The sequence below is a fragment of the Pongo pygmaeus genome, chromosome 8 (genome assembly GCF_028885625.2).
Source record: "Pongo pygmaeus isolate AG05252 chromosome 8, NHGRI_mPonPyg2-v2.0_pri, whole genome shotgun sequence".
Lineage (NCBI taxonomy): Eukaryota > Metazoa > Chordata > Mammalia > Primates > Hominidae > Pongo > Pongo pygmaeus.
The window spans coordinates 74378668-74500003 of record NC_072381.2 but is presented as its reverse complement, the minus strand read 5'-3'; the positions used below and the strand labels follow the sequence as shown (position 1 = coordinate 74500003).

The 121336-nt window shown below is 40.4% G+C and overlaps 1 protein-coding gene across 2 annotated transcripts; it reads left to right on the top strand.

Annotated features, from left to right (window-relative positions):
- Nucleotides 1–8538: 8538 nt before the first annotated feature.
- Nucleotides 8539–120301, top strand: MYPN (myopalladin). 2 transcript variants are annotated; one of them, XM_063670558.1, is made up of 21 exons: nt 8539–8580; nt 8939–9198; nt 23999–24901; nt 51525–51700; nt 54057–54108; nt 56932–57046; nt 58626–58697; nt 67105–67246; nt 70330–70353; nt 74296–74412; nt 74890–75262; nt 82650–83231; nt 83901–84039; nt 97266–97487; nt 102726–102875; nt 103798–103880; nt 105693–105819; nt 107705–107912; nt 110183–110348; nt 115093–115226; nt 118580–120301. In XM_063670558.1, exons 2-21 carry the CDS (start codon nt 9122–9124, stop codon nt 118747–118749), a joined length of 4032 nt encoding a protein of 1343 aa, XP_063526628.1. In that variant the 5' UTR covers nt 8539–8580; nt 8939–9121; the 3' UTR covers nt 118750–120301. The 2 variants fall into 2 exon arrangements, with proteins under 2 accessions (XP_063526628.1, XP_054292674.1); XM_054436699.2 differs by lacking the exons at nt 8539–8580; nt 8939–9198 and adding an exon at nt 11916–12124 and having other exon boundaries at nt 118580–120292.
- Nucleotides 120302–121336: the final 1035 nt, after the last annotated feature.

Here is a 121336-nt window from a genome sequence, read left to right as displayed (position 1 = left end):
CTCACTTAAGTCTCACAGCATTCCTATGATATTTTCCTCTTTTACAGAGATGAGAAAACTGAGACACAAAGAGATTAAATAACTTGCCTAATGTTTCTCACATAATAAGTGGCGGAGTTGGAATACAGCTCTAAGTACTGAATTACTCTCTTCCTAATTATAGCATTTATTTTATTTTCTCTTTTATCGTCTTACTATATAGCTGATTTAAAAAAAAAAAAAAATCCGTGTCCAAACCAAATCGGGCATATATCAATTTCAAAATTTTAAAATCGTTCATCTTTCAGTACTAGTTTTTAATTACTGTTTGTTTTCAAAAGAGGTGATGTCCCTTTCTTAAATTTAATTCCTGTGGGTCATTATTCTGAACTTAAGGTCCTTAAAGATCTCAATTTTAGGCCAGGCATGGTGGCTTATGCCTGTAATCTTAGCACTTTGGGAGGCCAAGGTGGGTGGATTGCCTGAGTTCAGGAATTCCAGACTAGCCAGGGCAACATGGTGAAACCCTGTCTCTACTAAAAATACAAAAATTAGCTGGTCATGGTGGCAGGCACCTGTAATCCCAGCTACTTGGGAGGCAGAAGTGGGAGAATCTCTTGAACCTGGGAAGCGAAGGTTGCAGTGAGCTGAGATTGGGCCTCTGCACTCCAGCCTGGGCAACAGAGCGAGACTCTGTCTCCAAAAAAAAGATCTCAATTTTACTATGGCTTTTATGCTTATCTATTTTTTTATTATTTAAGTTAAACATTACCTGATCGTGGCACTTGGGAAGGTTCTCTGCCCTTCACTTTCTAAATTAATAGATTTAGAATCTAAATTAATTTGAGAGGATAAAATAAAATAAATCTCTATCAAACACTTCATTCCAACACATAGTTCACATGATTGGTGAACAAATGACAAACAGGCAGTCCAGCTACTTCTTTTTATTAACATAGTAATCAGATTACTTTCACCACTATTCATGCAAAATTGGAAAGCAGATAAGAAATTTTTTGGCCGGGCACGGTGACTCACACCTGTAATCCCAGCACTTTGGGAGGCCGAGGCGGGCGGATCACAAGGTCAGGAGTTTGAGGCCAGCCTGGGCAACACGGCAAAACCCCATCTCTTTAAAAATACAAAAATTAGCCCGGTGTGGTGGCAGGCGCCTGTAATCCCAGCTACTCAAGAGGCTGAGGCAGGAGAATCGCTTGAACCCAGGAGGCAGAGGTTGCAGTGAGCTGAGATCATGCCATTGCACTCCAGCCTGGGCGACAAGAGCAAGACTCTGTCTCAAACAAAAAATTTTTTTTTTAAATCTGGGTCCTTATTTTATGAGATTTCCCATAGTAGCCAGGGAAGAAGTTTTTAATACACTAAGTGACCTTTAAAATAAAGTTCATGAAGCAATTAGATATGTTTCAATGAACACATAAATTAATCTGGTTCTCACAGTTTTCTTAAGACTTAGTAAAATAATAATGGTAGTAATTACTGTTTAGAGACATAAAATAATCTATAACCACCTTTTTTGTTGCCTTGTATACCCAGTTACTCAAAGCTGTTGTAAGTCTCACTTGGCACACATTTATTGCTCCAGTTTTGCTAATAGATAAAATTTGGGGTGCCTCCCAAAATAACCCTCGTTAAACTAAATTAATAATGTCAACTTGAAAATCTGAGTTTTACTGCTGGCTTACATGGTTATGCAGCATGGCCTTTCTAGTGCTTAACTCTCCTATATACAAAATAATCATAACGAAGACCAATTTCAAGGGCAGGAGTGTTGTTTTGTTGTTGTTGTTGTTTTTATTGGCATGTAATAACAAATATGTGATTGTAGATAACTTCAGATGTCTACTTTAAAAATAGTAACTACAGCCTGGCCAACATGGTGACACCCAGTCTCTATTAAAAATACAAAAATTAGCTGGGCATAGTGCCATGCGCCTGTCATCCCAGCTACTCAGGAGGCTGAGACATGAGAATCACTTGAACTTGGGAGGCAGAGGTTGCAGTGAGCCAAGATCGTGCCACTGCACTCCAGCCTGGGTGGCAGAGCAAGACTCTGTCTCAAAAAAAAAAAAAAAAAAAAAAAGTAACTAATAATTTGCAGATAGAGATGCACAGAGAGAATTCCTTATTATGTATTGTTGCTTCAATTCCTTTAAGCTATTTCTTTTACTAGTGAGAGATAGTAAATCACCTGCATTTCCAAGGACTTGGAAATGCTTTGGAGGAAGTCATGAAATCAAGGTAATCCCAATATCACCGGATGTCTCCATCTTGTTACTCTGCATCTGCTGTGTTTTTTTTCCAAATAGATTCCTGAATGCATTACTAATGAGTGTGCAGGCCTCTGAAATGTGGCGTGGTGTAGCAGACAAGAACTGGGCTTCGGCGTTGTACGGACCTTAGATGTGAATCACAGCTCTGAGTGGCTTTGTGCAATTTCTTCTCTGATCTTCAGTTTCCTCCTCTATAAAAAGAGGATAATGATATAGTATACCTTGGAAAATCTTAAAGTATGCTTCCTAAGTCTTTTTCAGATCCTTGAATTTGCAAAAACCACAGTAACATATAATTTTTTCAGTTTCATCCTTCACAAAATAGGGATAATGACCTATACTTCCTGGGTTATTGTAGTAAATTAAATTATGAATTAAATATGAAGAACAAAGCTTGGTTAATGTGGATGCTGGGTTGGGGTGAGCTAGGGTCACTCAGGGAGCTAAATAATTCATTCTGGCTTATCTGCCTTTCCAGAAATGAGTCCAGTTTGCAGTCCGTCACAAATAGTTGAAATCTTGATTGAAATTAGAAAATATTGTGTGTGTTTTAAGTGTACTGTTTATTTCTGGGCAAACAGGAAACAGTCTGTGGCTTGAGTGGGATCCCCAAAACCAGCGCATGAGAATGAACAGAACTGCCCATCGGCGCAGCATATGGAAGAAGAAAGAGCCTGATCTTTACAGGGTGGATAGAAAGCAAGGACCTTATGTAAAACAAAGTTTGGGCAAAGGTAGTCAGAAAAAAATAGTAGTAAGCCAGTTTAGAAGGATGTAAAAGTACAAAAACACCTCTTATTAGCACCTGTGGACGAACCCTTGGGCAAGGTGGTCACTGAAAACAGCACCAAGTCTTTTTCAAAAGCAAGAGTTCCCCTATATCAATTATCTCAAGAATTATAAGCATCCATTGAGCCAAATGCACATACAGTTCCTCAGTTTGTGACTGGTGCATGGTGAACATACAATCATTTTTAGCTCCTTTCTTCATTTGATTTAATTTTTAATAGTATTTTTGTGTTAAAAAATCATAACCATTATGACAATTAAATCAGTTAATGTTGCTGAGAGTCTGGGCCATTTGATCTTTCCTGGCACATAATAAGTTTTCAGTAAATATGTGTTGATTGACAATAATTTAGGACAGTTTATACATCATTTTTATGGCATGCCACAGATAAATATTTATTATGTGCCTACTTTGTGTCATGCCTCAAGATTAGAACTGAGTGACCTAAAAAGAAAAATTTTGTCTAGCTTCAATTCTCAAAAAGTTTATCTAGTTGAGTAAATAATACATAAATACGTAAATAAAGACCTGGCTGAATTCAACAATATAAGAAACGCTGCAACAAGTAGTTGTTTAATTACATAAGTGGAAGTGACAGTGAACAAAGGCACGGAGTAAAGAGAAGGCAAGGAAATATTGGTGGAACATTTTGGTTGGAGATAAGTAATTGTGTAGAAGAGTGGCAGGTAAGACCAGAACAGTGGTTTGTATTTCATAAGATTGGGATGCTCACATTTCTGATTGTACCAAAGCTTTTCTTATTCTTGATGAAAATTTGCTCTAGCTGCCTTCATCAGTATGTAATGTCATCCTTTGGCCTGACAGTATTTTTTAGCCTTGTATTCTCTTTTGTCCGATATTAAGATTACTACACCAACTTTCTTTAGGTTCATAGTTGCTTAATATAAGCTTTCATTCCTTTCATTTTTAACTTTTTTTTTCATTTTGTCTTCAATGTGTTTATTTAATATTCTTGTTCTTAACTCCAGGTTGACAGTACCTGTCTTTTAGTTGGTGGATTTAACCTATTTGTACTTACATTTACTCAAATTTTTAAAACTTACTTCTGATAGCTTATTATATTTTTAATTTACTGAACCTCTGATTTCTTTTTGTTTTTGTTCCTGATTTCAATTGTATAGGTCAAGTTTTCTTCTGCTGGTTTAGAAATTGTACATTTTGTTTTTATACTTGTTATCCTTATCTTAAGATATAGTCTCATGTTTACTTATCCTTATTGACTTCTTTAACTTATTAATATTTGCATTTTTCTCCTAACAGGAAAAGTACTTTATCACATTGTCATCTGCCTTTAATCTTTTGCTACTGCCCAGAATTTAAATTCTGGTTCTCTTGAATGATGAATATTACCAAAATATTTGGTTTTCATTAATTCTCTATCTCTTAAACAGCAATTTTCAGGGATCTATTTCTCTCTCCTTTTTTTTTTTTTTTTTTTTTTTTTTTTTTTTTTTTTTGAGACAGGGTCTCATTTTACTGCAGCCCAGGCTGGAGTGCAGTGGCACAATCAAAGCTCATTGTAGCCTCCATCTCCCAGGCTCAATCCTCCTGCCTCAGCCTCCCTGGTAGCTGGTACTACAGGCACACACCACCACACCCAGCTAATTATTTTTTAATTTTTTATACAGGTGGTGTTGCATCATGTTGCCCAGGCTGGTCTCAAACTCCTAGGCTCAAGTGATCCATCCGCCTCAGCTTCCCAAAGTGCTGGGATTACGGCTGTGAGCCACTTCACCTGCTGTGCTTCTCTTATTTTTATTACTTTCTCCCAAAATGTTTTCTCACAAAAAATGAGTGTTTGTATGGCAAACCATTTGAGACCTATGTGAGAGAGTACTTTTATTATACCTTCAGATTTGAATGACAGTTTGTCTAGAAATAATATTCTAGGTTCAAATTTCTTTTCCTTCCATTATTTAAAAATATGGCTCTATTGTTTTGCATTCAGTGTTGCCGTTGGGAAATCAAATGGCATTCTGGGTCTTGTTCCTTTGCAGGTGAACTGCTCTTTACTTATGGAAGCTCTTGGAATATTTTCTTTGTATTTGATTATATTAAATTAACTACAATTTAAAAAAGAAAATTTGCACAATATTGTCAGGCCAGTGGACTTATCTACAATAGATTTATCCCCAGCTAAATTTATCCCCATTGTGAAAAATTTTTGTGTTTAACTTCTCTGTAACATTATCTGCTTACTTATCCCTTTTAGTGACGTTATCACCTGCATTTCGAGCTGAAGCTCATTGTCTAGCCTAAAAGATGAAGGGAAAGGAGATATAAGATATTTAATACACATGATAATTACATTGAACCATGAATCTTTGTTTGGGCTGTTTTGATTAATTCATTTTTAGTTTGGAATGAAGAGCAATTTGGAGGTGAGCAAAATGAATGAAAAAGCAAAACAAAAAGATTTTGCAGGTCTTCTTACTGCCTTTATTCACTTGGAAGTTTGCTGACTCAGGAAAATGCCAAACATATAGATTCATATGCAAATAAAATGTGAATTGGATAAGGATATAAGATACAAATTTCTTTTGAATTTTCCATGGTCTGTGTTCTCCAAGCTCTTCCTCTGTACTCTTCCCTCCTTGACAACAGTTTCATTCCATTTGGCACTTACTATTTTCCTGACAAACTATATGTAATAAGATGGTAACTTCCCAGAAGTGTGTATTAGCCATTGCTATTTCAGTCAACCAATTTTATTGAGTCTTCTTTGTGAAAATAGCCCTAGAGCTTAGTCATATGCTATTTTTCTGTTCCCTTCATGTTTCTATTAAATAAACACAAAGTCAATAAAACTAAAGTGATATCTTTAACAATCCCATTGCCCATCAATACATATGAAAATCATGATGAATTTCCTCCTTTGAGTGAGTTCTGATTTTTGAATTAATCTTAAAGATTATTCTTCATGATAAGACAGTGGGGGCCATTGAAAAGAGAGTAAGTTCTAAACTAAAAGGCTTAGGTTAGGCCGGGTGTGGTGGCTCATGCCTGTAATTCCAGCACTTTGGGAGGCTGATGTGGGCAGATCACCTGAGGTCAGGAGTTCAAGACCAGCCTGACTAACATGGTGAAACGCTGTCTCTACTAAAAATGCAAAAATTAGCTAGCCATGGTGGCAGGCACCTGTAATCCCAGCTACTTTGGAGGCTGAGGCAGGAGAATCGCTTGAACCTGGGAGCTGGAGGTTGCAGTTAGCTGAGACCACACCATTGCACTCCAGCCTAAGCAACAAGAGTGAAACTCTGTCTCAAACAACAAGAAGCCTCTAAAAGGCTTAGGTTTGAATCTACTTAATTGTGTAACTCACTGATTGGGTAACTTTGGGAAAACTATGCTTCTTTAAGGCTTAATTTCCTCCCAGTAACATGCAGATAACAACACTTTGCAGGGTTGCTATGAGAATTAAATGAGAGTAACTTAGGCTACTCCGCAACCTAGAATACGCTTGTAAGAAATGTTAGTTCCCATTTCCTTTCCCGCACATCATTAACATTAGTGTGATTACCTGGGTCATGAGTAAGAACACTGAACTTTGTTTTCAGTTTTTGGAGATGTCCAAGCAGACCAAAAATAGAATCTGTGTGGAATCACTCAGAGCCTGGCATATTGGCATATTTTGAGCTAACCTTACGAAGAGAGAATATTCAAGCTGTTATTTTCCTACCCGTAACTTGTAAAAACTTTATTGACCTATGTTGCTGTGCTCAGAAATAACACCAAAGCATTTAAATTTAGTTTTAAAAGAACAAACCTCTTATATTGTTTCAGCACAATAATTATAACAATTTGAAATGAAAAAATAGGTCTGTCATAGCATTCTGACTGCTTCCAATGCCCCACTTTTCAGCACTAATGCCTAACTCCAGTCTACATATCAATTCATGTTCCCAGATAAAACATTGCATATAGAGTTTATTGCAAGCATTTGCTTTTTTCTTTCTAAATTATCACTTCTTTTTTTTGCTTAGTCATACAAAATAATGTCAGGGTTGGTTTCAGTCAGAAAAATTACAAACTTAAACCCTATATAGTGTTCCCTTAGAATATTTACTAAAAGAAAGATATATTTTCTATTCTTTCTTTTTTCTTTCTTTCTTTTTTTGAGACAGAGTCTCACTCTGTCGCCCAGGCTGGAGTGCAGGGGCGTGATCTTGGCTCACTGTAACATCTGCCTCCTGGATTCAAGTGATTCTCCTGCCTCAGCCTCCCAAGTAGCTGAGATTACAGGCACGCACCACCGCGCCCGGCTAATTTTTGTATTTTTAATAGAGACAGGGTTTCACCATGTTGGCCAGGCTGGCCTTGAACTCCTGACCTCAGGTGAGCCACCCGCCTCAGCCTGCAAAGTGCTGGGATTATAGGCGTGAGCCACCGTGCCCGGCCTAATATGTTTTCTATTCATTTTTACCTTTAATTTTTCACAAATATGTTGGAAATATAATCATTTGAATATTTGCAGTGGTTACAAGCACAGACTCAGGTTCAATTTTGGCTCAGTCACTTACTTGTTGTGTGACCTTGGGCAAGTTTTAAACTTCTTTCTAAGCCTCAAGTTTTCATCTGTAAAATGAGAATTATAACAGTACCTACTTCATAGACGTTAAGGAAATCTATTAAATAAAACACATACACAAAGATCCTAGCATAGTGCCTAGCACATAGCTAAGGAATGTTAACTTATTTCTACCAAGACTATAGCATATTTATGTGTGTTAATATAATCATTATATTAATGTGGTGAGAAGTAGGATTTAACTGTATACCTTGAGGAGTACATACATGATAACAATTGTTCCAGATTTCTTTAGTAACTTAGTCTCAGAGTGCTCTTTTAAAAAGTTCTGAATAGATTTTCTTCGTGGAAATGATACTTTTTGAAAAGTGTAAACTTTGATATGTACTACATACCAAAAGCACAAGTAAAGGAAGCTTTGTTGTGTTTTAATGCAAACCACATAGTAAAGCTTTAATTTAATCACCTTAAAATTAGGGGAACAAACAGGAAGTGTTGTAATAATTGATTGTTTTTTCATATTTACCTTAATAAATGCCTTGACCATAGTCCCAGTTTGGTATCAAATAAAGATATTTATACATGTAATATGCATCCTGTGTATAGATATCTTATGTATTCCATGTGCTTTATTCTTGAGAATTTCTTTACTCTTATTTTCATTTAGACTAAGGAGAAATCAAGAAAGCCTATTTCCTTAGTCATCTTAGTCATTATCCACCCCCACCAGCTCTCCAGGCTAAGAACATCATGCAGACTGAGTTATTAAAGTTGATCTGAAAGAGCAATCTGTTCTAAATGACTGTCCCTGGATCTGCAACGGAACCCTGTAAATACCCTTCATTACTCTGGCGGGGCAGTATCACATTTCCTTCATGCCACTTTTGTGTCTGACACAAGTTAGGCAGTGAGATTTGGACTTTCGATGATCCTGGTTGATTGATATAGGAATGGTGCTTCTCCTGAGACAGGTAACCACAAATTTACTTCTCAGGATAATGTTTTAAAGTGGGTGTTCTGTTTAGTTTTTAAAAATGTTTTTAGTTTTTAAAACTAAGTGGGTTTTGAACTTTTAAATAGTTTTTTTAATGTTTTGAGTTTTCCCAGGCAAGCATTTTCAGTAGTTTAGATGAAAAAGAAATTTCTTAATGATTTCATTGTCTTTTTCAATTATATTGTTGTCATGCCTTTTGTATAAGATCTTTTATAATCCACCACCCATCTATTGTTTTGGATAGTCAAGAACTTGTCTTTGCTGTGAAAATTTTTCTCATTAAAAATGAATAAAAAATACATACTTTCTCTGTTTTTCAAAAATACGGCATGGAGGTTTTGTTTAGTTTTTTCATCTGATACTGGATACGTCAAGATGAATCTATGAACTTCAAGCAATACTTATTGAAGCTTTGGTATATGTGAGTAATTTGTTTTAGAGAACTGGAGCCTATAGCGATATAAAAAAATAGCAAATGCAAACATTTTATATGAATCTACTAGCATGGAAATTCTCCCATGCTTACCGTCCAAGTGAAGACTTCCTCTGTCATAGATCTTCCAGATTCCTTGGCATTCCTGTGGATCATCCCAATGTGAGTAAATTGTTTCTGTGGCTGACTGACTGAATTAAGAAAACAGCTGAAGGCAAGCACAGGATCGTGTTCAAACCACAAGAAACACATGTGTTGGATGAGCCACTCAACTTTATGGGGAAGGCTTAAGACATGTAACCAACCTTGTGTTTGCTTGCCACTTAACAAAGTTTGTTTTTAACTATGTTGGGCATTAGAAAGTTTTAAAGATTATTTTTTGTATCAATAAACTCTAGTGAAATCTTGAACTATTAGGTTTGTGGTATAATGTTTATACAAATACGACTGAAGATAAGCAAGATGGGAACTGGGTTATTTGGGAGCAGAAATTAGTTTTTAAAAACTAAAATCTAAAATATGTTTGATGTACTATAGCCAGAGTGTTCACAATTGCTAAATATTATTTATTTAAAACATTTATATTCAGCTTTTTTTCAAAGAGCTCAAAAATTGTGTATGGTATCTGTATTTGAAAATGTTGCAGTAAAAATGAAAAGAGAAAGATGACTGCCATTCAGAATGTCTTCGGCTTCTCTTTTCTTTTTTTTCTTTTTTTTTTTTTTTGAGACAGAGTCTTGCTGTGTCACCCAGTCTGGAGTGCAATGGCGCAATCTCGGCTCACTGCAACCTCTGCTTCCCAGGTTCAAGAGATTCTCCTGCCTCAGCCCCCCAAGGAGCTGGGACTACAGGCACGCACCTCTATGCCTTGCTAATTTTTTTTGTATTTTTAGTAGAGACGGGGTTTCGCTACGTTGCCCAGGCTGGTCTTGAACTCCTGAGCTCAGGCGATCTGCTTGCCTCAACCTCCCAAAGTGCTAGGATTACAGGCGTGAGCCACCGCGACCGGCCAGCTTCTTTTTTCTGTAACTCTTCTTTTGCATTTTAAACCTACTTTAATTCTTCATATAGATTCCTAATTTCACTGCCCAACCAGCTTTATTCTACCTTTTAGTATGAGTCTCCTTCAACCTTAGTGTTCTATACCTGGATGAAAGGTAGAATACCAGGCTTATCATGGCAGTTTGCAGGAAAGTAAAAATATGTTTACTTATAGTGTGTTTAAACATTGCCTTTACTAGCCACCTGAAATAGAGGTTCTACTCTCCCATGGGAGAGACCTACCCAAGACCCAGCAGCACTTACATTGATTATGGCTTAAGATCTGAGTGGGATAGCGGAGGAAGATCCCCTTTTTAAATAAAAAGAAATTGTTGGCATATCTACATAAATAGAATATGCAGAAGGACAATTAAGTGGTCTTGACATTAGTATCAGCACAAGATTAGGTAAGAGAGAAAATAAATCTGTACATTGAAGCTCTGGATTACTGTGGTAATGAGAATAACCTATACAGATAATTCATTTGCTCCTGTATCCTCTTCTCTCCTCAATACCAGTTATTTCAGTCTGAATTATTTAAAAGTGTTCTTCATCTTTTTTTGCCTGTGTAAGCATAAAACCACATAAAAAAGGTGTAATTAAACCTCCAATGCGATCACAATAAACAAAGAAATTTTATATCTGTTCAATGTACTATAAATAGTCTCACGATGACTGAAGAGGATAAAGATCTCTTCATAAATTCCACGAGGTCAGAAATTTTCGTGTATTTTGTGCACTGCTTTATACTCAGTACCTGGTACACAGTAAGCATTAAGTAAATAATTATCAAATGAATGAATGACTAGGAAGAAACCCTATAAGCAGTTGTATGACTTAATTAAGAAAGCTAGATTTAAACCAATGTATTTCATGCTATCAGAATCTAAGAATGATCTTTTTAAAGAATAATAACTGGCATTTAAGTCTGAATTTTCAAAGTCCTGGCTTCTACCATGATTGATAATGTTATAGCATCATTTAATCTATACTAAGCAATCAGGTTAACTTTTTTTCAAGTTTATTTATTTATTTATTTTTAATTTTATTATTTTTTTTGAGACAGAGTTTTGCTCTGTCCCCCATGTTGGAATGCAGTAGCGCGATCTCGGCTCACTGCAACCTCTACCTCCCCGGTTCAAGTGATTCTCCTGTCTCAGCCTCCTGAGTAGCTGGGATTACAGGCATGTGCCACCACCACACCTGGCTAATTTTTGTATATTTAGTGGAGACAGGGTTTCGCCATGTAGGCCAGCCTGGTCTTGAACTCCTGACCTCAGGTGATCTGCCCACATCAGCCTCCCAAAGTGCTGGGATTACAGGCGTGAGCCACTGCGCCCAGCCAAGGAATTTTTAATGTTAGTTACCTTGTCTGCTTTTGCTTAGCCTTTGGACAAACAATTCAAAAAAGCTCTCAGCTTTAAAACGTTAGACCTTAGCTTCATGTTGGCTTTTCATAGTCAAATTTCCTAAAACGTATCAGTGATTTAATGAGAGTAAATTTCTTATTGATTAAAATTAAAGATCTTAAAAATTAAAATTAAGAGTTTTCATACATTTAAAAATAATGTCATTTTTTTGAATGATGAACTATGGTATAATGCATTTAGTGTTCATTCCAAACATCAATCAATAAATAACTTGGGCCTCTAGCTATAAGGGAAATTCTATAGGTAAAAGAACTGATTGACCCCCACCCCCATAGGTGCTGTCCTGCTATGGAATCCCTTTGCTCAGTTTTCTCCTGTCCAATCAGGTGGAATGTTTCACAGGCACATGGTTTATACAGCTCAAAATAACTTGGGACCTGTGAGCTGACAAATGCTCTGGCTCCGGTGGTGACAGGTTGTCCAGCTTCTTACAGCCATCTTCACTGAAACTAAGGTTAACTCCTCACTCTCTATGGACGGCTACTGTCTATTTCCAAGGGCGTGAAGAATTTCCCTCTTCTCCTGTGCTTTCATCTAAAAGTTCTCCCTGGATAATTATCATTGCAGTGGAGTGCCTCGATTGGACATCCTCATCTGGGTCAACTAAAAAAAGAAAGGTAATATCCAGATTTAAGTTCACAAGTGTGTTTTGATAACAGGGCACTGACAGTGGAAAAGCGAATATTTCAAAGAACTCATTACTGTTACTTGAAATGAAACCTAGGATAACTGTCTAATTACATATGACGGGACACGAAATTAAGTGAAAAATAAAGCTTTCCACATGTAAAGATTTTGGAGGGGATTGATGAGACTCATAGAGATCACAGCCTACTTGAGTTCCTAAGGAAAAATATCTCAACAGAAGAAGCTGTGACATGTTGCATATCTCACTGGCATTTTCCACACATTCATTTATTAAAAGAATGTTGTTTATATAGAGAATATGTATGCAATGCCTATTTCCTTTTTAAAGGAAGTTGAATCTAAAATAATATGCCTGCATAAAGACTTTCATTTTAAATTTTTTTATCATGTAAAAGGATACGCTTGCTATATTTAGTGTTGGGAGATCTGCTCCCTGGATTAATGTACACAACAGCTGCAGAAAGTCTTGCTCAAGGGACATTGCTCTTTCTTTCTCCTTTCTCTCTCTCTCTCTCTCTCTCTCCGTCTCTTTCTCTCTCTCTCTCCCTTTTCAGCTGCATCAGAAAGACACTTGACAGTCAGTGGCAAATGTTTGGCCTGGTACATTGCACTATTAGCAGTAATAGACGCACATCTTGAGTTATATTTTAAAAACTGTATAAGCAAAGAAAGAGAAAAGATGGATTATTATGTATTTCCAGTCCTCAAAAGTGAACATTACAGTAATGGTGTTAAGGAATTTTAGTACCTTATCAACAGATTTTTATATGCTTATTAAAGATATTAACATCAGCTTGAAAGAAACAAAACAGTCATCCAGTTTTCTTTCTCAAAAAACTATGATTCAATTACTTTTACTTTAGTAATAATGAAATGAATCCTACAAACACTAAATTAAAAATTTGTCATAACTTTATAGTCTCTCCTTAATAATAACGGTTCTTGAGTTCACATAAAATTCATAGTCCTTTTCTAGGAAATTGAGAATGTCTATACTTATAGTTATCATAAACATATTTTTTAAAACAGAAAATAAGATATACGGTCTGACACGTGATTTGACAACAAGCAAAATATTTAAAATCAAGGCCATCCCAAGAAATCTGAAATAGATGGATAATATACTTACAGAGGTGGGTGTCAAGAGATAAAATTATACGCCTTACAGAATCTTATAATAATGGACTATGAAACAAACAGTTGAACACTATCCAAATTCTGGAAGTGTGTCTCTATCCCCACTTACAGTATATGGCTAACGCTACTGGAACTCATAATAATGTGTTAAAACCCCAGTCTTCCATATATCTACAATTTATAATATAGACACTACTGCAATATGCTTACAAAGGCACTTTCAGTAGAACAGACACAGAACCACAATTTATGGACACAAGAAGTTGAATGAGTTTTTGTCCAAGCTGGTTTTGGAATTCATAGTGATAGTTTTTGCAAATTTGCTTTTGAAGATATGAGACAAGAAGTAAATCAGGTTCCATTTTGAAAGGGTTTTAATGAACTAATGTTGGTATGTGAAAATGTGAGAGTTCAATTTTTCCACAGTTAATTCCTACACGTAATAGGAATAGTAGACTCAGTTCACTAACCTGAAAATATAAGTCAAATGCTCCTGCCAACCCTAGAATAATTAATTTTTTTTCATTCACATTGAGATTTGACAAAGATGCTGCTGGTCTCATGGTGTTAGATAACAAGATAGAAAAATGAAAGGGTTTTCTTAACAGGTTTTCCCCTCTCCTAGGGGATGATATTTTTAAAAATATCTCTGTGGTGCTTCATGGTTGACCAAATGCTTTTAAAACTACTATAACATTACCCATTTGCTTAAAGGGAACAACTTAGGTAGAGACTGAATGGTCTGTTTAGAAATTGAAGAACAATTTCAGCAGATATATTTTTGGTGGGAACAAAGGTTGGTGGGACTATTTACCTGCAGTAGCTATAGAGTTCTCAGAGTTCATGTATAACCAGAGTCACCTTGACAAGCTCTGTGCAGGCTCCCTGCTACATAGACCTCCACTCGGAGTCACAGCGCACTCCACTCTCAGGGAGGGGCCCAAAAGAGCCTCCCAACAAAGTGCTTGAACTAGAACTTGATCTTGAGATCCCTTGGGACACCTACTGTTCTCTCAATCTAGCAAATGTATTATGTCAATTTAATTAGGGAAGTTAGCTTTTTTCAAATCCTTAATTACCTTAAAAATGACACAAATAGTAAGCTGAAGAAGAATGAAGTGTTAAATTTTTGCGTTTAAAAAACAAATATTTGAGTTGATAGGGATTGACAAAGTTTTCTCATTTGGGATTTCCTGTATAACAGTTTGGTTCATTATGAATGGTGAGATCTTGAGAGTGATATAAAACCTCCTATGCCTATCACTTTTGTGACAACCACCAAACCCTTTTTCTTTTTTGATCCTAGATGAAGTCTTCTTGATTGCCTTCCATGAGACTTTCTATGGGCCATAGGATTTATTTTTTACAGTATTTCTTTGCTGTCTTTCAGATTAAATAGTACCTTTGAGCTCTGGCTGCAGTGTCTTTCACTAGCGCTTCCCTACATGTTTGTCAACCCTGGATACAAAAACATACATAATACGCTTCGTAGGAGCCAGTCTTTTTTCTCCCACTCAAACGAAATCTTTACTTTCTTTCCTACATTCTTACTTTTACCAGTTCGATTAAAATAATAATAAGAAAATGGCCTACTCACCTTTGGCCTATTATCTAAAAGTCTTCATTACTTAACCTCTGCCCTTAAAGGAATGTCTCCAAACGGATTCCCATTAATTCCCTGATGGATCATCTCTGCTCGGCCTCTTTATCTCAACATTCTTTTCTGATGTATACATTTGTCTGTATTTATCTTTGTCTGTATTTTTCTTTTCTTCTTTCAAACTGAAAAATTTTTGAGATAATGTGTCTTGTATGATTTCCATATTATTATTGACATATCATTTCCATGTTCCTCAAGTTCTTACTCTGGTAATGCAGTATATACTAATTTATTAAATTACTAATGCTGTTCACACCAAAAATAGACTAGAAATAAGACTAAGATGGGGATGATCACTGTGATAGTGAAGGGATGGATATTGTAATAGTGTACCAAGTACACTCCATCTGCACCCAGATTTTAAAAAGGTGATCTGTACATAACTCTCCAGAACTGGTTCCTATTCACTGGGATTTGGTTTTTGACCCAGCAAGAACTTCTCCAAAAGAACTGACTTAGATACTTCTCTAGGGTGATATCATCGGATATAGAAGGCAAAACCAACAGGTCAATACTGGCATTAAAGAGAGGGAGCAAAGTCTATTTTTTCTTTCCCTAAAAAGCATTCTGGGCATATTAATTACACATCACCAGCAAAAGGTCACCTCAAATTTGCATAGTGCTCTAAGTTTTAAAGTGTTTTCACAAACAGACCTATGAAGTGAATAGGGTAGTTCTGCTCATCCCTGTTTTAGATGAGTTACTTAAACATATTTATCTTTTCCTATTCTGGCTGTCTTTACAAATAATTATTAACTATTAGGCTATTTTTGGGCCTGCCTCTAAACCAGATTTAGGTTACTCGGGAGTTCTTTGGTGTTTTCATGAATGTGCTTCCCACACTATAATGAATGTAGAGCAGTGTTTAAAGACACATGTAGCTAGGTGCAGTGGCTCATGCCTGTAATCCCAGCACTTTGGGAGGCCAAGGTGGGTGGATCGCTTGAGCCCAGGAGTTGGAGACCAGCCTGAACAACATAGGAAGACTCCATCTCTACAACAAATTTTAAAAGTTATCTGGGCATGGTAGAAAGCACCTGTAGTCCTAGCTACTTGGGAGGCTGAGGTGGGAGGATTGCTTGAGCCCCAAAGGTCAAGGCTGCAGTGAGCCATGACCGCACCACTATACCCCAGCCTGGGTGACAGAGTGAGATCTTGTCTCAAAAAAAAAAAAAAAAAAGACGCATTAAAAAAATAATAAATTCCTTTTTTTCAGCTTTATGAAGGTCTAATTGACGAATTAAAAATTGTATATATTTGTGATATACAAGGTAATGTTTTGCTATATGTATACATTTTGCAAAGATTAAATCAAGCTAATTAATATATCCATAGCCTCACATACTTACCACTTTTTTGTGTGGTGAGAAAATTGAAGCTCTACTCTTTCAGTAATATTGAAGAAAACATTACATTATTGCTAACTATAGTCCCCATGCTGTACAGCAAGCCTCCATAATTTATTCCTTCTCCTGTGTAACTGGAACTTTGTACCCTTTGACCAACATCTCGGCATTCCTCACACCCAGATTTGTTTTCTCATTTAAATATCTAATACTTCACAATCAGAATACTTCAGTATTTATGTTTGAATTCAAGTTACTTCATACTAGGTTTTGCCAATTCTCTGGTCAATGCCCCAGCTTAAATTTTCATATTATAACTTAAAAATGAGTTTATTCCATGTATTTCCAACAACAGGGTCTTCTTAGAGCCTGAAGAAGGATAGTACCGAGTTAACATGAGTTGAAAAACATGTCCAAAGGTATCAGCCTCAAACTTTTGTTTTTATGAACCTGACTCTCTTTTTTTTTTTTTTTTTTTTTTGACGGAGTCTCATTCTTTTGCCCAGACTGGAGTGTGGAATGCAGTGGCACAATCTTGGCTTACTGCAACCTTTTCCTCCCAGGTTCAAGCGATTCTCCTGTCTCAGCCTCCCAGGTAACTGGGATTACAAGCACCTGCCACCACGTCCAGCTAATTTTTGTACTTTTAGTAGAGATGGGGTTTCACCATGTTGACCAGGCTGGTCTTGAACACCTGACTTCAAGTGATCTGCCTGGCTCGGCCTCCCAAAGTGCAGGGATTACAGGCGTGAGCCACTGTGCCCCACCATAAACCTGACTCTTAACATTTTCAGAAAGTTCTTAGGGCAGATCCTCTTTTCTGGAAAAGTCCTAGGGAAAAAATAGAGATATTTAGGAAAGTACAGAAGTTACAATAAGATGTCTATGTTGCTAAATTATTTTACGTGATTTGCTAAAGTCTGTCTTGATGTTTGATGCCACGTTAATTGTTTCATTTCCAATCTGGTACCATTTCATCAATGCCATGCTCTGTTTTCAAGGGCAATTACTCATTCTTATTTTGAAAGTGGGAAAAAAATCTAATTTTCCATTTTGTGAGAAACAGAAAAGAGGAAACAAACTCAAATGTCACTGTGACCGGGCGTGGTGGCTCGCGCCTGTAATCCCAGCACTTTGGGAGGCTGAGGCAGGCGGATTACTTGAAGTCAGGAGTTTGAAACCAGCCTGGACAATTTGGTGAAACCCTATCTCTACTAAAAACACAAAAATTAGCCAGGGGTGGTGGCACACACCTGGAATCCCAGCTACTCAGGAGGCTGAGGCAGGTGAGTTGCTTGAACCCAGGAGGCAGAGGTTGCAGTGAGCCGAAATTGCGCCACTGCACTCCAGCCTGGGCGACAAAGTGAAACTCCATCTCAAAAAAAAAAAAAAAAGTCAAATGACACTCTGAATACTGCAGCTGAAATGTCTAAAGAGAACTTATGATCACCTCCTGCCTCATCCCAGCAAATGATTTTGCCAATGACCTAGTTGCTCAGGGCATAAATATTGGAGTAATTCTTGACTGCTCTTTCTTTCACATCCCACTTTTAATCCATCAGCAAACCGCATTGGCTCTACTTTTAAAGATATCTCAAATATGAGCATTTCTGGCCATCTCTCATGGCTACCGCTCATTGGTCCAAGCCACCATCATCCCTTGCGTAGCATGTTGCAATTGCCTCCTAACTGATCTGCTCACTTCTACTCTTATTTCCTTCAGTTTGATTCTTTGCATAGCAGCCATGATTGAACTTTTTCAAAACCATGCCATCTGCTTCTCAAAACCTTTAAGTGGTTTTCCCTTCACACATTTAATAGAATTTGAAGTCCTTTCCATGGTCTGCAAGACCTTAAATGATCTGGCCTTGTATCTTTCTGACCTCATTTTCTTTGGCTCTTCTTTTTCACGCACTTCTTCGCTCACTGGGCTTGACTTAAACATACAAAACACTCACCTCTTCAGGCTTTGACGCTTACTTCTACCTCAGTCAGGAACATTCTTTTCTTACCAGATGGTCACATGAGTAACTTCTCCACTGCATTATAAGCTTTGCTTGACTTTGCTAGCTAAAATAACACACCTTCTTTCCTCCTCCATTATTCTCAATCTCCCTTTTCTATTTTATTTTTCTTCTTAACATTAATATTTTTCCTACTAGAATGTCAGTTCCATTAGGACAGAGACTTTGTCTTTTGTTCACCACTGAATCCACAGTGCCTAGAACAGTGCCTGGCACACAGTAGATGCTCAATAAATATTTATTGGATGAATAAATGAATTATAGGGTACCTATAATAGCACTTGTGATTTTTTAAGTACAAATTGTATAATAGTTATACAATTAATGCTTAAAAGAGAAAGTTTTTAAATTAATGCTTAAAAAAGAAAATAATTTTCATATTTTTTATTTTGGCTAATATTTTATCAGTTTAACAATTTATATATGCATTTTCATCTGAGAATCCTCAAAGATAGAATTATTATCCTATTTGACAGATGAGGATAACTGAGATTCAGATGCATTAAGTGACTTTCTCAAGAAAACAAAATTATTTAGTGTTGGAGCTGGGATTCAAACCCAGGTTTCTGATTATAATCAGATGTTCTCTGATACTTCTGGTATGAAAGCAAAGCATTCCAGCCTGGCCAACATGGTGAAAACCCATCTCTATTAAAAATACAAAAATTAGCCGGGCATGGTGGCGGGTGCCTATAATCCCAGCCACTCGGGAGCCTGAGGCGGGAGAATCGCTTGAACATGGGAGGCAGAGGTTGCAGTGAGCCAAGATTGTGCCATTGCACTCCAGTCTGGGCTATAAGAGCGAGAGTCTATCTCAAAAAAAAAAAAAAAGAAAAAGAAAAAAGAGAAAAAAAGGAAAGAAAAGAAAGAAAAAAGAAAACAAAGCATGATTTCAGTTATTTTATCCATCATAAATAAATTTTCACTTGAAAGTCATCTTAAAGTTATGACTGCCTTTACCAGTTTATAGTTTTTCTTTGTGTCTGTAAGTTTTCTTTGTCCTCCTTTATTTGTCCTATTTTATCCTACAATTAAAAGTGAAAGATAGGCCAGATACAGTGGCTCACACCTGTAATCCCAACACTTTGGGAGGCTGAGGCAGGTGGTTCACTCGAGGTCAGGAGTTCAAGACCATCCAGAATGATCAACATGGTGAAACCCTGTCTCTACTTAAAATACAAAAATTAGCCAGGCGTGGTGGTGCATGCGTGTAATCCCAGCTACTTGGGAGGCTGAGGCAGGAGAATCGCTTGAACGTGGGAGGTGGAGGTTGCAGTGAGCCAACATCGCACAACTGCACTCCAGCCTGGGCAACAAGAGCGAAACTGTGTCTTAAAAAAAAAAAAAAAGTGAAAGCTAATAATAGAGTTAGGAGAAAATTCTAATGAACACATAAATTCAAAAAAAAATATTGCGCTATGTGGGTGCAGAGATGATGGTGTACAAAACATAGTGAGGGAGACAGAGAAGAAAATACACACACTTCATGTATTGTGATAAGTACTGTGTTTGGAGACTGTGTCAAGGACAGTGAGCTTTGGGAGCACATTGGAGAGGTACCCAACTCAGGGAAGAGAAGAAATCCCAGGGCAGTGATGTCTCAGCTAGGAACCAAAGACCATGTAGGATTAGGCCTGATAGGATAGTGAAAAGAGGTGGGCCCAGGAAGCAGTCCAAGCAAAGAGAATACAAAGATCTGAAGTCAACACAGTTAATTCATGAGACTGTATTTCAATAGAATACAGATACACTGAATTAACTATGAATGTAGACTTTGGTTTCTCTTCAAATTTTTCCTTGGATCAAGTCACTTCACTAGTTCTGCCTCCATTTCTTATCTATAAAATGGAGGCCATGATACATGGCCATAGATGTTAAATAATAATAATAATTATTATTATTATAGTAATAGTAACTTCCATTTATTGAATGTTTACTAAATCTCAAGCACATTTAATCATCACTTCTACCTATGATATGGCTACTACTATTATATCTGTTTTACAGATGAGTAAACTGAGGCGTATAGAGTTTAAACTTTCCCAAGTTTATACTAGGATATTAGGAAGTGTCAGAACTAGGATTTGAATCCAGTTCTATCTAATGCCAAAGTACTAGGTCGTAAGTACTACATTAAAACATTAAAGAAATGTTTATTTTGAATACCTGAAAGTTTTGTTATAATAATTTATCATAACCATAAGAACAGGTACATTAACACCTCAATTGGCTTCTGTTCTTAAAAAAAAAAAAACTTATCTGAGAATTTTATTTTCTATTTCCACCACAAAAATAAACTTTTTTAAAGTTCTTCAACTTTAACATCACCTTCACCAAAGCATTGTTTTTTTACGAACATCAGTCGAATACCCATTATAGTGGCAAGCCCTATTTTAAGGACTTTGCCTTTGATGTTATTAATCCTCACTCCCCTGGGAAATAGATTTTTTCATGTTTTACAGATGAAGAAACCAAAGCTCAAAATAAGCTAAGTAAACTTCTCAAAGTTACATAATTGTTAAGAGATGAAGCAGAATTTGGAATTAGATCTATCTGGTACCAAGGCCAATGCTCATTCCATGTTACCTCAATGTAAAAGCTATCTCAAAATAAAGAGTAAAAGACAAAGTCACATTAAAACACAATATACAGGCTCAGCACAATGCCTCATGCCTGTAATCCCAGAGCTTTGGGAGATGGAGGTGGGAGGATCACTTGAGGTTCTTTGAGTTGGAGACCAGCCTGGGCAATACAGAGAGACCTCGTTCCTACAGAAAATTTAAATATTAGCCAGGTGTGGTGGTGTGTGGCTGTAGTCCCAGCTACTTGGGAGGTTGAGGAGGGAGAATTGCTTGAATCCAGGAGTTTAAGGCTACAGTGAGCTATGATCATGCCACTGTGCCCCATCCTGGGTGAGGGAGTGAGACCCTGGAAAGAGAAAGAAAGAAAGAAAAGAAAGAGAGAGAGAGAGAAAGAAAGAAAGAAAGAAAGAAAGAAAGAAAGAAAGAAAGAAAGAAAGAAAGAAAGAAAGAAGGAAGGAAGGAAGGAAGGAAAAGAAAGAGAGAGAGAGAAAGAAAGAAAGAGAGAGAGAGAGAGAAAGAGAGAGAGAGGGAGGGAGGGAGAGAGGAAGGAAGGAAGGAAGGAAAGGAAGGAAGGAAGGAAGGAAATTTAAAAAACCACAATAAACAGTAATGTCCAATGAATACAGAGAAAGCCATCCTGATTTATAAGGCACTTAATTTCCCCCCCATCTAAACAGAAACAGAAACAGAAACTTAAACAAGGCTAAAGAAATAGTTGAGTTACAAATGAGGATTTTCGGTGTATTAATTACATTTTCAAATAACATTTTGCACCTTATTTCATATTATCTTTAACTGTTCCTCCATGTAGTTGGTGCACAAATGAGGAAGATTTTCAATTGGGGTATCAACTATACTTTCATATACTATTTTGTATATTATTCACTGTTCCATAAAATTTAATGAATAGCCATATAGTTCTATTTAATGAGTATGTCATAATTTAATTAACTAATTTCTTATTACTGAACATGGTTCCAATTTTTAAATATTATCATGTGATAAACACCTTTGTAGACAAATCTTTGCCCTCCAACACCTTTGCATTTTATTTTATTTATTTATTTATTTATTTATTTATTTATTGAGACAGAGTTTTGCTCTTGTTGCCCAGGCTGGAGTGCAATGGTGCGATCTTGGCTCACTGCAACCTCTGCTTCCTGGGTTCAAGTAATTATCCTGTCCCAGCCTCCCGAGTAGCTGGAATTACAGGCACCCACCACCACGCCCAGCTAATTTTTTGTATTTTTGGTAGAGACAGGGTTTTACCATGCTGCTCAGGCTAGTCTCAAACTCCTGACCTCAGGTGATCCTCCCGCTTTGGCCTCCCAAAGTGCTGGGATCGTAGGTGTGCGCCACTGCGCCCTGTCACCTTTGCATTTTAAATTAATCTTTTTTAAAAGGCATAATAGACTTCATCCAAATAAGTAGCTCTAGTAGGGGCAATCTCAGTCCGTGGCAAGTAGGTAGGAAAAATATTTTGCTATGGATGGTCCTTTCAGTCATCTCTAATTGCCTCTCAAGGTGGCTGCCTACTTTGCCAATTCAGAGGTTAGTTTGGGATAGCATTCTAGAAGTTTGGGAACTGGGACAGTTCCTAGGAAGCCTTTTGTGTGATATAAGTGACCCTATCATATAAGAGAAAGGAAAGAAATCAACTGAAGTAAGTTCTGTTATAGGATGTTAAAGCCAGAAAATATTTAGAAGATTACTTTTTTCTCTACTTTCCCACACAGTAGCCAAGAATGGCAAATAGTCTTCATCTCCATTGCCATCTCTGATTGGTGATGGCTGAAGGAGTGGAGTGTTAGGAAAGTCAAGGTCAAGGGGAAAGTACAGTAATCACTGAGCTGCAGCTTTTAAGGATGAGAGAGAGTAGTGACAGCCTAAGTCACAAATTTGCCATCCTTTAGTAAATGTTTGAATGAATTAATGGATATAATATTAAAAATACAAAATTGGCTTGCATTATTATATTACTTTCTTAAGACTTTAAAAATATTTATTTTTTGAATAGGTAATATCATATAATTAAAATTCAAAAGTTGGGAAGAATACAGAGCGAAGTCTCCTGCCAAGCATCATATTCCACTATATCTCATTTCCTGTCTTAACCAAAGTTAATTTAAGATTTTTTAAAAACCTAGGCTCTAACTCATATCTTTGTAGCCTAATACGGAGAAGCTAAATCATCATAGTTTTCAAGAACAGGTTGAGCCTAATAACAACATTGAATTTAAACAGCTTGTCTCTAGCAAGCTTGTCAAAAAACAAAAGCATTGTTTATTTTCCATGAGCTAGCTAGATCAAGTTCATATTTTCAGTAACTAGATGAGATTATGTTGTCAATATCTTTCAATTTCTATAATTCTATTACATTCAAGGTAAAGAGGAGAGGGTGGAGAGCAAATCTCTGTATATGAAAGCACTTTATAACTAAAAGACCATTATTGACGTTATCAATATCAGGCTTAGAAATGTTATTTAATATTATTATAGTTATGTCATGGCCTTCACAACTGAACTTGCATTTAAAGAGTTTAATAAAGTGGTAATCATCCAGGTCTTTATTTTCAATTTCAGGGAAATTTCATTCTGTTCTTATTTATTTCATAATTTGAGAGTAATATTTAAGTCTTTAAAGTTTGTAAAAGGGGGAAGGCACGGTGGCTCACTCCTATAATCCCAGCACTTTGGGAGGCTGAGGTGAGCGAATCACCTGAGCCCAGGAGCTCGAGACCAGCCTGGGCAACAGGCAAAACCTTGTCTTGCAAAAAATACAAAAATTAGCTGGGTGTGGTGGCACATGCCTGTAGTCCCAGCTATGTGCAAGGGTGAGGTGGGAGGATCGCTTGAGCCCATGAGGTGGAGGTGCAGTGAGCTGAGATTGCATCACTGCACTCCAGCCTGGGTGACAAAGTGAGACCTTGTCTCAAAAATAAATAAATTAATTAAAAGTTTGCGAAAGTATTAAAATTAGGCAATTCTTTATTTTGCGCTTTAATTTCTAACGAATCTGCAGTGCTATAATAGACACAGACTTGTTATTCCCTAGAAATGATCCAAACTTTTTGTTATTATTATTTTGTGACAGCATGCAAGACGACAGCATAGAAGCTTCTACTTCCATATCTCAGCTTCTAAGAGAGAGCTATTTAGCTGAAACCAGACATCGGGGAAACAATGAGAGGAGTCGAGCGGAGCCCTCCTCCAACCCTTTCCATTTCGGCAGTCCTTCTGAGGCCGCTGAAGGAGGCGGAGGCCAAGATGACCTTCCAGATCTTTCAGCCTTTCTGAGCCAAGAAGAATTAGATGAAAGTGTCAATCTGGCAAGACTGGCCATCAATCACGACCCTTTGGAGAAGGCAGATGAAACTCAAGCTAGAAAACGACTTTCTCCTGATCAGATGAAACACTCACCTAATTTAAGTTTTGAGCCTAACTTCTGCCAGGATAACCCTCGAAGTCCCACCAGCTCCAAAGAAAGCCCCCAGGAGGCAAAAAGGCCACAGTATTGTTCTGAAACCCAGTCCAAAAAAGTATTTTTAAATAAGGCTGCCGACTTCATTGAAGAGCTATCCTCCCTTTTCAAATCCCACAGCTCCAAAAGGATTAGACCTCGTGCCTGCAAAAACCACAAGAGTAAACTGGAATCTCAAAACAAAGTTATGCAGGAAAACAGCTCCAGTTTCTCAGATCTGTCAGAAAGACGAGAAAGATCTTCTGTTCCCATCCCTATCCCTGCGGATACCAGGGATAATGAAGTGAATCACGCCCTTGAACAGCAGGAAGCCAAGAGGCGTGAAGCGGAGCAGGCTGCCAGTGAGGCGGCTGGTGGAGACACCACACCAGGGTCTTCCCCTTCATCTCTGTACTATGAAGAACCTCTGGGGCAACCTCCCCGGTTCACTCAAAAGTTACGGAGCAGAGAAGTTCCAGAAGGAACTCGAGTACAGTTGGATTGCATAGTGGTAGGGATTCCACCACCTCAAGTAAGGTAAAAATGTCCCATTGGTAATGTTGAGTAACGTTGCTTTCCATCTACCATGACCCTCCCAAGTATTATCATTTAAGTATGTGGTTTACAAAATTATATACTACCTTTGAGAAAAGTAGTCGGTGTCTAAAGCAGCTTTGTCCAATAGAAATGTAAACCAAGTCACGTATGTAGTTTTAATTTCTCTAGTAGCTACATTTTTAAAAACTAAAAAGAACCAGGTGAAATTAAAGTTAATAAATTATTTAACTAACATATTAAAAACATTATCGTAGGCTGGGCGCAGTGGCTCACGCCTGTAATCTCAGCATTTTGGGAGGCCAAGGCCAGCCGATCACCTGAGGTCGGGAGCTCGAGACCAGCCTGACCAACATGGAGAAACCCCATCTCTACTAAAAATACAAAAATTAGCCGGGCGTGGTGGCATGCGCCTGTAATCCCAGCTACTCCGGAGGCTGAGGCAGGAGAATCGCTTGAACCCAGGAGACGGAGGTTGCGGTGAGCCGAGATCACGCCACTGCACTCCAGCCTGGGCAACAAGAGCGAAACTCAGTCTCAAAAATAAATAAATAAATAAATAAATAAATAAATAAATAAATAAATAAAATAAAAATAAAAACATTATCATTCAACATGTAACCAACATAAGAATTATTAATAAGATATTTTACATTATTTTTATTATACCAGGGATTTGAAACCCGGCTTGAATTCTACACTGACAGCATATTTCAATTTGGATGTTAAATTTTCCTAGGGAATACAACCTTCATTTTGGCCAGGCGCATTGGCTTACGCGTATAATCCCAGCAGTTTGGGAGGCCGAGGCAGGCAGATCACTTGAGGTCAGGAGTTCGAGACCAGCCTGGCCAACAGGGCGAAACCCCATCTCTACTAAAAATACAAAAAAAAATTAGCCGGGCGTAACAGGCATCTGTAATGCCAACTATTCAGGTGGCTGAGGCAGAGAGAATTTCTTGAACTTGGGAGGCAGAGGTTGTAGTGAGCCGAGATCGCACCACTGCACTCCAGCCTGTGCTACAGAGCGGAGGCTCCATCTCAAAATAAATAAATTAGGCCTGGCGCAGTAGCTCTCGCCTGTAATCCCAGCACTTTGGGAGGCCGAGGCGGGCGGATCACGAGGTCAGGAAATCGAGACCATCCTGGCTAAAACGGTGAAACCCCGACTCTACTAAAAATACAAAAAAAAAAAAAAAAAAAAATTAGCCGGGCATAGTGGCGGGCGCCTGTAGTCCCAGCTACTTGAGAGGCTGAGGCAGGAAACTGGCGTGAACCCGGGAGGCGGAGCTTGCTGTGAGCCAAGCTCGCGCCGCTGCACTCCAGCTTGGGAGACAGAGCGAGACTCCTTCAATAAATAAATAAATAAATAAATAAGTATAATTAAAAATTCAGTTATTTAGTTGCACGAGCCACATTTCAAGTGCCCAATACTGCATGTGTCTAATGACACTATTGGACAGTGCAGGGCTACAGTTTATAGCCTAAAAAAGATCTCTACGCAATGAGTACCTGCAGTATTTTTTTAAACTTTAAAGAAACCCAAATAATAGCATAAAAACCGATAGAATTGGGCTGAGGCTAAAGTCAATTTAAAGATTCATTATACATGTATTAAATGCATTATACACTTTCCATGTCAGCTTCATCAACACTATGACTGATGGATAGAGAGGATAGTCATCTTTTATTTGCCTACCATAGTCAACTTTTCTGTGAGGCAAATGCAGTGTAAGTTTCAGGACTCCTCACTTGCCTAGGCTATACCTAATTTTGCATTCTAAGTTTATTTTACTTTTTAAAGGAGCCCTTCCACATTTATGAGCTTCAGGTCCCACAAAACCTGGAACCAGCCTTAGCCCCCAGGGTAACATGTCCTACCTTTGATTTTATAATGGAATAACATGTGAATAATATGGTTGAAGTGGATTACTTTTGTAGGGAATTCCTGGTATTTAGAGTCCTATAAGAGTTACTTTGTGTTTGTAACTACCTGATTATCACTAGAATATGATTTCATTACTATTTAACATTTATTCTCTGTATGTAAATAGGGCATCTGGGCATCATCTTTTTATTCCATAATATTCATATTATAGAACAATAATAGTATTAATAATAGCATTTTGTTTATATATAGGCATATTAATTCAAGGGATTCTGGCCCAAAGACATATTCATATATTGATTTTTGCTTTTCAAAGGCAACATAAGGCAATGTCAAATATTATTTCTACAATGGCAGATACATTTGACTATTAGGTTATCCTGCTGACCTCCTTGAGGGCAGGGATTCTGTTGTTTTTACCTTTGTGTCTTGAGCACCAAGCACAGCTTTGGGCTCATAGTAGCCACTCAGAAATGTTGAATGAGCTGGTGGATAAAGAAACAGGAAAACAAGAAACTCAACTTAGATTTAAATCAGAAGTGAGACAGTTGGCCTAAGATGTAGCAAAGGGTTGGAACTGAAAAACACAGGGCGGTGTCTGCTCTTCTGCTCTGAACGTGCCTGATGATACTCCCAGGGACTCTGGTTAGTAATACTAGTGAGATGTCATTACAGCCCCGTGACAGCTACTACTCAGCGGCATCTGGTCAGTCTAAGTAAGCTGGTGAGCCCTCCAGTTGTGATATACACAAAACTTAGATTAGTCCTGTCCAATCCATTAGTTTCTGGACATAGATTGATTTAAAAAAATTAGACCAGATCATTCAGGTCTCATCCTACCCATTTTTCAACCATGACAATCTCAGATACAAGAATGAATTCAATACACCACTAAGAAATATCAATTAGGAAGACATTCCCCACAAAGCAAAGTAATGTGGTGGCCACTCAGAAACCATTTAATCAGCCAAGTAAAAATTTACAAATCTTCAAATTTAAAAGTGAAAGAAATGTACACAGTTTCCATGTAGCAATGCTAATTTTTCCTGGGAAGAATTTCTTTACTGACAGCATTCATGCCTGTATCCTAACCACTGGTTCGATGCTAGGAAATTAGTAGGTATATGCTAAATATTTTCTGAATGGGTTAGTACTTAATTTTATCACTGCAATTAGATTAAGAATAGAATTAGAATTGTCCAAGTAGACTATTAGCTACCATTTTCCTAAGCACAGAATTTATATAACTCCAATCAGAAAGCAAACATTTATTTGTTTATTTAGTTTTTACTGTGTGCCCAGCACAGTGATCAATGCAATGACAGACACAATATAAATATGCATCCCTGCCTTCAAGGAGCTTGCAATACAGTTAAAGAAATAATCCTAATTTTTATAGTACAAACTTTAAGTAGTGTCAGGTGTCAGAGAAGGAGTGAAGGACTAGAAAAGTCAAAGAAGTCTTCAGAGTTGTAGGAGGATTTTACTTGAACTTTGAATAGTGAAAATTTAGGTAGAAAGTTTCTTATTTACTCATTCAACAAATATCAATTGAGTTACTAAAGTGATTCACTGGGAGTACAAAACAATTGTGAGCTAGTGGAGGTCAGGAATCTTGATTTGAAACCAAATCTAAACTCTTCTGAGAGGGTGGCTCCCAGTCTAATAGCTAGAAATCAGGCAGACAGCAAACAAATCAATCACTGCAGTATTACATAATAACGGCTATGACAGGAGTCTGTAGAGGAGGCAGTGGTGGCTTAAAAGAGTATATGAGTTGCTTGGCCTGGAGTGCATGATAAAGGAAGTGTTAACACAGGAGGTAGAGCAGGCCAAGGGTAGAGGGGAAAGCAAGTGCAAAGCTCCCGAGGCAAGTGTTATCAGGGAACCATAAGTACTCATCTATGTCAAGAACATAGGGTAAAGGTAAGAAAGATCAGAGATAAAGTTGAAGAGGTAGGTGGAAGGAATGGGTCCTTTCGGGCCAGGTCACTTCAACATGTTTATGGAAAGGCACAGATGCTCTAATTATAATAATATTTTTTATATGGCAGGGAGGACACTGACCAAAGTGGAAAGGAGAGTAGAGTCAGATGACTTTGAAGAACCTTGAAAGCAAAGCAGAGTAGTTCAGACTTGGTTTCAAAACAAACTGGAAACCATTTAAGGTTGTGTATAGGGAAGTAACAAGATGAAAGGGAGGATTTAAGAAGAATTAATCTGAAACAATAAGTCACATCTGGAAAAAAAAGAAGCCATGAAGCCACTTAGGAAGCTGTGGAAGGTATGCCAGGCATCTGATGCTCTGGCTGGACTCGGGTAGGTGTGGTAGGAACGTGGAGGAAAGATGTCAGCGAGCAATGTTTAGAAGAAAAGAAATCAAGCTGAACTTGGTGACACACCACAGAGGAAGGATGGGTATACAAAATTTACTCCACAAGTTTGTGGACCTGGATACTTGAAAGAAAGATGGGGTCTCCAGCAAGGACTGAGACAAGGGAAGAAGTGGCTGGTTTGTGGAGGAGGTCGATGGGAATTTGAGTCTGAGGAGACAGAAGGACCATTTCCAGCAGGCAGCCAGAAATGCAGGACTGAAAGTCAGATGAGAGAGTAGTAGAACTAGAAACATTCCAGGGAATACCCTGGACACTGAGAAAAGCCTGACACAATATCTCTGTACTTACAAAGGAACTGTAAACACAACTAACACTTGGAACCAACTCCTAATTGGTTCAGTCCAGTGCTAGGGTGGAGTAGTAGTAGTGATTTTGACACAGAGTCTCTCTGTCACTCAGGCTGGAGTGCAATGGCCAGATCTTGGCTCACTGCAACCTCCACCTCCTGGCTTCAAGCAATTCCCCTGCCTCCAAGCAATTCCTCTGCCTCAGCCTCCCAAGTAACTGGGATTACAGGTGCCTGCCACCGCACCCAGCTAATTTTTTGTATTTTCAGTAGAGATGGGGTTTCACCATGTTGGCCAGGCTTATCTCGAACTCCTGACCTCAGGCGATCCACCTCCCTTGCCCTCCCAAAGTGCTGGGATTATAGGCGTGAGCCACCATGCCCAGCCTGGGACACATATATCTTTTTTTTTTTTTTTTTCTGAAATGGAGTCTCACTCTGTTACCCAGGCTGGAATGCTGGAGTGCAGTGGCACGATCTTGGCTCACTGCAACCTCCGCCTTCTGGGTTCAAGCGATTCTTCTGCCTCAGCCTCCTGAGTAGCTGGGATTACAGGCGCATGCCACCATGCCTGGCTAATTTTTGTATTTTTAGTAGAGACGGGGTTTCACCGTGTTGGTCAGGCTGATCTTGAACTCTTGACCTCATCATCTGCCTGCCTCGGCCTCCCAAAGTGCTGGGATTACAGGTGTGAGCCACCGTGCCCATCCTGGGACACATATATCTTTTTAAGATAAAGTAGTGCTATTGGGTTTTGAAGAGGGGTGGGGTAGAGACGCCTGGAGCGCTGCTTGTTTGTTCGCCACTGAAACTTTTGAGCCATCTCCACAGGACCCAGGAAAACAGATTTTGATTCAGAGGATTTCCTTAAAAAATACATTAAAATAACAAAGTAATGAGACATTTTGGTTTGCTAAATAGGAACACCACAGTCAATAAAGATAGTATCCTTTTTTGCTATCTTAGCAAGAAAATATAATGAGTATACTGGGCAACTGAAGCCCAACCTATGTGCTCCTGTGTATTATATAATCAGTATTTTGCCCATGTTCTTGTAACCCTAGTTTAACAAGTTGAAAAATTATTTTGTTTATATTGTTGATTTCCAAGTTAATTGGGTAGAAATTGTTGTATAAGTAGGGGTGGAATCCTGTATCACTGAAGCTAGTGTGTTTTGCAAGCCTGTTAATCTTTCTTGGATATAGCTTCATTGGAGGAGTTGTCTTAGAAAATGAAATACATTCATGTATTACCCAGAGATGAAAGAGTCTGTGAGAATTCACAGCAAATGGCCGTGATCCTTTCCTGTATCCCAGCTCCAAATTCTTTCCCCAGGAATGTACAGCTGGGTAATCCTATGTTTGCTTGTACACAAACTTTCGAGGCAGCCCAAATTTACCTTTTATAGATGTTGATACCTGCTATGGCTGTTAAGTTTTGTTATTGCTGCTTCTAGACATTTGTCTACAAGTAGTGTAGGAAACAAAATAGTTATAAATAAAAAGCGTATCTTAATTTCATATTACACTATTTAGAGGCTTTTTCTTTCTACTTTTTGGAAAAATCTAGATACCTTCATTCATTCATTCATCCAACAAATATTAAGTGCCTATTTATGTGCCCCATACTGTTATAGACACTAAGGTTAAAGCAGCAAACAAGACAGCCAAATTCCCTGCCTTCATGCAGCATAGAGTATAGTAAGGAACGCAGATAATAAACACAAATTCCATAACTGTTTATATAATTACAATTGTGATAAATGTTATAAAGGAGGGAGCATATAGCAAAGGGACCAAACCTTGTGGGTTGGGAAGGTTTTCTTGAAAATCGATATTAAGGCTGAGACATAAAGGACAGCTAAGAGTTAGCCTGGCAAAGTAGGCTGTGGGAAAAAGTGTTGCAGGCTGAGGGAATAGAAAATTTGAAGACTTTGATGCAGCAAGTTAATTGGTGAGTTTAAGAAATTGAAGAAACCAACTATGTCTTGATGTCACTAAATCTTAAAGAGTGAGGAGGAAATGGTTTGAGATAAGCATAGAGAGAGACTAGAGGCCAGATTCTCTCTCTCTCCTCTCTCTCTTTTTTTTTTTTTTAATGTGCCTTAAACTAGTTCCAAGAGGTCAGATTCTAAAAGCCTCCTAGAGCAGGCTACTCAAAGTGGGTCCATGGACCAGCAGCGTCAGCTTCACCTGCGACTTGATGGACAGGCAAATTCACAGGCCACATCTCGGACCCACTGAATCAGGATGTCTGGGCAAGAGGCTCAGCCGTCTGTATTCTAGCAAACTGCTGATAATTTGTTGAAGTTAAGCAATGTGAGCAAAGGGGTACATTGTTCTAGTCTCTCTATGTATGTTTGAAGGTTTTCATAATGAAAAGTTTTTTAAAAATAATATTAGTAACTTTTACATGTTTTAAAACTGATACAAGTGGAATCAGAATGTCTATTTTCTTCTACTACTTGAATTTTTTTCTTTAAAAAGTATATCCATGTTACACGCAACTCTAAACCACTTGTTTTCATTGCTATGCAGTATTTTACTGCATGGCTAGAATAATATATTATTGATATACATTTGGGTTGTTTACAGATTTTTTCCTAATATGAACAATGTCATTACAAATGTTCTAGTATGGTACACAAGTTTTTCCTGGTGAATGAGTGTGTTGGGCATAAAATTGCTGGCAGATTATGTATAACTTCAACTTTATGATAATACCAAATTGTTTTCCAAAGGAATTGTTTTGATTTACATTCCCACTGACATTGTGTAAGAGTTTTGGTTGTTCTACATCATTGCCAATATTGATATTATTGTTTGAGACCAGAAGTGTTTCAAATTTCAATTTTTATTGGATTTTGGAATATTGCATTATACTTACTGGTTGAGCATCCCAAATCTGAGAATTTCAAATCTCAGATGAGACTGGCTCTAATAAACATTTCCTTTGAGTGTTGTCAGCACTCAGAAAGTTTTAAATTTTTGTAGCATTTTGGATTACATATTTTTGGATTTGGGATGCTCAACCCATACCAGACTTTCACATTTTTGCCAGTCTGATGGGTATGAAGTATTATCTCAAGTGGTTTTAATTTTCATTTCCACAGTTACAAATGAGGTTGAAATTTTTTTGTTTATTGACCTTTCAGGACTCATGTTTTATGAAGGGCCTGTTTACATCTTTCACCCATTTTTCTATTGGATTGTTTGTTCTTTTCTTATTGATTTATAAAACTTTTAAAATATCCTGGATAAACCGGGTGTGGTGGCTCACGCCTGTAATCCCAGCACTTTGGGAGGCAGAGGCAGGTGGATCACCTGAGGTCAGGAGTTCGAGACTAGCCTGGCCAACATGGTGAAACCCCGTCTCTACTAAAAATATAAAAATTAGCCAGCCGTGGTGGCGGGCACCTGTAATCCCAGCTACTCGGGAGGCTGAGGCAGGAGAATTGCTTGAACCTGGGAGGTGGAGGTTACAGTGAGCCGAGATCATGCCATTGCACTCCAGCCTGGGTGACAAGAGTGAAACTCCCTCTCACCCTCTCAAAAAAAAAAAGAGCGATATCCTGGATACTACTGGATACTAGTCATATAACACGTTATGAAAATATCCTCTTCTGGTTTCATTTATTTTTCTATTTCCTCTTTTTATTTTTATTTTATTTTAGTTTATCTTTAGATAATTAGATATTCTTAACTTTAGCTCCAAATTAATTAATTTTTTCCTTTATGATGTTGGTTTTTGTAGTTTGCATCCAGTTTAAGAAATTCTTCCTAACCTCAAAGTCATAAAGATATTCTTGTATTTTGTCTTCTAAAAATTTTGTAATTTTGTCTTTCACATATAAGTTTTTAATCCACTTAAAGTTGATTTTTGTGTATAATGTAAAGCCGGGAACCCATTTTCATTTTTTAAGATTGGCTGGCCAATTATTCTAGCACCAGTTGATGGAAAAGTACATCTTTTCCCCACTGATCTATAGCATCAGCTCATCATAAATTGAAATTCCATAAACCTATGGGCTTTCTCTTATTTTCCTGTGATTTATTTATCTCGTTATAATGGGCTTTTCACAGCTCTTGGTTTCCAAATTTTTCATTTTAAGGATTTTCGGCCTTTCTTGCTCTTTTGCCCTATAATATAAATTTTGGAATCCTCTTACCAAGTTTTAAAATCTAGGCCAGGCATGGGGGCTTACGCCTGTAATCCCAGCACTTTGGGAGGCCAAGGCGGGAGGATTACTTGAGGTCAGGAGTTCAAGACCAGCCTGGCCAACATGGTGAAACCCCGTCTCTACCAAAAATACAAAAATTAGCAGAGCATAGTGGCGGGCACCTGCAGTCTCAGTTACTTGGGAGGCTGAGGCAGGAGAATCGCTTGAACTTAGGAGGTGGGGGTTGCAGTGAGCCGAGATCATGTCAGTGCACTCCAGCCTGGGCAACAGATCAAGACTGTCTCAAAAAAAAAAAAAAAAAAAAAAAAAACCCTAATAAGATTTTTGGAATTGCATTGAATCTGTATATCAATTTAGGGGAATTTGACATCTTTAAAATACTGAGCTTTCATAGTCAAGGACATGGTATATTTCTCCATTTTCAAAGGTATTCTTTAATTTCTGTTACCCAGGATGGAGTGCAGTGGCACAATGATAGCTTACTGTAATCTTGAACTCCCAGGTTCAGGTGATCCTCCTGCCTGGTTGCCCTGAGTAGCAGGGACTACAGGTGTGAGCCACTATGCCAGCCTTCATAGGCGGTATTCTTTAATTTCTTTCAAAAAAGATTTGTAATCTTTTCTCTGGGTCTTACAAATCCTTGGTTAGCTTTATTCATAGGCATCTCATTTTTAATGCTATTTTTTTAATGCTATTATTAATGGTATCATTGTTAAAAATCTTTCTATGTTTGTTATGTAATCGAAATACAATCAACTTCTATAACCTTGTTAAATTCATAAAACAATTCTCCTTTGGAGGACTTTTCCTCATTCAACCACCGCTAAATTTATGGAAATCTATCTATAAATTTTTGGGTATGTTCTTCCTTTATAATCCTCTATTTCGTATTTCATTATTTTTGCTGTTTTGAGCTGGCTAAATCCTTTGGTACAATGTTAAACAGCAGTGTCTTGTTCTGTTCAGTACATGCTCTAGTCTTATTTCTGATCTTGAAGAGAATGCTTTCTAGCTCTATAATAACATATTATGTAGGATTTTGTTGTAAGTTCTGATGTCTAAAATACTAAGATTTTTAAAAATCGTGAATGGATGTTGAATTTTTCTGAGCACATTTTCTGCATTTATTGAACTTATCATGTGGTTTTCCCCTTTACCCTGTTAGTATGGTAAAGAATATTGATTTTATAATGCTAAACCAATCTTGAATTCTTTGGATAAACACAATTTTGTCATAATCCACTATCTTTTTATATATTTCAAGATTTGGTTTGCTAATTTTTTTTTCTTTTTATTATTATTATTATTATTATTATTATACTTTGGGCTCTATGGTACATGTACGCAACGTGCAGGTAAGTTACATATGTATACATGTGCCATGCTGGTGCGCTGCACCCACCAACTCGTCATCTAGCATTAGATATATCTCCCAATGCTATCCCTCCCCCCTCCCCCCACCCCACAACAGTCGCCGAAGTGTGATGTTCCCCTTCCTGTGTCCATGTGTTCTCATTGTTCAATTCCCACCTATGAGTGAGAATATGCAGTGTTTGGTTTTTTGTTCTTGCCATAGTTTACTGAGAATGATGATTTCCAATTTCATCCATGTCCCTACAAAGAACGTGAACTCATCATTTTTTATGGCTGCATAGTATTCCATGGTGTATATGTGCCACATTTTCTTAATCCAGTCTATCATTGTTGGACATTTGGGTTGGTTCCAAGTCTTTGCTATTGTGAATAATGCCGCAATAAACATACGTGTGCATGTGTCTTTATAGCAGCATGATTTATAGTCCTTTGGGTATATACCCAGTAATGGGATGGCTGGGTCAAATGGAATTTCTAGTTCTAGATCCCTGAGGAATCGCCACACTGACTTCCACAAGGGTTGAACTAGTTTACAGTCCCACCAACAGTGTAAAAGTGTTCCTATTTCTCCACATCCTCTCCAGCCCTGTTGTTTCCTGACTTTTTAATGATTGCCATTCTAACTGGTGTGAGATGGTATCTCATTGTGGTTTTGATTTGCATTTCTCTGATGGCCAGTGCTGGTGAGCATTTTGTCATGTGTTTTCTGGCTGCATAAATGTCTTCTTTTGAGAAGTGTCTGTTCATGTCCTTCGCCCACTTTTCGATGGGGTTGTTTGTTTTTTTCTTGTAAATTTGTTGGAGTTCATTGTAGATTCTGGATATTAGCCCTTTGTCAGATGAGTAGGTTGCGAAAATTTTCTCCCATTTTGTAGGCTGCCTGTTCACTCTGATGGTAGTTTCCTTTGCTGTGCAGAAGCTCTTTAGTTTAATTAGATCCCATTTGTCAATTCTGGCTTTTGTTGCCATTGCTTTTGGTGTTTTAGACATGAAGTCCTTGCCCATGCCTATGTCCTAAATGGTATTGCCTAGGTTTTCTTCTAGGGTTTTTATGGTTTTAGGTCTAACATTTAAGTCTTTAATCCATCTTGAATTGATTTTTGTATAAGGTGTAAGGAAGGGATCCAGTTTCAGCTTTCTACATATGGCTAGCCAGTTTTCCCAGCACCATTTATTAAATAGGGAATCCTTTCCCCATTTCTTGTTTTTGTCAGGTTTGTCAAAGATCAGATAGTTGTAGATATGTGGCATTATTTCTGACGGCTCTGTTCTGTTCCATTGATCTATATCTCTGTTTTGGTACCAGTACCATGCTGTTTTGGTTACTGTAGCCTTGTAGTATAGTTTGAAGTCAGGTAGCGTGATGCCTCCAGCTTTGTTCTTTTGGCTTAGGATTGACTTGGCGATGCGGGCTCTTTTTTGGTTCCATATGAACTTTAAAGTAGTTTTTTCCAATTCTGTGAAGAAAGTCATTGGTAACTTGATGGGGATGGCATTGAATCTGTAAATTACCTTGGGAAGGATGGCCATTTTCATGATATTGATTCTTCCTACCCATGAGCATGGAATGTTCTTCCATTTGTTTGTATCCTCTTTTATTTCCTTGAGCAGTGGTTTGTAGTTCTCCTTGAAGAGGTCCTTCACATCCCTTGTAAGTTGGATTCCTAGGTATTTTATTCTCTTTGAGGCAATTGTGAATGGGAGTTCACTCATGATTTGGCTCTCTGTTTGTCTGTTATTGATGTATAAGAATGCTTGTGATTTTTGTACATTGATTTTGTATCCTGAGACTTTGCTGAAGTTGCTTATCAGCTTAAGGAGATTTTGGGCTGAGACAATGGGGTTTTCTAGATATACTATCATGTCATCTGCAAACAGGGACAATTTGACTTCCTCTTTTCCTAATTGAATACCCTTGATTTCCTTCTCTTGCCTAATTGCCCTGGCCAGAACTTCCAACACTATGTTGAATAGAAGTGGTGAGAGAAGGCATCCCTGTCTTGTGCCAGTTTTCAAAGGGAATGCTTCCAGTTTTTGCCCATTCAGTATGATATTGGCTGTGGGTTTGTCATAAATAGCTCTTATTATTTTGAGATACGACCCATCAATACCTAATTTATTGAGAGTTTTTAGCATGAAGGGTTGTTGAATTTTGTCAAAGGCCTTTTCTGCATCTATTGAGATAATCATGTGGTTTTTGACTTTGGTTCTGTTTATATGCTGGATTACATTTATTGATTTGCGTATATTGAACCAGCCTTGCATCCCAGGGATGAAGCCCACTTGATCATGGTGGATAAGCTTTTTGATGTGCTGCTGGATTCTGTTTGCCAGTATTTTATTGAGGATTTTTGCATCAATGTTCATCAAGGATATTGGTCTAAAATTCTCTTTTTTTGTTGTGTCTCTGCCAGGCTTTGGTATCAGGATGATGCTGGCCTCATAAAATGAGTTAGGGAGGATTCCCTCTTTTTCTATTGATTGGAATAGTTTCAGAAGGAATGGTACCAGCTCCTCCTTGTACCTCTGGTAGAATTCGGCCGTGAACCCATCTGGTCCTGGACTTTTTTTGGTTGGTAAGCTATTGATTATTGCCACAATTTCAGCTCCTGTTATTGGTCTATTCAGAGATTCAACTTCTTCCTGGTTTAGTCTTGGGAGGGTGTATGTGTTGAGGAATTTATCCATTTCTTCTAGATTTTCTAGTTTATTTGCGTAGAGGTGTTTGTAATATTCTCTGATGGTAGTTTGTATTTCTGTGGGATCGGTGGTGATATCCCGATTCTTCTCTCTTTTTTTCTTTATTAATCTTGCTAGCGGTCTATCAATTTTGTTGATCCTTTCAAAAAACCAGCTCCTGGATTCATTTATTTTTTGAAGGGTTTTTTGTGTCTCTATTTCCTTCAGTTCTGCTCTGATTTTAGTTATTTCTTGCCTTCTGCTAGCTTTTGAATGTGTTTGCTCTTGCTTTTCTAGTTCTTTTAATTGTGATGTTAGGGTGTCAATTTTGGATCTTTCCTGCTTTCTCTTGTGGGCATTTAGTGCTATAAATTTCCCTCTACACACTGCTTTGAATGCATCCCAGAGATTCTGGTATGTTGTGTCTTGGTTCTCGTTGGTTTCAAAGAACATCTTTATTTCTGCCTTCATTTCGTTATGTACCCAGTAGTCATTCAGGAGCAGGTTGTTCAGTTTCCACGTAGTTGAGCGGTTTTGAGTGAGATTCTTAATCCTGAGTTCTAGCTTGATTGCACTGTGATCTGAGAGATAGTTTGTTATAATTTCTGTTCTTTTACATTTATTAAGGAGAGCTTTACTTCCAAGTATATGGTCAATTTTGGAATAGGTGTGGTGTGGTGCTGAAAAAAATGTATATTCTGTTGATTTGGGGTGGAGAGTTCTGTAGATGTCTATTAGGTCCGCTTGGTGCAGAGCTGAGTTCAATTCCTGGGTATCCTTGTTGATTTTCTGTTTCGTTGATCTGTCTAATGTTGACAGTGGGGTGTTAAAGTCTCCCATTATTATTGTCTGGGAGTCTAAGTCTCTTTGTAGGTCACTCAGGACTTGCTTTATGAATCTGGGTGCTCCTGTATTGGGTGCATATATATTTAGGATAGTTAGCTCTTCTTGTTGAATTGATCCCTTTACCATTATGTAATGGCCTTCTTTGTCTCTTTTGATCTTTGTTGGTTTAAAGTCTGTTTTCTCAGAGACTAGGATTGCAACCCCTGCCTTTTTTTGTTTTCCATTTGCTTGGTAGATCTTCCTCCATCCTTTTATTTTGAGCCTATGTGTGTCTCTGCATGTGAGATGGGTTTCCTGAATACAGCACACTGATGGGTCTTGAGTCTTTATCCAATTTGCCAGTCTGTGTCTTTTAATTGGAGCATTTAGTCCATTTACATTTAAAGTTAATATTGTTATGTGTGAATTTGATCCTGTCATTATGATGTTAGCTGGTTATTTTGCTCGTTAGTTGATGCAGTCTCTTCCTAGTCTCGACGGTCTTTACATTTTGGTATGATTTTGCAGTGGCTGGTACCGGTTGTGCCTTTCCATGTTTAGCGCTTCCTTCAGGAGCTCTTTTAGGGCAGGCCTGGTGGTGACAAAATCTCTCAGCATTTGCTTGTCTGTAAAGTATTTTATTTCTCCTTCACTTATGAAGCTTAGTTTGGCAGGATATGAAATTCTGGGTTGAAAATTCTTTTCTTTAAGAATGTTGAATATTGGCCCCCACTCTCTTCTGGCTTGTAGGGTTTCTGCCGAGAGATCCGCTGTTAGTCTGATGGGCTTCCCTTTGAGGGTAACCTGACCTTTCTCTCTGGCTGCCCTTAACATTTTTTCCTTCATTTCAACTTTGGTGAATCTGACAATTATGTGTCTTGGAGTTGCTCTTCTCGAGGAGTATCTTTGTGGCGTTCTCTGTATTTCCTGAATCTGAATGTTGGCCTGCCTTGCTAGATTGGGGAAGTTCTCCTGGATAATATCCTGCAGAGTGTTTTCCAACTTGTTTCCATTCTCCCCGTCACTTTCAGGTACACCAATCAGACGTAGATTTGGTCTTTTCACATAGTCCCACATTTCTTGGAGGCTTTGCTCGTTTCTTTTTATTCTTTTTTCTCTAAACTTCCCTTCTCGCTTCATTTCATTCATTTCATCTTCCAGGGCTGATACCCTTTCTTCCATTTGATCGCATCGGCTCCTGAGGCTTCTGCATTCTTCACGTAGTTCTCGAGCCTTGGTTTTCAGCTCCATCAGCTCCTTTAAGCACTTCTCTGTATTGGTTATTCTAGTTATACATTCTTCTAAATTTTTTTCAAAGTTTTCAACTTCTTTGCCTTTGGTTTGAATATCCTCCCGTAGCTCGGAGTAATTTGATCGTCTGAAGCCTTCTTCTCTCAGCTCATCAAAGTCATTCTCCATCCAGCTTTGTTCCGTTGCTGGTGAGGAACTGCATTCCTTTGGAGGAGGAGAGGTACTCTGCTTTTTAGAGTTTCCAGTTTTTCTGCTCCGTTTTTTCTCCATCTTTGTGGTTTTATCTACTTTTGGTCTTTGATGATGGTGATGTACAGATGGGTTTTTGGTGTGGATGTCCTTTCTGTTAGTTTTCCTTCTAACAGACAGGACCCTCAGCTGCAGGTCTGTTGGAGTACCTGGCCGGCCGTGTGAGGTATCAGTCTGCCCCTGCTGGGGGGTGCCTCCCAGTTAGGCTGCTCGGGGGTCAGGGGTCAGGAACCCACTTGAGGAGGCAGTCAGCTGGTTCTCAGATCTCCAGTTGCGTGCTGGGAGAACCACTGCTCTCCTCAAAGCTGTCAGACAGGGACATTTAAGTCTGCAGAGGTTACTGCTGTCTTTTTGTTTGTCTGTGCCCTGCCCCCAGAGGTGGAGCCTACAGAGGCAGGCAGGCCTCCTTAAGCTGTGGTGGGCTCCACCCAGTTCAAGCTTCCCGGCTGCTTTGTTTACCTAAGCGAGGCTGGGCAATGGCGGGCGCCCCTCCCCCAGCCTCGCTGCCGACTTGCTGTTTGATCTCAGACTGCTGTGCTAGCAATCAGCGAGACTCCGTGGGCGTAGGACCCTCTGAGCCAGGTGCGGGCTATACTCTCCTGGGGCACCGTTTCCTAAGCCCGTCGGAAAAGCACAGTATTCGGGTGGGAGTGGCCCGATTTTCCAGGTGCCGTCTGTCACCCCTGGAAAGGGAACTCCCTGACCCCTTGCGCTTCCCGAGTGAGGCAATGCCTCGCCCCTGCTTCGGCTGGCGCACGGTGCACTCACCCACTGACCTGCGCCCACTGTCTGGCACTCCCTAGTGAGATGAACACGGTACCTCAGATGGAAATGCAGAAATCACCCGTCTTCTGCGTCGCTCGCGCTGGGAGCTGTAGACCGGAGCTGTTCCTATTCGGCCATCTTGGCTCCTCCCCCTCGGTTTGCTAATTTTTAAGAGGGTTTTGCATTTTTGTTCAAGTACAAAATTGACCTCAATTTTCTTTCTCATATTTTTGTCAGAAGATAATTGGCCCCAAGCCCCAAGTGTGGTATTTAATTAGTACAACTGCTATAGCCCTTGAGGCTGGTTATGGTTTACATCTTTCTGATTGGTAGTGGCATCCATTCTGAATCAGCAGTTAATTACTTCAAGTATCACTGCTGTCCAGACCATACTGCAAAGGAATGCCAAGATTTAAAGTTTGGGTAGATGACAAAAATCCCCTAAAGGAAATTGGCAAGGAACATCCCAAATGGTAGGGGGGATATAGGGCAGTCATAAAAAGGAAGAGTTGCTTCAAGAGAGATTAAGTAGTTGACTACAGTGAATACTAATTAGAGGTCAAATAAGATGAAAACTGAAAAGTATCATTTGATTTAATAACATGGAGGCCATAATGACCTCAGTAAGAGTAGTTTGAGAGGGTAATGGGCACCAAAGGCAAATTAGAAGTAGTTTAGCAGTGAAAAGGGCATCATCATCCCAAAATGGTAGACTGAGCACATGGGCCTATCTTCTCTTCCAACACCCCAAAACCTAACTGGAAAACCATATAGAATGCCATGTGTAGACCTCAAATTTTTTTTTTTTTTTTTTTTTTTTTTGAGATCGAGTCTTGCTCTGTCACCCAGGCTGGAGTGCAGTGGCATGATCTTGGCTCACTGTAACCACCACCTTCTTGGTTCAAGCAATTCTCCTGCCTCAGCCTCCATAGTAGCTGGGATTATAGGTGCCTGCCATCATGCCCAGCTAATTTTTGTATTTTTAGTAGAGACGAGTTCTGCCATATTGGCCAGGCTAGTCTCAAACTCCTGACCTCACACAATCCGCTTGCCTCAGCCTCCCAAAGTGCTGGGATTACAGGCGTGAGCCACCATGCCCAGCCTATAGACCTGAAATTTTAACAAATTTCTCAAAGGTAGAAAGCATATAGATGGAAGAGAGTCAAGTTTTGTGGGTCCTGAAGTGTACACAGTTTGGGAAGTCCTCTTTAAGATAAATAATGCAAATTGTAAATATCCAATTGGGTACAGGGCTTTGAAATGGAGCCATGTAGGTGAAGAACCCTGAAGCTTCATTGGTTTCATGGTAAATCTGCCTCTAAGCAGATGGAACTTGATTGACAAGAGAACCCAAAGCCCGAATTGTATCCCAGAGAGGACTGTTGCGGCATAAGGAACTCTCTGGACATGCTCCAGGCTCAGGGGCAAAAGATACAATAAGCGAGAGGGGGCCCAGGGCAGTCAGGGTGATTAATCTGGGAGCTACATTCAGAGCAGCTATGTAGATCAGTGCCTCCTGCTTCCCCTGCTTGGGCTGAGCCACAAGCACTGCCAATTTACACGGAAGCCAGAGGAGCCAATGTGTGCTGGATAAGCAGGGCAGCATCCCAGATAGCCAGGAGGACTGAGGAGCTACTGGTACACAGTACCTGCCTACCTGAAATTACAGTCTGCTCCTCCCCAGCAATCACCAAACATATCCCCCTGTAATCAGAGCCAACCTCCACAAAAAAGCAAGATTTTCAAAAAGCTAAGAAGTCAACATCATGAGAGGCTCTAAATTGAATAAATGGAAGAACTTACTCTAAAAGAAAGAGTTAACATAGCAAACAGAAGAAGGGAAGAAATCATTCTTCAAAATCTATAATATGCAAAAATTCAAGTACATTGAATTAACAATAACAACAAAACTAAAAAATTTAAGATGTTCATTTGTTCATTCATTCAATAACAATTCATTCAGCACTCCCTACTAATCTCACTACTATCAGGGACTATTCCAGATACTTGGGATTCATCAGTAAATAAAGCAAAGTTTCCTGCCATATTACATTTAGATGAGGTGAAGGAGAACAGATAAATATTATATTTAATAAATAAGTAAATTATGTGGCAATTTAGTAATAAGTACTATGAGACAAAGAAAAAGATTTCTAGAGGAGACAATAAAAACTTTCTAGTCACCCCTCCTCAAAGTAATTTAATGTTTAAAAAAAACTATTTTAGGAACTGTTTTCATCTTCATATTTATTCATCCTCTCTTTTGTTATATCTAAAATAGGATATGTGGGCCGGGCGTGGTGGCTCATGCCTGTAATCCCAGCACTTTGGGAGGCCGAGGCGGGTGGATCACGAGGTCAAGAGATTGAGACCATCCTGGCTAACAAGTTGAAACCCTGTCTCTACTAAAAACACAAAAATTAGCTGGGCATGTTGGTGTGCTCCTGTAGTCCCAGCTACTCCGGAGGCTGAGGCAGGAGAATCACTTGCACATGGGAGGTGGAGGTTGCAGTGAGCCAAAATCGCGCCACTGCACTCCAGCCTGGTGACAGAGCAAGACTCCATCTCAAAAAAATAAAAAAATAAATAAATAAAATAAAATAAAATAGGATATGTGGTAAGGGGTGGTATTGATGTCTTGGTATTAGCCACTACCTACTTATGCTTTTCTTAAGTTACCAAGAAGTCTCTGCCTGGAAGAACTCAATAAATTATTTTATTTTATTTTATTTTATTATTTTTTTTGAGACAGGTCTCACTCCTTCACCCAGGCTGGAGTACAGTGCCATGATCTTGGCTCACTGCAACCTTTGTCTCCTGGGTTCAAGCGATTCTCATGCCTCAGCCTCCCGAGTAGCTGGGATTACAGGCACGCGCTACCATGCCTGGCTAATTTTTGTATTTTTAGTAGAGATGGAGGTTTCGCCATGTTGACCAGGCTGGTCTCGAACTCCTGACCAAGTGATCCACCTGCCTCAGCCTCCCAAAGTGCTGGGATTACAGGCGTGAGCCACTGTGCCCAACCAGAACTCAATAAATTTTAGTAACACTTAAAACATAGACATATCCTCCCACTTACACTCCTACCCTCCCATGAGTGGAACATGGACATGAAGACTTAAGTTTACTAACTCAGTAGCAGTCAAACAGGACACACAAATTGTGTCACAAAATTCAACATAACTTTATTAGACAACATTTATTATTATCTTATTGTCCAATATACTCCAGTTGCACTCTGTATATGAAGAAGAGTTACTCTGATGCTTGGAGAGAGCTGGAAATGTGAGTAAGTAAATGTACTACTTTTTGGCTGTGTTTTAGGCCCCACATTCTTCACTTAAGAGATCAAGCATTGTTAAATGAAGCTGAGCAAAGACAATTAAAGGAAAGTCCTTTTCTGGTGCCCAAGCCTTCTTGAAAAAATGAAAATGAAAAAAACTTGAGGCTATAATGACCCTAGTTGAGTTATTCAGTTAGCATTCATACAACAAATATGTTTTGAGCAGCTAAAATGTACCATACACTGTGCTAGGTGTGGGATAGACTGAGGTAAACAAAACAAACGAGATAATTTTAGCCCTTGTGTTTATTGTCCAGTAAGGAAGAGAGACATTAAAACAAATAAACCTACAAATAAATATATAATTATAAAATATATAAAAGTTCTGGAAAGGAAAAGAACAGGGTGTTAGGAGAGGGAATAACAGAAGTTGGGATAGGGACTTTGGAAGGGCTGGGACATGGTTAAAGAAAGACTCTGAGTAATCATTCTTTTAACAAGCGTTATTACTGGTGAGTCAGAATAACACATTCAAATTACGTTTAGAAGTTGCTAATGTGCTAAAACAATGAGTCATAATATTTATCCAAGCCATATTTTAGAAGAAATAGTAACCTCACAGCAGAATGGTGATACACAGCCAAAAGTCCAGTTACATCTGAAATATGTGTCTCTTCAGTGTCTTCCTTCTTTTTTCCCAGGCTTGCTAGGCTAGCCAAATGAGCAGATCTGGCAAGCCATCCTGGTACATGAAAGGTGGGTCCTTTTCTTTAACCATCTGGACCTGCCCTATTTATCCCAATCATTGACTCATTTCTATTGAGCCATGAATCATGCCTGGCACCTACTGCCATTCTGTAAGTGTCATGAGGATTTGGCGTTCTAAAAACATGCTGCCGGTCAGGGCATTTCTATGAAAGCATTCCCTAACATGGATGGAGGTTTGAAAGTATGGTTCCCCCTGACCCTCAAAAGTCTTCAGCATAGCAGGGTAAATTTAATACCTTTTCAGAAGCCAGCCTGATCCCTGCCTAATTTCTAAGTGGGTCATGCTGTTAAAGTCAGAGTGACGGTTACCGACTGTTTTTTTAGGCCTGCTGAGGCCATCCTGGCCATCTGAGTAAGGACAAAAACACTTCTGACAGAGAGTTTGGGCATTTGAATCATTCCACTTATCTCCTTCTGGCTATCCAATTGCTCATAGATGTTTCCACTCTCATTTTGGTAAGGACGAGAAATGTTCTCTAAATAATTTAGATAATCCTATAATGTTTGTATAACGGAAATTATTAGTTTTGAAATGGCTATTGATATTTGTTTTATCAAATTAATAGAGTTACATTGCTTTAAAAGCCAAATGTTATTAAAGAACAGACCATTTTCAACTCTTTTTTGCAGTTTTCTGTTTATTTACCTCTAGCTTCTAAATAACATGCCAGTGGTTCAAACTTTTTATTCTCAGGATCCCTTTACAATCTTAAAAATCAGTGAGCCCCAAAGGAGGTTTTATGTGAGTTGTAATATTTTATTTATTTATCATATTAGAATTTAAAACTGAAAAAGATTTTAAATATTGTTTATTCATTTTTAAATGGTAATAATAAACGTTAACAAAAAAAATTATAAAAAATAACTGCATTTTCCAAAATGAACAAAAAACCGTTTAGTGAGAAGAGTAGCATTGTTTTTCATTGTTTGCATATCTCTTTAATATCTGGCTTAATGGAAGACAGCTGGATCCTCACATTGGCTTCGGCATCCAGTTTGTTGTATTATGTTGTTTGGGTTGAAGTAAATTTTAAAAAATCCAAACTTACACAGTTATGTAGTCAGAAACAGGAGGAGTATTTTAATAGTCTTTTCAGGAAATTGTGGCTATTCTTATTTGATACCATATTAAAATTAACTATCAGTCGTTTCTGAAAGATTCGTTGCAATGTGAAATCTGAAACCACATGAATAAACTTTTGTACTCTGCTATACTGAAACCTACTGGTCTGTCTTGAACTTTGAATGGATAATATCATGCATTGGTCATCAGGAAAATTAGTAATGCAGATCTTCCAAAAGGTGATACATTTTATTATATAATATTTTAAAATCACATTTGTTAATATCATCACTGATTTCTTTAAAAAAATTTAAGTATTGGAAAACCATAAACTTACCGTGGAGGATACAAGTTTTCCAAACTTCTAATTTTCCCTTGAAACCTCAAATTTTTTCATTCCAACAAATACTGTCAGTTTTTTTTTTTACTTGAAATGTCAGGTTTACTTCCTTCATTTTTGAGAAAATGTCTGCTTAATACCCAAGTTTGAATAACCATAATTTGTCTATCATTTGTTCTTTCCAGTTAAAATATTGTTTCATGCATTAAGCAGCTAGTTCAACCCTTAATGTAAACATCACACAAGTGTTCTTCCATATGCAACAGATTTTTATGATATTAGTACTTATGCTATTAATACTTCTCATTTTACCACCCAAATATTAAGAACACATGGACTCAAGGTGGAGATTAATAAAAGTAATGACTTTTACTGCTTCATCAAGGACACTTTTTGGTGAAACGGAATTTTTCTTTTCCTTTTTTCTTTCTTCTTTTTTTTTTTTGAGATGGAGTCTCACTCACGTCGTGCAGGCTGGGGTGCAGTGCTGCGATTTTGGCTCATTGCAACTTCTGCCTCCTGGGTTCAAGCGATTCTCCTTCCTCAGTCTCCTGAGTAGGTGGGATTACAGGTGTGCATCACCATGCCCACTAATTTTTGTATTTTTAGTAGAGGTGGGTTTTATCCATGTTGGTCAGGCTGGTCTTGAACTCCTGACCTCAAGTGATCCACCTGCCCCAGCCTCCTAAAGTGCTAGGATTACAGGCATGAGCCACCGTGCCCGGCCTCTTTTTCTTTCTTGTTTCTTTCTTTCTTTTTTTTTTTAATTGCAAGTGTGGTGGTAAATGCAATAACCACTAATCAGTTTTGCAACAGTGCTTTAATTTGTGTTGCTAAAGCACCAGCAATTAGACCCACTGTGGCTTTTGCACCATCAGTATAAATGTCAATACAATGAAAAGGCAAATAATATCTTTGTGTTATACAAAAATAGTTCTGTCTTCACAGAAAGTGAACTGCACTTTCAGAACCACTGTGATATGCTTCTACTGCTATTGCTTGGTTTGCTGATGTTAGCTATTTCTGCTGACTTCCTATTCTGCAAGATGAAGGGTTAGCACCCCTTAAACTAGCATTCCCCTTGCTCCTTTCTTTGTCACTTCATTATAATCATCACACTGTGGTTTAGGAAACTGCCCACCTTCCTGTTACTACCTAAGTATTGTTCACTACCAAGCCTGGTAGGGTAAAGTGAATGTTTCTTTGCTTGTACAACTCTTTATTTTGATCTTAAAGTTGATGACGCCATTTTTTTTTACATGCTTAGTTCTGTGTTTCCATTGCAAATTTGTCTTAATTCTCCAACAGATTTGTGTAACTTATCCTAAATATTCTCTTCCATGTAGTCTTAGGTGATCCATAAGGCCCATGTTTTTCCCTAGAGAAATCCCTTTAGAAGCCCTTCTTCCTCCTGCTCCAACATGGAGCAGCTGCTGGCTCAGTCTGCAACTCAGCCTTCATTCTGGGACATTCGCTAACGGCTCAGAAGAGGAGAGGTGACCTAGTGGGGAGATCTAAAAGCTCATGTTCCAAACTTGTAACCAACCTCCCTGTTCTAAGCTCTGTATCTCTTCTCCCATTGTCAGCAATCTTGTGTCTCCAAATCCCAAAACTTTCTGGGGTTCTGCTGCACAAATTGGCTTCTTCTTTGACTAATATCCCCAAGTGGGCACTTGGTTTCCACATTTCTCAAATCTCCTGGCTCCTCAACCTGCTTTCCACCTTCCAAGAGTTTTGAAGTCTTAGATCTGCTATTGTCTCCCCTTCCATTCTTTTTGTCCTTATGGTTTTGTACCTTTAAAAAATTCTTTTATTCTCATTTTAGGGACATTTCAGGAGGGGAGTAAAGATAAACATATGTGCTCCATATGTCTTGTTTAATCGGACATCCAGTATTTGAATTTGGAACTGCACATGCTCTGAGGATTTGTTTGTACAAGCTCCTTGTGGTCTTGGTAGTTTTATGCTTTGGGAGATTTATGAACCCATTTCAGCAACTCTATGTTCTGCTGCTGCCACAACAGAAATCAAAGGTTGCCATTGAACTTGATGAAGCAAATAACAAATACTTAGAAAATATTAACTACGAATTTTTTCCATCATTCAATCTTTCAACAAACCCATCAAACACTTATTTTCTGAGTACCTACCATGTGCCAGGGCACTGTTGTAGGTGCTGGCATTGTAGTGGTGAATAAGACCAATACGGTCCTCTCCTGCACTTTGCAGTCTAGTGAAGGGAGCAAACCACAATAAAATAAACAAATATATAAGACAATTTCAGATAGTAACAAATGTTATGAAGATAACAAAAGAGGGTAATGTGCTGGAATGACTGAGGATAAGGGGGCTATATTGGGAAGAGGGTCAGGGAAGGCCTCTCTGAGAAGGTGACATTTGAGCTGAGATCTGACTCATGAGAAGGACCTATCTTTGTAAAGGTCTGGGGGAGGAGGGTTTCAGGAAGTACCAAAATTCCAAAGTGGGAAAAGCTTATGTGTTCACAGAATTGAAAGACCAATGTGGTTGGAACATATTGAAGGGAAGAGTGATGGGAGATGGGGTCCAGAAATCAGAGCTGGAAAGGCAAATTTGGATGTTGTCCCAAATAGAGGTAATAATTGCAACTATAGGATGAGATAAGATGGCCAAAGAGAGAGTATACAGAAATCTGTGGTAAGCACTGTGGATGCTTACAAGAGCATCCAAGACACTGTCCTTACCTTCAAAACATTTACAACCTAGGAAACTGGTGAGGCAAGACACATTTTCAAAATAGAAAATAATAAAAGAGTGTATAATCAAGTATTTGCATGACATAGTATAGGTTTTTTTTTTTTAGGTGAAGTTAGAAAACGTAACAATCATTCAGAATTGATGGTAAAATATAGCTTTGTGGAGGAGGTAATATCTGAGCCAAATTTTGATGGATGACTTATATTTGTAGTAGCTGAAAGGCATAAAAAGAGAATCTCAGAGAGAAAAAACATGGGCAGAGACTTGAATGTGGGGGGGTGACCATGACATATTTATGGAATAATAAAGAATAGCTTGACTGTTGGGAAGTAAACAGGTAAGTTTTCTTCAGTGTGCTTTAGAATCTTGCCTTATAGGATGTGTGTGGTGGCTCATTCCTATAATCCCAGCACTTTGGAAGGCCAAGGCAGATGAATTGCTTGAGCCCAGGAGTTCAAGACTAGCCTGGGCAACATAGCAAAACCCGTATCTACTAAAAACACAAAAATTAGCCAGGTGTGGCAGCACGTGCCTGTGGTCCCAGCTACTTGGGAGGCTGAGGTGGGAGGATCACTTGAGCCCGGGAGGTTGAGGCTGGAGTGAGCCATGATCATGCCACTGCACTCTAGGGCAACAGAGTGAGACCCTCCCCCAACCCCTCCAAAAAAAAGGGCCAGGCGCAGTGGCTCATACCTGTAATCCCAGCACTTTGGGAGGCCAAGGCGGGTGGATCACAAGGTCAAGAGATCAAGACCATTCTGGTCAACATGGTGAAACCCTGTCTCTACTAAAAATACAAAAATTAGCTAGGCATGGTGGTGTGCACATGTAGCCCCTGCTACTTGGGAGGCTGAGGCAGGAGAATTGCTTGAACCCGGGAGGCAGAGGTTGCAGTGAGTGGAGATTGGACCACTGCACTCCAACCTGGTGACAGAGCAAGACTCGGTCTCAAAAAAAAAAAAAAAAAGAAACTTGCTATATAAATGGTGGGAGGGAGACAGGGATTACAGCACTGAGTGGTTAGATCTAAATTACAGTAAAGATTAGCAACTGCCAAGGCTACTTAATTTTTGACACTTAGTAGTTATTATACCTCCCACTTAACTACTTTTTATTATGTTGATTAATAGTTATTATTTCAAAAAATGAAAAAATGTAAAAGGGTACACTGAGCCATCTCACTCCTATCTGTCCTTATCCATCTTGTTTCCCTTCGCCCCAATAGCCGCTTATGATTTGCATTTTATTCTTTCCAATTTTCTTTCTGCAAATGCAAACAACATGAACATATCTTATTTTCTGCCCCCTTGTAAGGTCATATTCACAAGTATAGGGGTGGGGTAGAACTTTCACATATCTATGGTGGGGCGACATAATGCAACCTGTAAACCCCATTTCTTATACAAGGCTAGCACCCTACATGCACTATTTTGCACCTTACTGTTAAAATTCAATTATATATCTTGGGATTCTTTCCATGTCAGTACATAGTGATCATTCTCATCTTCTTTTTAGAGCAGCATAGTGTTCTGTTGTGCGGCTGCATCAGTCCCCTGAGGATGAACGCCTGAATGGTTTACAATGTTTTGCTGCTTTGAATGAGTAGCCTATACATTTGTCATTTTGTATGTATACAAGTGGATCTATACGATAGATTCCCACAAGTGGGATTGTTGGGTCCAAGGATATTTGCATCTGTAATTCTGGCAGTATTGGCAGACTTCTTTCATAGGGTTTATGCCATTCACACTAGCAATGTGTAAGAGTGGTCAAACATTTAGACTTTTGCCAATCTTCTACATGAAGAATGGAATTTCCATTTAATTTTAATGTCCATTTCTCTTATTATGCACCTCTACATTTTAAACATTATTTTAATAGTATTTTTGGTAAACTTTGGCCAGAAAACTAGGCTGTAATAAAAATTTCTAACTTCAAGGATATAGAATTAAAAGAAAATATCATAACCTACAGAAACATATTTAACTTGGGTTATTTGCCAGAGTTGGGCCACTCCTGGGAGAATATGACCCCTCCTCCTTACTCTGATGGCTCAAGTAACAGAACAAATTAATTTTCATTTAGTTAGGTCAGATGAAACTTAATAGAAAGAAATGAGTGTCCTTAACTTTACGAACCTGTATTATCTCTTAGATTCTCTCATATAAGCGAATGTAGCACTTAATGCATATGATAGAATCAGAAAGTCATTTTAGGAGAAGCCAAGTTCCACATCAAAGACCCTGATCTTTGTACTTGGCTGTTCCTGCTTTCTCACCAGTTTTCTCAGTTGTACCATTCTTAACTGGAGCTACTTTCTAATTTCTTGAGTATGGTGTCAATATGGTTTGAATACTGCCAACTCTTCTCACTGTTACAAAAAAATAATGTTATAATGATGGAGTTTTTTTGTTGTTGTTGTTCTGACTTTAAATGAAGCTCATTTAGAGAATATCTGGAGCTGTCTATGTTATTGTCTTGCATTTGAGTCACATCCAGTGACCATATTCTTTTCCCTGCAGGTGGTACTGTGAAGGCAAGGAGCTTGAAAATTCCCCAGATATTCATATCGTCCAGGCAGGAAATCTGCACTCACTGACCATTGCGGAAGCCTTTGAAGAAGACACAGGACGCTATTCCTGCTTTGCTTCTAACATCTATGGGACTGATTCGACTTCTGCTGAGATTTATATAGAAGGTAAAACAAAATACTCTTGGAGTATGACACTTAATAGTAAGACATTTAGTTATAATCAATAAATATTTATTGAGGGCCTCCTCTACCACATGCTCTTCTAGGAAATGAGGATACAGCAGTGAACTGAGTAGAACAAAAATGCTTAGGCTCATTTACTGATAATTTACATTATATGATGGGAAAGACAGAAAATAAACAAGATAAACAAATAAAATATATGATATGATAGGTATATATAAACACTGTGAAAGATACAAAAACCAAGAAAAAGAGATAGGAATGGCATATGTATGAGTGTGGAGGGCGGAGGGGTGGGGAATGAGCCACAAGGTCGTTTGAGAGAAATTTACTCTAGGCAGAAAAATCAGCAAGTGCAGTGGCCCTGAGGGTGGGAGTGTGCTTGTCTTAAGACACAGAGATGAGCCAATGTGGCCAGGGTGGAGTGAGCAAGAAAGTAACAGAAGATGAGGTTGAAAGGTAAGATGGGGTGGAAGTGGAAGGAGGGAGGTAAGCAGATCACAAAAGTCCTTGTAGGTCATTTTGACCCTGAGGTAGATGAGAAGTTCTGGAGCATTCTGAGCAAAGACATGACATGATCTTAGTTTTTTTGTTTTTTGTTTTGTTTTGTTTTTAAGACAGAGTCTCACTCTATTGCCCAGGCTGGAGTGCAGTGACACCATCTTGGCCCACTGCAACCTCTGCCTCCCGGGTTCAAGTGATTCTCGTGTCCCAGCTTCCCAAGTAGCTAGGATTACAGGCATGCACCACCACACCTGGCTAATTTTTGTATTTTTAGTAGAGATGGGGTTTCACCATGTTGGCCAGGCTGGTCTTGAACTCCTCACCTCAAGTGATCTGCCCATCTTGGCCTCCCAAAGTACTGGGATTATAGGTGTGAGTCCCTGTGCCCAGACGATCTGACTTAACAGTCACTCTGGCTGCTGTTTGAAAATATACTGCAGGGAGTCAAGGATAGATGCATGGATACCATTTGGGAACACTGGAAAGGCATTTACATTGGCATCAAGTTTATATGATTAATTTGAGGTGAAAAAAATCAACTTATGCTCCTTTGTATCTACCTATATTTGTGTTCCTATTTTATCTTATCCTCTGAATTTTGTCTGCAGATCATTCTTTAGCACTTTTTTCACCAATAATACCTTATGTATGCCTTGGTTTTAACATTTAAACATATTATTATGGTATAGATGCCCATATCAACTAGATTGTAAGGCCATGCCTTATTTATATCTCCAATATGTACTTGTACTAGGTACTTACATAGTACCAAGTACATAGTGAGTATTTGATAAACATTTTTTGAATAAATACATGAATAGAAATGTGTTGTATGTGTATGTGTTTTTATCCTCACATTTTTGGAGTCCAATAAATACCTCCAGATTTAGCTGTTATATATCTTCATGGAATGCACTATCTTGAGAAGTAAATCCAGGATCAAAGCTCTGCTAACAGTGCTGAGATTGGATTGCTGGGTTTTTTTTTTCTTTGTGACAAAAAGACTTTAAACACCCCCTCTCTCACAATGAAGTATGACTTGTTAATATTAGGACTGGACGGAAGAGCATCTACCTACACCTACAATGTTTGGAATCCAGTGTAATCCCTTCTTGTATTCAATCTGTGTAGGCCAAGAGCAAGAGGACTTACGAACACCAGAGAATGTCTGCAAATATTGCTCTGTTAGGCCAAAGGCATCAGCAGGTGTTTTACACACAAGAACCCTTAGAAGTTGGGTCAGTTAATTTGAACAGTACCACTAACTAGACATGTGACCTTGAGCAATTCCTTCAACTTCTTAGGGCCTATTTCCTTGTTTGTCAAGTTGGGTGTTAGTGTAGTGAATCACTGAGTTCATTTCTTTTTTTTTTTTCTTTTTTTTTTTCTTTTTTTTTTTTTAAGACAGAGTTTTGCTCTTGTTGCCCAGGCTGGAGTGCAATGGCGCGATCTCGGCTCACAGCAACCTCCACCTCCCAGGTTCAAGCCATTCTCCTGCCTCAGCCTCCGGAGTAGCTGGGATTACTGGCATGCGCCACCATGCCCAGCTAATTTTGTATTTTTAGTAGAGATGGGGTTTCTCCATTTTGGTCAGGCTGGTCTCGAACTCCGGACCTCAGGTGATCCGCCCACCTTGGCCTCCCAAAGTGCTGGGATTACAGGCATGAGCCACCACACCCGGCCTCACTGAGTTCATTTCTAAGATTCGGAAGGTATTCAGATATTTGGGAATCGGGTAAACAAAGTATCATCTTAGAAATCTCATGTCGTGTTTAGGAACCAATTTAAGAAATTGTCATCTTAACAATCTTATGTTTTGTTTTTATTTTTCCAGGGGTTTCTTCTTCTGACTCAGAAGGGCACCCTAACAAGGAAGAGATGAATCGGTAATTCTGATTTTCTATCTTATAGCTTTAGCAACCTCAGCTCAATTAATAGCTCAAAGAGAACTATTAATTGGTTACTAGAACTTAAGAAGGGTGGCTCCAGGGTTTGACCACAAAAATAAATAAATAAATAAATAAATAAATAAATTGAGTGGATTTGAAGAAGACCCTACTTTTGCTTAAGTCTTGCCTAGCAGATTAATTTGAATCTTTCCAATTTACTCCCTACAGAGGATGAGCTCCTTAAGGGCAGAAATCCTTTGTTTATGCCTACCTTGAAATGATAATTTGCTTCTAGCCTTTGTGCAGATATGAACATTCATAACCAGAGTAAATGATTCCTCTTTTACCTCCTTCCTTTATCATTCTCGTGGCCTTGAGTCAACTCCTCCTTCTCACCTGCCTTTTATGCCAACCACGTCCTTAGAGGGCTTCCTGTATGCTTCTGCCTTTTTCTCTCTTTTATAGTGTCCAAACTGCAACCAGTTATTCTCTAAAAGAGATCAAGATTCAGATCCTATTGTTTTCCTGACTCAGAAAAAGATTATTATCTATGAGAAAACAAAAATCAAACACAAAACAAACAGCAACATTTAAAAAAAATCTTAACATGGCGTACATACAAAGCCTTATTCAGTAGAGCATCAACCAGGTTTTTCTGTCCCCTCCTTCCTTCCCCACCTCAGGCTGTCTACATTGTTGACATCTCACCCAAATCATGTATAGTTCCTCTTCACTCCTTTGTTCAAGCTATTCACTTGCTAGGATTGCGCTATCTTCTCTGTCTAGCAAACTCTTATTTATCCTACAAAACCCAGTCTAAATGTTCTTTTGCTTTGAGCTCTGTAATAAACTTCTCCCCTATTGCACACGCATCACTGCTTCCTTGTGGCTCCCATAATGTGTTACAAACCTAAGGGGTAAGAATTTTGATCTATAAACTTAAATAAGCAAGAAATATCCCTTTTATTTATTTGCTCTAAATCTACTTGTAGTTGTTGGGATTCAGCCTCAGTTGTGTATCATAGAGACTCAAATTAACTGTGACTTAAATGAAACAGATATTTATTTCTTATTTACATACAAATCTGGATTTGATGGGTAAAATGACCCCACATTCCACTAGGTTCCTCTGTGCTTCCTGCTTTCTGCTTTATCTCACACTAAGATGTTGCCCTCATCTTCTTAGGCTAAAATAGAAAGAAATAAAGGCTGGTCAGCCTTTTAAGGTCATCTCTCTTAAAATGCATATACCACTATCCTTCATATCCCATAATCAGAAAGTACCCATGTGGCCACACCTAGCTGCAGTGAATGTTGGGATATGTAGTCTTTATTTGGAGTAACCATGTAAAGCAATCAGGTATTCTATTATTGTAGAAGAAGAAAACAGATGCTTTGGATACACGGATTGGCTTTGCATTAGCACATCATTCTGCTTGAGATCAGATGCTGCCTGGTTAGGGAAAACATCCAGTCTGGTATTGAGTGTCACTTTCCCCCTCACAGTTTAACAATGAGCCAGAGAGAGAGAGAGCAGTTTTGGAGCAAGCACCATTCTAAACACGTTACATGAATTATCTCATTTAATCCTCACAAAACCCTAGGAGATAAGAATTTTTTATTATTTATTTGTTTATTTTGAGACAGAGTGTTGCTCTGTTGCCCAGGCTAGAGTGCTGTGGTGTGATCTCAGCTCACTGCAACCTCTGCCACCCGGGTTCAAACGATTATTCCATCTCAGCCTCCCAAGAAGCTGGAATTACAGGCACACGCCACCATGCCTGGATAATTTTTTTTGTATTTTTAGTAGAGATGGGGTTGCGCCATATTGGCCAGGCTGGGTCTTGAACTCTTGGCCTTAAGTGATCCACCCACTTCAACCTCCCAGAGTGCTGGGATTATAGGTGTGAGCCACCGTGCCCCCTCCAGGAATTATTATTTCCCCATTTTAGAGATGAGGAAGCTGAGGCAAAGAGATATAACACCTAGGCCAAAGGAAAGCCCTCTGTCATCCAGTCATCTATCCATGGGTTACAGGTGAGAGGCCCATGTCCCAAATCCCAAGTTCTCTTCAAGTCCAGAGCTTGTTGCTTTCTGACGTGTGTAATTACTGATATCTTTAACAAGACTGGGAGCCATTTACCGAGAGAGATGGCCTTCCCCTCTGGACGTAGGTTCTCCCTGGCTTCAGGTTCTCTGGCAAGATCCACAGACCTCTGTCTCTTCCACAGCAAAACTAAAATAATCTCCCCTCTGCAGCCTTCTCAAGAATACTTGCTGGCTCTCTTGCCCTTCAAATACTCTCTTTAATTTAATTTGTGTAAACTTGAAGAGCTTGTTGACTTCATGCCGTTTCTACTTTCTGCCATGCCAAATTCTCAGAGGTTAAGTTTTATATGTGAGAGACCCTGTCTTGGATCAGAGGTATAGATTTACAAAGCCTGGCCTCTTACTTGAAATGGGAGGGGGAGGGAAAATACCGAGGGTAACAACAAAACAAATCTCAAAAAATTACCTTCTGCACATGCTTCCATCACTGCATTTGTCTTGGATCTCAGTTAACTGTTTATATGTTTGACTCCCTGGCTACACTGAGAACAACGGCCCAAGGACAGGAATGGTGTCTTATGCATTTTCGTGTTTGCATTGCCTAACAAAGTGTGTAGCAAAAATGCCCTTGGTCAACGTTTGTAAAATATCATCAAACCAAGATTTTTATGACACTCACCTGTAAGCAGTGATGCCATTACTAGTTTTCCTAAAATAATTTTCACAGAGTGATAGGTCTGTTTTATAATCTATATTTTAATAATTTCTCAGAATCCAGAAGCCAAATGAGGTGTCATCTCCTCCCACTACCTTTGCAGCCATTCCTCCAGCAGTACCCCAAGACCAGCATTTGGTGGCCCAACCTCGTGTGGCAACCATCCAGCAGGTACAAGAATCCAAGTGAAACACAAGTGCCATCCACTGTGACAGACAGGCATGGTGACCATGACCATCTTGCATGGCATGATCGTGTTTTTCTCAGGTGCAACTCCATCATTAGGATAATCACCTTGTATTTCTGATGTTTGAGAGCAGTGGTTCCTGTTGCTTTGGGAACATATTCTCAGGCTTCAATAGGCAAATTTCTGAGGAAAAGAAACACTTTACAAATTAGTCCCTCGCTTTTCAGCTTTATAAAGGGTGCCAATTACATATGCAGTGAGCTGTCACCTCTCAGACTGGCCTAGAACAAACAGTCTATATCATAAAACCTGATTAGTTTCATGGAGCTGCAGAGAATTCCACTTTCTAAGACGAAGCAAGCATGTAGTTATTTTTTAGAAAACAGCAAAGGCTCTCATCCTTTAAGTTAATAATAATGATACATGCTTATTGTAAAAACACTTTAAAAGTACAGAAGTATGCCAGGTGTGGTGGCTCACACCTGTGATCTCAGCACTTTGGGAGGCCAAGGTGGGAGGATTGCTTGAGTCCAGGAGTTTGAGATCTGTCTGGGCAACATAGCAAGACCCTATCTCTACAAAAAAGAAAAAAAAATTAGCCAGGCATGGTGGCGTGCACCTATGGTCCCAGCTACGCGGGAGGCTGACATGGGAGGATCACTTGAGCCTGAGAGGTCAAGGCCACAGTGACCTGTGATAGCATAGCTGCACTCCAGCCTGGGCAACAGAATAAGACCCTGTCCTCCCACTCCCCCCCAAAAAATGTATTAAGTAAAAAGCTTAGTCAAGATTCTACTCCAGTGCCTTCACTCCTCAGAGGTACTTCATGTTAGTAGTTTCTAGTGGGTAGTTCCAGGCATTGTCTATGCATACAGAAGAATACATATATGTATGCATAGACTTTAAAACATATGAAGTCATACTATCTAAATATACATATAACATGTTATTGATGTATTTCTTTTATATATATATATTTTTTCTATTTTTGAAAAAATTATTTGTAGAGACGAGATCTCACTGTGTTACCCAGGCGGGTCTTGAACTCCTGGCCTCAAGCCATCCTCCCGCCTCAGCCTCCCAAAGTGCTAGAATTACAGCTGTGAGCCACCATACCCAGCCTGATATATTTCTTTATTGATGATCAATGTATTTAAATATATTTATCTACAACCTCTTTTTAAAAATTATCTGACCCATTTAGTAGTGCAGAGGGGTCAAGTTTTAGTTCTAATCCATTGGTTTTCAAACTGTGATCTGTGTAGCCCCAGCGGTTCTATGGAGCCTCTTCGGAGGTTTAGGGTTAATGACATAGATCCACAGATCTATATGTGAAGGGGTGGTGTGGGGATAGGCAGCACATATTTTATAGCCACCATGACCTAGAGAGAAATAGAGTCAACTCAGTCTAAAATTTGAAGTCTGTGATTCAAAAACTTAGAATACATCAGTTTTTTGGTTTGAGATGCATTTCATATACCAAATTCTATAGGTTTGTTATGTCTCACTATCCATCTAATAATATTAGTAACAATGAATTTACTGTTGGTTCCCTTCTACCAGTGTCAGAGCCCCACCAATTACTTGCAAGGATTGGATGGAAAACCTATCATTGCAGCTCCTGTGTTTACAAAGGTAATAAAAATATTACTTCTTTCTGTCATGGCTTTAAAGATACCACAGCACCCCAAAGTTATAGGATACAAGATTTATTCATTTTTATCTCAGGATTTGGTCTTCTGTATGTACAGTATAGGGTTTGGGTTGTTTTGTTAGTTACTACAGTATCACTTCAAGTCCCAGATTTCTAATAACAGTTTTAGTAATGAGAGAAATGTCTTTCCCTCTTACCACACTGATCTCTGTGGCCATTATACAACTGTTCAACATAGGAGCCACCCCTAGAGGTCAAGTGATAAATTTCTAGCCACATATTACTCCAAAGGTTTCTCTGAATTTTTAGAAAAATTCAATTGCAGGTACCTGGCTTAGGTGCTCAAGGAGACGGAGTTAAATGCTTTTAGGAGGTTTAACATAAAGCCTCTCTCCCTCTAGGATAAAGAGCTTTCTTTTTCTATTCCATAGTATCAACTATTGAGGTGGCATCAAATTCTGAGTCTCATAATCTTTGTACTTAGCACTAGAAAATTTAGTCAAGCACATTCATTTACAAATGAAAAACCAAGGGAGGGCCAGAGAGATGAAGCCATGTAGCCAATGTCACAGATCCAGTTAGTGGCAGAATCAGGACTACAAACAAGTTCTCCCAATTCTCAGACTATCAGACTGTGTTTATATGTTGCCCAAGCCAGTGAGTGTGAAGATGAAAAAATTGAATCACATTGGATTTTATGGTATTATGAGGACCAAATAGGCAGCATCTATGCCTGGATTTACAGTTTATTGTTTGTATGAACACCAAACTTAGGCCCAAATAGATTTTATCCTCTTTGAAGTATGCTTTGGTTTAGAGCAATGGTTCTCAATCATGGTTAATTTTGCCCTTCAGAGTCATTGGCACTTTTGTTGTCACAACTGGGGGGTTGCGTCCCTGGCATCCAGGAATTGTGCTAAGCATCCTACAACACATAGGATGACAGCCCCCCACAACAAAAATTGTCTAGCTCAAAATGTCAACAGTGTTGAAGCTGAGAAATCCTGGTTTGAGCAAAACGGAAAAAATGGGCTATTTTTCTAGTGAGTACTGATCCTTAAAGGAAGAGCTAAATCCACAACTTCTACAGAAGCATCCATTTCATGGGAGCTCTGCTATATCAGATCATTCAAGATGGCTTTCCAAAACCCAGAGTGGAGTCTAGAGCGAACAACCATGTTTACCAATATCCATATCAGTTAGGCAAACATTCTTACATGAAACAAGATGCCTCTCAATTTTTCAAGTTCAGTTCATACCTACATTTGAGATTTTAGCTTTACTATTTTCAAAGTCTTGAAGTAGGAGAGCAACATGTTGTGATTTGGTGGATACAAGACTTTGATGAGGAGTTATAGGTGGACCTTTATGCGGGGGGTGTATGTGTGTTTGTAACATAGCTAAGAGAGCTACTTCTTATTGTCACTTATCGTCATTACTAAGTCATCTAACCTTAAAACAGTGATTAAGTGCCACAGACACTTTAATTCATCATGCCAGTTTGTCACACCTTAGAGACAGTGCTGACTCTTCAAAGGCAGCTAAACCACAAGATAGTTTGTACTCAGTCTCAGCTAAAGTCTCCCCCTCTCTTCCCTTCCTCAACTCCATCTGCCCAGACAGACAGGTGACATCAGAGGGATATCAGGTGATATCTCCACTCAATTTCAAATCTTCCTAGGTACTGTGTCTTCCCTGCATCTATGTCCATGAAAAGAGTCCAACTCTGTAAAATAGTTGGAAGAGATTTATTCTCAGCCAAATATGAGTGACCATGGCCTGTGACAGAGCCCTCAGGAGATTCTGAGAACATATGCCAAAGGTGACCTGGGTACAGCTTGGTTTTATACCTTTAGGGAGACATGAGACATCAATCTGTGCATGTAAGATGTACATTGATTTGGTCTGGAAAGGCAGGACAACCGGAAGTGGGGCCTTCCAAGTCATAGGCAGATTCAAATTTTTTTCGATTGGCAATTGGTTGAAAGAGTTATTAACAATAGAAAGGAACATCTGGATTAGGATAAGGGGTTGTAGAGACCAAGGTTTTATCATGCAGATGAAGCCTCTAGGAGCAGGCTTCAGAAAATAGATTGTAAATGTTTTTTATCAGATCTTATCAGACTTAAAGAGTCTGTTCTATCAGTAATTCCAGGAGGGTATAATGAGGCATGTCCCCTTCCCATCATGACCTGAACTAGTTTTCAGGTTAGCTTCAGAATGCCCTTGCTGAGAGAAGGGATCCATTCAGATGGTAGGGGGCAGGCAGGGGAGGGTGCAGAGTGGGTGTGCGCTAAGAATTTCATTTTCGGTTGACACATATCACCCAGAGCATACCTCTGGCACGTTTATCACGGCAGTAAAGCTGTTTACCTTTCTATCTCTCCCGTTCACCTTGAAGACTCTCTAATATCTAGATAGGAGTCCATAGAGGCAACAATAGGTAAAAAGTTGTTATTATTTTGAAAAGTCCAATAGGACTTTAACATTTATTTATTTGTTTGTTTGTGTTTGTTTGTTTTTTGAGATGGAGTTTCACTCTTGTTGCCCAGGCTGGAGTGCAATGGCATGATCTTGGCTCACTGCAACCTTGGCCTCCCGGGTTTAAGTGATTCTCCTGCCTCAGCCTCCCGAGTAGCCGGAATTACAGGCGTCCACCACCATGCCTGGCTAATCTTTTGTATTTTTAGTAGACATGAGGTTTCACCATGTTGATCAGGCTGGTCTCAAACTCCTGACCTCAGATCCGCTCACCTCAGCTTCCCAAAGTGCTGGGATTGCAAGCATGAGCCACCACACCCGGCTAACTTTTATTTTTTTATTTTATTTTATTTTACTTTATTTTATTTTATTTTATTTTATTTTTTAATTTTATTTTGACAGAGTCTCCCTCTGTCACCCAGGCTGGAGTGCAGTGGCATGATCTTGGCTCAGTGCAACCTTCACCTCCTGGGTTCAAGCGATTCTCATGTTTCAGCCTCCCGAATAGCTGGGACTATAGGTGTGCACCGCCATGCCTGGCTAATTTTTGTATTTTTAGTAGAAACGGGGTTTCACCATGTTGCCCTGGCTGGTCTGGAACTCCGACCTCAGGTGATCCACCCGCCTTAGCCTCCCAAAGTGTTGGGATTATAGGCGTGAGCCACAGTGCCCAGCCACATTTATTCTTTACATTTAATTTTCATGAGCTGATTAGAGCCACAGATTGAGCTGCCTTTGTGTGGTGATTCTGATTAGCTCCTTCTATTAATAATTAGATGCTGTGATTGGCAGATGCATATACTTTTGATAAATAAAAATAGGAAAATGAATTAATCATTAACGTATTTTGTTTGTTAGATAAAATATCTAAAAGAAATAGCTTCATGGTGGGAAAAATGGTCCTTAGTACACAGACCCAAACCCTGACGAGGCTTTCTCAGCCTCGTCAGGATATGTGCTTTTGCCTCCATAAATGGGATAAGGATTGTTCGGGCATTGGGTACTAGGATAGGGAGTGGCTCAGATTCCAGAAAGACTTATCAGCGATGATGTGCTTGCGTTAGTTTCCATCAGTGAGGGCAGGATTGAGGTCATAGTCACTGCCAGTGTCATTAGCAAATTTCTGAGTCAGAGCCACAAGTGATGGATGGTATCATGTGGCTATGAGCCATGATAACAGATTATTTGCATATGTTTGTTTGGCTTATTCCTGCTCTATTTACTTGTTTACGGACTTCTGGCATTCCATTCCCTATGACTCACTTTCTATACTGCCCAACAAAGCATTTCTTTGCCAATCGTGGCAAGAAGCCAGTTTTTTTTTAAAGCAACGCTTAGAGAGCAGAGTTTTATTTAACTCCTTCCTCCGCTGGTGACAGCGAAGTACTTATCTTCTTTTAAAGAAAGTTAAAATGAAAAGGAGAGTAGCCCAGCAAAACAGTGGTAGAATTTGAGAGAGGACTGTGGGATTCCAAAACTAGTTCACTACTCTACTCATAGGTGATACCTATGTTTTTAAATACTCTTTAACTGTGGATAGAGATAGACTATCCTCCATCCTCTACGCAGTATCAAAAATACTTTTGCTCTGTTTATGCGGGGAAACAGCACTCACACTTCTTGAGTGTGAAGGGAGGTCTATGATCAAATTAGAATCTTACTCCTATCACTGCTCCCACCCCAGCAGCAGCTGCTCTGGCAGGCTTTCAAGGCTGCAGCAGCCCTGGCCCCAGCTGCTTCAGCAGTAATTTGAAGAGTGCAAGGGGGCAGGGGAAGTGAGAATTTGAAAAAGAGCACTTCATTATATAACAGCAAAGGCAGGAAACCCTGAAATAACTGGGCCGGTAGTGGGATCCAGATTTCTGGAGTTCATGGGCCCCTCTCCCCATTCAATCAATTCTGGAGACTTTTCTTATTCAATGATTGCATGGGACACTTGTGACAGTCAAGGGGCAAAAGAGCTTTCGACCAAACAGTTCTTTATCAGTAAAAACCACTTTGATCCAACTCCAGCCTAAAGCACTGTGAACTTGCAGCATCTTCCAAGGTGCAAAATTATCAACTGGATTGAAAAACAAATAAAATGGCAAAACGATCTTTGTAGCTGACATCTTTTAACCAATAAGGCAGATGCTCTTTCTCAAGGATGTCCCAGCATTATGTTTGTGGTTATAGATCTACTAAGCAAGAACTATATCCTTTCAACTCACATTTATAGCAGTGGGCATGGTGCTGGGCACAAAGCAGGCACACATTTATTCTGTGGCAAATAAATTCCATTTCAAGCCAGGCACGGTGGCTCACAATTGTAATTCCAGCACTTCGGGAGGTTGAGGCAGGAGGATCACTTGACGCCAAGAGTTTGAGACCAGCCTGGCCAAGATGGCAAAACCCCATCTCTAACTAAAAACACAAAAATTAGCCGGGCATGGTGGCACTCGCCTATCGTCCCAGCTACTTGGGAGGCTGAGGCAGGAGAATCACTTGAACCCAGGAAGTGGAGGTTGCAGTGACCCGAGATCATACCACTGCACTCCAGCCTGGGTGACAGAGCGAGACTCCATCTCAAAAAACAAAACAACAAAAAACAAAACAAAACAAAAAAACCCTTCCATTTCAGCTAAGAAGAAATTATTATTTTCATTACTTTGTAACTTCAGAGTGTCTTTAGGAGGAATAGAGAAAAAAAGTAAAATGTCAAATGGCCATGGAAGAAGACATGCTTCCGAAGTCTCTATGTTGTCAAGTCACCCTACAAAGAATGTCCTCCCAGATGACCGGTTTAGTGATGACACACAAGATAGATTTGCACTTTGAATACTGCATACCTGAGGAGGCTGTAGATCTTTGGTTATAGTGACTTTAGCCCGGAGTCATAATTCCTAGAAAAGACTAACTTAATCTTTGCTAGTTGGAGACTGTTTAGTCTGTCTCATTTGTTGTCAGTGAAGCTGAAATGAATATGATCAAGTCTGTACACCCCATGCCATTAGTAACAAACAGCCTAAGACCTACTGCTGTGATGAATGTGATGACAGCTACTATGTTCTAATAGTGTAACTGGTTTGGATCCTGATCTGTGGCAATGTGAGCCAGCTCTTTCTCATGAAACTTTGTAGAAAAGCAGCTTTCAGTAATAACAACCATCATCACCCTGATAGCTATGACTCTTAACAGTTTTCTAAGTGGCTTGTGAGATGACCCTTGGCACCTCCTTTACTGAGTATTGATGATGTGCCATACTGGAATGAGCTTCCATCACAGACATTAGGAGGCCCATTCCATACACTGTAGTATCTCACATAACTAGGCTCGGCTCTTGAATAGAACACAAGTCTTGGCCTTTGATGTTAAATGAATAACAACCAACTGATGGTTTAAATTGTGAACAACATATTTTCTCAAGGAGATCCCTTTGCAAGCAGGGCTTTCGTGTAACCTCTGCAGATTGAGAACTGGCTCATATATCTGAGCTGAACTTTAGGCCATGTCAGAGCATATTAGATTGACCTCATTCTACTGAGAACGTACCGTTTCATTTACTCAACCTCTTCTCCCCCACCACCACCTTTTTTGATGTTTGGTTTGGTTTTCTAATTGGTTTGCCTCAAGAAGGAATGAAAACTTTATTATGTATAAGCTCCAGGAGGGTGTCTAAGTGCCATTAAAGTTTTCAATGGGCTCCAAAGCTGCCATTTGAACACACAATTTGCTCAGAGGTCAGGGTGGAGGACATACTCACCAGTTTGCCGGGAGCACCCAAAATTCACTGATGCTTCCTGTTTTCCGTTCTTGTCATTAGTAGATGTTTTGGGAAGACAAATAATAATTAGATTTTTCGGTCAAATAGTTCTTTATTAATTCAGAAACCACTCGGTGCTAATCCTGTCCGGAACTACTTCAGCAAACAAATTTGGGACCTCAGAAAGAATAAAACACTAGCATTGAACTACAGCGCCCCCTGGCTGTCACAATATCAATGCATAACATCCCTGAGATGAAAGTCTCTTACACAGCTAATCCTATGTGGTTTCCCCCAGCCCCATATTCTCCTTAGATAAATGCTATTAAGTACGATAGGATCAAGTACAGAATATCATAAGTTGTTCAGACAAGAACTGTAAAAAATAACGAAATATTCGTAACAGCGAATGACAAAAGAGAAAAAACGATTGGCTTTCCCCTTCTCTGAAGTAAGAGCCAGTATTTCCTAAATGCAGGTCCAAAAATTGTAATAATAGAAAGCCATGCAGCATTTGTTGCTTACAGAGTTTGTGGAGTAAGTTTAATTGTAACCTTTTTATGCTTACAGTCTTTGGGCCAAATGAAAAACAAAAATATGCCAATACATGTGCCGAACGAAGAAGCATTTCATAATCACATTAAGTGCCAACTACAGAAAAGAATGTATGGTTTTCAGCTCACAAACCATGATGAATAAGAAACTAGTTGTGAAAAAATGTGCATTTTATTATCTTCTAGAGTCTAGTACAGAATACACTGATATCTTACAATTCAAAGTGGTCTTCATAAACCTTTTATTGTGGGAGTGTGGAAAAGCATTTAATGATTCCTTCGCAAATTTACAACATATTTTACAATGACGTATGACTGTATGTGTGACTAGGATTTTATAAAGATTGTGATTGTTTTTATTCCTCAACAGATTAGTGAGCCTATCCTGTAAAGACCACATAAGAAAAACAAAACAGCAAAATGAAAATCAATTTCCAGGACTGCAGAATGTAAACAAGGCAAAGCTAGGAAGACAGAACCAGTTACTTGGGCCATAGAACCCTTCCACATTATGAGCAGCCACATTCTTTTGTGGACTAATACATCACTCCTATGTTGAACACATCTAGTAGATACTCACTGCAGATTTAAAGATTATTATTATTTCTGGAAATCAAACACCACTTGGGCATTTAAGAACAGAGGTACTGAGGCCAGGTGCGGTAGCTCAAGCCTGTAATCCCAGCACTTTGGGAGGCCGAGGCAGGTGGATCACTTGAGCCCAGAAGTTTGACACCAGACTGGGCAACATGGCAAAACCCTGTCTCTACAAAAAAAAAAAAAAAAAAAAAATTAGCCAGGCGTGGTGACCTGTGCCTTTAGTCCCAGCTATTCAGGAAGTTGAGGTGAGAGGATCGCTTGAGCCTGGGAGGTTGAAGCTGCAGTGAGCCGTGATCACAACACTGCACACCAGCCTGGGAAAGAGAGTGAGACCCTGTCTCAGAAAAAAGAAAAAAACAAAAACAAAAACAAAAGCAAACAAACAAAAAAACACCCCCGACCAAAAAAAAAAAAAAAAAACCCAAATCAAAACAACAACAAAAAACCACCCCAAAGATACTATATTAAAAGTAGCTACATTACTCAAAATATCTTGCCTAATATTTAATAAATTTACTTAGCATTGGTAGAGACAGAAAGGAAAACAAGAGTGAGGGAAAAGCTTTATATGGGCTCAGATGATTCTGTCTTCAAACCTACTTTTGGGGTGTGAGGGCGATCTGGCTGCGACATCTGTCACCCCATTGATGGCCAGAATTAATTCAGCTGATCAGGCTGGCTATGCGGGTGTCCTCTTTCTCCCTCACTGTTCCATGTGCGTCCCTCCCGAAGCTGTGCGCTCAGTGGAAGAAGATGACCATCCCTGATAGAGGAGGACCGATCTTAGGTCAAGGGCATAGGAGTAGCCGCGCTCCCCTGCTAGAACTTCCAAACAAGCTCTCAAAACTACTTTTGAATGCACATCCACAGAACTGAAGCTGCTAGAGATGTAGATGCTTTGGAGAAAAATCCAAATATGGAGATGGCATCTTTTTCTAAAATTCAACACCAGAACTAGATTACAAAAATGTGTACTTTTTGGTTCTAACTACATTCTTCTTATCATTATAGATGCTACAAAATTTGTCAGCTTCTGAGGGTCAGCTGGTTGTCTTTGAATGCAGAGTAAAAGGAGCTCCATCTCCTAAGGTTGAGTGGTATAGAGAAGGGACTTTAATAGAAGATTCTCCAGATTTTAGGATTTTACAGAAAAGTAAGTTAATGCTTTAAATTATTTTCGATATTTTGTTATTATGAACTTATTATACACACTTATTTTTATAACTTTTAACAACTAATTAAAAATATAGTCAAAAAGAATAAAACACACCTGTAATCATACTCCTGTTAATATTTCAGTATATGTTCTCCAAGAATTTTTCCATGCATAGTTTTTAAAGAAAAGCATCATATTCTTTTTTGTAAATTGATTATTTACTCAACGTTTAATGAACACCTTTCCATGTCAATAAACACAGAGCCTCCTTACTTTTTTTTTTTTTAGATGGAATCTCACTCTGTCACCCAGGCTGGAGTGCAGTGGCACGATCTCAGCTCACTGCAACCTCCACCTCCTTGGTTCAAGCGATTCTCTTGCCTCAGCCTCCCCAGTAGCTCTGAATATCTACAGTTATTGCCTTGGAATAAATTTCTAGTACGAGAATTGCTGCTATAAATTTACCTTTTTTAAGGCTTTTAAAATATGTTGCCAAAATGCCACCCCAAAGGGTTGAACTAAATTTAGGATGATCACACAATTAATCAGCCAAAATGAGATCCTTTAGGGGAGTGAAAGAGGATGCTATTAATAATTATACAGGGATCCCAGGCATAAACTAGGTCTGTCCCAGTTGAACTGGGACACACGTAGCCCTAGCTATATCCTACTACAGCCAACAATACGTGGGAATGCCTTTCATCTCACACCTTCACCAACGATGAGTGTTAGCCATTTTATTAAAAATCTTCACTAATTTTATAGGCCAAAAGTGGGAACACTTGTTTTAATCTGCACTTCACTAATTAAATCTGGGATGAAACTTTTCTTTTTCATGTTTACTTAAGTCTTTGTATTTCTTTATTTCACATTGGGTTCTTGCTCTTTTTTATTGTAAGAATTATTTAGAAATTTACATGGTTAATTCTTCTTTTCTTATCGCACAATGCTTTCACCTTGTCATGCAGTGCTTTCTCCTTGACCCATTTCAGCCATAAACTACATTGCAACATACTTGCTTTTTAAAAATATGTTTTATTAACTATGTAGAACAATCTATTATAGAAAAACTCGGGAAAGAAATTTGCTAAAATGTTGGCAGTCTTTCTCTGGGCAGTGAGTCTAGGGTCAATTGTTTTACTTCCTTTTGCATTTCTGTATTTTTTTAGTTTTTCCATAATGAACATGTATAACATTTATTTTTTATTTTTTACATTGATTAATAAAAATTTTACAATTTACCATGTACAACATGATGTTTTGAAATATACATTGTGGAATGGCTAAATTGAGCTAATGAACATACGTATTACCTCACACACATCATTTTTTGTGGTGAGTTATTTGCTTTTTTCTTAATCTTTTTCTGCCTATCACAAAATAGTAGTCTGTAGATCAGTGTGACATATGAATCAGAGCTACTGTCAGGTTTTATTGGTAGTAGCAGCAACAATAATATATTCTGAATGCCATTTAAACTGAGAGATGCTGGGCACAGTGGCTCACACCTGTAATCCCAGGACTTTGGGAGGCCAGGCCAAGGCAGATGGATCACTTGAGGTCAGTAGTTTGAGACCAGCCTGGCCAACATGGTGAAACCCTGTTTCCACCAAAAAAAACCAAAAAACAAAAAAACTCAGCCGGGTGTGGTGGCATGCACCTGTAGTCCCAGCTACTCTGAAGGTTGAGGCAGGAGAATCACTTGAACCCAGGAGGCAGAGTTGCAGTGAGCTGAGATCACACCACTGCATTCCAGCCTGAGCAACAGAGTAAGACCTTATCTCAAAAAAAAAAAAAAAAAAAAAAAAACTGAGAGACAGAGAAAAAAAAAACTTCAATGGGTCTACCAGTGTAGAAGATTAAAACTAAGTTCAACAACTACTTTTTGAGTGTTGGCAATTCAATACCAATCAAACAACTGTATTCAGTACCACCGTGGGCACTTTCATGAAGCCCAAAGAACTTTAAGATAAGATAAGAACCTACTCTTGGCTGGGCATGGTGGCTCATGCCTTTTAATCCCATCACTTTGGGAGGCTGAGGTGGGCGGATCACATGAGGCCAGAAGTTTGAGACCAGCCTGGCCAACATGGTGAAACCCCGTCTCTACTAAAAATACAAAAATTAGCTGAGTGTGGTGACAGGTGCCTGTAGTCCCAGCTACGCAGGAGCCTGAGGCAGGAGAATCACTTGAACCCAGGAGGCGGAGGTTGCAGTGAGCCAAGATCTTGCCACTGTACTCCAGCCTGGGCAACAGAGCAAGACTTCATCTCAAAAAAAAAAAAAAAAAAAAAAAAAACTGCTCTTGAGAAAACTATGATCTATCTTGAGTCTTAATCTTAGAAACCTCAGAACAGGAGGTATAGTGTACATTTTATTAGGCTATCCGAGCCCAAAGCCAAGAACAATCTCTCAATCTTCACAAACCTTTTTCAGGTAAGGCTGAATGAGTGCCAATAAAAGCAAGAGTCATTTCTGAAATATAACTAACTCAAAAACCTCCTTGGCTAAGGTTTATGTACCCCAAGTGAAACCCAGATTTATTTCAAGAGGAAGCAATATCATTTAATTGTTGCTCTTGGGCAAGGTGTAGTGGGTCATGCCTGTAATCCCAGCACTTTGGGAGGCTAAGGCGGGCAGATCACCTGAGGTCAGGAGTTCAAGACCAGCCTGGCCAACATGATGAAACCCCATCTCTATTAAAAATACAAAAATTAGCCAGGCATGGTGGCACATGCCTATAATTCCAGCTACCTGGGAGGCTGAAGCAGGAGAATTGCTTGAACCCAGGAGGCAGAGGTTGCAGTGAGCCAAGATCGTGCCATTGCACTCCAGCCTGGGCAACAAGAGTGAAACTCAGTCTCAAAAAAAAAAAAAAAAAAAGTTTTTGCTCTTTTGCTGCCTTTCTGTAATATCCATCCTGTCCCTGTTGAGATCATCTTACTTAATATTGTCACATAACCTTATTGTATCACTCCTGAGTGTGCAAGAGACTGTGAAATTCTGTAGGAAGCTTCTGATGAACATGTAGTTTCTCAGTAAAATAAATGCTCAGAATCTTTTACTTTCTTTTCTTCTAGAACCTCGATCCATGGCAGAGCCAGGTAAAGATGATTTCAACTTTAATGAACTAGTATATGAGTGATTTTATATATACAAGAATACATAATGAAGTTACACTGAGATGAATAAAAAGTGAAAAATAAAGTTTTAGGAAAAAAAGATCCAAATGGGCCGGGTTCAGTGGCTCATGCCTGTAATTCCAGCACTTTGGGAGGCCGAGGCGGGCGGATCACTTGAGATCAGAAGTTCAAGACCAGCCTGGCCAACATGACAAAATGAAACCCCATCTCTACTAAAAATGCAAAAATTAGCCAGGCATGGTGGCGCACGTCTGTAATCCCAGCTACCTCGGAGGCTGAGGCAGGAGAATCACTTGAGCCTGGGAGGTGGAGGTTGCAGTGAGCTGAGATCATGACACTTCAGTCCAGCCCGGGCGACAGAACAAGAATCTGTCTCAAAGAAAAAAAAAAACCATCCAAATGAACTATAGCTATTATTGTAGGAGGAAAGGAGGGGTGCATGTGCAAATCTGGAATATATATTTAATACCTCATATGAATGCAGCTGGTTCTTGGTTATTGAGAAGTGTTTCTTAGGAATATTTTTCCTCCATAAATGGCCGCCATTTGAGCCCTCTCAAAACTAGGCAAAGCAATTTTTATAATGCTAGGTCAATTTCATTTTCATAGCCTAGGTATCTCAAAACTTATGCATCATCAGATTTTGAAGCTTGCAGAGATTCAATAAAATATCTGTGATGTTATTAGATTTGGTTGGGAGGATACTACGATGACATACAAGTGACAGTAGGCGAAGTTAGAAAATACAAGTCACTCACAAAACAGGACATAAACATCTGAATGCCTTCTCTGTGACCACCCAGAAAAATCAGATTGTATTTGCAACCCTGTGAGAGAAAGCTGGTTTTTTATCTCATTATTATCATTCTCTCTTCAGGCCAGGCATGGTGGCTAACACCTGTAGTCCCAGCACTTTGGGAGGCTGAGGCGGGTGGATCACCTGAGGTTGGGAGTTCAAGACCAGCCTGGCCAACATACATACAACCCCATCTCTACTAAATTTACAAAAATTAGCCGGGCTAGGGTTTTTAAGGGTTTTGGAGTGGGTTGAAGAGCGGAGATCACTGGTTGATTGAAAAGTGCGGGGTGAAGTCATGGGACAGGGAGATGAAGAAGCTAGGTTCTCATGCTGATCTCGATCCTCTGTGGGGGTCTTCAAACTAGTTGCTGGAATTCATGGTCTGAAAAAAATGTCTTAAGAGATCCTTAAACAAAAGCCTTATGAGGCTGGGCACAGTGGCTCACACCTGTGATCCCAACACTTTGGTGGGAGGATTGCTTGAGCACACGAGTTAAAGACCAGCCTGGGCAATATAGTGAGACTCCCACCTCTACAAAAACTTAAAAATTAGCCAGCCATGGTGGTGCATGTCTGTGGTCCCAGCTACTCGGGAGGCTCAGGTGGGAGGATCACTCAAGCCTGGGAAGTGGAGGTTGCAGTGAGCCAAGATTATGCCTCTACGCTCCAGCCTGGGCAACAGAGCAAGACTTTGTCTCAAAAAAAATAGAAGCCTTATGATTCTAAGGTTAGAAATCTAGTCTATAGTGGCTGGGTGCAGTGGCTCATGCCTGTAATCCCAGCACTTTGGGAGGCCAAGGCAGGTGGATCATGAGGTCAGGAGATCAAGACCATCCTGGCTAACACGGTGAAATCCTGTCTCTACTAAAAAAAATACAAAAAATTAGCCGGGCGTGGTGGCGGGCGCCTGTAGTCCCAGCTACTCGGGAGGCTGAGGTGAGAGAATGGTATGAACCTGGGAGGCAGAGCTTGCAGTGAGCCGAGATCGCACCACTGCACTCCAGCCTGGGCAACAGAGCAAGACTCCATCTCAAAAATAAATAAATAAATAAAAAATTTTAAAAACCATGTCTATAGCAACAATGGGGATGCAAATCAATTCTTAAACAGTCTTATGATCCTAATGTCAGAAATCCTATCTATAGGAACAAGGGGATGCAAATGGTCAGGATCTAGTGCTATGTGACTTTTAGTGACAAAGGAAGTGGGTCAAAGTGCAGCCTGATTAATGCTTAACTATATTTCTGTCCAGAACCTAGCATGCAATTCTTGTCAACCCTGTGGGGATGGTTTCAATATTACACTGACTGGAACTGTGTGTCTCAACTACCACTTAACAAGAATAGAGTTAGCTTGACTGGCTTAGACCAGTCATGATTTACCACCTCAGGCTGAGAGGGGCCAACTTTCTTCGAAACATATGACCATTCCAAGTAGAGTAAACAAAGCCAGGGTTCTATCAACAAGGAGGTAGGAGGATGAAGAGTTACTGAGTAGGTACTTGCCTTGGTCCACTGTGTGCTGCTGTAACAGAATACCTGAAACTGGGTGATTTTTAATGAAGAACAGGGATTTGTTTCTTACAGTTCTGGAGGCTGGAAAGCCCAAGATCAAGGGGCCTGCATCTGGGTGAGGGCCTTCATGCTGTGCCATTCCATGGCAGAAGGCAGAAGGGCAAGAGGGCAAGTGCACAAGAGAAGGGAGGGAGAGAGGGGGCCACTCTTAGTTTCATGATGAACCCACTCCCACAATAACAACATTTATCCATTTATTAGGGCAGAGGCATCATGACCTAAACACCTCCCTTTAGGCTCCACATCCCAACACTGAAGAATTGGGAATTGTTTCCAGCACATGAGCATTGGGGGACACATTCAAACAGCAATACTCAATACTGCCTTCCATGCCCCCCTGGCCAGATTTCCTAGAAATGGACTAGTTATTTTAATTCAATTATCATGAAGCACTGAGATGCCTGCCAAGTTTCTCCTAATGCAACTATTTTTTAATAATTTTGTTTTTAATGTCAGTTCAACGGAGTGACAACTGGAGGTTTATGCTACTGTCTTATACCTCCTCTTTATTAGCTGTCAAGGAATATCTAACTTTAATAATTTTGGACTGTAATCATGTGGTTCTACCTGGGAATCACCTCTGTAGTTATTCACAGAGGATCATCGTTCACAGTGTATCAGAGCAATCCATAAGAATTACCATAGTAATACAAAAGTAGAAATGCATTTCACTCTTCTTTCACACAGAATTTCAAGTTACTCTATCAGCTCATTACTACTAGTAAAGCAAAATATTTACCTGCTGTCCAATTTTAAATTGTGGTCCTGGTTTAAAATAATCTCAATGCAAAAGTTCCCCAGGGAAATAGTGAGAGATCTAGGCTTAGAAAATGTTTTATTAGTCCTTTAATTTCACAGAAACTTCCTTTTCCTTTGACTCCTAATTTGTTTTTGTGATTTTTAAAAAGTTTATTGTTATTCATTTCTATTTTTGCCATCTGTACTGATGACATAAAAATAGAAGATTATCTGAGAATCCATATTTTTTACAAAATCCCCTTGTCAGGACGGGCATGGGGGCTCACGCCTGTAATCCCAGGACTTTGGGAGGCTAAGGTGGGCAGATCACCTGAGGTCAGGAGTTCGAGACCAGCCTGCCAACATGGCAAAACCCCGTCTCTACTAAAAATACAAAAATTAGCCAGGCTTGGTGGCACACGCCTGTAGTCCCAGCTACTTGGGAGGCTGAGGCAGGAGAATCGCTTGAACCTGGGAGGCGGAGGTTGCAGTGAGCCAAGATCTTGCCACTGCACTCCAGCCTTGGCAACAGAGAGAGACTCCATCTAGAAAAAAAAAATCCCCTTGTCAGTACTTGGCCTGTCTGCATGGAGTTATTGTTTCTACATTCTTTGATTCATTTTGCCTACTAATCGGTCAATTCAATCAAATAATTGTTTTGACCAATTGTTTTCAAATAATTAATATAGCCAGCTTCTTATATTGACTTTGTAGAATCATCTGATATCAGTAAATTCTATAATTCTGTTCTCATAATTAAGTCAGTAACCATTCTGTTTCACTGGCATATAGAGGAGATTTGCACCTTGGTCATTGCCGAAGTGTTTGCAGAAGATTCTGGGTGCTTCACATGTACTGCAAGCAACAAATACGGCACAGTATCAAGCATTGCACAGCTGCACGTGAGAGGTAAGGGCCCTTTAATGCCAGAACAGTTTAGTCTATGACTTTGAGTGTGAATATGCAGATTTTGTGTTACCATTCCTTACTGTTTTTCATACAAAGCTGGCTTGGCTCTCCTAAAAAGATTTGAATTATTGAGGAAAGTGTTCTTGAACAGTGTCCAATTTTCAATTTCTTGTTGCACTTACAGCCACCACCCCAGTTAACCTGCTGTCGTCATTATATTTCCTAAGAGAACATCTCCTCAATAAATTTCTAAATTTCTTTCCAAAAGGGTACTTAGATTTTAAATTTAGTTTTTTATTTTTAATTTAATTTTTTCCTGTATCCTTACCATTCTTTAACGCCCCGATGATGATCTGTTTTTGACAAGCATTTTCCCATTCATACATTCATCTGGTGTGAACATTTTCCCATTTGTGCACATGACCCAATTCAGGCTTACAGTGGCTGACAGCTCAGGTCCTGTGATTGTCCTTTCAGGAAATGAGGACCTCAGCAACAACGGGTCTCTTCACTCAGCCAACTCCACCACCAACCTGGCAGCTATTGAGCCACAGCCCTCCCCACCCCACTCAGAGCCTCCGTCTGTGGAACAACCCCCCAAACCCAAACTCGAGGGGGTTCTGGTGAACCACAATGAGCCCCGGTCCAGCTCCAGGATTGGGCTTCGTGTGCACTTCAACCTGCCTGAAGATGACAAAGGAAGTGAAGCAGCCTCCGAGGCTGGTGTGGTGACCGCCAGACAGACCAGGCCCAATTCTTTCCAGGAGAGATTCAACGGACAGGCAACAAAAACCCCAGAGCCTTCTTCCCCCGTGAAAGAGCCCCCTCCAGTTCTGGCCAAACCCAAACTGTAAGTAAAAAGTAGGATGAATAACCAGGAGCTTCTGTGATCTTTTCTTGAATCTGATCTCCTTAAAAATAATGGAACTCAGCTAGGCACAGTTGCTCACACCTGTAATCCCAGCACTTTGGGAGGCCAAGGCAGGAGGATCGCTTGAGGCCAGGAATTCGAGACCAGCCTGGGAAAAATAGTGAGACCCCTGTCTCTAAAAGAAAAATTTTAAAGTAAAAAAATTAGCAGGCATGGTGGTGCACACCTATAGTCGTAGCTACGAGGGAGACAGAGGCAGTAGGATCACTTGAGCCTAGGAGTTTCAGCCTACAGTGAGCTGTGATCGTGCCACTGTACCCCAGCCTGGGTGACAGAGCAAGACTTGTCCAGGAAAAAAAAAAAAAGATGGAACCAAAAAGCAGAATTCCCAAATGAGAAAATACACGTTAAATGTTTTGCCAAATGTACATCCTTACATCAATAGAAGCATACTATCACTATTATCCTTAATTAATAATCTACCTCCAAGCAATGTTGCACTTAAACTAATTCAGAAACATTTGTCTGGCGTTCTGACATTAGAGGCCCCAGGTAAAGCACTTCTGTGCTTCTCTTATAAAGACTTTTTTTGTGTCTAATCATCTTTACAGTCTGTAATTTCATCCTTATATTTCCCATTTCTGCTTCAATTTAAGCTTCTGTAGTCATTATGGAAAAGCTATTTAGTATTTTTTAGATAGTTCCTAGCTGCTGCTGGATAAATATAATAGGATGAATAAGTGGTCATGATTTTCTGACTCAACTCAGGAGCCTACTGTGGTTGTTGCCCTGACTCTCTAGAAAGCCATGTTGCAATGTTTAAAATGTCCATCCATAACAAAGCAAATACAGGGCATGATATTGCTATTATTTCCTGTTTCATCCACACATCAAAATGATAAAAAATTGTTTCTAATTACAAAAACCTTTAAATATCAACATCAAAATCTACAGTCCCAGTGCACCCACTGTGTGTTGCTCATCACCATGAGATGTTCACTAGAAGCCATTCATGTTTAGTTTTATATTCTTCTCACCACTATATAAGGCAAAATTCTGGACATAAGATTCAATGTTGTGAAACATGCCTCTAAGCAAGTCACATCCAGAAATGTCAGTCCCTTCCAAGTCCTGTCAGTCACAGGAAACAGGAATCCACTTAAAGTAAAAAGAGAGGAAGAGGTTATTGCAGGGATATAGGCAGAAATGGGTAAACCAAACACAACCAAACCCTGCAGGAGAAGAACTAGAGAGGCGGGAGCTGGGCCTCTTCACCTGTCACTCAGGATCACAGGTCAGTCCAGCCTCTGTCTGATGGAGCTTGCGTGGCTGGTTCCCCCTCTGTCCACGTGAGCATCTCCTTGTTTCCTCTCTACTTATCTGATCCATTCTTCCCTCTTTGAAGACCCATCAGCTCATACGTGGCCCATCATGGCCATGTCCCCATTCCACGTCATGATCTGTGTCAAGTACCACTGTTAACTAAATCAGTCTCAGCCCCTCAACTCCCAATTCTAATTGGTCCAGGCTGGTCAGGTGACCTCCTACTCCCTCCCCCAGTACACTCAACTGTTAGAGGATTTATGTTTGGAAGAAACTGTGGATGGGAGAAGTTCTCAGAGAAGGGAGTTACAGGGAACAGGTAACCCCAAACAACCTCCTGGGGAATTGCCTCCTTTGTAGGACTGTCTCTTCCCCAGTAACAGTTTTAGGGGCCGTTACATATGATGATGGAAAAAAAATTCTGCCAAAATATTTAAAGAGGTTTATTCTAAGTCAATATGAGTGACTGCGGCCCAGGGAAACACAGTCTCCAGAGGTCCTGAGAAAGTGCACCCAAGGCATTCAGGTTGCAGTTTGGTTTTATGCATTTCAGGAAGACAAGAATTGCAGGTAAAATCATAAATCAATACAAGAAGACAAACATTGGTTTGGCCCAAAAAGGCAGAACATCTCAAAGCAGGGACTTACCAGTCATAGGTGGGGCCGCGGACTCTATGGCTGGCAATTGAAAGAGTTAAGTTTTGTCTGAAAACTTGGAGTCAGTAGAAAGGAATGTTCAAGTTAAAATAACGGAATTCACTGTCATGTGATGCCATGCCAGAGTCGGGATGAAAAGAAAACCACCATACACGGGGTCAAAAAGGCCGGTTTCAAATTAGCCAGGTGTGGTGGCGCGTGCCTTTAATCCCAGCTACTCAGGAGGCTGAGGTGGGAGAACTGCTTGAACCCCGGAGGCAGAGGTTGCAGTGAACCAAGATCGCACCACTGCACTCCAGCCTGGGCGACAGAACGAGATTCTTTCTAAAAAAAAAAAAAAAAAAAAAAAAAAAAGACCTGTTTCATGAGATTTTATGGCTTGTAGAAGTGACTTTCCAGCCAGGCATGGTGGCTCACGCCTGTAATCCCAGCACTTTGGGAGGCCAAGGCGGGCGGATCATGAGTTCAGGAGATCGAGACCATCCTGGTTAACACCGTGAAACCCCGTCTCTACTAAAAAAATACAAAAAAAAAAAAAAAATTAGCCAGGCATTGTGGTGGGCACCTGTAGTCCCAGCTACTTGGGAGGCTGAGGCAGGAGAATGGTGTGAACCCAGGAGGCGGAGCTTGCAGTGAGCCGAGATCGCGTCACTGCACTCCAGCCTGGGCAACAGAGCGAGACTCCGTCTCAAATAAAAAAAAAAAAGAAGAAGTGACTTCTCTCTCTAGGCCCCTTAGAATAGGATTTGAGCATGGAAAAAGGTAAGAGTTCAGTCCTCAGGTATGTCAGTTAGGATTAAGTTGAGCTTCACGTTGCAGACAACCCAAACTAACAGGGTGTAAATACTTGAGGGTTTATTTTCTCTCACATAAAGAAAGTAGACAGGGAGTCTGGGGCTGTGACGTTGGTTCCATGGTCATTAAGAATCTAGTCTCCTTCTGTCTTTCTGCTCTGCCATCCCAAACACTGGCTTCTTCTCTAGGTGCCCTCATGGTCCAAGACGGCTGATGGTGGTCAAGTCACCACATCTACAGTTCAGGCAGTCAGAAGGGCCAATGGGCAGAAGTCACATTCTTTTTTTTTTTTTTTTCTCTGAGATGGAGTCTTGCTCTGTCGCCCAGGCTGGAGTGCAGTGGCGTGATCTCGGCTCACTGCAACCTCTGCCTCCCGGGTTCAAGCAATTCTCCTGCCTCAGCCTCCCGAGTACCTGCGATTACAGGTGTGCACCACCACGCCTGGATAATTTTTGTATTTTTAGCAAAGAAGGAGTTTCACCATGTTGGCAAGGCTGGTCTCGAACGCCTGACCCTGTGATCTACCCACCTTGGCCTCCCAAAGTGCTGGGATTACAGGTGTGAGCCACCCACTGCACCCAGACAAAAGTCATACTCTTGATGTTAGAATCCCTTCTAAGGAGACTTCTTAGAGGTTTCAACCAAAATCTGCTTCTGCCTCTTTGGCCAGAATTTAGGCAGATGGGACACTAGTTGCAAAGGAGGCTGGAAGTACAGTCTTTAGCTGCACATATTGCCACCATGAACAAAATTGGGTTCTTTTACAAGGGGGGAATTAAGTAGACAGCAGTGTCTGCCACATGAGACTTCCAATTAATATAAGACGCCTTTCTACTAAATCATGTAGTGACGCCCTCTAAAAACATAGTTCTCAGCACTATATAATTCTTTAATATTCTTTGCTTTCCTTTTCTCTTGTGTATATGTATATGTTTACATTAGTATAGATATGAATATATATATTCACATCACATACACATACACCACACCCTTTGTAAATCTACATGCCTACAACATTTTCTTACTAGTTTTAACCTCATTAGTTTAACCTCACAACTTCGCATTAAAATATATTGACTCAGTCTTCTCAAGGATACAATTTTCTGCTTGTTCCTTCAATTTGCTATTCATATGGAAAATAGAGATAATGTAGATCTTAAAATTGCAACAGAAAGGGAAGCTGTCATTTTTAAACCTTGTATCATCAAAGCCTGACTTTGAAATTTCAGACTGAATATTAAGCTGCCTAGAGCAGTGATTGCTCGTCCTGGCTACATTCTAGAATAAAATGTGGAGCTTTTAAAAAATATTTATGCCCTCCATCTCAATTGAATCAGAATCTCTCCACAGATTATTTTAATGTGCAGCCAGTTTGGAAATCACGTCTAGAGTTAGAGAAATAACCCCGGCCGGGCATGGTGGCTCACGCCTGTAATCCCAGCGCTTTAGGAGGCCAAGGCAGGTGGATCACTTGAGGTCAGGAGTTCTAGACTACCCTGGCCAATATGGTGAAACCCCGTCTCTAGTAAAAATACAAAAATTAGCCAGGCATGGTGGTGCATGCCTGTCATCCCAGCTACTCAGGAGGCTGAGGCAGAAGAATCGTTTGAATCTAGGAGGCGGAGTTTGCAGTGAGCTGAGATCATGCCACTGCACTCCAGCCTGGGTGACAGAGCAAGACTCTGTCAAAAGAAAAAAAAAAAGAAAGAAAGAAAAAAGAAAAAAAAAGAAATAACCCTGACAGTTGCTACTCTTCCCCACTCCCTACCACCCACCTGGTATACCCAGGAAAACACAATAATTAACATTTAAAAGTGAGATAATGTCAGACAAAAGTCAGAATATACTAGAAAAGCCTATGCTTTGGGGCCAAATGTTTCTTTAGGGCAGTGGTTCTCAGTCCTGGTGACTGTGAGAATCACCTGGGGCCTTGTGGTAGGCAGACCTGCCGCATCAGCATCACCTGGAAGCTTGGTTGGAATGCAGACTCCCAGGCCCCACCTCACACCTGCCGAATCAGAAACTCTGGGGATGGGGGCCAGAAACCTGTGTTTTAACAGGCCCTCCAGAGGATTCTGAGGCCCAGTAAAGTTTGAGAATGACTGACCTGCATTTGAAAAGATGATAATAACTCTGTCTGAATTCCATCCCAGGTAAATTAACTCTGAGCAGGTGCCTAAAGCAGCAAGGTTCATTTGTCTTTTACAGTCTCCAGGTGATTCAAATGTGCAACCAGCACAGTGACTACTGCTAAAACCATAGCAGATTTACTCAGAACTAGTTTTCCAAGTCAGTGATGCACTGGCAAATGTTTAATGACTGACAGGGGTGAGAAAGCCCTGATTTTTAGCATTTGCACCAATTTCAAGCTACTAAGAGAAAGTCATTGAATGGGTAGTTGAGATGTGCACTATCTGTTCTTCAAAGCCAGTGAACTGGCTCCAGCACACACTGCCAGAAATTGTCGTTGCCAAAACTGCTTTCAAAAGTACTTGATACAGTATCTCAAGTTTGTTGTTTGGCATTTTATCCTAAGAATTCAAAATCCTTAATAATTTCTTTTGTATTCCTTATAATGCAGAGTCTCTGTGTCCCAAAAGCAACACATATTTCCAAAGAACATAAAACTGGCCAGGCGCATGCCTGTAATTCTAGCACTTTTGGAGGCCAAGGCGGGCAAATTGCTTGAGCTCAGGAGTTTGAGACCAGCCTGGGCAACATGACGAGACCCCTAACTCTACAAAAAATACAAAAAATTGCTGAGCGTGGAGGCACGCACCTGTGGTCCCAGCTACTTGGGAGGCTAAAGCAGGAGGATCACTTGAACTCAGGAGGTCGGGGCTACAGTGAGCCATGATTGTGCCACTGTACTCCAGCCTAGGTGACAGAGTAAGGCTCTGCCTAAAATAATTAAATAAATAAAAATAGAATAAAGAACATATAATTAGTGGTCCTGAAGCACTGTGATCTCACCTATGGGTCTTCCCGTGGTTACTCATTCAACAGTAGATTCTCCTAAACATCAAAGTTTGGCAGCCTTAATGACTTTATGCATATATGATTTTAAGACATTTTTGTTGCACTTTCTTTGTTAAAAAATAACTCTTTTGTGAAGAGAAATTCAATACACTATTGAATTCAATGGACCATTAAGGCAAATCATGTGATGCCTCTGTGACTCAGGTTCTATAAATGGAGAAACTGCTTCCAGTTTGATCTTTCTCTTTTTTAGGAACAATAAAAGTCTAAGGCAAGGTTTATAATCAGGGTGAGCATATAATCATCATTCAAATTAGGACATTTCTGAGAGTGAAAGTGAGTTCTATTAATAATGATGTCAGGGCCGGGCATGGTGGCTCGCGCCTGTAATCCCACCAGTTTGGGAGGCCAAGACGGGCAGATCATTTGAGGTCAGGAGTTCAAGACCAGCCTGGCCAAAATGGTGAAACCCTGTCTCTACTAAAAATACAAAAATTAGCCAGGCATGGTGGCAGACACCTGTGGTCCCAGCTACTTGGGAGGCTGAAGCACAAGAATCACTTGAACCCAGGAGGCAGAGGTTGCAGTGAGCCAAGATCGCACTACTGTGCTCCAGCCTGGGCAACAGAGTGAGACTCTCTCAAAAAAAACAAAAACAAAAACAAAAATAATGATGCCAGGAAAAGATGTTAAACCAGGACCTTCCTGAATGTATTGGGACATATGGTCACCTTATCTATAAAGGTTTGTTATCGCGAGAGAATGAGAAACCCCTCTGAGACACATCCGGCTTCTTTGTTAAGGTTGGCTCTGAAACAAGGCAGAGTGGAGAATACAGCATGTTCTTATGGAGAATTCAGCCCTTTTCAGTAACTCACACTGGCGTGTAGCTCAGTGCCTTCTGTTCTGAAGCTGGGATACTTTCCACTGATCATCAGAACTTTGAGAACTGCCTACAAGAGAAACATTGTCTCTATTCCTCTTTTCCAATTTATAAACTCTTTGTTGCACAACTCCAAGGTCGCAATACAAAAAATACAGTGTGAATGACGCCCTTGGAAAGAAGGAAAGACAAACTCACCAATTATTGATCAGCTGATTTCTTGCCACTCTGGTTGTGTGTTCTTTATCAGCATCAAGTTATTGTATTTATTTATTTATTTATTTATTTATTTATTTATTTATTGAGATGAGTCTCACTCTGTCACTGAGGCTGGAGTGAGGTGGCATGATCAGGACTCACTGCAATCTCCACCTCCAGGCTCAAGCCTGGGATCTCGAGTGATCTTCCTGGGATTACTGAAGCAATCCTCCTACCTCGGCCTCCTGAGTAGCTGGGGCTACAGGCGTGCACCACCATGCCTGGCTAATATATATATATAATTTTTTTTTTTTTTTTTTTTTTTTGGTAGAGACAGGGTTTCACCATGTTGCCCAGGCTGGTCTCAAACTCCTGGACTCAAGTGATCCACCTGTCTCCACCTCCCAAAGTGCTGGGATTACAGGCATGAGCCACCATGACCCGCCTAACAGTCTGTCTGTACATTGTTTGAAAGGTGAGGCCAATAATAACACATTTCCTTCTCTCTCTCCACCCTTGTTTTGTGTACAGTGATTCCACTCAGCTACAACAGCTTCATAACCAAGTCTTACTGGAACAACACCAGTTGCAAAACCCATCTCCTAAGGAGTTTCCTTTCAACATGAGTGTTTTGAATTCCACTGCTCCCCCAGCGGTGACAACATCCAGTAAGCAGGTGAAGGCTCCTTCATCACAGACGTTCAGCTTGGCCCGGCCGAAGCATTTCTTCCCCTCCACGAACACCACTGCAGCAACCATGGCCCCTTCCAGCTCTCCAGTGTTCACTTTGAGCAGCACTCCTCAAACTATCCAGAGGACAGTGAGCAAAGAAAGCCTCTTAGTGTCTCACCCCTCTGTGCAAACCAAATCTCCAGGAGGGTTTTCCATCCAAAATGAGCCACTCCCACCAGGCCCAACAGAGCCAACACCGCCACCATTCACATTTTCCATCCCCAGCGGAAACCAGTTTCAGCCCCGCTGTGTGTCCCCAACTCCTGTCTCTCCTACCAGCCGGATTCAGAACCCAGTGGCTTTCCTCAGCTCTGTTCTGCCTTCTCTCCCTGCCATCCCACCCACAAATGCCATGGGGCTGCCTAGAAGTGCACCATCCATGTAAGTGTCATTGAGGTTTCTTGATGTAAGATGCTAGTTAAGAGGTGATGTGTGCGTTGAATAGCTTGATCTGGAACAGGGCTCTCATTTTGTGGATTCCTAGATAATCTTATTCTCTTAGACACAGAATGGATGTGGAACACTTCAGGACAAAGGGGATGATTACTTTGAATGATTATTAATAATTAAAATATCAGGCTAGGTGTGGTAACTCATGCCTGTAATCCCAGCACTTTGGGAGGCCGAGGAAGGCGGATCACTCGAGGTCTGGTGTTTGACAGCAGCCTGGGCAACATGGTGAAACCCCCATCTCTAGGAGAAACACAAAAAATTAGCTGGGTGTGTTGGTGCATGCCTGTAATCCCAACTACTCAGGAGGCTGAGGCAGGAGAATCATTGAACCCAAGAGGCGGAGGTTGCAGTGAGCCGAGGTCACACCACTGCACTCCAGCCTGGGTGACAGAGTGAGACTCTGTCTCAAAAAAAATTTTTTTTAATTAAAGTATCAAAAAGACCTTTACAAATACCGATTCTCTGCGCAGGGCTTAATTCCCTAAATGCCTAATGACCACTGGTTTCTCGTTGTCATTTCAACCACTCTGATTTCTAGGCCTTTTTACCCTGGCCAGTGCTTTTCATGGGTGTGTCGGGTGTGGATTTATCTTACAGGCCATCCCAGGGATTAGTGAAGAAAAATACAAAGTCTCCTCAACCAGTGAATGATGATAACATTCGTGAAACTAAGAACGCGGTGATTCGAGACTTGGGGAAAAAAATAACTTTCAGTGATGTCAGACCAAACCAGCAGGTAAGATTGTTGGATTCAGAAGATTTATTGAAATTTTATTGTAAGGAATATAATTTTGCTTGATTCAGTCCTCGGATACTCAGGTAACCTCAGTGAAGCTGATGTTGCCGCTCAGATGGTAGAGCACAGACTAACCAAAGGTCATGTGAGAAACCTGCCTGTGTGGATCTGCAGTTCTTAATTCTCCCAGTAGTTAACTTAGTTTACTTGTTTACATGTATTTACCCAGAATAGGATATATTAAACAAGAGAGTAGATAACTTTTGTGCATCCCAGCAATCCTCCCCTCAGTTTACAATCTAAAATTTTTTGAGACAGGTCTCCCTCTGTTATCCAGGCTGGGGTGCAGTGGTACGATCATGGCTCACTGCAACCTCGACCTCCTGGGCTCAAGCGCTTCTCTTGCCTTAGCCTCCCAAGCAGCTGAGACTACAGGCCCGGCTAATTTTTTAATTTTTTGTAGAGACAGGGGTCTTGCCATGTTGCCCAGCCTTGTCTCAAACTCCTGGGCTCAAGCAATCCTCCTGCCTCGGCCTTCCAAAGTGCCGGGATTACAGGCGTAAGACACCACACCCAGCCTATGACCTAGACTTTAAGGAACTCTGGGGTTCTAAGCTGTCTAATCTTCAATCTAATGTGCTTAAAAGTTTGATTACCAGTACCTGTCAATCTTTATATTAGGTGTGATCATGTGAAATAGCCATTAGGCAACATCCTGTGGTTCAACCTGTACAACTCTGCTTTCTAGTAAATGCTTGCACCAAAGGAAAAAGAGGAAAGCCACCTGCGAGCATCATTCAAACAAAAGAAAGATAGACTGAACATTTTCTTATTTGAGGCATTTATTTTTGCTTTTGAGAATCCAATGGTTATTTTTAATGCAGATTTTGATTTTAATAATCTAACTCTTGGTTTATTTCCCAAGATGAGAACTGATAAAAATACAACAAAATTTCAATCAATACAGTATGCCAAATATTGTGGAATTTGTGGACTCCTAGAAACAAAGCTCTCAATTTCCCAGACCACATGCTGTTTTCCTTAGTGTTTCTGTCTCTTATTTCCAGTGGAGCCATGGATATATAGTAATTTGCAATTGTGTTATATATTGAGCAACTTATACTGAGTGGATTCTTTTGAAAATGTGCTGCTTAAAACCTTTTAAAAATTCACTTAAAATTATTAAGGAGAATATTTAAACTTGTCATAACTGAGTATACTTTTCATGGATTATTTCACCAAATTTCATCTATTTCTGGGAGGCAAATGCCAACGCTACTATTCTTCTCTTCCATCTTCTAGACAGAGAAACTAAGGCACAGGCTCAGTAGTGGAACTAGAACTAGATCTATGGTTTCCAGGATACTCTCACATTTTCCCTGAAATGCTGCAGCGTTTTCAGTTTTATGAGAACAGTTACCTTCAAGCCCTATAAATGTTGCTCTGTCTAATGCAGATTTGTTTTCCTATAATACTGTCACCACACTTGTGGTTGTTAATCCTTCTAAGTGTCATTGTAATTATGGCTGTATTCAGCCTATGTCTTTTACAACTCGGAGAGAGAGCAATTAGAGACTTGTAAAAACAATGCTAGCTCAGCACATACGCTGTTTGATTTTACTTTTATAGTTACTCTGTAGGTAGATCCAGGATACCCCATTGCCCAACTCAGGGGATAGAAGGGTTTTTCTCTTAGTTACCTGACGTGTGTACATGTAAATGTGAAATTCCACAAGTTGAGTGCCATCAACCCAGTAGAAATCTCTCTTAAACCTCCATCATGAATTAACTTCTGGACTAATCGCAGGAACTAGGAAAGTCTCTAAAAGCATCTCAACACTCTCATCTGAATATTTGTGACATGTGTCATTCTCCTGAGAATTATTATTCTGAGAATTATTACAGTTGGTTAATTACAGAATTTATCTTAGACTACATTCCATGCCATGGATAATGAAATCCAAGCTGCATAAATGAAATTCGGGAAACTGGGAGCTGTCTGAGATGGAATGCTTGCATTTGGATGGCAGATGTTGACTCTGAGAAAGTTTTGGGAAATAAAATGATGATCATATTATAATATTGTTTTATCCATTGCTGCCTTGGGAAATGATAGTAAAAACATCATGAAGAACTGTCTAAAATATACTGTGACCCACGCTGGTGAAGTTAAGAAGAAAGTCAGCTTAGGAAAGTGTAAAAACACTAGACAAGCAGAGAAAAATTAGGAAGAGACACCTGTGTATTGATAGTCATCTAGGCCTGCAGTCCGGGGTCACAGGAATGAAAATAATCTGTGTTCTCATTCCCATATTAGCCTACACACGTGGGAAGGGGGTGCAAATGATTCCTTTGGAAGAGTATGCATTTGTTTTGCTTTGAAAACTTTTAGGTCCAGAAAGCTGGGTTCTCTTGCCCTATTTTAGTTCTAAGTAAATAAAGAATACACTGTCCTAGAACATTTGCATGATCTAGCATTAACACATTGTTCTGAGCGTGAAAATAAATCAGAAGTCCTTGAACAATGAATATTACTGACTATAAACAATTTTCTCCCCAGAACTCAAATTTATAAATTATGTTTTAAAATGTGTTTTCTTTGATGTATCTACCACTTTGTGTTTCTCTGTTGTGATAGTTCGGTCTTTGCCTTAAACTCATCTTATGTATTTACAATTAGCAAGTAACATTTGTAGATTCTTAGAACCTTTTGAAATGAGAAGGTGCCATCCTTTCAGAGGCTCCTATTTATTAAAATTTTTAGCTTTCCAAACTTAAAACAAAGTGTCTTTGAGTTGGGGATAAGCCAAGAGAAAGGTTTCCTTATTTCTAGATTTTAGGCTGCATCATTTCCTATTTTGAAGAGTACCATCATCACCAGTGGATCCTGACTGGACATCAATAAAACCTAAATGGTTTAGGTTAGAATGGTGAATCTAAAAAGTCAAACGAATCCAGGATCACGGCCGGGTGTGGTGGCTCAGGCCTGTAATCCTAGCACTTTGGGAGGCCGAGACAGGCGGATCACTTGAGGTCAGGAATTCAAGACCAGCCTGGCCAACAGTGAAACTCCGTCTCTACTAAACATACAAAAATTAGATGGGTTTGGCAGTGGGTGCCTGTAGTTCCAACTACTCGGGAGGCTGAAGCAGGAGAATCACTTGAACCCAGGAGGTGGAGGTTGCAGTGAGCCGAGATCATGCCACTGAGCTCCAGTCTGGATGACAGAGCGAGACTCTGCCTCAAAAAAAAAAAAAAAGGAATCCAGGATCACAAAGCATAATGGAGCTTTCATGACAAATGATTTTAATTCATACATGACTTAGCATGAAGTTCTGCATCCAGTAAATATTTGTTGACTAGCTATGTTGTTAATTTCTAATCTCCATTTCCCACCCCTCTACCCCCAGCTAATGTCTTATTCCAACTTTCCTCCTTGACCTCATTTCTCTGGAAACTTTCCCATCTCGTTATTTGGTCCTCTCACACCCCCTGCTTATTATTATTATTATTAATGTTTCTTTTAAACTATCTGCAGTTTCCAGATACTGCCCTATGTGACAGAGGAAAAAAAAATAAGTACCTAATTTTTGTTCTGCTTTTTGTTCCTCTAATCTTCTTCTCTGAGCTGTTCTGTTAGTTCTTCTATTTAAGTCTTTCCTCTTTCATCTCTTACCACGAATTCTTTATGACAATCCTCTTTTGTGAGCCGTGAATAGTCATGCCATTCATTCCCTTTCTAACAAGAATTTCACATTGGCCTTACATTCTACTTTGTAAGGCCACTGGCTTTATGCTGCCCACTTTGGGCATTGCAGGACCTTGGCTGCTGGGATAGTGAAGTGTCTCTGTATCCTCTGCCATGGACCCACACAGAATGCACCAGTCAGGAGCAACCTGGGGGCTCAGACTGGAAGGTGTCTTGTTCATTGCTGCATCCCTGTTGTGCATGGTGCAGAGCGGGAGCTCAGTGAACATTGCTGAGTCAACCCACAACTATGGAATTTACATTAGTTTCAGATAGGTAATAAAACTGTTAACCAAGCAGAAAAGTTTGGATTTGTTGCAAAACTATGGAAAATAGTTCACTTGACTATATAGATTCTGATTATACCTCATTATGGATACTACCCACTATGGTAACAATCCAACTTAATCAGCTGATTTTAAAAGATGAAAACTTTTTTATTTTTTTGAGACAGGGTATCACTCTGTCACCCAGGCTGGAGTGCAGTGGCGCGATCTCCACTCATTGCAGCCTTGACTTCCTGGGCTCAAGTGATTCTCCCACCTCAGCCCTACCCCCAGTGGCTGGGTCTACAGGTGCAAGCCACCACACCCTGCTTATTTGTAGTTTTTGTTTGTTTGTTTGTTTTAGAGACAGGAGGTTTCGCCAAGATGAAAACTTTTAAAAATACACAGAAATTAAACAAAAGTCTTGTGTTAACCAAACATTTAAGTATAAAGTAAATCTGTGCATCTTTTAATAATTCTTTATTCTTAAGTACAAATTTGGATTAAAAGTATTTTTAGGCAAGCTCCTTGAAGGTAGAGTCTGTATTTTGCGGAATGTTGTATCCCCATTGTCTATCACAGTGTTTAGCATATAATAGGTACTTACTAAGAATTTGGCAGCAGAGACAGGGTGGGCTATGATAACTAGGTATTTCTACTGAAGGCAACAAGTGATTGTTAGATAAATGGCAAAATAAATTATCTTCTAGGTATGCTAACCTCCAAGTTTCTGTCACCCAGGCTGGAGTGCAGAGTGCAGTGGTGCATTCTCTGCTCACTGCAACCTTCAGCTCCCGGGCTCAAGCAATTCTCCCACCTGAGATCTCCAAATAGATGGGACTACAGGCACGTGCCACTACTCCTGGCTAATTTTTGTGTTATTTGTAGAGACGGGGTTTCACCATTTTGCCCTGGCTGGTCTTGAACTCCTGAGCTCAAGCGATCCACCCGCCTTGGCCTCCCAAAGTGCTAGGATTACAGGCGTGGGCTACTGTGCCCGGCCTACCTCCAAGTTTATCTAAGAATCCTTTCTTCTGTCTCTAAACTCTGTCTCTGGAAAGAAAAGGAGAACACTTTCTCTCATACGCAATGCTTTCTTTTAGTGCACATCATACCCAGAATCTGTCGGGAACACTTTGAGCAGGTTTTCTAGCTGGCTTGATCCTGTTTGATTATTTGCCCCTGAAGTCCAGGCTCAGGACCCAGAGTAGAGAAAGCCCGCAGTGAGCTCAGGCAGTGACTGTTGGATCATGGCCCATACCTCAGCAGTGCCATATCCAATTTGGGATGCGTCATTACATTATGGTTAGCAACAGAAAAACTGTCTCCACCAATTGGAAGGAACAGCCAATTTGAAGAAACTTTTTGCTGATGTGTCCCAGAAATCAAATGTTTCAAGTTGTCAATTTATCAGCCTGAAGAGGATTATCTTTTTTAAAAAAAAATGGTTATATTTTCAAGTGGCATATTCTTCTGAAGTAAATATTTTTAGCTTTTCATTTCCTTTCATAGAGCAACTCTAATTCTATGCAATTCATGAGCCTAGAGAGGATGGGTCATTTCTCATTGATTTAATTTCTATAACACCCAGATTTACACAGAAAAAATATTCTTTCCTTTGAGTGTAGACATCATCTATGACCAGCTAACACAAAATCTGTTTTTACTCACAAAGGAGATGAGGCAAAGGAAAATGGAGAACATGGCATAAACCCAGTACTGGACATTTAAAATGGACATTTACAGACAGTGGATTGATAGTGAAAGATTTGTGCAGAACCATGCAGAAAATACCTTTACATTTAATTTTAATTTTTTTTTTTTTTGAGACGGAGTTTTGCTCTGTTGTCCAGGCTGAATTGCAGTGGCATGATCTCAGCTCACTGCAATCTCCACCTCCTGAGTTCAAGATTCTCCTGCCTCAGCCTCCTGAGTAGCTGGGACTACAGGTGCTTGCCACCATGCCTGGCTAACTTTTGTATTTGTAGTAGAGATGGGGTTTCACCATGTTGGCCAGGCAGGTCTCGAACTCTTGACCTCAAGTGATCCACCTACCTCAGCCTCCAAAAGTGCTGGGATTACAGGCGTGAGCCACCATGCCCGGCCTAACTTCTGCTCCTGATTCCTTCCTTTCTTGATCCTGAAAGGACCTAAGCTGATCCCACATTGACTTTGTTTTGTCTGTTGCCTACGGATGCATGATGGGAACCACAGCACACCCTCTGCCCTGACACACTGTAGGCCTGCAGGCTGCTTAAGGCAGCCTTCCACTTGCCCATCAGCAAACAGCCAGCTTGCTCCTCACTCTTTAGATTTCTCAGGCAGGGGGCAGATGGCAAACCCCTGTGTCCTCCTAACTGTAGGAGGCATAGCAAGCTCTCCAAGCTCTCCAATGGACCCTGTCCAAGAGGGTCCATTTAATCTCCCTCGCTAAACTTGAGGTGAAACAAGTACCCCAGGGTTAGGGGTGGAGGTAGGCATCTCACAGACATTAATGGCTCTCTCCAAAGTCCTCTTGCTGGGTCTTCTCCCTCCTGACTCTTGTGTCTGTGATGGAGGTAAAAGGTTGAAATCATCTAAGCTGTCCTTAAGCACCTGCTTTGAAATTTTTGAATAATAATGTGTCTCAAAAGTCACTTGTTTTCTGATATCTAGCCCATCTTGGTGCCTCAGTAGAAGCTTCTGATTACAATCTAGTTACAAGTGTCTCCTCACTACCTGGTTACTAATTTTATATATGTATATATATATACACACATATATATGTGTATATATGGCATATGTATATGTATGTGTATATATGGCATATATATACACATATATGGCATATATATACACATATATATATGTGTATATATGGCATATTTTTTTTTTTGAGATAGAGTTTTACTTTGTTGCCCAGGCTGGAGTGCAGTGGCGTGATCTCGGCTCACTGCAATCTGTGCCTCCTGGGTTCAAGTGATTCTCATGCCTCAGCCTCCTGAGTATCTGAGACTACAGGCACTCACCACCATGCCTGGCTACTTTTTTGTATTTTTAGTAGAAATGAGGTTTCACCCCGTTGGCCTGGCTGGTCCCAAACTCCTGACCTCAGGTGATCCACCTGCCTCAGCCATCCAAAGTGCTGGGATTACAGGCATGAGCCACCACACCCGGTCTCTAATAGTATATTTTAAACAACTCATTGAGTTCTCTGTTTTCATCACCTCTCAACTTGGAGTACTGGTTAAGATAATAAATATATAGCCAAGTGTGTATTTACTATACACATTTATAGTCAAACAAAATGCACATATTTTCATCATATTGCTTCTGTAGTTTCTTTGGCTAAATCAGTTCAAGCATTTAAATTCTGTAAAATCAGGCCCCAACTTAAAATCAAGTTCCTAAAATTAGTTGTTTGGAATACATAGAGACAATGTGGTATTTATATTCTCAGGCAGGTGCTTAAAGGCTATATTATAACCCATTGTATTTCTGAAGTATAAGTATAATCATAACTTACCACCATGTATAATAATATTTCTCTGGGGCCAGGCACGGTGACTCACGCCTGTAATCCCAGAACTTTGGGAGGCTGAGGCGGGCAGATTGGTTGAGCTTAGGGATTCAAGACCAGCCTGGACAACATGGCGAAACCCCATCTACAAAAAATACAAAAATTAGCTAGGTGTGGGGGTGCTGTGTGCCTGTTGTCCCAGCTATTCGGGAGGCTGAGATGGGAAGATGGCTTGAGCCCAGGAGGCAAAGTTTGCAAGCAGCCAAGATCACACCACTGCACTCCAGCCTGGGCAATAGAGCCAGACCTTGTCTCAAAAAAAAAAAAAAATTATTTGGAAAAAAAATAGTTCATAATATAGAATTTCAGGAATTCATCTTTCTCTGTAATAACTCTAACAGTGTAGTTAGCCAAGAACTTACCAGTTCTCCCCAGTCAGACAATAGAAGCTGCAGAAAAGGTTCTTTAGCTTGTAGCAAGAACTCTGTTAGAATAGGGACTAGAGGTGGTGTGGATGGATTGGAAATTTGAGGACATAATAAAACAAGATAAGAAGCCATAGAAGGTTAAGACCTCTTGCCTATTGAAAACCCCCAGAGGCCAGGTACAGTGGCTTAGGCCTGTAATCCCAACACTTTGGGAAGCCAAAGTGGGAGGATTGCTTGAACCCAGTTCAAGACCAGCCTGGGCAATATAGGGAGACCTCATCTCTAGAAAAAAAAATTAAAAATTAGCTGGGCATGATGGTGCATACCTGTGGTCTCTGCTACTTGGGAGGCCGAGATGGGAGGACTGCTTGAACCCAGGGAGTTGAGGCTACAGTGAGCTGTGGTCACATCATTGCACTCCAGCCTGGGTGACAGAGTGAGAACTCTGTCTCAAGAAGGAAAAAAAGAAAATCCCTCAGAATGCTTCTCCATTTTGGGCTGGCTCCTTGGTTACTCCCTTTATTTTATTCTATAGACCTCAGGGACTGGTCTTCTTGTTTCTCTTCATCCATCAAGTTTTTATTTGTTCCTGATAATTTGGATTCAGATACATAATATCCTGATACAAAGCAAGCAAAGCCTTTATAAAGGTTTTCAGGAATAACTGGAAACAGACTATGTGAGAGTAAAAAGTGTCTGATATCCACCTTGATATGCCCTTTTCTTCACATAGTCCCTTAGGAACAAGGGCCATTCGTAGAGAATTGGTAAAAGGATCGGATGCATGAATGACCCAAATAAGATTTACCAGAGTAAACCCTAGGAGTCCAGAGTAAACCCAGATCCTGTGTTAACTGTTGGAGGCATTTTTTTTTTTTTTTAGATGGAGTTTCACTCTTGTCCCCCAGGCTGGAGTGCAATGGCATGATCTTGACTCACTGCAACCTCTGCCTCACAGGTTCACGCAATTATCCTGTCTCAGACTCCCGAGTAGCTGGAATTACAGGCACACGCCACCACGCCCAGCTAATTTTTGTATTTTCTGAGGCATTTCTTTAAGGAACTGTGGCAGGACATAGAAGTGAGATAGGAGCAGAGGAAACAGGAATGGAATGAGGGCGGGCAGCGGACAACACCAGGGTTGGGTCTGGGGAAACAGCTGCAGCCCCAGTGTCAGGGAAGGGACACGTTGGGAGACCAAGCCTTGGAGCTTTCCCTTCTGGCTTTCAGTGCCTGTGCCCTGTCCTTGGCTGGCCAGCACTAACCAGTCCTGGGAGTATGCTGAGAAGTGGGGGCTGGAAATGGGAGGTGGAGGACCAGGATCTGTAGCATCGAGAGAGGAAAGAGGAAAATCTCTGGTGGGTGAAAAGGAAACATCTGAAGCCACACAGCCTCCCCATTCCTGTTAACCATTTAAGGGTGGTTGGCTGTAACTTGGTGATGATGGAAACTGGGACTTCCAGCTGGGCGTGCTCAAGCCTGTAATCCCAACACTTTGGGAGGCCAGGGCAGGTGGATCGATTGAGCTCAGAAGTTCAAGACCAGCCTGGGCAACATGGCGAAATCCCGTCAGAAAGAAGGAGGGAGAGAGGGAGGGAGGGAAGGAGGGAAGGAAGGGAGGAAGGGAGGAAGCGAAAAGAAAAGAAAGGAAAGGACACAAAAGGAAAGGAAAGGAAAAAAAAGAGAAAAAAAGAAAAACTGGGACCTCTGCTTGCTTTAGTCTTTGTTTCTGAAAGATGAACAGAAAACTCTGAAAAGCACAGATTAGCTTTTAGAAAACAATAACATTTTCTTTATTTACCCATAACAAGAGTCCCCAGCTAATTCCCTAGTGGGCCTCCAGGGTGGGTGCCATCCGCATACCCTCCCCAACACCCCCTGCCAGATACAGGCTCAGTCAGCACCTCTAGGCACTCCTCCTTAAGAGCACAGGCAACCAGTCCACACTCCTCTCCACCAATGATCACAGAGCCTGAAATAAATGGAGAACAGCCACCCTCATGAAAAGTTTGGGGTCTAGGATCTGCATGTGGAGTGAGAACTATGTGAATTATTCATTTTGAATGTCATTTGAAAGTAATAAATAATCAAATGTAGCACCTATCTCACATGGTAAGGGAATAAAATGATTTATTGGCTTACTTCTAAACATCCTGGAAAATAAACCCAAATTTATTAAAAAGAAAAGTAATATCAATTTAGAATCATGAATACAATCCAACAAAGAAAAAAAATTTCCTGGTGTAATTTTAAACTGGCAAGTCTAGAAAATACTTCAAACTTGTGAGACCATTTAACGTATTTCTGAAAAATATAGTCATTGTGAAGAATTAGGTTGAATCATATGAAACTTCTGATAGTCTACAATTGTTGACCTACAAAAATGTCAGTTTCACATGGTTCTACCTAATAGGTGGATAGTGGAAGCTTTGTTAACTTTTCCCAAAAATATTCCTATAATGTAGAAAATAATCTTAATATATTTCAACTAAATCTGGTTTCAGAATCCAGTAACAATCTTTTACTTTAACTGATTTGAATGATCTCATTAAAAATTAATAAGCTTTACTGGATATTAATCACTTTTTCCACCCTATAAGAACTGTGTACTTACTTTTTTTTTTACCCAGTTTGAGATGAGGCAGAGAAGAGCAGATTTAAAATTGGTTCCAATAAATTAAAACCAAGAAACGCTTGGTTTCTATAGTTCCAAAGTTAAAATTCTATCCAAATTCAGATGATTATGCTGAATGTATAAGGCAGTAATTAGAGAACATCACTAATGTGATTTAGCTTGAGAATGCATGAGTCCTCAACTCAGTTACTCTCCTGCTGACTAGGGGCAGGTGCATATCAGCCACGTGATTCCAAATTCCACTTCAGGAGCATCCCAGTACCATCTCCATAGAGCTCCCCTAAATTATAAAATTAGGGTTAACTAGAGTCATAAGTTTAACCAAAGTTCTCACTCTCACCCCAAGCACATGGCTCCAGATTCTTCAAAGATGTGGTAGTGTCAGAAAAAGTGATTGCTTCTATTTGATTCATGTATTCACTCATTCTTCAGATCTTATTGAGCTCTCACCTGCCATGGTGCAGGTACTCTTCTAGGTGCTGTCAATATAGGGAGAAGGAAGACAAGATCCCTGCTCCTGTGGAGCTAACATTCTAACACTTGAAGATTCAATCATTCAATCAATAAACAAACAAGAAAAATACTAGATAGTAACCAGTGCTATGTAGAGAATTAGAATGGGGAGTTACATTAGATGAAGGGATCTGGGGAGGCTGCTTTGGGGAGGTGACATTTAAGTTTGATGGGCAGGCTATGGCAGGGAGAGGGAGTAAGAGGAATCCAGGATGAGTCCTAGATTTAGGGTTTACTTAGTGCTGTCAAAGTGTGGTCCGAGGACCTGTGCCAGCCTGCAAGATGTCATCTCTCTGCCTTGAGACTAGCACAGAAATTAAGAGTAACCATTCAGGGCTGGGCATGGTGGCTCACACCTGTAATCCCAGCACTTTGGGAGACTGAGGTGGGTGGATCTCTTGAGGTCAGGAGTTCGAGATCAGCCTGGCCAACATGGTGAAACCCTGTCTCTACTAGAAATACAAAAGTTAGCTGGGCATGGCAGAGGGCGCCTGTAATCCCAGCCACTGTACTCCAGCCTGGGCAACAAAACAGAGGTAGACTTCGTCTCAAAAAAAAAGGAAATAGTAACCATTCAGAAAATTTCATAGAAATTTGACAGGGAAGTTTTATACAGTATACAATAATTTTGCATTTCTTTCATTGTGCTAGTAATTTATTTTACTTTACAAAAGTGCAGCCTGGAAATTCTTTAAACCTGATTTTCATGGTAGACAGTGTGAGAAACATTGGTTTAATCACTTAACCAAGTGATGAATAGTGGTGCCATTTCCTGAAATGAGGAAAAGCAGGTTACAAGTACCTCTTGGGGACAGAAATCAAGTGTGCGCTGTTTGAGCCATCCTGTTTGAAATGCCCATTAGATACCATAATGTAGAGTAGTAGTATATGACTCTGGAATTCTGGGAAAGAGACCAGGCTTGGAGATATGGATTTGGGAGTCATCAGCAGAAAGTATCTGAAGCTAGGAGACTGGATGAGCTCACCTAGAGCAGAGGAGCACAGGAGACTGGTGCGGCGAGAGAAAGAGAAGGAAAGACCAGTATGGTGTGTCACGGAAGAAAATGTTTCAAAAGGAAAAAGTAGTCATCTGTGTCTAATGCTGCTTAGATCAAGTAAGGTAAGAACAGATAAATGACAATTAGTTGTGGCATATTCGGAGACCCTGACGGTAGCAATCTCAGAGGAACAAAAAGAACACAAGACTAATTGAGGTAGGTTAGCAAGAGAATAGGTGACAATGAAATGATCTCATAACGGTAGAGGATTATTTCAAATAGTTTTGTTGTGAGGGGGGCAGAGAGATGCAGTGAAAGCAGATATGGCGTTAAGAGAGATTTTTTTCTTTTTCTTTTCTTTTTCTTCGACACAGAGTTTTGCTCTGTTGCCCAGGCTGAATTGCAGTGGCATGATCTCAGCTCACTGCAACATTTGCCTCCTGGGTTCAAGCAATTCTCATACCTCAGCCACCCCAGTAGCTGGGATTATAGGTGTGCACCGCCACACACAGCTAATTTTTGTATTTTTAGTAGAGACAGAGCTTTGCTGTGTTGCCAGGCTGGTCTCGAATTCCTGGCCTCAGGTGATCCACCTACCTCAGCCTCCCAAAGTGCTGAGATTACAGGCATGAGCCACCATGCTTGGCCTCTTTGTTTTTTTCTATCATTCTTGTATTGTTACAGTAGAGATATATTTTTCAAGACAGGTTTTCCTCAAGTGTGAAGATGGAAAAATCCAGTAGAGACAGGAAGCTGGTGATGCAGGCATGTATCAGAATGCAGTTCAGAATGGCTTTGCCAAAATAACGCTATAGGAAGTTTTCCATATTGAAAGGAACACTAATAGTAGCTCTGAAAATTATATTCCATCTACATTCCATTTCCTACAGAACTCTACTGGGGCTGCATGCTCAGGTGGAAAATCAGGATGCACTAAGGCCGTGTGGGATTTTAGGAGAGACACTGACATTTCCTTTAGTGCTCCATGGTGAGAAACTGGATCTGGAACATACCTGTTTATTTGGATTTCATGGTATAAATCTAACGTCTGAATCTTAAAAAGTGGCTTCCTCAATTGTACTGATGGACATGTTCTTCCTTGCCATATGGAAATTGAAACACATTTGTCATTTTGACAGGAGTACAAAATTTCAAGCTTTGAGCAGAGGTTGATGAATGAAATAGAGTTTCGCTTGGAACGTACTCCTGTTGATGAATCAGATGATGAAATTCAACATGATGAGATCCCCACGGGCAAGTGTATTGCTCCCATCTTTGACAAGAGACTCAAGCACTTCCGGGTCACAGAAGGCTCTCCAGTCACATTCACCTGCAAAATTGTTGGGATACCTGTTCCAAAGGTAGGGAAGATGACAAGCCAGTTGGCCACCTAACAGCATGGAACTACAGACAGTGCCTTCAAGAAGGTCTTTAAAAAATTTACACAATGTTTTTTCTTCTTCTTTGTATTTGTTATTGATATAGTTGTACATGTTTTAGGGTATATGCAATATTTTGATACATGTATACAATGTGTAATGATCAAATCAGGATAACTGGGATATCCATCACTCAAACATTTATCTTTTTTGTGTATTGGGAACATTACAGTTTTTCTCTTCTAGCTATTTTGAAATATACAACAAGTTATTATTAACTATAATTTTTCCACTGTACTATCAAGTACTAGAACTTATTTCTTCTATCTAACTGTATGTTTTTACCCATTAACCAACCTCTCTTCATTCCCTCCTCCCATCTACCCTTCCCAGCCTGTGGTAACCACCGTTCTACTCACTACCTCCATGAGATCATTTCCTTTAGCTCCCACGTGTAAGTCAGAACATGCAATACATGCCTTTCTGTGCCCAGCTTACTTCACTTAACATGACTTCCAGTTCCATCCATGTTGCTGCAAATGATGGGATTTCATTCATTCTTTTTATAGCAGAATAATATCCCATTGTGTATAGATACCCCATTTTCTTTATGTATTCATTCATTGGTGGACACATAGGTTGATTCTGTAACTTGGCTATTGTGAATAGTGCTGCAATAAATACAGGAGTGCAGATATCTCTTCAACATACTGATTTCCTTTCTTTTGGATATATATCCAGCAGTGGGATTGCTGGATCATATGGTAGTTCTATTTTTAGTTTTTTAGAGAAAAGAATCTCCATACTGTTTTCCGTAACAGCTGCACTACTTTACATTTCCACCAACAGTGTATGAGGGTTCCCCTTTCTCCACATCCTCACCAGCATTTGTTTTTTTTTTTTGTCTTTTTGGTAATAGCCATTCTAACTCTGGTGAGATGATATTTCTTGGGGTTTGATTTGCATTTTCCTGTTGATTAATAATGTTGAACATTTTTTCATATACCTGTTGGCCATTTGTATGTGTTCTTTTGAGAAATGTCTATTCAGGTCTTTTTTTTTTTTTTTTTTGTGAGACAAAGTCTCACTCTGTCGCCCCAGCTGGAGTGCAGTGGCACAGTCTCAGCTCACTGCAACTTCTGCCTCCCAGGTTCAAGCGATTCTCGTGCCTCAGCCTCCTGAGTAGCTGGGATTACAGGCGCCCGCCACCACACCTGGCTAATTTTTGTATTTTTAGTAGAGACGGGGTTTCACCATGTTAGCCAAGCTGCTCTCAAACTCCTGACCTCAGGTGATCCACCCTGGAGGCCTCAGCCTCCCAAAGCACTGGGATTACAGGCATGAGCCACCACGCCCAGCCTATTCAGGTCTTTTGCCCATTTTTAACAGTCTTTGTTTTCGTTTTTGCTTTTGCTGTTGAGTTGTTTGGGCTCCTTATATAATCTGGTTAGTAATCCCTTGTCAGATGGATACTTTGCAAATATTTTCTCCCATTCTGTAGGTTGTCTCTTCACTTTGTTAATTGTTTCCTTTGCTGTGCAGAAGCTTTTTACTTGCTGTAATCCCATTTGTCTATTTTTGCCTTTGTTGCCTGTGCTTTTAAGGTCTTACCCAAAAAAAAATTTGCCTAGACCAATATCCTATAGTGTTTCCCCATTGTTTTCTTCTAGTAGTTTCATAGTTTCAGGCCTGGCATGTAAGTCTTTAATGTATTTAGAGTGGATTTTTTTATCTGGTGAAAGGTGAAGATCTAGTTTCATTCTTCTCCATATGGGTATTCAGTTTTCCTAGCACTATTTATTGAAGAGACTGTCCTTTCTCTCAATGTATGTTCTTGGTGCCTTTGTCAAAAATGAGTTGGCTATAAATACATGGATTTATTTCTGGGTTCTCTATTCTGTTCCATTGGTCTATGTGTCTATTTTTATGCCAGTACCATGGTGTTTTGGATATGATAGCTTTATAGTGTAATTTGAAATCAGGTATCATAATGCCTCCAGCTTTGTTCTTTTTGCTCAGGATTGCTTTGGCTATTTGTGGTCTTTTGTAATTCCATGTGAATTTTAGAATTGTTTTTTCTATTTCTTTATTTATTTTTTTTCTTTTTTGAGACAGGGTCTCACTCTATTGCCCAGGCTGGAGTGCAGTGGTGAGATCTCTGCTCACTGCTACCTCCACCTCCTGGGTTCAAGCGATTCTCCTGCCTCAGACTCCCGAGTAGCTGGGATGACAGCTGTGTGCCACTATGTCTGCCTAATTTTTGTACCTTTAATAAAGATGAGATTTCGCCATGTTGGCCAGGCTGGTCTTGAACTCCTGGCCTCAAGTGATCCGCCCACCTCGGCCTCCCAAAATGCTGAGAATACAGGCGTGAGCCACCACGCCCAGCCTGTTTTTTCTATTTCTGCAAAGGATGTCATTGGTATTTTGATAGGGATTGCGTTGAATCTGTAGATCACGTTGAGCAGTATAGACATTTTAACAATGTTAATTCTTCCAATTCGTGAATGTGGGATATCTTTCCATTTGTGTGTGTGTGCCCTCTTCTATTTCTTTCAGTGTTTTATAGTTTTCCTTGTAGAGATCTTTCACTTCTTTGGTTAAATTTGTTCCTAGGTATTTTATTTATTTATTTTGTAGGTATTGTAAATAGTATTGCTTTCTTGATTTCTTTTTCAGATTGATTGCTGTTAGTGTATAGAAATGCTACTGATTTTTGTACGTTGATTTTGTATCCTGCAACTTTACTAAATTTGTTTACCCTAAGAGGTTTTTGATAGAGCCTACATTTTTCTAAAATATAAGATCATGTCATCTGCGAGCAAGGATAATTTGAATTCTTCCTTTCCAATTTGGGTACCCTTTATTTCTTTCTCTTGCCTAATTACTCTGGCCAGGACTTTTAGGGCTACGTTGGATAAAAGTGGTAAAAGTGGGCATCTTTGTCTTGTTCCTGATCTTAGTGTAAAGGCTTTCAATTTTTCCCTGTTCAGTACAATATTAGCTGTGGGTTTGTCATATATGGCCTTCATTGTGTTGTGTTCCTTCTACTCTCAATTTGTTGAGGGTTTTTTATTATAAAGAGGTGCCAGATTTAATTGGGTGCTTTTTCAGTGTCTATTGAAATGATCATATGGTTTTTGTCTTTGATTCTGTTGATGTGATGTGTCATGTTTATTGACTTGCCTATGTTGAATCATCCTTGCAGAGCTGAGATGAATCACAGTTGATCATGATGAATAATCTTTTCAATGTGTTGTTGAATTTAGTTTGGTAGTACTTTGTTGAGGATTTTTGCACCTATGTTTACCAGGAATATTAACCTGTAGTTTTTGTTGTTGTTGCTGTTGTTGTTGTTGTTGTTGGGTCTCTGGTTTGAGTATCAGGATAATGCTGGTCTTGTAGAATGAGTTTGGAAGTATTACCTCCTCTTTAATTTTTTGAAATAGTTTGAGTAGAATTGATATTAGTTCTTCTTTAAATGTTTGGTAGAATTCAACAGTGAGTCCATTAGACCCTGGGCTTTTCTTGGATGGGAGACTTTTTCATTACAGCTTCAATCTCATCACTCATTATTGGTCTGGTCTGCTTAGGTTTTCTGTTTCTTTGTAGTTTAGTCTTGGTAGGTTGTATGTGTCCAGGAATTTGCCAATTTCTTCCAGGTTTTCCAATTTGCTGGCATATAGTTTTTCATAATAGTCTCTAGTGATCCTTTGTATTTCTGTGGTTATCAGTTGTATTGTTTCCTTTTTCATCTCTTATTTTATTTGGGTCTTCTCACTTCTCTCTTTCTTTCTTGATCTAGCTAAATGTTTGTCAATTTTGTTTATCATTTTAAAACACCAACTTTTCGTCTCTTGTATTTTTGGTCTTTTGTATTTTTTTAGTCTCAACTTCATTGATTTCTGCTCTGTATTTGTTATTTCTTTCCATCTACTAATTTTGGATTTGGTTTGTTCTTGCTTTGTTCCTTGAGATGCCTCTTTAGCTAATTTATTTGGAGTCTTTCTGGTTTTTTTTTTTATGTAGGTATTTATTGCTATAAACTTCCCTCTTAGTAAGAAAGTCTTATCAGACTCTAGTGAAGTATCTACAGAGAGAATGAAAACCCATACCAGAAAATTAGCAAAGCCTAGATAATTTCACTTAAAAAAAAACCCATCAGGAATGAGATCATTAAATAGTCAGGCTAAAAAGAAATCAGACTTATGGGTAAGTTCAAATTTTAATAAAAGTTTAAAATAAATGTCTTAGTCATGATACTATATTTTGGGCTATTGATTTTCATAGCCATCAAACTCACCAAATTGATATTCTTCTGTCTGCTTAATATCTATTTAATATCCACAGGGCACCTGTTCTTGTACAAAGTGAACTGTATTAGGTTGGTAAATGCTGAAAATGTCATATCGTTATCACCGGATGCTGAAAAATCACATGTCAGCAGATTTTTTGGCAGTCAGCTGAGAGAAGGATTTACACCCAGCATGTTTGTGGCAGAGGATCTCTCTGCTCTACCTTCATAAACATTAGCATAGTGTTATCATGTATGGTTAGGTAACCAGGAAAAGTAGAGGAGGACAGCTGCAACCAGCACTTTATCTCCTCTGTCTTCGAGAGATCTCCTTCACACATGCAAAACTTAACATGAGATATATAGATAGAGGTGTATGTGCGCACACACACACACACACATAGATATTTACATTTTGGCTAGATGAGAAATTTAGCAAGTTAATCCTAGCCTCATTCCATTTGGTGTAACAAACCATACTAACCTTTCAAGCAAGGTGACTTATTCTAAGTGCTGAGATCTGCAACTGCAGGAGACTTGAGCTTGTAAATAAGGTAATGAGAAAATATCCACTCTCCTGGTTTTCATTATTTTGCTTCTGAAGACACGTCCAGTCCTTAGGGTGGCTTTTAAAACTATGTGTGAAGTACAAGAAAAATAGTCAAAAGCTTCATCTTAGTCCTAAATTATATTGGATTCTTGACTTAAATAATATAATATTTAATATTAAATAGTATTATATAGGTACAAGTGGAGGGGCATATTATACAGACATTTTTAATATGTTTTATAACTTTTTTTCAAGTGCTTCATAAAGTATGCTCACTTAAAAGATGGCAGTTGGCCCTTTCCTCACCCCAGACCCTAGTTCATTAACCTCTAAAGATAAACAATACAGTGTACATCTTGATAATTTTTCATTTCAGGTTTACTGGTTCAAAGATGGGAAGCAGATTTCTAAGAGAAATGAGCACTGCAAAATGAGGCGAGAAGGAGATGGGACATGTTCTCTGCACATTGAATCCACCACCAGTGATGACGATGGCAACTACACCATCATGGCAGCCAACCCCCAGGTGGAGACGCAGGGTTCTGCGCTGTGCTGCACTCTGAGGAAGGAGCGGTTGATGTCATTGTGAATGAGACCTTGAGAAGTGCGAGTTACTAAGGATTGCTGAGGAAAATGAATGAGAAGCATTGTGATTTTGTGTAACTAGGGCACAGCATCACAACTTAAAGGACTAGTTAGCCACTGACGGGTCACTCAGTCCTTCAGCCTTTGTCAAGGGACATTAGTACTATTTTTTCACTATGTATACCTTGCAGACTTCTTGAACTAAATCTTGTGTTTCTCAACACATTGATTCTCTTGAAGAGTCAATAAATCATTATATCAATCATTCTATCAAGAATGATCTGTCATTTTTGTTCTTTAGTGAATAGGCAAATTACCTTGCAAAGGTTTGTGAATATCCCTCAAACTCATAATGTCCACATTTTGGGATTGTTTTGTTTTTTAAACTTGGAAATCCACTTTCCTTTTCTGAATAAAGCCAAATCTTAAAACTCCCCTAAAAGATGTGGCAGAATAAACATCTTCAATTACTATTTGAATAGGAAGTACAGAACCATAACAGCCATTCCTATTGAAATGTTAGTTCTGAAGAATCTCTGTTGAGGAACGTATGAAAATATTTGGCCATGCTTTCTAAATTTTGACTTAAAATAAAATACATAAGAATTCAAATTTCTTTTTACCTTTGTGCTGTTCATATCTCAGTTTAAAAATGAAAGTCCTTACCATACTCTTAAAAATCTCTCCCCCTGGAATATTACCAATGATTTAAGAAATCATATTTTATTGTTTTTATTCCTCTCCCCCAAAGAAAAACTCATAATAGCCAAAATTTCACAATGTTCTGGTCCAGAAAATTTTATGTAAGTTGAAAAAATGTGAGATTCTTCTTATTTTAATCTTGTTCATTTTCTGTTTGTCAGGGGAGAATCAGCTGTTCTGGCCACTTGATGGTACAAAGTTTGCCCATTCGCAGTCGACTAACTTCTGCTGGTCAGTCTCACAGGTAAAGACAATAAGAATTCCCCTTTTCTAGGCCCTTCCCAAGCACCTGCCCACTATCATGAGCACCAAAGTACTAGATCCACAAATTCTTAATTAAAGGTAGTCCTTCACTTGCAGCACTAGCATCACCTGGGAGTTGGTTGGAAATGCAGAATCCCAGGCCCCACTCCGAATCTACTGACTCAGAATCTGCATTTTAACAGAATTCCCAGGTGATTCACAAACATAGTAAAGTTTAACAAGCACTAGTCTCCGGGTTTTTTTTTTTTTAAGTTTGATTTTTATTTTTTAGAGAGGGTCTCACTTTGTTGCCCAGGCTGGAGTGCAGTTGTGTGATCATAGCTCACTGCAACCTCAAATTCATGAGCTCAAGCCATCTTCCCACCTCAGCCTCCCAAGTAGCTGAGACTACAGACGCATGCCACCATGCTGGCTCAATTTTTCTGTGTGTGTGTGTAGAGACAGGTGTCTCACTATGTTGCCCAGGTTTGTCTCACACTCCTGGCCTCAAGCAATCCTCCCGCCTTGGCCTCCCAAAGTGCTAGGATTACAGGCATGAGCCACCACTCCCAACCTGGCATGCTTTTAATAGTTCAAAATTTGTAACCATCAGTAGCACCTGCACACATAATACATAAATCAGACCCGTTGAAGTAAGTTACCATCTTTCGTTTCATAAAACAGAAACCTTTAATGATTGAATATATATTGATGGCATGTTTTTGTTGTTGTCTCCAATACAACAACTGGTTTTCTTCCTCTCTGATTTTACTAACCACTAAGAAGAAAGAGCCTGGCTTTCCATCTGAATCTTACGGTGCCACAAAGTGTTAGCAAAGCATTCTATAGCTGCTGACACAGACGAATTAAATGTGACTTACCAAAGGAACAAAAATAGTGACCCATGTTTCAGATACAGTATTTCACCACCGTTGCAACTATGCCTTCTTCTTCTTTTTCTTTTTTTTTTTTTCTGAGATGGGATCTCACTCTGTCACCCAGGCTAGAATGCAGTGGTGGGATCTCAGTTCACTGCAACCTCCACCTTCTGGGCTCAAGTGATCCTCCCACCTCAGCCTTCCAAGTAATTGGGACCACAGGTGTGCACCACCATGCCCGGCTAATTTTTGTATTTTTTTGTAGAGACGGGGTTTCACCATGTTGCCCAGGCTGGTTTCAAACTCCTGAGCTCAAGCAATCAACCTGGTTCAGCCTCCCAAAGTGCTAGGATTACAGGCTTGAGCCACCACACCTGGCCCCCTCTCCCTTTGCCTCCTCCTCCTCCTTTTTCAAAAACAGCTGTTACCATTAGTCAGTCTTATCCAGTTTAAGTTCACAGTCATCTTTAATGGTCTGCCATAATTTATAGCCAGGTTAAATTTTATTACTCAAAGACACAGGGATTGCAGCTGCCTTGCTCTGGGTAATAAACAGGACTTCTCTTTTGGCTCTCGTCTGAGGTTCAGACTGAATACTAATCTATTTGTTTATTTTGATGGCTTTTGAATAACTGGTCGAACTCATAGCAAGGGGAGCTGAGCCCACTTAACCCAGAATGACAGAAAGAAGCTAAGCCTGTTTGTTTGATTGCAGATCTCACAAGACAATCCCACAGTGTATGAGATACTTACCACTTTGTGTTTTACATCAGCTCCACACCATTATTTATTGTTTATGGTCCAGGCTCCCCTTTCCCCCTTCAAAAAAAAAAAAAATCTGTTCTCTAGGTCCTGTAGCCATGCCTAAATGCCTATTATCATAAGTTTGTAAATTTATTTCTGTGTTTAATATCTGAACATGCTTGTTGTTACAGGGGAAGATCCCGAGCGCAAGAAAGAGACAAAGAGCCCCTACAGGAACGCTTTTTCCGACCACATTTCCTGCAGGCTCCTGGGGATATGGTAGCTCATGAGGGGCGCCTCTGTCGGCTGGACTGTAAGGTAGACTCCAGCACCCATGCTTGGTTCCAGATCTGTTCATATTTTGTATTTGTTTGCATTCATTTTTGTTTGTATTTGTTTTGTGGGTTTTTTTTTTTCTTTCAGGAAAGATGAGATGGGGAAGGGAGACAGATCACTTTTTTTTTATCATAAGGCTTGTTTGGTATTTAATGTCAGATGAAATTATTTTATGAAATTTTTGAATCTTTATATATTAATAAAAATTACATTGGTATTATATCAAGTTAACTGAATTTTTAGAAGACAACCAAAGAGGTGATACACAGTAGTTCCCCCTTATCTGAGGGGCACGCGTTCCAAGCCCCGCAGTGAATGCCTGAAACTTTAGGTAGTACTGAGCCCTACATATACTATTTTTTTAAAGTTGATAACAAAGACAGCTACTAAGTATCTAATGGGCAGGTAGCATAGACAGTGTGAACATGGTGGGCAAATGGGTGATTCATACTCTGGGTAGGATGGAGTAAGACGGCATGAGATTTCATCATGTACTCAGAACGAAACACAGCTGAAAACTTAGAAACTTTATTTCTGAAATTTTTCATTTAATATTGTCAGACTGTGGTTGACCTCGGGTAACTGAAACTTTAGATAAAAGGAGGACTACTATAATTCAGACGTTTGCGTCTAAGCCTTTTAAGAATTCTAGAATGCTATGGAAGATTTAGATACAAGTCTTTTCATATGGAAAGCCTTTATTACTATAAAGCCATATGGTGTGATTTTCACATCCTTGAAGTGATTGTTGGATGTGTGGCCTTTGAAAATTTATAGACATGAAAATATGGCTCCAAGGTAGTGTATGAGAACAGAAGCTGATTTCTCATACTAATTAACCTCCATTATCTTTAGCTATTCTGCATTCTCATTTTTTGACTGGGCTCTAGTTGAGCAGCTTGGATATCTCTCAGAATGAAGAGAAGCTTACGTCACCCTTTCTGCCCATAGATGCAGAATGCTATGGAAGACTTAGATGCAAATTAGTCAAAACTTGAGGTTAAGCATTCATAAAGGGTCCACTTCTATCTGTGGTTCTTCTTCTCTCTGTGGCTGCCTAAATAATATTTGGATTGATTGCTACATCCCCCTCCCTAAACTCTGAAAGATTCCCATGCCTGGGTCCCATCCCCAGAGATTCTGACTTATGGTAAATGGGCACCAGGATTTTTAAACACCTCCCACATGATTGTAATACACAGCAAGATTCGAGAACTCTGGTTTAATATCTGGCCTTTCATCATCCTCAGCAAACTAACACAGGAACAGAAAACCAAACACCACATGTTCTCACTCATAAGTGGGAGTTGAACACTGAGAACACGTGGACACAGAGAGGGGGGCATACCGTGCCCTGTTGGGGGGGTGGGAGGGGTGAGGGGAGGGAACTTAGAGGACAGGTCAATAGGTGCAGCAAACCACCATGGTACACGCATACCTATGTAACAAACCTGCATGTTCTGCACGAGTATCCTGTGTTTTTTTTGTTTTCGTTTTTTTTAGAAAAAAAAATCTGCCTTTTCTCTTGGCTATTAGGTATGTAAGCAGTATATTGTCTCTGAAATTGATGCTGCAGGCCTATTATATCTATCTATTTCACTTTTTTAATTCTTATTTATTCCAATCTAGAGTATAATCAAATAGGTTAACCATGACCTCAACTGTGATCAAAGTACCATACAGTTCAAATTCATACAGCCATTTATTCAGACCCTTCTTTTCTCTCGATGCCCCTACAGAGCGGTGTCTCATCACTCCATGTTTTCTCTCACTGTCTGTTTGGTGCCAAGCAAGGATAAAGAATTCAGCCATCAAATAAATGTGCCTGTCATCAGTCATTTGCCTCAGCTGTCCTGTTGTTTATTAGGTGAGTGGTTTACCGCCTCCGGAGCTGACATGGCTACTCAATGGCCAACCTGTGCTACCAGATGCCTCCCACAAGATGCTGGTCAGGGAGACCGGAGTCCACTCTCTGCTCATTGACCCGCTCACTCAGCGCGACGCAGGGACCTATACGTGCATCGCTACCAACAAAACCGGGCAGAATTCTTTTAGTCTGGAGCTCTCTGTAGTAGGTAAGGTTTGCTTCTGGGACCCCTAAACACAACTTCCTCCAAAGTCATTACCCAAATAGACAGAGCCTCTGCCAGAATTCCTTCATCCTTTGCCCTACTAACTCCAATCTCAGTTTCCCCTTCACTGTGGTAGGGGCGGTATTTCCCACAGCACTTTCAAAAACATGCCAGTAATCTAAAATCATAATATGACACCATGTGCATAATACCCATTAAATAAATGAGAGCCATTGTAATCATCAATCAATCAATCGATCAATTAGCTGTCACTAAATTCCAGTTATTTGCCCTGCAGTCCATCATTCCTGGAACATACCAGGCTCTTTGTCCTCCATCTAAGCTTTCATGCCCTTGCGCCAATGATCCCTCTACCTGGATGTCCTTTTCTGCCTGGCAACCTCCTACTCATTCTGTAAGACCTAACTGAAATGTCACCGCCAGGTACAGTGGATCCACCAGGCACAACTACCCCTTCCCAGCCTAACAACCATAAAGTGTTTCCATAGCACTCAGGAAAGGAGAGATTCACAGAGCAGGTAGGGCCTTCTGTGTAACTGTTAATTATTTGCCTCCCTGAAGAGATGCTGAGCTCCTGAGTTCAAAGACTGTGGCTCATCTTGCGCATCTCCAGTGCCTGTCTCTCTTCTGCGTATCTCAGTGCCTGGAACATGGAAGGTGCCCAAGAAATATTGAATCAATGTCTAAACAAATGAAACATTATATTCTTAGATGATGTGAACAAAACACTGTAATGCCTATATATAAGGACAACAAGACATTGTCATCTGGGAGGTGCCAGCCCTGCAGAGCAGTAGTCCAACCAGAAGTAAATGTCAGAATGCAGGAATTCTGGTGCTGGGCTTCCTCCTACTCTCAGTGTGGCCTTTAAGAAAATCAGGGTGTGGGGCGCAGTGGCTCACGCCTGTAATCCCAACATTTTGGGAGGCTGAGGCGGGCGGATCACCTGAGGTTAGGAGTTCAAGACCAGCCTGGCCAACATGGTGAAACCCCATCTCTACTACAAATACAAAAATTAGCCAGGTGTGGTAGCGCACACCTGTAATCCCAGCTACTAGGGAGGCTGAGGCGGGAGAATCGCTTGAACCCAGGAGGCGGAGGTTGCAGTCAGTCAAGATTGCACCACTGCACTCCAGCCTGGGTGACACAGCAAGACTCCATCTCAAAAAAAAAAAGAAGAAAATCAGGGTGGCTTCAGCATGCTAATCCTCTCTCTAGGCTAGTGGCAGTTTCCCCTGTATATCTTTTTCCTTCCCTCACTTTTAATTTCTTCTCACCAATAAAATAGGAAAAACTAATTCTGCAAGAATACGTTGATTTCAGGCTTTTACCTTTATTCCACTATTTTGCTAAAAAATATTGACCTTGGAACCCTAAGACATGAGGTACCTTTACCTAAATTTGTCCTGGCCAAATCTCTAAAAGCCTCCTTGGGAAGCACAGTCTTGTGTGTGTGTGTGTTTTAGATAGTATTATTCTGTAGGTGTCAGATTTTTGTGGAAAAACTAGTATGTCTTCTACAAAATAAAACTCCTCCCCCAAAAATCTGTTTTAGTAAATAGAATATATGATTTCTCAAAATCTACTGTTGAGATATAAAAGAAATTCCTTTAATTCCACCATTCCTGGCATTTGCATCCCATGCGTATGACCCAGATCCTCAAGTATTGCCTCTCGTGGGATGTGCAGAGATGGTTGCCCCATTTCTTTCTGTTTTTTAAACCATTTATGAAGCTTTTATCAAGGCAGCGATCCTCACTAAGAGACCTGAGGAGTGTTCTGACCAGGAGGTAAGGTGGGTGCATGCCCACTCTGCTAAATTCCAGAACTGTGGTGACTGTGAGGCATGAACCTCAAAGTACTTACTATTCAAATAAGAATGACCCTTCTCCACCAGGCGCAGTGGCTCACGCCTGTAATCCCAGCACTTTGGGAGGCCAAGGTGGGTGGGTCACCTGAGGCCAGGAGTTCGAGATCAGCCTGGCCAACATGACGAAACCCCATCTCTCGTAAAATGACAAAAATTAGCCAGGCTTGGTGGTGCACGCCTGTAGTCCCAGCTACTCGGGAGACTGAGGCAGGTGAATCACCTGAACCTGGCAGGGGAGGGGCGCAGGCAGAGGTTGTAGTGAGCTGAGATCTTGCCACTGCACTCCAGCCTGGGTGACAGAGCAAGACTCTGTCTCAAAACAAAAAAACAAAAATAGAAAACAAAACAGAAAAAGAAAAAGAATGACCCTTCTCTTGCTCAGCCAAAGAGGTGAAGAAAGCACCTGTGATCCTGGAGAAACTACAGAACTGCGGCGTTCCTGAAGGCCACCCCGTGAGACTGGAGTGCCGCGTGATAGGCATGCCCCCACCTGTGTTCTACTGGAAGAAAGACAATGAGACCATCCCTTTCACCAGAGAGAGGATCAGGTACAGCAGCCACCACATCCAGAGGGACTCCCACTCTCAGTGGGGCTTGTTGCGCCACCCAAATAAGTCTGCTGCTATTTGAGTTTGGCTTATTTCATTTAGAATAATGCATTTGTGTTTCATCGATATTATTGTGTGTATTAAGAATGTATTCCTGGCCAGGCACAGTGGCTTATGCCCGTAATCCCAGCACTTTGGGAGGCCAAGGCGGGTGGATCACGAGGTCAGGAGATCGAGACCATCCTGGCTGACATAGTGAAACCCCGTCTTTACTAAAAAATACAAAAAATTAGCCAGGCGTGGTGGTGGGCGCCTGTAGTCCCAGCTACTCAGGAGGCTGAGGCAGGAGAATGGCTTGAACCTGGGAGGCGGAACTTGCAGTGAGCTGAGATTGCGCCACTGCACTCCAGCCTGGGTGACAGAGTGAGACTCCGCCTCAAAAAAGAAAAAGAAAAAAAAAAGTACAAGGAATTTATGGAAGATTTTGCAAATTTTTTGTCTCATGTCTTCAATTATATCAGGACCCAGAAAAGCTCTTTGAAGTAAAAAAGCTAAAACAAAATGAAACATCAAGGCAGTTATACTCCTTTTCCATCCATCACTAAATGATTGTTTTTAAAGTAAGCTTAAGGATACAGTTTCTTAAACTGGGTACTTTGCTTAATCTTCCCTAACCAACTTAGGGAAATGGCAATTTCTTTGCCATTTTGGTTTTATACCACAAGGGGACAAGTAAGCAAAGGTTGCTTCTGTACAAAACTTTCTACTGAGAATTATTTCGCCACAGTAAATGGAAATTTCCCCAGAGAATGTTGTAGCTGTTGGGTTTTAAAGAATTTTGTCATCTAAAATATGTGTGTGTATTGTGTGTGTTGGGGTTGTGGGGGTGTGGGGGTGTGTATTTTTCTACAGTAAAACTTAAGCAAGAACAGAGAATAGTCTTGGGTTAATGCTCCAATCTAACAACGCAATATGTTAAACTAGATTAAACTATATACTCTAAGTAAACTGAGGGTCTACAATTTTAAATATGGTTTTATTGGGCAAAAACAAAATCAATGTCTGGAAAGTTCATTCCCAGTCGAGGCTGACTGCTGGGACTGGGTGATTGCTCAGTCCTGGACTCTGAGGACCAGCTCAGTTTAGTCACCACTTCCTGGGGAAGGCAGTGGCAGGGGAGGGAGGAGGAGTGACTGAGATGCTGCCGTGGGGAAAGCCTAAGACTCAGAGACCGCTGCCCACTCACTGCCCATTCATCTTTCCCCTGCCTTTAGTGAAAAGATGCCTGTCATTTTAATGTAAGCATAGGACATTCTGGCTGGGCACAGTGGCTCATGCCTGTAATCCCAACATTTTGGGAGGCCAAGGCAGGAGGATTGCTTGAGACCGGGAGTTCAAGACCAGCCTGGGCAACATAGCAAGACCCCATCTCTAAAAAAAAAAAATTAATTGTCTGGGCATGGTGGCACACACCTGTAGTCCCAGCTACTCAGGAGGCTGAGGAGGGAGGATTGCTTGAGCTCAGGATTTGAAGGCTGCAGTGAGCCATGATCATGCCATTGTACTCCAGCCTGGGGACAAGCAAAACCCAGTCTCAAAAGAAAAAAAGAATAGGATATTTTGATACTTTAAAGTCATAGTGATTGGCTTCTGAAAACCACACACCTAGGAACATCTGAATGGTCCTAAAATGCACACGCACACACACGCACACACACATACAGAGAGAGAGAGAGAGATACAGTTGCTCCTCAACTTACGATGGACTTATCTGGATGTAACCCCATCATAAATTGAGGAGCATACGGAATGCAAGCATCCTAAGTCAGGAACTGCCTGTATATCACTGTGATTATAACTGTGTTGTAAGTATTTACGGTTTTCATGTCTCTGCCTTCTCTCACCTATATACCTCTGCTCAGGACATTCCTTCTTTGGGAACTCTCTTCGCCGCCTTCTCTACCTCCACGCTGCAGCCCACCTCCCTAATGTCTGTTAGCCCTTAATACTCACCTCAAACATCATCTTTCTAAGGAAGAGCAGCGCCCCTGCTTCCTCCCCGGCTTGGTCCATGACTGAGTTGATGTTCTTCTACCAGCAACTGTTGCACATAGTCACAATTGTTAGTACTAATGGTTTCATTCTCTCTCCCACAACTAGACTGTGAGCATCTTGAGGGAAGAGACCACATCTTCTTTGTTTTCATATGTCCTGACTCTTCACAACACCCAATGCCTTTCACCTAGTAGCATATTATGTAAGATGAAGGAATTACAAACAAATGCATGAATTTCCACTGCTATTGCCTCACCTCACTAAACTACAGCAATAGCACCCTAATGTGTCTCTCTGCGGCCAGGCTCAAGCCCTATTCAATACCCCTCCTCACCACTGTGAGGATGATCTTTTAAGAATGCAAACTGACCGGGCACAGTGGCTTACACCTGTAATCCCAGCACTTTGGGAGGCCAAGGCAGGTGGATCACTTTTGGTCAGGAGTTGGAGAACAGCCTGACCAACATGGCAAAACCCCGTCTCTACTAAAAATACAAAAACTAGCCAGGCATGGTGGCATGTGCCTGTAATCCCAGCTACTTGGGAGGCTGAGGCAGGAGAATCACTTGAACCTGGGAGGTGGAGGTTGCACTGAGCTGAGATCACATCACTGCACTCCAGGCTGGGCCACAGAGTGAGACTCCGTCTCAAAAAAAAAAAAAAAAAAGAATACAAACTGATTATATCAGCTCTTGCTTAAAATATATCATTAGTTTCCCATAATCTGAGAGGAAGGATCCCATCCCTTTACCATGGTGCACGTGACCCTCTCCCCTGCCTTCTTCCCCGTCCCCTCACTTGCCAGTACCCCGTGTGCACTCCCACCCCAGCTGTAAGGAATATGCCATGCTCCCTCCCACACCACCACGCCTTTGTGCAGGCTATTCCACCACCTGGAACAGCCACATCCCACCCTCCCTGTGAGTTTCCACTCGACCTTTGAGACTGAGCTGGAGCACATCTTCTGGGAAGTTTTCCCACCCTTGAATTGGCTACATTATATTTCAGTGCTTGAGAAATAGATTTTTAAAGTAATCTCATCTTAGTCATCTCAGGTCTTTCTACAGTGTTACGTTTTTCTGTGCGCCTCACCTCACATATGCTGGTGCTTCTGAATATCCAGTATCTTCAGGCCTCCTCCTTGATGCCTGCGGCTTCCCAGAATAACCTTTTCCCCTCTGTCTTCCCCAGGCATCTTTCCCACGACATTACTCTAGCATTTGTTGCATTCTATTTATCTTTATTTCTACTTATTTATCCTTTATTTATTTATTTTCCATAAACTTAGGGATCCTTCTAGAGAAGGAATTTCTTTGGCCGGGTGTGGTGGCTCACACCCGTAATCCCAGCACTTTGGGAGGCCGAGGCGGGTGGATCACCTGAGGTCAGGAGTTCGAGACCAGCCTAGCTAACACGGAGAAACCCCATTTCTACCAAAAAAAAAAACAAAAAAATTAGGCAGGTATGGTGGCAGGCATCTGTAATCCCAGCTACTTGGAAAGCTGAGGCACAAGAGTCTCTTGAACGTGGGAGGGGGAGGGTGCAGTGAGCTGAGATCACACCACTGCATTCCAGCCTGGGCAACAGAGCAAGACTCTGTCTCAAAAAAAAGAGAAGGAATTTTTGTCCTGTTCATCTTTACACCCTCAGCACCCAAGGCAGTAGCACCTAGCATTTTCCCCAACATAGTATTCGGTAAGTGTTTACTAAAGAAATATATCAAAGAATGAATGGATTAATTAATTAACTAATGAGAAGGTAAAGGTAGCCAATGTGTTAGTGTAGTGAAATTGTGGTGGATATTTTATTACTTTATTCTTGTCATACTTGTTATTAATTGATTTATTCTTGTTTATTCTTATTACTTTATAAATTCTTAGACATAATAACTTTCAATGAAAGGTAAACACTTATTCATCCTTTGAGCTCAGGAAGCCGTTGCTGTGGCCCCTACTGTGCAAATGAGCTGTGGCAGCCCCAGAGGAGAGCTTGGAACTATGAGTGATAAGAGGGCCAGGCCAACAAGGGGTGTAGGGAACATGTGGCCCTATGGTTTTTGATCCACGGCTGCATATTGGAATCACTGGGGAGTTTCCAAAAATCCTAATGCTTGGATCCCAGCCTTTGATTCTGATATAATTACCTGGGATGTGGCCTGGGATTCCAATATGCTGTCAAGGTGAAAAACTGTGGATGTGGAGAAAAACAGAAGGAAACAGCAGGCTGGTTTCCTCCTAAACCTCATGAAGCTGGAAGCTGCATGAGCCCGACTGGTTACATTAGGAAATGCCATCTATGCTGCCAGTCCATCCACCCGCTAGCTCTATTTTGTCCTGCTTTCCCTGTTCATCCCAGAGCGTCCTAACAAAGTTATCGATGAAATGTCCAACCTTGTTTGGAAAAGAGATCTTTCTGAACTTTGGTTGTGAAAAGTGGGGGTTCTGCTGGTGGGGAGCGCAACTTCAGTGGACTTGCAGCAGCGGGGAGGGCAAGAGCAGGTCTCAGCCCCAGCTGCCCCCTCCTCCTAGCATGATTAAGCTCACTGCTGCTCTTCTGGGACGTCTTCCACCTCAAATTTGTCTTGATGTCTGCCTTAAGCTGAGTTCCCCCTTCTTGCTGGAACCCTAAATTTGACAAAGGCACTTCCGCCCCCAGATAAAATATAGGTATATTCTCTCTTTTTCTCCAGTATGCACCAGGACACAACAGGGTATGCCTGCCTTCTCATTCAGCCAGCCAAGAAATCAGATGCTGGATGGTACACGTTGTCAGCCAAGAACGAAGCTGGCATCGTGTCATGCACTGCCAGGCTGGATATATACGGTAAGTGTAATGCTGTCAGTTGAACATCTGTATGCAACTGACAGCTTAAAAATTTTTTTTAAAGATAAGTGGGTCGGGCAAGGTGGCTCACGCCTGTAATCCCAGCACTTTGGGAGGCCTGTAATCCCAGCACTTTGGGAGGCCGAGGCAGGCAGATCACCTGAGGTCAGGAGTTCAAGACCAGCCTGGTCAACATGATGAAACTCCACCTCTACTAAAAATACAAAAATTAGCCAGGCATGGTGGCACACGCCTGTAATCCCAACTACTCGGGCAGCTGAGACAGGAGAATTGCTTAAACCCAGGAGGCAGAGGTTGCAGTGACCCGAGATTGCACCACTACACTCCAGCCTGGGCAACAGAGCAAGACTTTGCCTCAAAATAAATAAATAAATATAGATGGAATATGTTTCCATAAATGAATTGGGTAGACTATACTATATTTTAGTGCTTAAGAGATAGATTTTAAAAGTCATCTCATCCTGGTTACCTCAGGGTGTTTGTACACTTTTACATTTTACTATGAGCTTCACCTTCTTCCAAGACAGGGCCTCTAATACCAAGAATTACAGCTAGTACAGAGTTTGCAAGTGCTTGTGCCTCTGAACATCCAATGTTTTCTTTCCATCTCCTTGCTGCCGCGGGCCACCCACTGGAACGTCTCACTGCCTGTGATGCCCTGGCAGAATTTTTGAAACTCCTTTCATTTATTCATTTAACAAATGTGTATTGCTCCAACCCCCCAATCAGACTTCTCTAATAATAGAGAGCTGTCCTAATAATAATAATATCAAGTGACATTTGTAGAATGACACATAGGCTCCCCTCTCTCATCCAAAGGCGGGATTCAAAGTGATACCTTTAAATCTCCCAGACCCATGAGATTATTATAATTGTTACCTTCATTTAACGCTGAAGATTACATGAGAGTAACAACATTGTACAGGCTGTCCCACCACCTGGAACAGCCCGCCCCACCCTCCCTGTGAGTTTCCACTCAACCTTTTAGACTGAGCTGGAGCACATCTTCTGGGAAGCTCCCCCACACTTGACTTGGCTGTGCTATATATTTAGTGGAAGACTCAGAGAGGTTAATGACTATAGCTAGGAAGCAAATCTAGGCCTTTGCATTGTTTCTTTGAACCACATTTCCAATTTTCAAAAGGATCTAAGAAATAAATTTTTATTTATGTATTTGTGTACTCAGTCCTACACTTTTTGACATTAACTGGTATTTTTGGAGACATATTTCTTAACCCAAAAGAGTGTTTCTTTTTTTTAATCCTTTTTTAAAAAACATAATTGATTAGAAAATCTCACATTCAAAACTGGCTTAACCTGATTAGCCAAAATAATAAATAAGACTAGCTCTGTCTATTACCTGATAGATCTCTCTGCTATTTATGGTTGCATAGCAGGTATTCCCTTTTTTTAGTACCATACAGGAGGGGCTTCAGGCTGCCATTTTCCCTAGGTCTAGTTTTTGGAGAAAATATGTAATTTTCTGGTTATTTTCCCTTATCCTAGGACTTGAGAAGAGATTAAACTGTGAAGGAAGCAGACACTAATGTACTTTTCCCTGGAAAAATCGGGGGAGAAAGAGGCCAGTAGTGATATGTTCCTTAATCAAGGCTCAGTCCTTAACCATTTCCCAGTCTTCACCAAATCAGAAGGCAGTAGGTCTCCAACTGAGAAACTCCCCACCAATAAGCCCTGAAACAGATGACTCTTGTGCCAATCCTGCCCTCCAGTGGCTGAGTTTCCAGGTCACTTTGCCCTGGCTCTCCTCTCCCTTTCGTTCCTGTCCTGCTTCCATATCACCAACAATAGGCGGTGCTGTTTCCTCAGTTGGGACCTAGGATAGAGGAGGCGTGGAGGACTTGGGCTGGAATCAATTCCCTTCCCCGCCACCACACTTCCTGCCTTTCTGAGGAATAGGACACGTAGGCTCCCCTCTCTCTTCTCTCACTTCCTAATCCTAGGAAATGCAGTAGTCCAGTTAAGGTGTCAGAGAGAGCCGGGAAGGGCTAAGAGATGGAGGGGCTGGGAGGAGAGACTGCACAAGAGCAGGCCTTACTGAGTGTCTGCTCTTTAGTGAAACTGCTCTAGGTTTGGTTCTCCAAATTTTGATTTTTCTGAAGTCACTCAGAAGTATGGAGACTGAAAAACTGAATCAAGATGATGAAATAAAGGACCGATTTCTAAATCAGAATGCTAGAAAGGGGCACAGCTTTCCAGGACCCAGAGCACGAGAGTTCCCCACCTAGGGAACGCCCTTCTGCACATCAAGGTCCCCAGAAACCTAATCAAAAGATTGCCTGGTAATTTCTGAATCAGGAACCATAGCAGAGACAGATATCTCACTCAGGCCATGTTCAAACCTTAAAGTCATATCTGCTAAAAACAGCAGCACTTGGTGAACATAGAAACTCTAATAAATTATCTTTTGTCCCTGAACCATGGTTGATTGTACCTAAATCACTTTTCAGTCTTCTTGCTGTAACAATAGAACCCGATTAGGGAGGTGGGTAGGTAGGTAATGACTGATTAGGGTGATTAGGGTATGAGGTAGGCACTGCTCAGAGGGGCAAACCCATTGTTTGGCTTTCATTTCTGCAGCTTTCTTGTCTCTATCTTTTGAGGTACCCTCTTTGAGAGCCTACAACCTTCTGTACACTGCCCCTAACAGGTCTTCATGGTAGGACGGTGGAAGGGGATAAGCTTGAGAAATCACCCTAGTCACCCACTCTTCCATCTTATAGAATTCTTTTTTTTTGAGATGGAGTCTCACTCTGTCACCCAGGTGAAGTGGCGTGCCTTGGCATGATCTTGGCTCACTGCAACCTCTGCCTCCTGGGTTCAAGTGATTCTCGTGCCTCAGTGTCCTGTGTAGCTGGGATTACAGGTATACGCCACCATGCCCAGCTAATTTTTGTATTTAGTAGAAACTGGGTTTCACCATGTTGGCCAGCCTGGTCTTGAACTCCTGAGCTCAAGTGATGTGCCCACCTCAGCCTCCCAAAGTGCTGGGATTACAGGCATGAGCCACCATGCCTGGCCACATCTTAGAGGAATTCTAATCTCTCCCTTGTAGGATTCTAATCTCTTACTGAATTAGAATCACAGATTTTGGAATTAGGGGCTTAAGACATCACCAGCGCAGTTTCCTTATTCCTGGCAGGGAAGGCTTTATTGTTCTCTTCTACAAATGAGGCAATTCAGACCCAGGTATAGTTATATGCTTTACCAAGAATCTGCAGGGAGCATCGGGGTGAGGACAGAATGCACCTCTGCAGCGTACATGCTGGACTGCATTCCTTTGATCGTAACACATTATTTGGTCCATTTTCCAGCTCAGTGGCACCATCAGATCCCACCGCCCATGTCTGTCCGGCCCAGTGGCAGTCGCTACGGATCTCTCACCAGTAAAGGACTTGACATATTTTCTGCCTTTTCCTCCATGGAAAGCACGATGGTATATTCATGCTCTTCTCGAAGTGTAGTGGAGAGTGATGAACTTTAAGAATGCCTGGGTGCCTGCTGTGTAAGAGAGCGGACTGTGGAGGGGGAATGAGAACAAGCCAGACTTGGTGGTTTCCGAAGTTGAGTAAGTTCCCACGCTGCTGGACCTGTGGCAAGGAGTGCTTTGAATAAGTCAGCTAGGGATTCTTGCAGTCTCAGCTGAGGGAGAAAGGTAGGGCTGTGCCTTCTAAAGATTCCAACAGAGATGTGAGAAGATAATACAGATGAACCAAAGATGTCACACAGTTGCCATCCACTGCTTTGGGAAAAAACTAGCATGCTCCCTGCTCCCTGTTGTGTTAGGGATGTTTAGGTCGTACTAGGAGCAATTAGGAGCCATATGCCTGGGCTGAGAGGAGTTAGGCAGTAGTGACCTTAGGACATGACTAACTCAACAAACAATGCCAAGGAGAAAGGCGGAGAGGTCACCATCGCCTTTATCGATTACACGTATAGCAGTAGTTTTGGTGAATTCACTAAATCAGCTTCCACTTAGCATTAGGAGGTCATGCCATACAACTCACGTATGCGGGCAAACACTTTTGATTTGCATATCCTGGGTGTACTGAGCCACATAATAAGGTGTCAAAATGTGCTTGAGATTCCAAAAACTTGCTGAAACACTTGATATTGCACAGTGCGCTTATTTTGTGGCCAAAACATGGCCTTATCAGCTTGTCTGCACTATTTTCTTTTGGGTGGTGACTGGTTTTTTCTGACTTTGCATATCCCTAGACACTAGAACTAAAGGATTGTTAATAAACCAATCAGAAAGAAATCCTCTGTGGGGTCACTTTAAAAACTACTAGCTTCAACTACCACTTACGAAATGTGCAAGAGTCATCATTTGCCCATAAAATACACCTCATGCGCTCCTACCCCTTTCCCCAAAAGTCTGAAAGTGTAGGAGGAAGGAAGAGATACAAACAAGGAGAGGAAATGATGGGAGAGTGTTGTTTTTGTCACTTGCCCCAGCAGAGCAGTGGTTTTGGAAGGAGAGGTCTTTAATAGCTTTGAAATGCTTTGAGATCATTGGTCGAATTGCATTTTCTATGTAGAGAATATTCTGCTAAATGGAAAAGTAGGGGGAAAGGGGAATATGCATCTTTATTCTAATCACCAATTCAAACCCTGCCTCTTAAGGAATTTTTAGACTTAAGTTCACTGTGATATCCCTAGTACCTAGAAGAGTACCTAGCACAAAGTAGAAATTCAATAAATATTTGCTGGATGAATGAATCTTCTGTTATTATGTCTGTTATAAGATAGCCTAATCTTATATTCTGCAGGAATATGCCACCCACACACCAGTCCAAACACTGCCCTGGGAATGCTCATCACAGCACAGTTTGCTCTAGGCTGTGCAGGGAAATGAATTGCAGGTGTCTGTTATCAATTGCCTGTGCTCGAATCTCTGGTGCTGTCTGTGCCAAGCACATTCAGCTGGCATTGTATTTGTGTGAACAGACAGTAACTGCTTAGAAAGGCTTGAAACTGTCTTTACTTCAAGGCAAGGATTTCCAGCATAAAAATAAATTCATTCACTCGAGAAATCATTTGTATGTCTACTCTGTATGAGATGCTGTGCTAGATACTGCAGCAGATGTAAAGATATGAATAAGTCACAGTCCCTACCCTCAGGGAGCTCACAACCTATTAGGGAAGGTAATATTTGAGGTATGCAGAATGCTGTCTCTTGAAGCAAAATAGAAGCTTCTAGTGCTCTTCATTCTATTTTTTTCATAACTTTAAAAATCTTTTCAATCTTTATTTCTTAATGAAACAAAGTGCCATAGGTTACATCCTCAAGCAATAACTATTTCAATTATTCAGCAGAATTATTAGATTCTGTTTTTTAATGTATTCAGTAACAGTAGTAAAATACAGGCATCCTTAATGGAATAGAATGCATTACATATGGAATCCAGTAAAATATTGTTTCCATATTGACTTCTGAGATCTCTTATAAACAAAGAGCACTTTTTTCTTTCTTTCTTTCTTTCTTTTTTAATGGAGTCTCACTGTCACCCAGGCTTCAGTGCAGTGCCACGGTCTTGGCTCACTGCAACCTCCGCCTCCCAGGTTCCAGCGATTCTCCTGCCTCAGCCTCCCAAGTAGCGGGGATTACAGGCACACACCACCACGCCCGGCTAATTTTTGTATTTTTTTGTGGAGACAGCAAACTCCCAACTTCAAGTGATCCACCCACCTCGCCCTCCCAAAGTGCTGGGATTACAGGCATAAGCCACCGTGCCCAGCTTAAAGAGCACATTCTAACCCCAGGACTGCTCCTAGATTGTACACCAGACCTCCCCGTCACACTTCTTCTGTAAACCCTAGATAGTTCTCGCATGAAAGGATGTTCTTCATCTCTGTGTGTTTTAGCTTTTTGAACAGAGAACTAAGATAAATATTACATTTGGCCACTAGGTGGCGTTGTCTCACCCCAAATATTAGCAGGCCTAAAAATTCCTGAAATTTGAGCTATTAGGTTATGTTAAAGCAGGGTTTCCCAACCTCAATACTACTGACACTTTGGACTGGATAATTCTTTGTTATGGAGGACTGTCCTGTGCATTGTAGAATGT

What these genes read in the sequence shown, in the direction of transcription:
- MYPN (XM_063670558.1), top strand. Translation starts at nt 9,122, where the DNA reads ATGCTTACCGTCCAAGTGAAGACTTCCTCTGTCATAGATCTTCCAGAT. An exon ending in TGCTGAGATTTATATAGAAG is followed by an intron (nt 51,701 to 54,056) that starts GTAAAACAAAAT and finishes TTATTTTTCCAG; the next exon opens with GGGTTTCTTCTTCTGACTCA. An exon ending in TCTGTCGGCTGGACTGTAAG is followed by an intron (nt 105,820 to 107,704) that starts GTAGACTCCAGC and finishes GTTGTTTATTAG; the next exon opens with GTGAGTGGTTTACCGCCTCC.